General features: G+C 35.2%; 3 protein-coding genes across 4 annotated transcripts in view; 1 reads left to right on the top strand and 2 right to left on the bottom strand.

The window, feature by feature from the left end:
- Positions 1 to 936: 936 nt before the first annotated feature.
- Positions 937 to 82214, bottom strand: LOC145240002 (uncharacterized). Its single transcript, XM_080103589.1, has 11 exons — positions 81807 to 82214; positions 48342 to 48476; positions 43828 to 43970; positions 39297 to 39785; positions 34723 to 35789; positions 24270 to 24456; positions 17318 to 18127; positions 14730 to 14870; positions 10475 to 10561; positions 5893 to 5948; positions 937 to 1630 (listed from the first exon to the last, which is right to left on the bottom strand). Exons 1-11 carry the CDS (start codon positions 81992 to 81994, stop codon positions 1532 to 1534), a joined length of 3402 nt encoding a protein of 1133 aa, XP_079959715.1. The 5' UTR covers positions 81995 to 82214; the 3' UTR covers positions 937 to 1531.
- Positions 82215 to 119556: 37342 nt separating this feature from the next.
- LOC145240005 (phosphatidylinositol-3,5-bisphosphate 3-phosphatase MTMR14-like) overlaps positions 119557 to 144179 on the bottom strand; it is a gene marked incomplete in the record, with an annotated part of 148228 nt that continues 123605 nt past the window's right edge. Inside the window, 1 exon segment of the mRNA XM_080103598.1 lies at positions 119557 to 119798. Coding sequence (XP_079959724.1) covers positions 119738 to 119798 — 61 coding nt within the window.
- Positions 126014 to 144179, top strand: part of LOC145240006 (mitochondrial tRNA-specific 2-thiouridylase 1-like) — a 194623-nt gene continuing 176457 nt past the window's right edge. The window contains exon 1 of one of the 2 annotated variants that reach the window (XM_080103601.1): positions 126014 to 126148. Coding sequence is in view for 1 of the 2 variants with exons in the window: in XM_080103600.1 (XP_079959726.1) it covers positions 126127 to 126148 (22 nt within the window). In the remaining variant the exon portion in view is untranslated. The remainder of the gene's footprint in view (positions 126149 to 144179) is intronic. The other variant, XM_080103600.1, reaches the window with a different exon arrangement.

The raw sequence follows: 144179 nt of genomic DNA on the forward strand, positions 1-144179 counted from the left end.
TGTATACAGTTCCCACACTGACATCAAACTGTGCACTTGTTGTCTCTATAAACACGCAACGGTCCTTATCCATGAAATTTTTTTATTTGACCAATCAACTTTGGTGTTTTGACTCCTTTACTCCTCCTACACCTCTCATTCCTTACAGTCTCCTTGTCTTCCTTGAATCTCTTATGCCACTCAAAAACTGATGCACGATTCATGCAAGATGGTCCAAAAGCAGTCTGAAGCATTCCATACATTTCTGTGGTATTTTTCCAAGTTTAAAATAAAAATTTATTGCATATTGTTCTTCTAAAGTGTCATCAAGTCTAGATTGCATTTTTAAAATTCACCAGCTGTGACAATCAGGCTTTAGTAGGATGTATTCAAATTACTGCTGTAGCTGTTCATTTGAGCCTGTAATCATAAAACTTGGTCAGTCATCTCATAAAATGTATAGCAATAACATACTGAATTTTCAAGAGTCTACGACAGTTTTAAATGTCTGTACAAAAAAAAGTCTGGAAACTTATTGAAGGTACTTCATATGTTTATATTTTTATCCATGAGATTCATTCAAAAACTAATTAACTGATCATTATGAATTTTGGAAAACAGTTGCTAGGCATAAGGGTTTCAAATGATGACTATATTTAGTTTAATTTAGTTGGCTTAATAATCACAGGGAGCAAGATATGGACTACAGGGAGGTTGAGGAACTGTTTTGATGCCATCTTGGTCAAATAATCTGTGAAAAACATGGAGCACCTTTCGGACAAACGTTGTGCAAATCTTCTGCATTTTTAGTTCCTCGCGAATAATTGCCCACTTAAAAAAAAAAAAAAAAAAAAAAACAGGACACAGGTCATTAATGGTGCGATTGCCATGAAAAAAAAAAATCGTCTCCATCATTTTCCTCATTTTTGATCAACATGTTTAAATAAAAAAAAAAAAAACGCTTCTCAAACTTTTATTTGATTTCTTTTTATAAAAAAGATGTAACGGTACTTACAACTATGCATTTTTTTATTTTTATTTGGATCATCCAGACTATCGTTTTCATCTTGAGTGTTATTTTCAAAACGTTTTAGTCGATGTAACCTATGACAGTCTTCAGGTGTATCTTGTTGAACTTGGGAATCTTTCTGTCCAACTCAGGGAGTCTGCACAGAATTTGAAATGGAACCTTTTATTTAATCCACGGGGCCTTGCATGGCGTAGTGGATAAAGTGCTTTGTAAAATTCAATTGTGAAAGTTACACTCTTCTGGAGGTTGAAGGTTCAATCTTCAATGCAGACGACACTCAAAATACAATTGCGGATTACTTTGGATTTCTACCCGGTCATGGAACAAGAACATGTTACCGCTGTGGATTAAAAGGATTCCATTCAAAATACCGTGCAGCTTTTCGAGTTTGACAGACATACCCGAAAAAGTTTGGAGGTTACATCAATTAAAATGTTGTGAAATTAAAATAGTCTGAAGAATTCAAATAATACCAATAATCAATCATCATCGCAAAAATTCAGGAATACAGAGTTTTATTCTTCAAATGATCCCATTAAACTGAGCTCTGGAGGCATTCTGGGTTTCTGAATTTGATTGAGCCTCCTGATGTCCCATCGACGAACCTTCCATTCTTTGCAGCTAACAAAGAAAAAAAGAAAGAAGAAACATTTGTTAAGGATATTATTTTCAGATTTTTTTTTTTAGTTTTTAGAGTTGAGAACTGAGTGAAAATCGATAACTCCCCCCCCCCCGCTTCCTGTAAAAAAAAAAAAAATCTTCATGATGTACGTAACAGAAATAAAATATCATATACCAAAAATTATGTAAAATAATCAAGTAGTTTTATCTATATATCTATAAAAGTGAATGTGTCTGTACATTTTCCTTCGCAATAACTCTGTTAATTTTCAGTGTACAGACTCGAAACTTGATATACAGGGTACTGAGATTTGGGAAAATCTATGTGATCGGTTTTCGGCCAGAAATTTAGCTGTTAAGGGGTCAAAGTTCAACGATTTTACCTTTGAGAACTCTACCAAACTCCTCCGACAATTTTGGGTCTAAACACTTGAAATTTTCGATATAGGTTCCTTGGACATGGATCTAACTTAATAACTCAATTTGAGCCCAAAACAATAAATATAAAGGGTCAAAGTTAAAAAAAAATTACCATTTTTTTTTTTTTTTTCTCAGCATACACCTCCAAACATGAGGGCAACGCCTGTCCGAAATGCTAGTTGAAAATAAAATGAAAAAGTCCAATTTTATGGTTAAATGATTGACAATTTCTCATGCCAGTTTGCAGAACAAGGGAGATAATTGAAAATAATTAAAACGTGAAATTTTCAAAAGCCATTCTTAACATGGGGAGGGGTGGATATTGGAAAATCTTAAATTCGCTTAAAAATAATTTTCTTTATTATAAAACTGCTTGATTAATTGATGTGATTTTTGGTATACAATATTTCTTTCAACCATTTTGCTTAATTTTTTCGGGGGGGGGGGGGCGAGGAATATAGATAAGCACAGTAAATTTGTCACCCAAAAGAAAACACAGCTTTATTTTAAAACTTTTATAGAAAAAATCAATTCAGGTAACTTGATTATGTAGTAGAGCTGACATCTATTCAATGTAGCCACCTTCAGCCTCAATCACCGCCTCAATACAAGTCCGGAACTGGGCACATGCATTTTCCACAAGCACTGGCTGGGGCTTGGCGAATACTTGGCAGATGGCGGCAAGCAGGCTGACTTTGGTGTTATGGGAGGTCATGTTGATGTTCTCGATGTATGACCAAATAAAGTAGTCCTGCAGGTTCAAGTCAGGGGAGGAAGGGGGACCAGTGAGAGAAGGGTACAAACTCGTAGCACTCCTTCTGAAGTCAAGCCTGGGTCTCTTTGGACTTGTGGGCCGGCGCCGAGCCCTTCTGCCACACCTAAGGTCACCTGATTGCACCAGGGGATCACCACACTCTTTAATGCATCCAGGTACACTTTGGTGTTGACTTTCAAGCCGACTCCGAAGATGTGAGGTGGCATGATGTGGCCCTCACTTGAAACGACACCAAAACCATAACCGTGGCCAGAAATGTCATTGAGTTGTGTCCTCAAGCGTTGAACTGTCCGGATTTGCATTTTGAGGGTGCTGGCAATGGTCCTGTTGTCATAACTTGGATCAGTAAAGAGTGTGCGTTGTACTGTTATGTTGTTAGTCTACCAGAAAAATACTGGAAACTAAATTAAAATGATCGATTATTATTATATTATATTTTTTAGTAGAAATAATTTAAGGATGTAAAAAGTTATGTCACGTTGAAATATTTACATTTAATAAATGTCAGGAATGTTAACTTGATGTTAGCTTAAATTCCATCTGTCAAGTTAACCATAATATAAGCAAAAATATGGGACAAAACCCAGCAAAGATCTTTAGGCTACCTGTAGTGACGACATAGTAAAAATATAGATTTTGAAATGTACACATGGGAGATCAGTTGCGATACACAACGCGTTAGAGACAGATGGGTTTTTTATGACTGGACGCCAAATGGAAGTCAGAATGGGGGTGGGTGACTTAGAAAAATGTAATCTTATACAAAGCGTGCCAACTTTGGAAAAAAAACCCAGCAAGGAATAAATGATTATATTTATTTACTTTTTTTTTTTACAAGGAAGTCACCACTTATCAAGGCCCAGAGGCCACTCGGGGATAAGGGTTATTGCATGTACAGTAATCAATGGGACAATATTGTAGTAATCGCCAGTAATGGAGATCTGATAAAGTGTCTTACTTAAGGGGCGGTTCAACAGGAACTTGTTTATATTGGACTTGAAGACATCCAAGTTGTAGTCAGGTGGGAAACAGGCAGACAGAACAGAGTTCCACAGGCGTGCACTTCTAAGAAAGAAGCTTTGTTCATGGAATCTACGTTTTGATTTAGGCACAGATAAAGAGTGGGGAAAATTATTGACAGTAGTTTCAGCTAGACGGGTGTTTCTCGTGAAAGATTGGCGAGGGGGGGACCAGAAATTGGAGCTCAGACGAGAACTTCCCATGGAAATAATGATAAAACAACGACAGGCTCACAACATCCCTTCTGTGAGAGAGAGGTTGCAGGGAAGAGAAAAAGCTACAAAGTCTATTTTGTAATCTGTCAAGGCAGAATAGGCTGTTTTTAGCAGCTCCTTCCCAAATATGGCAGCAGTACTCCATCTTTGGACATACTTGGCTTTTATATAGATAGAGAATTGCATCAGCAGTGAGATATCTACTGAATCGATAGAAGGATCCCACCATTTTTCCAGCGACCTTGGCAACAGATTTGATGTACATGTTCCATTTCAGATCAGGAGTAAAGTTCAAACCCAGAAGCTTGTCAAAATATGGAGACTCCCCAAGACGAGAGCAATCCATTTCAATTGATGAGGATCAGAGCGTTGATGATGTAAAGATAGAAGCTTGGTTTTGGATGCATTAAAAATAACCAGCCACCTCTTCCGCCATTGTACCGCGTGCTCAAGATCAGAGAAGAGAGAATCAGAGAGAACTTTGTCATTTACGATCTTTGATATGTTGCCATAGATGGTTGTGTCATCAGCATAGATGTCAGCGAATGATTAAGTATGTGTTTTGGGAGATCATTCAAGTAGATCAGGATAAGAGTTTGACCCATGATGAACCCTTGAGCATTAATACTGTGGGCTTCTGATTTCTGCCCATCAACCACTATTATGAGCCTATCAGAGAGAAATGATTTAATAATTGAGAAAACATTTCCAGTTATACCGTAACTGGAAATCTAGTGAAGTAGGCTTTTATTCCATACCTTATGAAAGGCCTCTGATATGTCAAGAGCAATTGCCCTAGAAAGGAAGCCTTTGTCGAGAGATTCACTAATCCTATGAGATATAACCGTGAGCACGTCTGCTGTAGATCTAGCAGAACGGAAACCATACTGCATGTCACTAAGAAGGTTATTTCTGCTGAGGTGGTTGACTACTTCTCTATTTAATATGGATTCCAGCAATTTACTCATGACACACAGGAGACTTATTGGTCTGTACTGAGAGGCAGATGACCTGTCACCTGAATTCTTAAATATGAGGTTTTTTAAATATGAGGTTTTCCAGGGTGTTTGGGAAGCAATTCTCCTTAAGACAACGCTTAAATAGTTTTGTAAGTATGGGACAAGTTCTGGTTGAATGAATATATATATATATATATATATATATACACATACACACACACAAATATGCTCGCTATACAGCTACAATGTTACAACCCCATAGAACTGTTGTTTGCCCCTTTTGTTAAAATGTATCAGTTGTCCAAATTTTTATACCACTAGACTTTAAACAAGTTAGACACACGTCCAAAATATATATACAACTGTCCATGTCATACAGAACCCCCAACAATACAACATATTCCTTCTTGTGCCATATACACACAGTCATATAGAAATACCCCACCCCCGCAATTTTACAGTACAACGACGCATCTCCGATCTCACTTGTTGAACATTGACAGACATAATTGAAGGCTCCTATCGCTCTTGGGATTTGTACACAGCTGGCCAACTAGTAGATGGTCTGCAACAAAAAAAAGATAACTGATTTTCATCAAATGAAACATTTCTAGGGTGACAATTTTATCATTCCACCCTGTATCCGCAACAAGAGAGATGAAAGTTTCAGGGCACAAATTCATTTCAGTCGTAATAAAAATGCAATTTGCAATCCCCTCTGATCCATTCGGGCGGAATAAAAAAATATTGGAGGCATTACTTTTGGAAAACTCCTCGTATAAAGCAAATACTAACCAAATGGGGCATTGGTGGTCTCGTTTATTGTAATTATTTACTTTTTTTGGAATAACACTGAATTAGAATTTGTTTTACCTGATCTTTTAAAGAATGCGTTAGGGTATCATTTGGTGCAGTCGGGTTGGTGCAACCTGTTTGAAAAATAAAACAAGAAGATTTAGAAAAATGTGCAAATTACCTTCTCTCTCCAAATTCTATTTCTCTTCACTACAAGAATCATATGTTGGGATCGGAAAGTACAGTGGAGCATGTGTCGTTCTTAAGATACATCTATATATATAAAAGGCAAAATGTGTGTGTGCATTTTTTCTGTATGTCCAGCAAAGGCTTTTCTCGCCGGGGTTCTCCGGGGTTTTACTATGTCTTAGAACTGTTTATATACCCCCTTGATCGTAATATGTACGATTTATTTTGATCGACTTTTATAAAAATCGCTATTTCACTGTGTCGCGTATTTGTTTGACTTTTTAGTATAAATAAATTGAAACTAAATTGAAACGATGTATGTTTTTGGCTTTCGCATCGGGGACATCCAGAAAGCAAATCAGCTTTGATCAATGTGGTGAAAACCGTCATATCAGACAATTGCTTTTCAAATGGACACCCCCATTTTTTATGTGGAGCTGGTTTTTCCCCCAACCCAACATTTTTTTAGGTAAGTCATCACGTTTTTTGGGGGTTTTTTTTTTTTCGCTTTTGCCTCAAGGATTCAGGTTTGAACCTACCTCCCACCCCCAAACTTTTTTTTCAAACCCTTGGCCAATGTCCGACCATTCATATTGCATCACGTTCATTATTTTTAATTGTTTTTTTTTCCATAACATTCGCTGTTTTTTTATTTATTTATTTTTTTGTTTTCCCGATTTATTTTAGAAGTTTTAAGATTGTTTTTTTTTATAATATTTAAACAGGGTTATTACTTCGCTTTGTTTTGATTTTACTCCCCCCTACCCACACACACACACACACCTCTAAAAACCCAGGCAATGCCGGGTACCACTACTAGTCTATAATATAAAGGGCAAAAATTTGTTTAAATATATGTATGTATTATGTTTGTAAGTCTTGCAAAAACATTCGACAGAGGCGACGGATTTTCACGAGATCAGTATCATTTTGAAGCTCGACCCTTTGGACGACAAATATCGAAAAATTGGTTTAAAATATTAATTCCTTCACCTGCAACTCCTTACTTTTCTGCAGGGAGGGGTAGCAAAAAATCGTCCCTTCATGACAATTTAGCCATCCACGCATGTGCAAAAAACGTTCTTTCTTGAATTAGTTTAAATATAAAAAAACAACCCAATTTTGCTGACGTGGTCATAGCTCAGTCAGTATGGTAGCAGCTTCGTTATCTTAAGATTGCACGTTCAAGCCAAGATGTCAGATAAATTCTTTTTTCGATTTTTAATGTTTTAATATTGAAACAGTGTTGTTTATGCCATTTTTTCGTTCATTTTTTATTTTTCCATCACGTTTGTTGTTTTTTTTTATTTTTGTTTTCCTGATTTTTTAAAAGTTTTAACATCGTTCGCTTATTCTTTATTTTGCTTCACATTCGTTTTTTTTTTTTTTTTGTTAAATATTTAAACAGGGTTATTACCCTTGCTTATTCTTTATTTTCCATTTTATTTGGACCCCCCCCTCCCAACACCTCACCACACTCGGGTACCCTTGCTAGTATATATATATATATAAAATAAAAATCTTGATATTGAAAATTTATTCAAATTTAAAAAAAACAAAAATGCTTATAAAACTATAAGGAAAGTATACAAAATTTTAATTATTCGACTAGGAGTACAAATAAAACAAGAAAACCCTTATTCCATGGAGTTTTGAAGAATGCAATTCTTCTCATCAGAGGGAAGAGGTTTGCAAAATATACAATAAATTTTGCAGGTGAATATATTACAGGAAACAAATAATATGAAGTTTATTATATTTGCATAAAAAAAAGTCATTTAACAATTTGAGACAGTTTGAAGGGATTCAGAAAGCAAGAAACGGACAAATAGGAGAAAAAGGATATGATAAAAATCCAATGGGAAAGATGATAAAATCCAGAACAGGATGGGTATGCTGAAAATGCATTGGTAATCCATGAGAAAACAGAAATATAAATATAAATGTCCAGGGTAAAATAGAGCTTCAAAAAAATCGTTAGGTTGGGGAGAAGTCAAGGCATGCAACTTTTTTTTTTAAATGGATCAAGGAAAAAGAGGGTGTTAAAATGAAGATACCAAATGAAATCAGGAAAAGGGGTGGTGAGAGAAAAATGGAAAAGAGAAATAAGAGTAAAAGAGAGGAAGAAAGGATATTAAAAAAACCAAGAGGAGAGGTGATAAAAGAGATATACATAGTTGAGGAGGAAGGAGAGAGAGAAAGAAGGGAATGGTGCAGGTAGAGAGTCATCTTTCTAAATCTATTTTTAGAACAGATAGATATAGGTCAGAATGGGTCAATTTGACCCAGACAGTCATATAATTGAGGTTGGTTAAATTTAATACAGAATTTAAAATTATAATAAATGTACGCATACACATACATATGTAAATGTATAAATGCATATACACACATATAGAAAAAAATATATATAGAATAGAAAAAAAATAAAAATTAATAAATAAATAAAATAATATGAAAAAAATATAGGAAAGAGTGTGACTAAAAAAGAGGGGAATAGAAGTAATCTTTTATATTGATTAAATTTATAGCCATAGGTTTAAGTAATATTGAATTGGTTATATTTAAATTTTTTCTTGTGTTTACATTGGAAAATAAGTTCGCTGTTGGAGTTAATTAGTTGATACTTTGGAGGGAAGTAAGTATATTTTAAGCTTCAGATATGCAAAGATCACAACACTTAGAACCTGGAGACTTGGACTTTTTAAGAATAGCCCAATTCATAGAGAAAGGGATGTTTTCAGATTTATCTTTTTAATTAAAGGGGTTAGGGAATATTCTCTTAGTCTAGCTGTTGTTGCCAGTAGGGTGTCATCTCTCTAAAGCCCCCTTGAATGTCTTTACAATGATGTTCAAATTCTTTTAAAAGTTAAAGGCCAACTAAGTCCATCATCTCTGCAGAATCTGAATCACCTATTAGGATATCAAAGTTATTGGGGGATGTCTTTTCTAGTCTAAAATTCATTGTTGAGATGTATAAGAGACTTTCTAGCTAAGAGGATTATGTTAATTTCCAAATCTGTAAAATCAGAGTTTTTCTTAGCGAAAATAAAGGCCTTGTTTGAGAGGATAGGAAAATTGATTAGTAATAATTGTTGATGCCAACAGTTATAAAATTGAGAATATATTTATGCTTTAGGGTAAGAAACCAGTTAATTACAGAGTTTGAGTTTTGTCAGAGAGGGAGGCTAACTTTTTCTTTAATAGAGGGAATAATTCTAAGATTTTCTACTTACTGAACCTAAATCTAAACTAGATGGGCAAATCCATCTAATAGAAGTTAGGTTATGGTACTTAAGGGTAAATCTAGGTGTGCCTGGTGATATATATATATATATATATATATATATATATATATGCATGTAAAAATATTTAAATAGAGAGTGAAAAGAAAGAAATATCATAGAATCGCTTATTAAAAATAAATAAATCAGCAATCTTTAAAAAAAAAAAAAATACGGCCTTCTTTTGCTGAAAGTTGATTTTCGGTTTTCATTTTGAATTCCGCTTTCATAAAGAAACGTTTGTTGCCTGAAAAGGTCTCTAGTGACTAAACACTAGAAGACCGAAACATGCTCATGACTGTGTAACAACAAATTACTGCTTATGTAAAGGCATAATATATATATATATATATATATATATATATATATATATATATATAAGAGTAGGTAGTAGTTTGCTTGAAGCATTGTTCGTAAAGGAATATATGGAAGTTTTAAAAGCCAAAAACAATGTGAAGAAAGACCGGAATCATTGTTTGTTTTTCTTTACTTTCATGATTCCGGTCTTTCTTCGCATTGTTTTTGGCTTTTAAAACTTCCATATATATATATATATATATATATATATATATATATATATCTTTGTTTGTCTGTCTGTTCCACTTTTTTCAAAAACTACTGGGCTGATTTGACTGAAATTTTGTATGAACATTTGTTATGATGAGGTGTAGCAAGTATTATATTATGGCATCCTTCAAGATTAATAGAGATCAGTCACAACATTTACTCTAAAGCATTCATTCTAAACCAACAGGCTATAACTTTTGTTTGTTTTTAATCGGCTAAAAAAGCCTATAATAATATAATATATATCATTCGTTAGTTTTACTATTAAAATGTATGCATTCTTAGTGTCCATAAAAAATCTGACATATAAAATAATATTCTAAGCCACATACGTTATTACCTTTCACACATGTAAAATGAAATCGTTTAATATAGAGATTAATCTGATGTCGCTAAAGTAAAAGTTAAGATTTTTCTCATTTTTTAATAAAATGAATTGTTCCCAAATCAAATTGTGTTGTCCTATCAACACTTCAGTCTTGAACCACATTTTTTGTTGGTCTATTGTAGACTTTGGTTTGAAATTGCCTTTTCATTGGTCTCTCGCGACCCATTTAATATTTTAATAACTCGATGTAAAGATTGAATGAATCCTAACCCGTCCATAGATCCATACTTACTCTTCAATTTGTTATTGATCCGTTCCAAAGATTCCATTAAGCGTCTTTCTTCCAAAGACAAAAACGAACAAGATGGAGGAGCTCCTCCTACAAAAAACAAAATGGAATGAAGTTTAAAGAATAGATTCACTAAAGGACAACACTTCTTTTTCTGTTTTTGATTCAAATTTTTACCGTTAAAGTTTTGCCCATTTTTCAAATCCGAAATACATAATGCATGCTTACAAGATCGTCACGACAAAGAAGATGGACAAAAAACATGACTTGCTTACATCAAGTGGCGTCACCTCTTGTCTTTAGTGATTTTAATTATTTATTTAACCTCAACTAAATTTAAATAATATGGTTCCTCTTCCTCCACTTCGCACCACAACATTACTCGATAGCAAATGTAAGAAAAGAAACCAAAACCGCCCAACTGCTAAGATCACTCAATATATATACAACTGACTCAGCTGATAAATTTGCATATAGAACTCGTGACAAAGACTATAAATTGTACTGTCTGAGCATGTTTGCGCTTCTAACTTTGACTTCCGGCCAGTTCCGAATTCTCAGGTAAGCCATTCTATATCTCTTTTGTTCATATTTTTTTTTTTTTTAAATTTATGTTTTTGTTAAATTCCGCTACAATTATGATGTCATCTTCAGACATAAAAACGTTTTTTTTTTTTACTTCCTTGTGGCATATTGTTTGTTTTTTTCTACTTGACAGCATATCAACACCTTTTTTTACATAGGAGTCACCACTTATCAAGGCCCAGAGGCCACCCGAGGATACAGGTTAGAAAAATGTACAGTAGTCAATGGGTCAATGGGACAATATCGTAGTAATCGTTAGTAGTGAAAATTTACTTAAGGGGACGTCTCATCAATAACTTGTTTACATTGGATTTGAAGACGACCCTATTGTAGTCAGCTGGAAAGCAGAAAAACAGAAGAATGTTCCACAGGTGTGCAGTTCTAAGAAACAAGCTTTTTTTTTTTTTTTCTTAATTTTGTTGTTCAATTTCGCTAGACTTATGAATCGATCGGTGACAATTTTGTTGCATTTTAATCTTGTGTCATACATGTGTTATGTTGCGGGGTTCTGTATATATATATATATATATGTAGGGAGTGTATATAAAACAGGTACATAAACGAGGGGACCAACCCATGTACATGTTATATAGTCATCAATGTAATGTTCGTTGTGTGTGTGTGTGTACATTTTGACGCATATAATGAACAGATATTTCTATCTTCCACAATAGTTCAACAAACGGGACATATAACAATTTATCCACAAACATCTGGGAAATTATATCTTTCCAAACAGGAAAACATTACCTTCATTCTTCTGGGGATTTTGGTTGACAAACCGGCTAAAGCTGAAATGGATATCCATCTAAAGAAACAACCAGGTTTTGGTTGTATTTTCAGGTAGCTTTTATTCCAAATGTTTTCCTGTTGGAAGATTGCACGCATCTTTATTGTACATTCTTACTATTTTCTTTGTGCCTCATAGCTTTCACGGCTGAACGATTCCCCAGCTGAGAACTGGCCTGTCTCATCTCTCTAGCTCTGTCTCTGTTTGTATATATTCCAACTAATTCTTGCTATGATGTAATTCAACTGATATCTTTTAACATGTTACTTTTGAATCACGTTTTTCTATCTGTTAGAAACCTATTTTGTTCATCGACCACATTATTTTTTGATTATTCTAAGTTAACCTAAATATTTTACTAAACATTTCTTCTTTCAAAACATTCTTTTTGCATACCTTTTTCTACATGACAGTTAACAAAACAATAATAATCTTCATTATCTAACATTTTGCTTTTTAATAATTATTATTGATTTAGGAAAATCAGCAGGGCAACCCATTGTCGCCCTGTATAATCTAACACATGCAAAAAAAAAAAAATGTTGCAAATTATTACCCATATTTTGAACAAGCTTCTTTATGATCCTTCCAGACTTGTTGTCCTGAAATCAAAGCCTATTTTGAAAAGGATTAAGTCAAGTCAAAACTAATGGAAGATAAAGGAGGTTTATTCGGCATGATCTTCAATCCAAATCACTGACAAGTGGAGTAAAGGGATCGACATAGAGAGAACGAGATTGATAATTACTGTTTAATCAGATGTTGTCAGCACATCTACATTTCTCTTGATCTAACCAACTTATACTCACCCAATATTTTGACTTGAGCGATAACTAGTGATGGGACGATTTTAACATTTTTTCTGATTCTGATACAATTACCGATTCTGATTCTTTTAAAACCTTTAAATATTTAGCTATAGAGCTATTTTTTTTATTTTTTTTCTTGTTTTTTTTTGTTTTTTAATTTTTAATCAATTCCCTATTAGTTTTTTCGTTTTTTATGGGATGATCATCTTTAGTTGACTTTTACGTGTAATTATATTCATGCAGATATTCTACATGATTTATACTTGCGTAATATTTGCGTAAAAAGATTATAGTAAACACAAAACTCTTTCCATATTTATTTATGTATGCATATGAATTTTTGTTTAAAAAATTTTGCCTACCAACCTCCTCCTACAGTTTTTGGTCTACAGACATGAAACTTCATATATAAAGTATTTGAACCCATGCAAAACTTTATATTTGGGTTTTATACCGAGAAAATCGGTACAAAAGTGTGAAAATTTAAAAAAATGAAATTTGCCAGGTGAAGGTCGAACAATGGCATTACGGATACACTTGCATAACGTAGTAGATATTGGTTCATGTTTTAATCACAGCAAATATGTCTTCATAACTCAGTCATTAATGGCAGAGGAAAAATAAATCGTGAGCTAAACGTTTTGGTTTTGATTTTTGGTGGTGGCGCAAAAGTAATTTTTTTTTTAACTTTTAAAATAATTAATATATGTTGGGTTGAATATAATATAATAATATATACAGAATCTGCATTAATCAAAATATTATATTTAAGCATATTTTATGATCAGGCAATGCCGGGCACCCTACTAATATATATATATATATATATATATATGTGTGTGTGTGTGTATGGGCATGGTTCAGAAGCTAAGGAATAAGGATGAAGAATTGTATGTTTTGATTTCGATTCTAGCTGATGGCACCAGGTTTAGTTTTGATCTCATTACCATATCTTAGGCGTAATATAATAATCGATAAAAAATTGTCTCTATAATATAAAATACATAATTTGCATGAAGTAAAATATCATATTTAAGTGTATCTTACGACCGAGCAACGCCGGGTGGGCTGCTAGTAAATATATATATAAATGTAATATGTACATATATTTCCGAAAATGTAAAAATACACAAGCGGGGGGTGGGGGGGGGTAAGTCTATAAATTTTAGTCTTTTGTAGTAATTTGAAATCAATAAATATTTATTTGAAATCAATAAATATTTATCAACGGAAAATTCTGTATTAAACAAAAAAAAAAAGAAGACAATTAAAAGAATTGGTTTTGGCATCGGAAAATATGCAAAACTTTTTCGATTCCCATACTGATTCTGATACTACACAAAGTTTTAATTTTATTTTTATTCAAATTAATCGTTGGGTTGCTCTGGATAGTTTGGGTTGGGAGTTTGAATAGTTGATAGGGTTGGGAATTAAGGTAGAAAAAAAGATCTAGGAAAAGTTAATTTTAGCATGTGGAGTGGAGCAGACGCAAACACTTTGCCCGTGGGTATCCGAGGCAGTTTTGTGTTGTACAAATTCTATTCCACTCATAGATAGGATCATCGCAGATACTACCACTCTTCCAGATCAGAATGGACCTTGGAGTATTGGTAACTAAGGGGTAACTCCACATTCCTAAAAGTTCCAAGATTGAAGCCTTTTCACCAATTTAATCCAGTTAATATCACATTTTTGGATATCCACAATTGCAATTTCCATTTCAGAATTTTGCCTATGCAAATATTGTGGTCACACTCTTATAGGATGTGTATTGTTTTGCCGATATCCTCGCTTTATATCACCAGATATTTATACTTCCGTCCAGGTGGGTGTCTGTGTCAATCAGCTTGGTTATTATTTCTTCTGACCAGATACTCAGACCTGATATTTGGCATATCTACCTGACTTAGTTCACAATCCACATGGCAGTATTTGCTTCCATTGAAGAATGTTTAAAATGGGAAAGTTAAATCACGAAAGATAGCCAAATAAAATCAGGCTTGACAAACTATATCAATAACGTGTTCCCCACTTCCAAAAACAAACCAAAAAAAGAAAAAAATCAGAATCTTACCTCTGTGCTTGGAAGGGACACCATCCTGCTTGGGTGGCTCCATTTCAACTTCTTTTATAGCCACAACAGTTTGACTTTCACCAACTTTGGCTGTTTCAGATAATTCTTCAGCGTTTAAAAAGTCGGCTAAACTATTCGTCACTGTCAAAAGGAATTAAAAAAAACAAAAAATTTTTTAACAATGAACTCATTAGAAAATCTAATATATATATATATATATATATATATATATATATTGTCATTTCACCCTAAACAAGATACAGAGCCACTTAGTCGTGAGGGGTTATTATTTGGGATCAGATTGGCAGGAATGCTATTAGGGAGTTGGGCAGCGAGATGTCTGTTTACAGTACACTTGAATTTTTGCGTGTCAGTACACCCAGGGAAGCAGGGACCCAGGAGAGAATTCCAAAGTGTTGCAGTCTGAGGACAAAAAAATATTTGAGTAGAAGGCTTTATGGCATCTAGGGATCTCTACAGTGTAGGGGTGGGATTTTGCTGCTTGTCTGGTTTGTCAAGGGTATTGTTGGGAGTACTAGTGCTTTGAGTTCATCAGAGCACTTGCCATTCAAATATTTGTAAAACAGGCACAAGGATGCCACATTTCAGCGATGGAACAGAGAGTGGCATTTAGTTGATAGTTCAGGACCTATTAGGTTGCCAACTCTTTTTTTTTTTTTTTTAACTCTGTCTAGGAGCGAGAGACTAGTGGCAGATGCATCAGCCCAGATGTGGCAACAATACTCCATGCGTGGATGAATCGTGGCTTTGTAAAAATGCAGGATACTTTCAGGTATTTCAATGTTTTGATAGAAACCATGTATTTGGTTTCTATCAAAACAGGCGGTCACCATTTTGTATATTATGTTATCATGGATAACACATGATGGTTCGATGAAAGATAAAAATTAAGAAACAGTTGGCTTTACATATACATACATTTATTCTCTCAGAGACATTTTGTCAAGGAGATATGAAACATGATACATGAAGGTGGTGAAAATCAGAGAGGTAGTTAGAAACTGAAAGACTACATTAATTGTCCCAATACAATAAAGAACAGTCAGGGTAAACAAAGAGAGATAAACCATGAATAATGCACAAGTAAACGTAATATACTTTATTGTTGAAGTTCTTGATGCTGCAGCCCAAAGAAGGATATGAAGGTAACTGTGTAAGAGTTGTGAAGGCTGTGCACATGAGCATGCATGCTAGGTAGACCATGACCACCAGGCTTGAAAACCAGTCAACAAGTGGGTAAAATTTGGATATGGTTTCCGGGAGCAGATGATTGCATTCTCTATCAATGAAGATAACTTGAATATGTTCAAGACAGATTATTTTGGATAATTTTTTTATAAAATTTGGTCAAATGTTAAAAAAAATTTCATAATTTACTGTTTAAACATTAAATTCTCTATAGTGATGAAGTACATCAAAGAAAAGTTAAAGTTCCTGCATCTGTAATTGAAGTAATCGAACATAGGTTTTGAGTTTGCCTGTTGGATAACAGGGTATCAAATTATCGATGAATAAATGTTGGTGTACATAAACTAATGATGATTGCATATATATGATACACACACACACACACACATACACACACACTGGGGCTCAGTGAGTAAGGCCAAGGGGCTTCAGAAGCCCTTTCTTAAAGCAGATCAAATGCTTTTATGGAAAAATTAAATGGCTACAGACATTTAATTTTTGATCTTTTTACTGGAAAGAAATATGATACATAATTACAGTTGTAAAGAGCTTCAGGATGGTTCATAAAAAAGTAAATAAAAATTTAAAAATGCAATAATTTTTGATTAATCAAAAACAAAAAAAAAAAGTTATAAACACGAAAATATAGTAAAATCACGAACAGGAACTAATGAACAAATATAAGTTAAAATTTGAAATTAATGTTTTTGTATTTATTTTAGAAATTATCTTGTTAGTGCTCTATGAAAAAACCTTTGCCTTGCTCAGGGGATCCATGATGTCCTGAAGTTTGGGAAACCGCGTCTCGTGCTCGTCTGAACTCCAATCTCTGGTCCCCCCTCGCCAATCTTTTACAAAAAACACCCGTCTAGCTGAATTCACTGTCAAAAGCTTTCCCCACTCTTTATCTATGCCTAAATCAAAACGTAGATTCCATGAACAAGCTTCTTTCTCAGAACTGCATGCCTGTGGAACTCTGCTCCGTCTGCCTGCTTCCCTCCTGACTACAACTTGGATGTCTTCAAGTCTAATGTAAACAAATTCCTGATGAACCACCCCCTTAAGTAGACACTTTAAATATCCACACTAACTTACTGTACTTACAATAACCCTTATCCCTGAGTGGCTTCCGGGCCTTGATAAGTGGTGACCACCTTTTAAAAAAAGAAAAAAAAAAAAAAAACCCTGATCTAGATTATTTCTAAGCTCATGGCCATTTGTAAATGTGAAACTTGTTTTGTTTGGGTTGATGTCTGGTGGCAGTGACATTAACAAGAACAAGACTATGTTTAATGCACAATATATACCCATCAGAATAGCTATATATAACAATACGTTGCATGTTAAAAAAAGTAAAACACAAACTTTTACCAACTTACCTGCTTTTGAAGATATATCAAGACATCTATCCCTAACTGTACTGGAAGGGAGAGTTTCTGGCTCAAACTTAGATGAAGAAACGTTCTCTGGGTTTTCTGTCATCGGCCCTTGAGTAAACGAACCTGCTCTTTGTTGGAGAAAGGTCAGCCTCTTGGCATAATTAGACGTGGCCTTCCCATCCAACATCAACATTCCGTTGGATGTGAGAGGGTACCAAAGGGACGGAGATGCCATCTTGTTGACACACAGTGTGTTGGTTTTATCAAGAATGCGGCCATCGAGGTACATGTGTGATAACACGGACTTTGTTTCGCTAACAGTCTGTGCGATCGACTTGATAATTGTCGGCTTCTGTTGCAGACAACTTTGGACTTTCTCCCAGAGCCAATTAATTTCTTCATCAGTCGGCGTTTGATCGACAGCAAAACCGAAACTTGACTGCTCTTTTGACATTGTTGACGCGGTTCTTGATTCCTTCCTGGCATTTGACACGCCTTGCTTATTGGATGCGACTAACTTTTTAAGTGTTCTCATCGTAATGTACTGAATATTGCTGTTCTTGCACAAGGATTTCTCATTGACGTTTTTCTTATCTGACCAAGCGCTGTTTGGGATTGTAGGGTCTGGAATTTGGTATTTGTCACATTCCTCCAATTCTTGTCCAGTGTGTTTTATGATGTGGGCTTTGACTTGTGGTTGTTTCCCGTTTGGCCAGAGCCAATTAATTTGAGATTTGGGATGTAATTCTTTCTTTCCAAAAACTTCCTTCTTATTTGAATCTTTATTGTTTATTTCCTGATCACAGTTTCCTGCAGAAAAAAAAAAATCTTTTTCAATAAATTAGTTTCTTTATAATGTGATACTATTGACGCCCCCGCCCCCAAGTGTTAGTATGTAAAAAAAAAAAAGAGGAAATAAGTTTGTCAGCTGAAAAAATGATATAGAAAGGTGTTTACAAAGGAACACAAAAAATGCAAAAATAGTGACGAAATGTGACGATAACAGGAACAAGAGATTGGTAAAATATATTTTAGAGTTAGTTTTGCCATAGTGTATAACAGTTGGAGACAATTTATGGACAGTCTTAGGTTTGTGACAGTTGAGGACAGTTTTAAAGCTGAGGAGAGTTTTATGAGATTGAGATGAGCTGGCATCAACTGATAAACACTGCCCGGATAGAATGTAGATGTTGACCTTAACGTATCAATCAAGGACAACTTAACTACGATGTCAGTTCATTCAACCCGCCAACGGTACTTGAATTTGTTTGATAAAATGTATGGACCACAAAACTTTTTTTTTTTACACTTATCAAGGCCCGGAGGCCACTCGGGGATAAGGGTTATTGCGTGTACAGTAAGCAATGGGATAATATTGTAGTAATCGCTAGTAATGGAGATCTGATAAAGTGTCTTACTTAAGGGGGTGGTTCAACAGGAATGTGTTTATGTTGGACTTGAAGACATCTAAGTTGTAGTCAGATGGGAAACAGGCAAATGGAAGAAAGTTCCATAGGCGTGCACCTTTAAAAAAGAAAATTTCTTCATAGAATCTACATTTTGATTTAGACACAGACAAAGAGTGGGGGAAATTACTGACAGTAGTTTCAGCTAGATAGATGTTTTTCATGAAAGATTGATGAGAGGAGACCAGAGATTGGAGTTCAGACGAGCACTTGCCATGGAAATAACGATAAAACAAAGACAGGCTCGCAACGTCCCTTCTGTGGGAGAGAGGTTGCAGGGAAGAGAAAAGGGCACCCCCCACTAGACTATGAAGTTTATTTTGTAATCTGTCAAGGTAGGATAGGTGTTTTTAGCAGCTCCTGCCCAGATATGGCAGCAGTACTTCATCTTTGGACGTACTTGGCTTTTATATAGATAAAGAATTACATCAGCAGTGAGATATCTATTGGAGCGGTAGAAGCATCCCATCATTTTTCCAGCGACCTTGGCAACAGATTTGATGTACGTGTTCCATTTCAAATCAGGAGTAAAGGTCAATCACAGAAGCTTGTCAAAACATGGAGCCTCCCCAAGACGAGAGCAATCCATTTCAATTGATGCCAGATGGGGATCAGAGCGTTGATGATGTAAAGATAGAAGCTTGGTTTTGGATGCATTAAAAGTAACCAGCCACCTTTTCCCCCGTTGTTCCACGCGCTCAAGATCAGAGGAGAGAGAATCAGAGTAAACTTTGTCATTTACGGCCTTTGATATGTTGCCATAGATGGTAGTGTCATCAGCATAGATGTTAACGAATGATTTAAGTATGTGTTTAGGGAGATTATTGATGTAGATTAGGAAGAGAGTTGGGCCCAGGATGGACCCTTAAGGGACACCAGCATTAATACTGTGGGCTTCTGATTTCTGTCCATCAACCACTACTCTTATGAGCCTATCAGAAAGAAACGATTTAATAATTGAGAAAACATTTCCAGTTATACCGTAGCTGGAAATCTTGTGAAGTAGGCCTTTATTCCATACTTTATGAAAGGCCTTTGATATGTCAAGAGCAATTGCCCTGGAAAGGAAGCCTTTGTCGAGATTCACTAATCCTATAACTGCTAGCACATCTGCCGTAGATCTAGCAGAACGGAAACCATATTGCATGTCACTAAGAAGGTTGTTTCTGCTGAGGTGGTTGACTACTTCTCTATTTAATATGGATTCCAGCAACTTACCCATGATGCACAGGAGACTTATTGGTCTATACTGAGAGGGAGATGAACTGTCACCTGAATTCTTAAATACAGGGCGTACGGATGAGGTTTTCCAGGGTGTTTGGGAAGCAATTCTCCTTAAGACAACGCTTAAAATGTTTTGTAAGTATGGGGGCAAGTTCTGGTTGAAGCTTTTTCAACACTATAATTGGAATGCCGTCAGGGCCAGTTGCTTTGTGATAAAATTTCAATTTGAATATTATGTGTAGAATACCAGGAGATTTTCATGCTTGCAGAGATCTCCTGATTGCTTTGTTCTTTTAATTAGGCATTTCATTTTTCCAGCTCTCCACTACCTTTGATGAGCTGTATCTTTATCAGTGACCCCTAAATCCTCCGCCTTTCTTGTATTTTAACAGGATTTTGATTACGTTTCTAATTCAATTCCTTTTTCATTTTAAGATTCCGTTTTCTTCACCCTTTGTTGTGTAATGTTATGACCCTTTTAGGCTGTGATCATAGTGTAGTATCTGTGTTAACTGTGGCGAGCAGGGCCAAGGGTCAAAACATTATTATTATTGTAATTGTTATTATTAGTATTATTATTAATTAATTTTAGTGACGGATGGTCGCTGGATCAGTTATTATGATTAGAAGAATAAACTACTAAATTGGAAAGAGATGATTGACGTGGAATCACAAAAGGAATGCGAAAATAGAAAATAGATGTAAACATTATTTTGGGTTTGGATAATTAGACATTAGGTTGGTCTGAGACACGTAATGAGGTGACGTAAGAGAACACGTAATGTAGTTAGTTTTGGAGAGATTCAGAGAGTTGAGTTTTGACCACCAAAGCAGACGGACAATATAGACAGGGGTGAACAGACAGCTAGGAGTGAGCTGTAAGAATAGAAAATGTAGACGAACTGCAGATCCTGTGAAAACCATTTGAGACAACTGTAATAAATTTATATTATAAAAATATAAAGAGTTGTTTTATGGCTTCACAAGAAAGAACAGATGTCTCAATTTGATGGTGCTGGTCATTTCATGGTTCGTCATGGAGCAGCAGGAAGATAGAAGAACTCTTCAAGAGAAAAGGTATGAAGCATATATTATTCTTCTTATATATGAACTGTAAAATATTCCCGTGCATTAAGTCTGATACAACATGACTCGGTTTACACCTCAATATCATATCCTCCTGGCTAAACAACATACATATGATTTATACGTTTATTATCTGTCCGTTAAAAGAACAATATCTCACATCCACTAGATAACATATGACTTGTTTTAATATATCTCTCTGTTAATAAAATCCCTGCAATATACAACAGTAGGTGCTACTAAAAAAAGTCTCAGAAATCTCACTAACCTTTTTTGCTGCTTAGTTTGTAAGATTCGGATATGTCCACATGTTTGATGCGACTATCTTTTTTTTTGTCGATTTCTTTGATAATTTTTTAGTAAATAAATATGTTGGTTGCTTTTGTTTTTGTTCATTGCCCGTGCACCAGTCAAGAAATGCTAAACTTAGTTTTCCGTCTTCTTTTTTTTCCATGTTTCCATTCTGGCTTGCAAGTATTGAATAGAATGATTATACGCCCCGTGTTCGTTATTCTTACAGTTATCCGGCTCGCAGTAAAAAAAGTTTGGTGACCACTGGGTGTAGAGGGTTGATGATGTCATGTATGAGGTGTCTTCAATAAGTTTCCAGACTTTTTTTTACAGGCATTTAAAATTGTTGTAGACTTTTGAAAATTCAGTATGTTATTGCTATACATCTTATGGGATGACTGACCAATTTTTATGGTTTCAAGTTCAAATTAACAGCTACAGCAGAAATTAGACTACACCCTACTAAAGTCTGATTATTACAGCTGGTGAATATCACAAAAGCAATTTGGACATGATGACACTTTAGAAGAACAGTATGCAATAAAATCCTGTTTTAAATTTGGAAAAATTGCCACAGAAACGTATGGAGTACTTCAGACTGCTTTTGTACCATCTTGCATGAATCGAACATCAGTTTTTAAGTGGCATAAGAGATTCAAGGAAGGCAGGGAGTCTGTGAGGGATATTGAGATGTGTTGGAGGAGTAAGGAAGTCAGAACACCAAAGTTGATTGGCCAAATAAAGAATTTCATAGATAAGGACCATCGTGCTTCTATAGAGACAATAAGTGCACAGTTTGATGTCAGTGTGGGAACTGTACACAATATAATTCATGGGGAACTGAAGATACGGAAGATTTGCGCAAATGCACCAGTCCACAATTCCATCCTTGTTACAGACTATTTGATCAAGATGGGCATCAAGGCAGTTCTTCACCCTCCCTATAGTCCAAATCTTGCCAACTTTTGGTTATTCCCTAAGCTTAAGGAACGCCCTAGAGGCTGTCGTTATAAGACAATTCAGGAGATGAAAGGGTCTGTGATGAGGGTTATTGACATGCACACACAAGAGGATTTTCATGAGGCCTTCCAGAAGTTGTTGGAATTATACAACAAGTGCATCGCAGCCGGAGGAGATACTTCGAAGGGGACTAAAGTTTTGTGGGTGTACTATCAATAAAAGCGTCCCTAGAAAAAATGTCTGAAAACTTATTGAAGGCACCTTGTACACAAACACTCAGAATGAGTCAGAGTTTGTTTTATTTTATTTATACATGTGAAGACATGTGTGCCCCAACCCTGGCAGCAGCCAATATGGGAGATCACTACATGGCCAGAAGAGAAGACCACAGAAACAGTATTGGTGTCAGCATTGTCGAGTAGGGTCACACTTGAGTATTACAAAAATTATCAAATGGAATTTGTGCATACTTTGTGACCCATGGCTAAAGATGTTTTCCAAATGCTTTTTCCCAGAAGGCTGATGTATGCAAGACGAAAGAAAAGAAAATTAATTTAACGCATTCTCTATTCACTAAAATAATGGAACTGCATCTGACATTTTTCAAAAAAGAGAAGACATTGCCAAGGCTGCTGCAAAGAAGGTGTGTCTTCTCTCTACTGTGCTATAAAATGACTCACATCAGAGAACATCCTATATCGTTTACAAAAAAAAAAGCCACCATTCGCCCATGTATCACTGCCACATCTGGGCTGGTACATCTACCACTAGTCTCTCACTCTTAGATAGGGTTCAAGAAAGAGTTTCCAACCTAATAAGTTCTGCACTATCAGCTAAGCTCCAACCTCTGTCCCATCACCACAATGTTGCATCTCTGTGTCTGTTTTGCAAGCATTTTTACCGAATGTACTCTGACAAACTCATAGCACCTGCACTCCCTAAACGTAAATATCCCCAATTAATCTGACAAGCAGCAAAATTCTACCCCTTCACTGCAGAGATCCATAGATGCTGGAAAGCCTTCTATTCTAATAATTTCTTCCCTGGAACTGCTAAATTTTGGAATTCCTTCATGGTCTCCTGCTTCCTTGATTGTACTGTCATGCAGAAGTTCAATTGTATTGTGAAAAGAGATTTTGCTGCCCAACTCCCTACATATTGTCTTAAATAGTCGCCCTTTACATCCATGTGACACTGTGTGAGGGTGAATAAGAGTAAAAAAAAAATACCATTGCATGCATACAGGCGCAAAGGTTTGTACTAATTGACCTCATTTCAAATGGTTTCTATTTTTGTTTGATCTACTTGGACCTCTTACCAATTCCGTGCAGACTCCCGAGTTCAACAAGAAACAATTGAAGAAGGTCGGAGGTTGTGCCAACCGAAACGTTGTGTGAATAACACTTAAGATGTCCGAATAATACCAATGATCAATCCTCATCTCCAAAATTCAGAAAAATATTTTGTAAGAATTTTATGGATTAAGTTGCTCCTTGCCACTATGGCCAACGTGTTATGAACACCTGATGTGGAAAAAAAACATGCTGAAGAATAAGACAAAAAAGAAGACGAAAAAGAAAAAGATGAAGACGAAGAAGATGAAGACAAAAACAAAAAAGACAAAGATGAAGGCTGTTTAGCGATAAAAGGGGAATAACTCTAAATAAAGTAAGAATTAGATTCTTAAAAATCTTGAGAGTTCTACTTGGGAAATCCAAGCAAGATGGCGGCATCACTGGACTTTGAATATCGTCCTATAAATAATATAATGTTTTTGAAGCAAATAAATTGCTTATCCAATGATCCTGACATCACAATTTCTCCGAACATAACAAAGATGAAGATGATGACGAAAAATGACATAAAGAAGACGAAAAAGGCAAAAAAGAAGAAATTCCTCCTTGACAAAGAATCTTCATACTCACCATCATTATGCCATTGTTGTATGTGATTGGAATTGTGATTATTTCGATTGCCAACCAAGGAAAGATTCTCAACTGTTTCTTCTCTTTTATTCAACACAACTTCATCTGATGCTGCAACTGTTAGTTCCTCGTCATCCATTTCAGAGAACTCATCCTCAGGTGCGAAACGGACATGTTTTTTTCTTGGCTGACAGCAAAAAACAAAGCATTTTAATTTCTAAAATGATATTTTCTTTTCATCGTCATAACAAGTTTTTTTTTTTTCATTTCTGAGTTTTTGAGATGAGGGCTGATTCTTTGTATTACTTTTTTTTATTGGAATCTTGAATGTTATTTGTGCAACGTTTCGGTCGATATAGCTTTCGACCTTCATCAGGCATCTTGAAAAAGAAAGGAGAAAAGTTAATTGCTCCATAGATGGTTCCATATTCTTGGAGTTGTTTTTGTTTCGTTTTTTTTTTTTTTTTTTTTTCGCCATGGTTTTTTTTGTGTGAAAAATACTTTTTTTCAATAAAAAATTTTTTATAAAAAATTTTTTATTGAAAAAAAAAATTTTTCACACATATGAAACTACAGCCAAAAAACAAAACAAAAAACAACTCCAAGAACACGGAACCCTTTACAGTAACGTTTCTCCTTGCTTTTCCAAAATGGCCGATGAAGGTCGAAGGCTATATCGACCGAAACGTTGCACAAATAACACTCAAGATGAGAACAATAGTCCAATCAAAACAAATAATATATGTCTCTTTTTATAGTTTTATAAATAAATTACCAAAAATTTTCGCTGATTGGACAGCAGAGAAAAGTGTCGAATCTCTATAAAACTGTTTGACAACTTCTAACCTTTATGTGCGTGTGTGTGTGTGTGTGTGCGTGCAGGTGCGTGTGTGTGTTTATCACTTCTATGAGACTTTAGCATAATTTTTATTATCATTAATTTATTTATTGAAATCAAAAATGTAATAACAAATGTTGTGGCGGAATTCCCTATGAATGAACTGATCCACAGATAATACCGGTAGATAAGGTGTTGTGTTGTTAAATGTATACATGATTTTCTAGCTTGCACTTTTCAAATACTTGCTAAAATCATGTATATAATTTATATAATATATACACCTGACAATTCTTTTGTCATTATTCTCCAAATCAATACAGACAAATTTATCAACATATAAATTTTATTTACAATTAAGCTTTTTGCCTATCGGCAAAAAGAGAAACATTAGTTGTATGGGGTTGGTTGGTGTGTGGCATACCGATGGAGAGGTGTCAAACATGTCAAACACGCTCGCTGCTCTGTCCGCTTTATTTTCTCTCTCCAGTTGTTCATGTTATTTTTTATATAGACATCAATCGACATTGCTGGAAATGTAAATATTAGGATATTATATTCTTCCTTTCTATTTTGCACTGTACAATTTATAACTCCTGACCTGCTTTTTGTTTTTGATGATAATTACAATTCCGGTCATTTTTATGGGACACAGGAATGTAGACAAAATTCATCTGGAATGTGCGTGTGTGTGTGTGCACACCTCTGCTTGTTTGTTGGCTAAACGAACACCTCACACTTTTGTATGTTCTTGTTAATACATGTTTCTATTCTATCCACATATTCTATTTTCCTCGTAACCCTTTAATCAGGATTATAACAATTATGGGACACAGGAATGTAGACAAAATCCATCTGGAATGTGCGTGTGTGTGTACACCTTTGCTTTCAAATATGCATCACCACGTTTCCATATCTAATAAAGGTATTAATGCCGGGTCTACATCTGGAGAACCAACAGAGCTTGTTCATTGGCTAAACGAACACCTCACACTTTTGTATGTTCTTGTTAATACATGTTTCTATTCTATCCACATATTCTATTTTCCTCGTAACCCTTTAATCAGGATTATAACAATAAATTACCAAAAAATATTTTTTAATCCCATGTAAGAAATAATTTAATTAAGAAATTATATTCAGTATAATGCATTTCGATTTTTTCATAAACAAAGCAGGCATTTTAATCTTTTGTTAATAATTGATAATAGATCTCAACTGAATTACAATTCTTCTGTTGTGACAGAAACACAAGAGAGATAGAAAGAAATAGAAAGAGAGAGAAATATGCAAACATATTAAAAACAAAGACTGCAATTGTAACGATATTGCATGCCCAGGTAACACCAATTCAACTTGCTTACAGGCTAAGAGTTAGGTGCAGTGTTTGACATGGGATTTAAGAAATTTATCTTTTTTCCAAAGTCTGGAATATGTCTTTATTGCCAATATGGTGGACAGAAAAGAAAAGTGAAATTGACATGGCGACGAGAGGTCTGCTCTTTTATCTAGGTAATATCGTCATTGGCCCACCTGTTATATTTAAGTGCCAGACCACCAAGTAAGTGATGGGAACGAACTGGAAGACAGGAGAGCATAAACTGATAAAACAGTTTCTTTAAGAGAAAAATAATTTAAGTTGGAGAGAAAGAAAGAACAAGAAAAAAGAGAAAAAGAGATATGGTTAAGATAGAGAAAGAAAAGATTCACAAGAAAGAGAAAAGAAAAAGAATATAAAATAATGGGATAGAAAAAGGAAAGGGTAATCTTTAGAGAGGAAAACAGAATGATCTCAAGAGATGGGGGATTGGATTTAACATTTGATAAAAATCATTGTGTTCTGAGAAACAAGAAATTTGGTTGGCTGGCATTAAAGTGAACGCATTGCCCCTGAACTCTTGCCCAAGGGCAGAAACCCCACAGAGCCAAGTTGAAAGGCTTTTGTTCCTGGCTGGAATTGTTTAACTGAACATAAGTGGAAGCGTTCTGCATCAGAAAGCCATTAACAACCCAAAGAACTTAGCTTTCCTTGTACAAAGTTTACCGTGAAGATCTTTTAAATATTTTTTTTTTGTTCATAAGAAACGAGTTATTTTTAAATTGTTGACTTGAAACAGGGTTTATTACAGCACCGACGCCAAGTTGTAGCTGAAAAGGGCAGCATACAAGCCATTCATCAAAGCACCTATGAAGGATGAACTCAAGTGCAGCATCTGACAATGAACGGCCAGCTAAAGATGTGTGCCTGTATGTGTACATTTCCCTACCAAACTACTCTGTCAATTTTCAGTCTACAGACTTGAGATTTAACATAAGGAGTATTGAGATTTGGGAAAGCCTGTTTAATCAGTTTTCGGCTAGAAATTTGGCTCTCAAGAAGTCAAAGGTCAACGATTTCACCTTTGAAAACTCTATCAAACTCCTCCGACAATTTTAGGTCTAAACACTTGAAATTTTAGATGTAGATTACTTGGACATGGATCAAAGTTTTTAATTTGATTTGAGCCCATGTTAGGGAGTCAAAATTAGGGTAAAATTAAAAAAATATTTGACCCTCTGCAGTCTCTACGAAATTTCTTAGCCAATTTTTGGTCTAAACATTTGAAATTTTACAAAAAGTGTATTCAGACATAGGGCAAGCTTTTTAATTAGTTTTTGGCCAGAAAATTTAGCTGCCAAGGGGTCAAAGTTCAAAAGATTTGGCCTAGTAAACTATTTAGCCAATTTTGGGTTTAAGCATTTGAAATTTTACATAAAGGGTATTCAGACATGCATCAAGCTTTTTAATCAGTTTTGGGGCAAAAAATTGGCTGCCAAGAGGTCAAAGTTGAAAGTATTGATTTTTGCAAACTTTACCGAACTCCTTCACCAATTTTGGGTCTAAACACTTGAAATTTAAGATGTAGGTTATCTGGACATGAGTCAAACTTTTTAATATATATATACATATGCACATAAAGTTATGAACAATACATAGGGCTCAAGTAAAGCCGGGCTGAACTGCTAATTTCAAATAAAGATATCTTACCATAATAAAATTTCAAATAAAGATATTTTACCATAATAAAATTTCAAATAAAGATATTTTACCATAATAAAATTTCAAATAAAGATATCTTACCATAATTAAATTTCAAATAAAGATATCTTACCATAATAAAATTTTTTAATAAAAAATCTTACTATAATTAAATTTTTAATAAAGATATCTTACCATAATTAAATTTCAAATAAAGATATCTTACCATATTTAAATTTCAAATAAAGATATTTTATCATAATTAAATTTTTTAATAAAGATATTTTACCATAATAAAATTTTTAATCAGGATATTTTACCATAATAAAATTTTTAATAAAAATATTTTACCATAATAAAATTTCAAATAAAGATATCTTACCATAATTAAATTTTTTAATAAAGATATCTTACTATAATTAAATTTTTAATAAAGATATCTTACCATAATTAAATTTCAAATAAAGATATCTTACTATAATTAAATTTCAAATAAAGATATCTTACCATAATAAAAATTTTAATAAAGATATTTTACCATAATAAAATTTTTAATAAAAATATTTTACCATATTTAAATTTTTAATAAAGACATCTTACCATAATTAAATTTTAAATAAAGACATCTTACCATAATTAAATTTTAAATAAAAATATTTTACCATAATTAAATTTTTAATAAAGATATTTTACCATAATTAAATTTTTAATAAAGATATTTTACCATAATTAAATTTTTAATAAAGACATCTTACCATAATTAAATTTTAAATAAAGACATCTTACCATAATTAAATTTTAAATAAAGACATCTTACCATAATTAAATTTTAAATAAAGATATCTTACTATAATTTAATTTTAAATAAAGATATCTTACCATAATTAAATTTTAAATGAAGGCATCTTACTATAATTAAATTTTAAATAAAGATATCTTACCATAATTTAATTTTAAATAAAGACATCTTACTATAATTAAATTTTAAATAAAGACATCTTACTATAATTTAATTTTGAATAAAGATATCTCACCATAATTAAATTTTAAATAAAGACATCTTACCATAATTAAATTTTAAATAAAGACATCTTACTATAATTAAATTTTAAATATAGATATTTTACCATAAATAAATTTTAAATAAAGATATCTTACCATAATTAAATTTTAAATTAAGATATCTTACTATAATTAAATTTTAAACAAAGATATCTTACAATAATTTAATTTTAAATAAAGACATCTTACCATAATTAAATTTTAAATAAAGACATCTTACCATAATTAAATTTTAAATAAAGATATCTTACTATAATTTAATTTTAAATAAAGACATCTTACTATAATTAAATTTTAAATAAAGATATTTTACCATAATTAAATTTTAAATAAATACATCTTACTATAATGAAATTTTAAATGAATACATCTTACTATAATTAAATTTCAAATAAAGATACCTTACTACAATTAAATTTTAAATAAATACATCTTACCATAATTAAATTTCAAATAAAGATATCTTACTATAATTAAATTTTAAATAAATACATCTTACCATAATTAAATTTCAAATAAAGATATCTTACTATAATTAAATTTTAAATAAATACATCTTACCATAATTAAATTTCAAATAAAGATATCTTACTATAATTAAAATTCAAATAAAGATATCTTACTATAATTAAATTTCAAATAAAGATATCTTACTATAATTAAATTTCAAATAAAGATATCTTACTATAATTAAATTTCAAATAAAGATATCTTACTATAATTAAATTTCAAATAAAGATATCTTACTATAATTAAATTTTAAATAAATACATCTTACTATAATTAAATTTTAAATAAATACATCTTACTATAATTAAATTTTAAATAAAGATATCTTACTATAATTAAATTTCAAATAAAGATATCTTACTATAATTAAATATTAAATAAAACATCTTACCATAATTAAATTTTAAATGAATTTTAAATTTTCTTTTCTCTCGATATTTCTTTTGAGTCATTTTTCTATTACAAAAAAAAATGGTTCTCCACTCAAAAGGTAATCCATGTTTCTGAATTTTTTAGATGAGGATTGTTCTCATCTTGAGTGTTATTTGCATAATGTTTTGCTTAGTGTAACCTCTTACCTTCTTCTGGTGTATCTTGTCAAACTCGAGAACAGTAATAAGTAACAAGATTGTACATTAAAAATAAAATTAGGTTTAAGGGTCTCAAAATTCATTCTAGAATTGCCTGCAAGGACCCATAGATGAAGTACTTTTTTTTTTCTTTTTTTTATTACATTTTCACCCCAAACAAGGCAAATTGCCACTTTGGTGTAGGCTACTATCAGGGGCAACAACTACTGGGGTACTATGTAGGGATTTGGGCAGCAAGATGTTGGTTCACGTTACACTTGAACTTCTGCACATCAGTACTGTTGAGGAAGCAGGGACCTGGAATGGAATTCCAAAGTCTAGCGGTTCTGGGGAAGAAACTATTGGAGTAGAAAGATCTTTTACATACTTGGTAAAATTCTTCTCTATATCTATATATTCTCTATATCTCACTCCCTATCTCAGATGCTTACGTTTCCGATACGTTTCCAAGATCAGCAAGATCAACATGCCTCACCTCTAGATCTATTTCTGACAACAGTTCCCGATGATTGTGTAACGAATGCCCACAGCCCACTCGGGAATGCCGATCATGCAGTGATAATGATTGAAATCGCCCTAAACTCTAGAGGCAAAACCGAAGAGCCACTGCTCAAAACAACGAGATATTATAAAAAAGCTGACTGGGAAGCAACCAGGGATCTCCTCAGAGACGCCCCATGGCGAAATATCTTTTCACTTCCTGCTGAACAGTGCGCCAAGGAGACCACTGAATGGTTCAAAATGGCAATTGAAGCACATGTTCCCGTGCAGAAATTTTATAGCAAGCCTCACTCTCCCCAATGGTTTACTTCTACTTGTGCAGCTGCCATTGCGCAAAGGCAGCATGCATACCACAGATTAAACTGACATAAGTCCAGTTCAAACAGACAGAAGTATACAGAAGCCAGAAGTAACTGTAAGAAAGAAATAGCGACAGCTAAGAGAAAATTTACTGAAACCACCAAAAAACGCATCGAAGCACAGAAACAGGACTTCTGGAAAATCTACAACAGTGTAGTAAATAATGGGCAATCAACTATTCCCCCACTATCCAACAATCATGAGCTTGTTTGCTCAGCAACTGAGAAGGCTAACATGCTTGCCAGTTGGTTTGCCTCAAACTCCACACTGGACCCTGCTACCCATCCCCTCCCTGACTTTCCTTTGCGGACAGACACCACACTAGACGATTTGAAAATCACCCCTTCTCAGGTGCACGCTATCATAAAAAATCTTGACACTGCAAAAGCTTGTGGACCTGATCTCATTCCGGCTGTTCTATTAAAACAATGCTCCGCCGAAGTAGCTCCAGTTCTCTCCAAATTCTGGTGAAAGAACCAACCCAGAAAATTACCGCCCCATTAGCCTCCTTCCACTTTTTGACAAAATATTTGAGTCCATAATTTACCAATCCAGGTTGTCCTCGACGGTCGTACGTCTAAACAATATAATATAAATGCCGGAGTGCCCCAGGGATCTATCCTTGGTCCTCTGCTGTTCCTGATATTCATAAATGACCTCCCCGACAAAATTGCCTCTGAGATGGGTATATATGCTGATGACACCACACTCTATAGCAGGCACGACAGGAAAACAAATGAACATATATCTAAAGTAATGGCAGAAACACTAGAGGATGACCTCAAATCAGTAGTGGAATGGGGACAAAAATGGATGGTAACGTTCAATGCCACCAAGACAAAACTGGTTTCATTCAATAATTACAAGAAACCTTCTCTACCACCTATAGCAATGGCCAACAACTCTTTAGCTGAGAGTACGTCTTTCAAGCTCCTTGGCCTAACGTTCACAGGAAACATGAGCTGGAACAATTACATCGAGGGCATTGCTAGGGCCGCTGCGAGGAAGGTGGGCTCTCTCTACCGTGCTAGAAAACTTCTAACACCCGAAAGTATCCTGTACCTCTATAAGGCCACTATTCGCCCATGTATGGAGTATTGCTGTCACATTTGGGCCGGTGCATCGGCTACTAGTCTCTCGCTCCTTGACAGGGTTCAAAAGAGAGTCGCAAATCTGATAGGCCCTAAACTGGCATCAAAACTTCAGCCTCTGTCCCATCGACGAAACGTTGCATCCCTCTGCCTGTTCTACAAGTATTATAATGGTGAATGCTCTGAAGAACTGCAAGCACTTGTGCCCCCACGACGTGAACACCCTCGACAGACCCGACAAGCTACAAAATCCCACCCCCACACTGTAGAGATCCCTAGATGTAAAAGATCTTTCTACTCCAGTAGTTTCTTCCCCAGAACTGCTAGACTTTGGAATTCCATTCCAGTTCACTGCTTCCCCAACTGTACTGACATGCATAAGTTCAAGTGCAATGTGAACCAACATCTCGCTGCCCTAATCCCTACATAGTACCCCAGTAGATGCTTCCCCTGATAGTAGCCCCCTATATTAAAGTGGCAATGTGCCTTGTTTGGGGTGAAAATGTAATTAAAAAAAAAAAAAAAAAAAAAACCAAGCTCTAGTCCATCACCTTACAGATACTAAACTTCTGACCGACCAACAATATGGATTAAGGCAGGCCCGTTCCACTGCAGACATCCTAACTGTAATCTCTGAATGTATATACCATTCACTGGATAAAACAGGAGAGGGTAAAGCGATAGCTCTAGATATATCTAAGGCTTTTGACAGGGTATGGCACGAAGGTCTTCTCAGGAAAATCAGATCATATGGTATCACTAGAAAAATACTTGACATAATTAAATCCTTCTTAGATAAGAGAAAAATCCAGGTTGTCCTTGATGGTCGTACATCTAAACAATGATATAAATGCGGGAGTGCCTCAGGGATCTATCCTTGGACCTCTATTATTCCTATTATTCATGAATGACCTCCCTGACAAAATTGTTTGTGAGATGGGTATATATGCTGATGACAGCACACTCTATAACAGACACAACAGGAAAAAAATGAACAAATATCTAAAGAAATGGCAGAAACACTAGAGGATGACCTCCGATCTGTAGTGGAATGGGGACAAAAATGGATGGTCACATTCAATGCTGCCAAGACTAGACTTGTTTCCTTCCATAATTACAAAAGACCTTCTCTACTAACAATAGTAATGGCCAAAGACTCTTTATCTGAAAGTACATCTTTTAAACTCCTCGGCCTAACGTTCACAGGAAACATGAGTTGGAACAATTACATTGAGAGTATTGCCAGGACCGCTGCGAGGAAGGTGGGTTCTCTCTACCGTGCTAGAAGCTACTAATGCCCGAAAGTATAATGTACCTCTATAAGGCTACCATTTGCCCATGTATGGAGTATTGTTGTCACATTTGGGCTGATGCATCTGCTACTAGTCTCTCGCTCCTGGACAAGGTCCAAAAGAGAATCGCCAACCTGATAGGTCCTCCTGAACTGTCATCTAAGCTTCAGCCTCTGTCCCATCGACAAAATGTTGCATCCCTCTGCTTGCTCTAACGGTGAATGCTCCGTAGTTTAACAGTGAATGCTCCGATGAACCGCACTTGTACCCCCTCAAAGTAAATACCCCGACAGAGCCAACAAGCAGCTAAATCCCACCCTTTCACAGTAGAGATCACTATCCACTATAAGAGAGCCTTCTACTCCAGTAGTTTCTTCCCCAGAACCGCAAGATTTGGAACTCCCTTCCGGGACCCTGCTTCCCCAACTGTACTGACATGCAGAAGTGTAACATGAACTGACATCTTGCTGCTCAACTCCCAACACAGTACCCCTGTAGCTTATGTCCATGATAGTAGCCCCCTACTTCAAAGTGGCAATGTGCTTTGTTTGGGGTGAAAATGTAATAAAAAAAAAAAAATTCAGTTGTAAGTTGAAGATTCAATCCTCAGTGGGAGTGACACCCAAAATATAATTGCAAATTATCTGGATTAGGTTGAGGTTTTGTTTCATTTAGGGGGGGTTCAATCGGTGAAGATTTTAGAAATAGTTGGGATCGTGATTTCCTTTCGGTGACTATCATACTTGCTTGACAAGTGCACCCAGTTCTGACTAATAGAACATGACGATGCTACTTTTGTGGATTAAATAAAAAGTTCTGTTCAAAATTCTGTGCAGATTCCTGAGTTCGACAAGCTACATCTGATGAAGGTTAGAGGTTACATCGACTGAAACGTTGTATGAATAACACTCAATATGAGAACAGTAGTCTGAATAATCCAAATAACATGAAACCAATAAGGATTTCAATTTTTTCCTGGCAAATGGCATGGAAGAAGAATATTCGAAAAGGACTGACTAGTCAGAATCATCAATATTGCAGTTGCATTACCCGATTGACTTAATTTTATGTTTTTTGACCTGTAATTTAAAGTTTCTATTGAAAGTATGAAAAGAAAAAAAACTAAAACAACAGTCAGTTTAATAATATTGAAACAACTATGAAAAAGACGAATGATATGAGTTATCTACCTTTGATTGCATTTTTTCCTGAGTTGTTTCCCTTGAGTTCAGATGATGTGCTTCCCTTAAGTTGTGATTAAATAGTTGGCGTGTGATCTCCAAACTATCGCGAATGTCAGGTCGTTGCTTTCCGTTGTCTGTTGAGGTGACTTTCAGAATACCGCGGATCGCTTTCTGCTGACCAGCGAAAAGCTTTCTTGGAACAGTCTTTCGGTCAGATTTTACTAAAAACTGGAAATTCCGCGGTTGTATTTGCTTGGTCTTTGGCACTTCATTGTCCACAATCTGTATCGGGGTTTTCACATTATTGTTATTTGTGGATTTGTCATCCAATTTTACGAAATCGTCCGACGGTTGCAATTTATTTTCTTCTCCTTTTGTAAATTCTTGCCCATACTTTTCAGTGACGGGTAGGTTATTGTTGTTGTTGTTTTTTAAATGAGAGGCTGCTACAGTGTCATCGGCATTATTTGGATTAAGTTGAGGTTTTATTTCATTTAGGGGTGGTTCAATTGGTGAAGAGTTCAGAAATAGTTGAGATCGTGGTTCTCTTTCGGTTATCCAAATGGGACGTTGCTGCAAATGCCCACTTGTGACAGGATAAAAAGGCGTGCAAAGGTGACGATCATAGACATTGTGTTTGGGTTGGAATATTGTTGTTTGCTTGACAGGGGCACCACAAATTGGTGGCTTGCCTCTCAGCAATGTCCTGTCAGGCGACGGCTGCTGCTGCTGGTTAGAGCTTTGGTCCTTATTGACATCTATTAGTTGCGATGAATTTAGGTAAGAAACATCAGAATGCGGTTCCACTTTACTCTGACTGACCTGAAATGGTATCTGTGTCTGAAACGGGTCGCATCCGTTATTTGGAGTCATGGAGGGTTGAATCCAGGCTGTTTTTCGAAATGATGCCTGCAAAGGCTTCAATGAATTTTTCCCATCTTCCATTGTGGTAGGACTTTTTTGTGCTGCACAAGGAACCTGCTGATCATAGACACCACTTGCTAGATGAGGCTGCTCTGCTGTGCCTTCCTTTTCAGAAAAATTTGACCGGCAATCAATCCGTTTCGGCTCAACTAAAAAAAATAATAAACAAAAAAATTTCAAAGATGAAACTTATTTGACTCAATAATTATAGTTTTACTAGAATTCTTAGCCAGGCAAAAGTTATAACATGTTGACTTAATTCCTATAAATCCCCAACTGTACATCGAATAGATATCATAAGATTCCCTCTGTTCTGAAAGAGTTGTTCCCCAGCCAGGAATCTTATGTGGCAGCTACTCATTCTTAGTCAAATATATTTCACATTACATTTATTTATATGACAATTCACTAATATTGTAACAAAACCATTTACACATACGCAAATAACCAAGCAGTAGTGCAAGCATGACGTCATGTACTCCTATACATATATAGAGAGATAAATAGAGCAAAGTGACAGAAGAAAAAACAAGAGAGAACACATGTCAGCACAAAAGCGACTCTTAACAAGATGCAAGACTCGTTAATTCTCCGAACCTTTGCAAGATTGTCCAACGACAGTGAACCGTTGAACAGATACCACACATATAGCTGCGGACTAAAAACTTTTTAATTGATCCAGACAGAGAGAAGCAGGAATGTAATGATACTCTGTTGGCTTTGACAATACATGTCAGTAGTTCAGTGTTGAAATGACCGGTAATAAATAGCTTTTTGTTCAACAAGAAAAAAACTTGTGCCGAATTTCTTTCTCTTTTTATACACAACGTTGGGTTTGTGTTGAAATATAACAACCACGTTGCAATATTACTCATTTACAATGTAATGTGAAGAGGCATGTGAAGCTTTCTCATGGTGCACTGCAATAGATCCTCAACTTGAGCAAACAATCAATGGATTCGAGTATGGAAATAATTTTTTTTTTTTTTCTCGTTCTGTTTTGGTGTTTTTTTTTATCTACTGAAACAATCATTTTGGAACGACATGAAAATTGCTTTGGTAAAACTATTTCAGAATGGAGGGAGTACTTAGAGGTACTCTGAATAGGACACAAATTTATATTGCCATCCTCTATCCATATAAGAGCCAGGTACGTCCAAGGATGGAGTACTGTTGCCACATCTAGGCAGGAGCTGCTAGAAAGGACTTGTCCTGCCTTGGTCGAGTTCAAAATAGACTTTGTAGTCTTGTAGGAGATGTCCTTTTCTCTTCCCTGCAACCTCTATCTCACAGAAGAGATGTTGCGAGTTTGTCTCTGATGTATCGTTATTTTCATGGCAAGTGCTCGACTGGGCTTCAATCTTTGGTCCCTCCTCACCAAACTTTCACAAGAAACACTCGTCTAGCTGAAAACACTATCAATAATTCCCCCAACTCTTTAACTGTGCCTAAATCTAAACGTAGATTCCATGAACAAAGCTTCTTTCTTAGAAGTGCACGCCTATGGAACTGTCTTCCGTTTTCCTGCTTTCCAGCAGACTACAATCTGATTGTCTTCAAGTCCAACGTTAATAATTCTTGATGAACCGTTCCACTTAAGTTAACAAATTTATCGAATTTCCATTACTAACGATTACTATATTGTCCAATTTGACTACTGTACACTCTTAATCCGTATCCTCGAGGGTTCTATGGGCCTTAATAAGTGTTGATTCCTATGTAAAAAAAAAAAGTCAAGAAAGGTTTCTTCTCCGATTAAGGACAAAACAGATACTACACTGTGAAGTATTTATTTCCAGACTAGCAGAGAAGGGAAGAAGCGCATAATCTTGCCAGTCATAAAATATACTTAAATATATTTTAATTCATTCAGATTTCATATTTATTACAGAGCCAATTCTCTATTGAATACTATATATATATATATATATTAGCATTTCAGCCCGGCGTTGCCCGGGTGTTTCGAGCTGTATGTTGAGCAAAAAAAAAAGCGGTCAATTTTTTAAACTTTGACTCCTATTATGACCCCTTAACATTTATTGTTTGGGGCTGTTATTAAGTTAGATCCATGTCCAAGGAACCTATATCTTATATTTCAAGTGTTTAGATCCAAAATTATCGGAGGAGTTTGGTAGAGTTCTCAAAGGTCAAATAGTTGAACTTTGACCCCTTAACAGCCAAATTTCTGGCCAAAAAGGGATTATAAAGATTTTCCCAAATCTCAATACACTGTATATCAAATTTCGAGTCTGTAGACTTAAAATTGACAGAGTTACTGCATAGGGAAATGTACACAGATACACAGACACATTCACTTTTATAGATATACTAGCATTTCAGCCTGGCATTGCCCGGGTGTTTGGATGTGTATGTTGAGGAAAAACAAAAAAAAAGTGGTAGTAGGAAGGTAGGCTCAAACCCGTACCGCGAAGGAGGAAAAGATCAGGGGAGAAAACCTGACGTCTTTGCGGTTACGACCACCGCCAAACCTGAAGTGACTTATGTTTAAATTAAGGCCACACAATCGAAAGGAGAGGATATCTTTCAAAAATATCGGTAAAAAAAGCGACCCCCCCCTGTAGAAAAGTGCCTAGTTGAAGGTGAAGTTATTAATGTTTTTAGCCAATTTTTCGATATTTGTCGTATGAAAAGTCGAAGTTTAAAATGATACTAATCTTGGTAAAATCCATCACCTCTGTCGAAAGTTTTAGGCAGACATGCAAACATACATACATACATTTATATATTGGTAACTAAAAATTTTCGATCCAAACCAATGAAAAAGCTTGCCCTATCTTTGAATATCCTTTATGCAAAATTTCAAGTGTTTAGACCCCAAATTGTCAGAGGAGTTTGGTAGAGTTTCAAAATTAAAATCGTTGAACTTTGATCCCTTAACAGCCAAATTTCTGGCCGAAAACCGATCACAAAGATTTTCCCAAATCTCAGTACCCTGTATACCACATTTCGAGTCTGTAGACTGAAAATTGACAGAGTTATTTCGTAGGGAAATGTACACAGACACACATGTTCTAGTTTTTAAGTGGCATAAGAGATTCAAGGAAAGCAGGGAGTCTGTGAGGGATGTTGAGATGTGTTGGAGGAGTACAGAAGTCAGAACACCCAAATTGATTGGCCAAATAAAGAATTTCATAGATAAGGACTGTCGTGTGTCTATAGAGACAATAAGTACACAGTTTGATGTCAGTGTGGGAACTGTGCACACAATTATCTGCAAGTAACTGAAGATGTGGAAGATTTGCACAAAGTTTGTCTCACGGATGCCCAGAGATGATCAGAAAGGAAGACGTTGTCATGACGACCAAGATGAACATCAAGACTATTCTCCACCATTTATGGCTCCTTCCAGAAGTTGTTGGAGCAGTACAACGAGTGCATTGCAGCCGGAGGAGATTACTTTGAAATGGAACTAGAGTTTCGTCTGTGTACTATCAATAAAAGTGCCCATATGAAAAAAAGTTGGAAAACTTATTTCGGGGCAACAGTAGATTTCGAAGTTGGGGGTGACCTCCATGTAAAAAAAATTTTTTTAAAAGTTGGGTTTTTTTAATCTGTTTAAGAGGTGGTTTCAGACATAAAGGCAGATATGATGGATTTTATTACGACGTAGATGAAGCAATCGTTTTGACACTTACCGTTTGATTCTGAATGCAACGTTTCTGTTTCTTTCTGTTGATTTTCTTCTGATGATTCACCGGAGGAATTGCATTCTCTTGGTCTTTGCCGCTTTTCTTCCAAAGAGTCAATGCTACAAAAATCATTGTTGTCCGAGTCCGTGTCGTCATTGTCATCCCTGGCGACTGGAGTGGCGACTTGTTCATTCGTTTTCTGCTGATTTTGTTTGTTCCTCAACTGCTGTTCAAACAGATTGCGACTGTTGATGAAGTTCCGCAGACTTTGGTCATAAAGGTAGCCGTTTGAAACAGGGCGGCCAGGTTGAGATGACGGACGTTTGGTCAGCAATTTATTTGTCACATGTAACATGTTGCTGTCTCTTTTGTCTCTTTCTTTTGGGAAGATCTTAGCTGAGCTGGCACGCTGTTGCCTCGTCACTGTGGCTGGGTTATTCACAGATGTTTCTCCCCCTCGAACAATACGGAGAAGATCTTCCAAAGTGGTCGTCCCTTTAAAAAAAAAAAAAAAGAAAAAAAAGAAGGTGTATATTTAGAATAACTCTCATTATAAATAAAAAAAAATACAGAAAAATCTTTCTGATGCACTTGTCATGGAACAAAGATATCATATACCAAAAATCATGTAAATTGATCAAGTAGTTTTTCTTTGTTGTTCTTTTTATTAAAGAAAATCAAATTTTATGGTGTGCCAAATGGGAGAGCAGTCATATCTGTTTAAGTTGCATTTAAATTCAAGGGCAGAGAACTCGATTCAACTAATGAGATTTATCTATTTCTCTATAAGTAAGAAATAATCAATGGCTGCCAAAAATACTTAATCGTTAAAAATCGAAAAATTTTATTTTCTTCAATAAAAAAAAAAATACTTAATCAATTTACATGATTTTTTGAATACGACATCTTCATTTCATGTATGTACACTGTAAAGTTTCCGAGTCGACTATCGTCGTAGTCGTCATTCTTCCCCCGGTGCGTGCGTGCGTGCTCTATATATACTACTAATCCGACGACGGTGTCACTCTTTTGTGTGTCCCGTCTTAATGGTCGTTCCTATTCTCTACATACACTATAAAGATTTTTATGTACTTTTGTTTATATTTACATAAGTGTAATCTATATATATATATATATATATATATATACTGAACAAATTTTTGATCAACAGATTTGAAATTTGGTATATAGGGTATTCAGACATGTGGAAAACTTTTTAATCAGTTTTCATGCAGAAGAAAAAAGATGCTAAGGTGTCAAAATTGAAAATTGGTACTTGGAAGATCATCGGATTTTTATCTGTTTGTCAAGTGTTTCACGAATGCGCATACACAAATCATTCACATTATGTTAATAATAAATAGGTTTGAAAACACTTTTTAAAAATCGTGTCAAGCTGGCTTAATGGTTATCATACTTAACTCATTGTCTTTAGGTTGTGTTTTCGATCTCAGCTCGGGTTTTTATTTTTATTTTACTTACTAGAAGTAAACTGTTTAGAAAAAACACAACACTTGCATGCACATGTCTCAGTTTCTCCTCATATTTTCTTTACTCCATTTTTAAAAAGGAATTTAACGTTACTTTTAATACTTGGCAATGCTGGGTACATCAGCTAGTCTACTGCTGGTTGTAATTAGTCGAGTGTTTTTTGTGAAAGTTTGGTAAGGGGGGATGATAGATTGGAGTTCAGTCAAGCACTTGCCATGAAATGAACTGAATGATAGATACTCAGCAACAGCAAGCAGGTGATGGTGGTTCAATGGTTAACGATGCAGGCTGGCAACCTGGGTGTGCTAAGTTCAAACCCAGGTTGTCCACAGAAACACTTTCACTTGGGGATGTTGGCAACCTTCACGTGATCCCTCCGAGAGTATCTGATATCCTTCGAGAAAGAATTCTGAATAGAAAGATATTGGGGGAACGCATGCCAACAAAAATCATCATCATGAATGATAACAAACAAACAAACAAACAAACAGCAGTTATAAATTAATAAAATAAAACTGAAGCATCTCTCTCCTCACACGCACACACATCTCTATATGTTGGCCAAGAAAATAAACTTTTTCTATATTTCAACAAAATGCCTGTCCCAGATAGAAAAAAAGAGTTCTTGGCCTTCGGGCCAGGATAATACTTTATTAGGGTTGAGAGGGACCATACTAACATACTCCAATAGGCATTTTTTTTTTTTTTTTTTAGCTTTTCCCCCACTCCACAACCTTTTTTACACCAACAAATTCAAAGACTTTTTTCATTTAATGAACTCGTCGGATGAACTTTTTTTTTGTTTTTATATATAAAGGAAAAAAAAAATTTATATATGCACACACATGCACATAATTTTTACAAAAATGCTGGGGAATTCATTTATTAAGTAGGTTTAACTCTATGGAGTGAATGCGGTATTGTGGTAAATGGTGCCAGTCAAGAGTATTTTCACAAGTTATATAGACAATAGAAAGACCCTGCACCCATCCTCCTCCTCCAATTCTTGTAGGGCTTCATGCCTAAGTGTCTTGTTTGTGATTTTTTTCTTTTTATTGTTTTTCAACATTAAATTGTAAATTTTTACCTGCAATAAACATATATACAGTGATGATCATATTTATTGGCACGGTAAAATAAAAGTTAAATTTTGTCTAATAAATTCTAAAAAAGGGATTAAATTAAAGAAAATAACAAAGTATATTATGTATTTTTAACTGGCCTTTCCGATGCAGCAATCGGATTTTAGAAAAAATAAATAACAAAGGAACAACAAACATAATTGCAAAAAACCCTTGTTCAAAATTATTGACACGGCTTTGTTTTTCTTTTAGTATCAGTATAATATCAATCAATTTCCGGTTTACGTGCTTTCTGAACTTTTTTATAGCCATATTATGCTTGTTTAACGCTAATTCAGTGAATAATTTTTTTCAGATAATTTTTAGATAGCGATTTATTTAAACTATTATAAGTGACTAAATTATAATGTTCAATCGCCATGGTTAAAACTAAGGAACACAGCGAAGACGTCAGGAAGCTTGTTGTAGCATGCCATACCAATGGGGAGGGCTATGATAAGATTTCAAAGAAGCTAAACCTTCCCAAATCCACTGTTAGAGCCATAATAAACAAGTTCAAATCGCAAGGCCACGTTATGAGTTTAGAGGGTAGAGGGAGAAAAAGGATTCTTTCCCCAAGAGATGAACGGAAAATTGTTTGACAAGTAAAACAAAACCCAAGGATCTCTGTTGGGGAGATTGTTGATGAACAGAGCACCTCTGGAGTGAATGTATCTCGACATACAGTTGGTAGAGTTTTGAAGAGAGCTGGTTTAAAAGCATGTCGTCCGAGAAAGACTCCCTTATTGAAGCCTATGCACCTGAAAGCAAGGCTAGCCTTTGCAAAACGTCATATTGATAAAGATGTTGCATTCTGGAAACGTGTTCTATGGACTGACGAAACGAAAATAGAGTTATTTGGCCATAATAAAGTGTCTTATATTTACAGAAAATCTGGCGAAGCTTTCCTGCCTAAGAACACCATACCCACAGTGAAGCACGGTGGAGGCAGTTTGATGTTTTGGGGATCCTTTGCTGCCTCTGGACCAGGGCGACTTGTTAAGGTCACAGGTAGCATAAAAAAGGAAGATTATGTTAAAATATTGGATGAAAACCTGAAAGATTCTGCTAAAGAGCTCTCACTTGGTCGTCGTTGGTGGTTCATGCAAGATAATGACCCAAAGCATTCGGCTAAACTGACTAAGAAATGGCTTGAGGACAATCATATTAATGTTTTGGAGTGGCCATCACAAAGCTCAGACCTTAATCCAATTGAAAATTTATGGAGAACATTAAAATTGAGGGTAATGCAAAGGAAGCCTAAGAATCTTATTCAATTGGAGGATTATTGTCAGGAAGAGTGGGCTAAAATTACTACTGAAGAGTGCAACAACTTGGTTGTAAACTATGAAAAGCGACTGAGGAAGGTAATCAAGGCCAAAGGCTATACAATTGATTATTAAATAAATCGTGCCAATAATTTTGAACAAGGTTTTTTTGCAATTATGTTTGTTGTTCCTTTGTTATTTATTTTTTCTAAAATCCGATTGCTGCATCGGAAAGGCCAGTTAAAAATACATAATATACTTTGTCATTTTCTTTAATTTAATCCCTTTTTTAGAATTTATTAGACAAAATTTAACTTTTATTTTACCGTGCCAATAAATATGATCATCACTGTATATATATATATATATATATATATATATATATATATATATATATAGGATCAAAGTGTAGTATCTGTTCTGATGCTGCACTTCACTTTTTTCATTCCATTTTTTTTGTCTCTTTGGAGGAGAAATCCTTTATGACTGATACATTTTTTACTTTCGTTACTAACCAGAGAGCCCCTTATGGGGAAGCTGGTGCTCCCTCCCACACATTAAAAACCGACCTTGTGTTTAACTCTGCCCTCATGGGGAGGCAAGTAAAAAAAAAAAATGCCTGTCCCAGAATCAAATTTGAATAAGAGCCCGTCTTACTTATTCTGTTTTTGTTGTTTTGCAGTGGGGCTCGTTGGAACCGTTCCGTCGCTTCTTGCTGTGTCTGTCGTCGCTGCTGTAAGATTTCCTGGCAACGTTTCTCTTCCTCCAACGCAACCATTTTTTGCCGCATTTCCTGCAGTCTAACAACAAAAAGAATAAATAAATAATAATTAAAACCTTAGAATCTTAAGTTTCCTTGCTTATTAGTTTCTCGAAAATATATCCAACTTCGGTTACTCTATCTATATATCTATAAAAGTGAAAGTGTCTGTCTGTCTGCATGTGTGTCTGTGTGTACATTTCCATACGCAATAACTCAGTCAATTTTAAGTCTACAGACTCGAAATTTTATATGCAGGGTACTGAGATTTGGGAAAATCGATATGACCGGATTTCGGCCAGAAAGTTGGCGATTAAGGGGTCAAAGTTCAACGATTTGACTTTTGAGAACTCTACCAAACTCCTCCGACAATTTTGGATCTAAACACTTGAAATTTTAGATATAGGTTCCTTGGACATGGATCTAACTTAATAACTTAATTTGAGCCCAAAACAATAAATTTTAAGGGGTCATAATAGGGGTCAAATTTAAAAAATTGACTGCTTTTTTTTTTTTTTTTTTGCTCAACATACACCTCCAAATACCCGGGCAACGCCGGGCTGAAATGCTAGTCTAATCTAAAGTTACAATACTAATATATCCGCGTCTGCTGTGATCAAAGCATGTTTTGCAAATGTTATAATTCTAATTTATAAAACTTACTATGTCTGTCTGTTTGTCTCCATTGTTTTTTTTTTTGTTTGTTTTTTGTTTTTTGAAGTGCATCTCCTGAGATGCAAGGTCGTAGAGCGGTGTGAAGCGTGTCAAAATGATTGCATTTTTTGTGAACAGGTAAAAATAGCAGATAAGGGGTGAAAAGTAGAAAAAGAAATTGGAACTTGGCAGATGCAAGTCGTCTTAAAGTGATCTTGTACACATGCGCAAATATACGTTTATATATTAAAATCAGTTCATTTTTAAGTTTTATGTATTTCCTACCTGTCTGACAATACCTAAAATGGTAATGACCAAGGCTGGAGTCATAAACGTTTTGGTTTCAATTCTAGCTGATGCACCCAAGTCAATTATTTCTTTTTAACTTTTCAAATCACTATTATATATTGGGTACAATATAATAATCAATAGAGAATTGGTTTTATAATGATAAATGCAAAATATGCATAACTTAAAATATAATATTTAAGTGTATTTTACGATCGGGCAACACTGGGCGTCTTGCTAGTGTTTTTTATAAAATAAAAACATTATACTTATTAAATAACTATCATTGAGCATAAATTTATATAAAATTTGTACTCTATGGATATAAACTTTATGTAGGTCACTATATATATATATATATATATATATATATATATATATCCATCCATATTAGTGGCATGGCAATGCCACAGAGGAGACAACCGAAGCAGCAAACTGAAGCTGGTTTGTAGGACACTATATATACAACTGTAGGCAAATTTGGGCATGTTTTATTGGTTTGAAAATATAGGTCCTTTTTTACTAATTGTCATAAAATATTGATCATAGAATAGTATTATAATCTTCAAAAAACCTAAAAATTTCCATGTAGTTTTGTCCCATAAAACCAAAGATATGAGCATTTCAATATTCAACTTGGCTATGAGTATTATATATATATATATATATATATATATATATATATATATATATATATATATATATATATATATAAATTTAAAGGGGGTTAGAACAGTAGTCTAAAGAGCAGAGTGTATTTTAATGTGATAGTAAAATTACTAATTTAATTAAAATACAAGAAAAGAACGGTGCTCGTTGTAATTCAGATATATAATAAGCTCGATAGGCAAATATCCTAGAGCTACTTTAATATTTAGTAATGTGATTGATAATTTAAAATTCAAATTAGAATTAAAAATTAAAAATCTGTTTCATAAGAAGGAACAACAAAAAAAGTCGATAATTTTTCGTACATTTATAAGCTACAATCAACATCCAAATGAATGCTTTGACGATAATTATGGTTTTCAAAAGGCGAACAATTAAAAGATACATCTGCCTTTCTTAAAAAATTGCTAGGTTTATTTATAGTATCTTTTACATATAAAAAAACCCACCCAATACTTTTGCTGATGAGGAGACTTTGTTTAAAAAAAACTATATGTCAAAATTATTGTCCGTGGCTTAATGTCTATCACAAGAAAAACATTGTTTCCGAATTGATCGTACAAATTATTGACTTTGTTGTTGTTCCTTCTTATGAAACAGATTTTTTATTTTAATTTGAATTTTAAATTATCAATCAAATTATTATAGTAAAAAAATTATTATATATATATACCATCTTTTTTAGCAATTTTATAAGTTTCAAATCTCAGCAACTGTTGATGAGAATTTAAAAATAAAGGCTCATTGGAAAGCTAATGACCAGAATTATGTAGTGGGCTATGTGATATTTGACCTGAAGGTTGCGCGTAAAGTCTTTAAAAAGTATATTCTAGTTAAATTTAAGCTTTACAGCATCTGTTATTAATTTGTTAGGTGAAAGTATACAATAGTTGTAAAACACTAACCCCTTCCTGACGTTCATAATGGGTTTCTAAATAATCACATTATTATTTCAGTGCGCTTCAGTGAATAGAAAAGTCCCAAAAGAATTATAATTAATGTCTAAAGAAGAAAAATTGAACGTGTAAATGTATGAATCTATAAATAAAAAGAAACAAGTGAACATTATTCATCAAACTGCAGCATATATATTTTGGGTAAACATCGTCCTCCACTTGTAGGTGTTCAGAATGAGAAAAGAAATGGTGACAACCACAAAGAAAGAAAGAAGGAAGAATGTAGAAGATACGTATTGTATCTAATAGTAAATATATGTTTGTATATGTTTTAGTCTTAGCAGAAAGGCTAAACAGTCATCAGGTACTAAAAAGGGGGTGGACGCTTTGTTCACTGTTGTTATATGTTGAAAATTAAGTATCTATTAACTGAAATTGACACTGTGCAGTGTTCATTTAGAATGATCTAAGTTCGGAATAAGAGAATTAGCAGACAACCAATCAGAGGCAGCAGACTTTTCCCAGATAGAAACTTTATTACATTTTTATTCTACTATGAGAAGGATAATGGTATATCTGTGTATGTATGGGCCGGTTATGGCCGATGTAAGCATAGAATCTGTGGAACATGTAGACTTCCTTTCGGTGTCGACTGGTTGTGGTGGTAGGTCTAAATATTTAGAGGGAAAAATAGGTACCCCTTCCTCTAACGATGTTGCAATTGTGATGGTGTTGCTTCTAGGATGTAATGTAGTATTTTATTATTACGATTGAATGTGTTTGCAAAGGTGTTCAAAAGCTACATAAGATAGTGGCTATTAGCCTAGCTGTATTGAATTTGTATGTGGCATACAGTATCTACAATACTTTTTTCCAGAGGAGAATTTCTGCGGCTACTTTTCAGAGGTGCTCAATTTTAATTTTCACCCCCGCCACTTCCTTTTTCTTGTCAGTAAAGGGGGCAACGCATTTATATGTAAAACAAACGGCAAATAACTCTTTCATCACCAAGGTAGTGAATTTAAATACAAAACAGGTTTCAAAGCTATAAATATCACTAAAAAATAACAACAGATCTTGATATTTATATTGTTTTTAAATCCCCAAAACAGTGTTTCATGGTAAACAACTGATGATCCCTTTAAAAGCATTGGTAGTAGGGTCACTAGAGATAATTACTGGTAAGGTCTATAAGATAGTTCAAAATATGATTTTCGTATATATATTCCAAGCAAAGTAGAAAGTGGACCTTAGGTTCACTTTCTACTTTTGTTTTCCTTATTTTGTCCTTTAGTCCTCACATTCCATGAGCAATATTTCTGACAAAGGGAAAAGAATTGCTGTTTTCTGGGTCAGAATATATCCATATAACAGTGGACCTTATGTTCACTTTCGACAGACTTGTAATCTTTGCATCTTTGCAGTCCATGAATGATGTTTCTGACAAAAGGAAAAGAATTACTAATTTTTGGTTGGTTGGTTGTTTTTGTTTTACGGCATATCAACCCTTTTTGGGTTATTTAATGCCGAATCTAAAGATTTTGAAGAAAATTTTTTAATAGAATACATTTGTTGTTTTCAAATCAGTTTCTATTTAACCCATAGTTGGGACCCTAACAGGTACTACCACTCCGGGTCAGAGTGGACCTGGGAGCAATGGTAATTAAAGGGTGGCTCCACACTCCCCAAAGCCCACAAGCTGGGGCCTCACTACTGGATATAGTTTAAGGTCATATCCAGGACCCTAATTTTTGGATCGGAATTTATCTATAAAACACTTACTGTAGGCTAGTTTTTGACCTTGAAATAGTATTTTTTTAGCTCCTTACATCAAGTGGTTACATGTCTTGTCTACAGCAATTTTCATGAAAAAAGATTTAAAAAATAAATTTGTCATCACTTACTTGCGTCTTTTATTTGTCTCCAATGAAAACTGGCGCGGTTTACCATTTTTGTCCCGTGCAGTATTTCCATTTACTGCTGCACTCAAGATCTTCAGATTGGAAATTTGTTGCTCTTGCAAGCGACGGAATCGATTTCTGGGGAATTCTTTAAGGAAAATTTGTATGCAAGACGTGTACGACAATGAAGACATATGAGAACTCAGTGAAGAAAATACATTACCACTGTCAACAAAGAGTCTATAAGGCATATGTATGAAAGTGAGACCTGGCCAGTAAGGGTTGAGGACGTGCGTTGCATGGAGAGGAATAATATGCGAATGATACGATCAATGTGTAATGCAAGTCTTACAGACAGGCTTAGGTCTGATGATATTTTGGTCTTTCCCATCCCACCAAAAGATTTGACAGAAAGTTAGATGGCACTGTATGCTATGTGTTAAATATATCTTGGCAAGATCATCCAGGAAATAGCAACTCTCAGTGATCCAGGAAAGGATCGACCAGATAGATAGATAGATCTGATGACCTCAAAGAAAGATTAAATCTGGAGAGAGAGAGTCACAATGATCCAGGTAAGGATCGACCAGATAGATAGATAGATAGATAGATTTGATGACCTCAAAGAAAGATTAAATCTGGAGAGAGAGAGTCACAATGATCCAGGTAAGGATCGACCAGATAGAAAGATAGATAGATAGATAGATCTGATTACCTCAAAGAAAGATTAAATCTGGAGAGAGAGAGTCACAATGATCCAGGCAAGGATCAACCAGATAGATAGATAGATAGATAGATAGATCTGATGACCTCAAAGAAAGATTAAATCTGGAGAGAGAGAGAGAGAGAGAGAGAGAGAGAGTCACAGTGATCCAGGCAAGAATCGACCAGATAGATAGATAGATAGATCTGATGACCTCAAAGACAGATTAAATCTGGAGAGTATAGAAAGAGATAAAAAGAGTGCATTGAAAGAACCATTTGTGTTTTAGTATTTGTTTGAATCACATCTGGATATCTAGTTTAACACAACTTTTTTTCTTTTTTTTTTTTTTTTTTTTACACAGTGATCACCACTTATCAAGGCCCGGAAGCCACTCAGGGATAAGGGTTATTGCAAGTACATTACGTTAGTGAGGAGATTTGATGAAGTGTTTAATTAGGGGGGCGGTTCATTAGGAATTTGTTAACATTAGACTTGAAGACATCCAAGTTGTAGTCCGGAGGGAAGCAGGCAGACTGAACAGAGTTCCACAGGCGTGCAGTTCTAAGAAAGAAGCTTTGTTCATGAAATCCGCGTTTTGATTTAGGCACAGATATAGAGTGGGGGAAATTTTTCACAGTGGATTCAGCTAGACGGGTGTTTTTCGTGAAAGATTGGCGAGGGGGGACCAGGGATTGGAGTTCAGACGAGCACCTGCCATGAAAATAACGATAAAACAAGGATAGGCTCGCAACGTCTCTTCTGTGGGAGAGGGGTTGCAGGGTAGAGAAAAGGGCATCCCCCACTAAACCACGAAGTCTATTTTGTACTCTGTCAAGGCATGATAGGCTGTTTTTGGCAGCTCCTGCCCAGATATGGCAACAGTATTCCATCCTTGGCCGTACTTGGCTTTTATATAGATAGAGAATTGCATCAGTAGTGAGATATCTTCTGGAGCGGTAGAAGGATCCCACCATCTTTCCAGCGACCTTGGCAACAGACTTGATGTACGTGTTCCATTTCAGAACAGGAGTAAAGGTCAAACCCAGAAGCTTGTCAAAACACGGGGCCTCACCCAGACGAGAGCCATCCATCACAATTGATGCCAGCTGGGGATCAGAGCGTTGATGATGTAAGGATAGGAGTTTGGTTTTGGATGCATTAAAGGTGACTAGCCACATCTTCCCCCACTGAACCACGCGCTCGAGATCAGAGGAGAGAGAATCCGAGAGAACTTCGTCATTTACAGCCTTTGAAGCTGGGAAAACTTTTGCAGCTTGTTTTAGCTCAATAGATATTTGGAACAAACAACAGTTTGATAAAGTTTCTTTCAGCATCTGAAGCTCCAATACATGCTAAAATTAGAAAAGGGGTGATTTACAAATTATTTGCTACAGTTGATGAAGCCAGGACATTGATGACTATTTTAACAATTACACCACTTTGATGCGAGGTACATTTAATAATTATCTTGGCTGGTTTCTCAGATCTGAGGATCAATGGGAAGGTTGTCCTTGTCAGCATGCTCTCTGATAACTGTGCAGACCAATTCTTGACATGCATACTCTGCAACACCCAAGGTATGGAACTCCCGGAGAAAACGGACCTTGGCCAGATGACGTTTTCCCTTTTTTAAGTTTGTTTTCTGTGGCCTTTCTTCTGTTGATCTCAAAATTGACAAAGCCCTCAAACTGTCCCTGTCTTTAGACCTGCCTTCCCAGTCTTTTTCTGGGATATCTATTGTGCGTAGCTGTCACCTCAATGCTGGTGATATGCACTCTCTTCAGGACTTCATTGTTGATGACGTACCTGCCATTAGATGCCTATAATGAAATGGAGGCATTATTGGTGGAAATGTTCCAGAAGTTGCAACCCTTTCTGGTACAGAACCCAGGCCTCCGATCTATAAAAATCCTACCACTTTGTAAAATAAACTCTTTGTTATGAGACACAATGAACGCTTCTTCCACACACATTTCTAAAGGTGACCAAAGCTGTTGCTGCTTTTTGCCAGACAAAATGAGCAGACATGTTAGTTCCTGGACAACGTTACAATTACACAACGGTACATCTAATAATTTTTTTGTTGTTTTACATGGGGTTCACCTCTTATCAAGGCCCGAAGGTCACTCAGGGATAAGGGTTATTGCATGTGCAGTAATCAATGAGATAGTATTGTAGTAATCATTAGTATTGGGGGTTTAGATAGAGTGTCTTACTTAAGAGGGCAGTTTGTCAGGAGTTTGTTTATGTTGGACTTGAAGACGTCCAAGTTGTAGTCAGGTGGGAAACAGGCAAGCGGCAGAGAGTTCCACTGGTGTGCAGTTCTAAGAAAGAAGCTTTGCTCATTGAATCTACATTTGGATTTAGGCACAGATAAAGAGTGGGGAAAATTATTGACAGTAGTTTCAGCCAGACAGGTGTTTCTCGTGAAAGATTGGCGAGGGGGAATGAGGGATTGGAGCTCAGACGAGCACCTGCCATGGAAATAATGATAAAACAAAGACAGGCTCACAACGTTTCTTCTGTGGGAGAGAGGTTGCAGGGAAGAGAAAAGGGCATCCCCCACTAAACCACGGAGTCTATTTTGTACTCTGTCAAAGCAGGATAGGCTGTTTTTAGCAGCTCCTGCCCAGATGTGGAAGCAGTACTCCATCCTTGGATGTACTTGGCTTTTATACAGATAGAGAATTACATCAGTAGTGAGATATCTTCTGGAGTGGTAGAAGGATCCTACCATTTTCCCAGCATCCCTGGCAACAGATTTGATGTACGTGTTCCATTTCAGATCAGGAGTAAAGGTCAAACCCAGAAGCTTGTCAAAACATGGAGCCTCCCCAAATTATAACAAAATGGTAAATACACAATATAGAGTTACAAGAAATTATTGTCACTTGTACATTGCTCTTATCCAAACAGAATCTCCAATAAATAATAAATGTTGTCATCTTTGATGAAAGTGGTTCAACTGTTTGTTTCTCTATTCTTGAACTGGAATGAATTTTCTGCAGTTGTAAACTATTCACTTTATTTTATAAAAAAAAAAAGAAAAACTCAAATAGCTGAATGCAAATGCAAAAGACTTGCAACATAGAAGGAAGAATTCTGAGTTTTACTTTCAATTCTGAACTAAAAATGGAAACTTACATAAAATCCATCCAAGCATTTCACTTTCTTTTGTCAAAAAAAAAAAAAAAAATCCAACATCTGAAGGCATGATTCTCTACTGTCAAAGAAGATCTCAAGAACTGGTGTAATGGCAACACAGGAAATATTACATGTAAAGTGAATTTTAACAAGGGTCACATTGAGTGCATGATAATAACCCAGATCTGTAAAACAGAATTATTTCCAGGATTGAATGAAAGATGGGTGACGTAAAGTTGAAGCAGATGGCAAATATAAGAGGCTGCAGACAAAATAGATAGATAGATGATTAAGAATGGTGTCAGGTTTTCAAGCAGAGAGAAAACCAAGGCTATCAAATCAGTCACTCAGTGGAAGCCATGCGAACGAGACACTGGCAATAATGTAGAAAGAATTTGGAATGTTACCTAAGTCCATCTACATCATTAATTTCAGTAAGTTAGAAAGTAAAATTATGAAGTAAACAATTAACTAGATATTACATTAGCCTCTCTCTCTCTCTCTCTCTCTCTCTCTCTCTCTCTCTCTCTCTCTCTCTTTCTCTCCTCAGTCCTTTCTTTCAAAATCAAAACCTTGCAGGAAACTCAGTGGACGTCTCCTTGTGTATCTTCCACAAAAAGAATTAATTCATCGCTTTTTTTTTTATCTCTAAGTGCAGCAATTCTGTTACATATACTGAGTCCTACATCGGTGGCGATTAAGTTAGCTAGTGTGGATTTTGGCAAGGGCTACTGAGACAATTTTTATTTTTGTACCTTTTCTCCACGTTAAAAAACGACCCTGGTGTCTAACTCTGTCCCATGGGGAGGCATAGTGAATAGGTACAGAGGGCAGAGGTCAAACTCTGTAGACAAAACAGAGATGGTGAAGAATAAAAATCACATTTTCCAGCAGAGAGAAAACTAAGGTTTTTTAGGTCAGTCTCTCGATGCAAATAAGACATCACAAATAATGTAGACAACTCAATGATCATACCAGGAATTTTGTGATTGGCTAATCAATATTTGATTATTATAATAGTTGAACTTGACTAAGTGATTTGTTTATGCAGACATAATTGTAAACTATTGCTTTGAGTATCTCCCATTTCCACCTATTGTTATTAAAAGAAGGTGAAGAACAGGGAACACAAAGAAAAGAAAAAAAATGAATCCAAAACAAGAAAGAAAAGAATGGCAGATGCTTGAGTCAGTAAATCATTTTTTATGCCAGATTTCTACAAATAAAATGATTACGAAAGAGTTACATTTGAGTTATGGTTAGGAAAAAATAATTTGATTTGTTTATTCACGTCATATCACCCCTTTGTGATTATTTAAAAAACTGAAGCCATAAATTGAGGAATTGAGTGGTTATACTTTTTCTGCACAGTATTATCTTACTGAGCTTATTTATTACTAGCACAGGACCTGATGTTGCCCGGGATTGAATAATGATTAACAAGTGTCATAGAAATCGGTGAAATTGCCTATTCATCAATCAAATTGATTGATTGCCTGCTCAAAGATCCATTGTGCTGCACCAGAAGAAAAATTCACATGCCTCACGCAACAACTTAGTCCACAGCACATTGTAGTCTACATTTCACTGTAGAGAACCTACTGTTGATTTGATAAAATTATTTTTTATATATAATGGTTTGAATTAAAGTTTAAAATACAAAAGTCAAGTATCATGCTTCAATTGTGCTCTAAACAGAAACATTCATTTTAGACGCGTCCCTATCAGATCAAAAAACCTATTGTTGATTTTATATGTAGGCATTTAAATTTGAACTTTGACCCCTTGGCAGAAAAATTTTCGGCCAAAAACCGATTAAAAAGCTTGCCCTATGTCTGAATACACTTTATGTAAAATTTCAAATGTTTAAACCAAAAATTGGCTGAGTAATTTTGTAGAGACCGCAGAGATCAAATTTTTTTTCAAACTTTGACACCGATTTTGACCCCTTAATATTTATTGTTTTGGGCTCAAATCAAGTTATTAAGTTAAATCCATGTCCAAGTAACCTATATCTAAAATTTCAAGTGTTTAGACTCAAAATTGGTGGAGGAGGGTCGTAGAGCTTTCAAAGGTCAAATTGTTGAACTTTGACCCCTTGACAGCCAAATTTCTGCAATCGCAATAAATACAGACAAAAGAAAAGCACCACCGAAAGACAAGACCGGGCACTGGACAAGGTGGCAAAGAAAAGTCGATTCCAATCAACAAGTCACATTCCATGAAGCGTGGAAACAGGCTTCTGGTGCCGACGTTTCGAGGAGCACTACGTACCGAAGCCTCCGGCATCTGGGATACCGAAATTGTATAGCTGCCACCAAACCGCTCCTTAACAAGAAGCAGATGTTGAAAAGGCTGCGATGGGGAACTGCTCATCAAACATGGACTGCAGACGAATGGTGGCGTGTGATCTTTTCAGAGGAGTCTCGATTTTGTATCTCCTTCGGCGACCAAGATCTACATGTTTTGCGAAGAATCACAGAACGGTATAACCAAGAATGCATTAAGAAGTCTGTGAAGTTCCCGCAGTCTTGCATGGTTAGGGGTTGTATGAGTTCTAAATGTGTTGGTAATTTATGCTTCATTAAAGGAACTGTAAACGCAAAAGTGTACCAAGATATCCTGGATGCTAATTTACTGCCAGTGTTGGATAACCAGTTTGACAGGGTGGCTACAGACATAATTTTTCAACATGACTTGGCACCGGCGCACTCTGCCAAAACCACATCTTCCTGGCTCCAAGGACAATCGATCCCTGTTCTTGAATGGCCGGCGAACTTGCCAGATTTGAACGTTATTGAAGCCCTGTGGGACCAGATGAAGAGGAAGCTCCACAAAGAAAACTTTACTACCCCTTGCAGCCATGAAGATTGCAATCCAGAACACATGGGTGTCAGTTTCTACACAGGATTGCGAGAAGCTTGTTGATTCCATGCCCCGGCGAATTAATGCTGTTATCAAGGCAAAAGGTGCTACTAAATATTAATTAATTTTATTTGTATTTGTGTTAATTAAAAAGCTATTTTTGTTTACTTACATGCCTTGTTCTATTATTTTGACACACGAAATATTCAAAAACTGACATTGCAATTCATATGAAGAAAAAAAAATTCTGTCGTAAAACAACTATTTCACTTAGTTTAGCATGATAGGGATGTTTTAGCACCAATTATATCTCACAGATAGTCCTCAATAAGAATTTAGCACCAAAAAAAACATGATGTTCTATTTTTTTGACCAGCACAGGTATATATATATATATATATATATATATATATATATATATATATATATATATATATGAGCAAACAGTTAATGAAATATGTTAAAAAACACTTTGAAATGAGTTAAAAACATATTTAATCTGAAAAGGAAACACTAGATAAGTGGATAGTATAGTCCTTAATCCGCGAAGTTTCGAAGAAATACTTTCCTTCTCATAAGAGGGTAGGAATTAGCAAAATGTGGGATCGGATTTTGCATGCAAAAGTATTTGATGAAACAACAAGTAAATCAAAGATCTTACTTGAAAAAAAAACAAAAAAGTGAAGCAGAGGGAATATGGTGAAGAAAAAGGTGATTACACATGAATGGATAGTCTGGTGGAAGATAAATAATCAAGTAACGGTAAAATCCAAGTATATAATTTCAAGAAAGTTAATTGCTTTTCATTCTACTATATATATATATATATATATTATATAATATATATATATATATATATATATTATATAATATATATATATGTATGTATTATATAATATATATATAGATATTATATAATATACATATTACATAATATATACATATTATATAATATATATTATATAATATATCAGATAATATATATTATATAATATATATATATATATATATACATATTATATAATATACATATCACATAATATATACATATAATATAATATATTATATAATACATTATATAATATATATTATATAATATATTATATAATATATATTATATACTATATATATTATATAATATATATATTATATAATATATATTATATAATATGTATACTATACATAATATATATAATATTATATAATATATATATATATTATATAATATTATATAATATTATATAATATAATATATATATAAATATATATATATATAAATATATATATATAAAAATATATATATATAAATATTTAGATTTTATATAAATATATATATATATATATATATATATATTTATATAAAATCTCTTACTCTCTTTTCTAATTAACTTAATTAGCTTCTTTTCATTTTCTCTAACAAAACTGCCCCATTTTCCAATCAATTCTCTCTCTCTCTCTCTCTCTCTCTCTCTCTCTCTCTCTCTCTCTCTCTCTCAAACTCTCAGGGCGAAGAAGAGATAAATTAATGAAAACCTAAGGTAAACATTGCAAGCTTAGCTAAACATAACCGCCACGTGTTTCCCCAACTGCTAAAGTTCGACCTTGTTAAATCAACATCAATTAATCTGTTGTTTGATGATCTTGGTTAAGAAAAAACACAGACGAGTTTTCAAACAAAAGACACATACCGTACACAAATATTGACATGGATGGTTTAACAAATTATAAACAACTTAAAACACATTCAGACAATAAAATAAAATCAATATGAATCGTTTAATCAGGAGATGAATATCCATGATTGGTTGCAGATCGATTTTTCTAAATTTGATTAACAGATAATACGAACACTTGTTGTATATTGATGGTTGGATGAAACAAAACCTTTATGAAAACTTTCAGCGAAGGTCTCCTTGTGTCTTTCCTGCATAAAAAGAAGCTATGTTTGCATAGCAACCACTAGACGAAAAAGTGATGGTGGAAAAGAAATCAAAGTCACATAAAAAGAAGCAAATATAAAAGTGAGAATAAAAAAAAACACGTATTAATGCACCCCCACCCCATCCCACCCCCACCCTCACCACAACCACGCGTACAAAGAACTTCTGAAAATGCTTACAAGGGTTACACATGCTGAAAGGACAAATAAAAATTTTTTAGATATTTTTAGTGGCAAAAGAATAGAAAAAAAAAACAAATAAAAAAAAAATAAACAAGAAAGTTAATTTGATTTATTTATTGCCTCTGGCTGGCTTTGGGTAGGATTGAAACCGCTATCTTCAGACAATTCTCAATTGAATCTCTACAGTTCCAGGTGAGAATTGTCTGTATATAGCAGTTTCAATCCTACCCAAAGCCGGCCAGAGGCTTACTTGACCAAAAAAGTGGTGAGACGACGAGAGCTATGGATGGTAGTAATTGCTGAGGATGCAGTTAGGAGATTCTGAGTTTCTATCCTGTTGCGGTTACCACCTGACGAAGGCCAGAGGAATAGTTGGCCGAAACGTCGTGAAACAACAACAAATAAAGATGAGGATAATAGTCTATAATAAATAAATTAATAAATAATACTCATCTCAATAATGAATTCCATATTAAATAATAATATATAAACAAGAAAGGTTCAGAACTTGACTACGGGGAAACATCAGATAGAAAAACTGTTCTCCTCATCTTCATAGTTATGACTTGAGTGTTACTCGCATTGAGGATTGAACCTTCAACTTCTAGAAGAGTGTACCTTACAAATTAACTTAATCAAATGTTACATTGGTTGAGTACGGCACAACCACGTTGACACACTGAAGTTAAGCAATGTTGAGCCTGGCCAGTACCGGATGGGTGACCATTATCATGAGGTAAAATACCAGGTTGAGAAACTGGTGCAGTCTATCCTTCTCTCGAAGATAGATGGGGCTCTCTTAAACTGTGGCAGGCATCCCGTCTAATGATGGCGTCACGATAAAAAATACCCTTGACAGCCTTGGTAAAGGATCAAGTATTCAGCTACCGACAAGATTCGAATTACACTACAAACTCATGTAGTGGGTTCAATCTTGGCTACAACACTACAAACTCGTGTAGTGGGTTCAATTTTGGCTACAACACTACAAACTCGTGGAGTGGGTTCAATCTTGGCTACAATACTACAAACTCGTGTAGTGGGTTCAATCTTGGCTACAACACTACAAACTCATGGAGTGGGTTCAATCTTGGCTACAATACTACAAACTCATGGAGTGGGTTCAATCTTGGCTACAATACTACAAACTCGTGTAGTGGGTTCAATTTTGGCTAACAACACTACAAACTCGTGTAGTGGGTTCAATCTTGGCTACAATACTACAAACTCATGGAGTGGGTTCAATCTTGGCTACAACACTACAAACTCGTGTAGTGGGTTCAATCTTGGCTACAACACTACAAACTCATGGAGTGGGTTCAATCTTGGCTACAACACTACAAACTCATGGAGTGAGTTCAATCTTGGCTACAACACTACAAACTCATGGAGTGGGTTCAATCTTGGCTACAACACTACAAACTCGTGGAGTGGGTTCAATCTTGGCTACAACACTACAAACTCATGGAGTGGGTTCAATCTTGGCTACAACACTACAAACTCATGGAGTGGGTTCAATCTTGGCTACAACACTACAAACTCGTGTAGTGGGTTCAATCTTGGCTACAACACTACAAACTCGTGTAGTGGGTTCAATCTTGGCTACAACACTACAAACTCATGGAGTGGGTTCAATCTTGGCTACAACACTACAAACTCGTGTAGTGGGTTCAATCTTGGCTACAACACTACAAACTCGTGTAGTGGGTTCAATCTTGGCTACAACACTACAAACTCGTGTAGTGGGTTCAATCTTGGCTACAACACTACAAACTCATGGAGTGGGTTCAATCTTGGCTACAACACTACAAACTCATGGAGTGGGTTCAATCTTGGCTACAACACTACAAACTCGTGTAGTGGGTTCAATCTTGGCTACAATACTACAAACTCATGGAGTGGGTTCAATCTTGGCTACAATACTACAAACTCATGGAGTGGGTTCAATCTTGGCTACAATACTACAAACCCGTGTAGTGGGTTCAATCTTGGCTACAACACTACAAACTCATGGAGTGGGTTCAATCTTGGCTACAACACTACAAACTCGTGTAGTGGGTTCAATCTTGGCTACAACACTACAAACTCATGGAGTGGGTTCAATCTTGGCTACAATACTACAAACTCATGGAGTGGGTTCAATCTTGGCTACAATACTACAAACCCGTGTAGTGGGTTCAATCTTGGCTACAACACTACAAACTCATGTAGTGGGTTCAATCTTGGCTACAACACTACAAACTCGTGTAGTGGGTTCAATCTTGGCTACAACACTACAAACTCATGGAGTGGGTTCAATCTTGGCTACAATACTACAAACTCGTGTAGTGGGTTCAATCTTGGCTACAACACTACAAACTCATGGAGTGGGTTATATCTTGGCTACAACACTACAAACTCATGGAGTGGGTTCAATCTTGGCTACAACACTACAAACTCGTGTAGTGGGTTCAATCTTGGCTACAACACTACAAACTCATGGAGTGGGTTCAATCTTGGCTACAACACTACAAACTCGTGTAGTGGGTTCAATCTTGGCTACAACACTACAAACTCATGGAGTGGGTTCAATCTTGGCTACAACACTACAAACTCGTGTAGTGGGTTCAATCTTGGCTACAACACTACAAACTCATGGAGTGGGTTCAATCTTGGCTACAATACTACAAACTCGTGTAGTGGGTTCAATCTTGGCTACAACACTACAAACTCATGGAGTGGGTTCAATCTTGGCTACAACACTACAAACTCATGGAGTGGGTTCAATCTTGGCTACAACACTACAAACTCGTGTAGTGGGTTCAATCTTGGCTACAACACTACAAACTCATGGAGTGGGTTCAATCTTGGCTACAACACTACAAACTCATGGAGTGGGTTCAATCTTGGCTACAACACTACAAACTCGTGTAGTGGGTTCAATCTTGGCTACAACACTACAAACTCATGGAGTGGGTTCAATCTTGGCTACAACACTACAAACTCATGTAGTGGGTGCAATCTTGGCTACAACACTACAAACTCATGGAGTGGGTTCAATCTTGGCTACAACACTACAAACTCATGTAGTGGGTTCAATCTTGGCTACAACACTACAAACTCATGGAGTGGGTTCAATCTTGGCTACAACACTACAAACTCATGGAGTGGGTTCAATCTTGGCTACAACACTACAAACTCGTGTAGTGGGTTCAATCTTGGCTACAACACTACAAACTCATGGAGTGGGTTCAATCTTGGCTACAACACTACAAACTCATGGAGTGGGTTCAATCTTGGCTACAACACTACAAACTCGTGTAGTGGGTTCAATCTTGGCTACAACACTACAAACTCATGGAGTGGGTTCAATCTTGGCTACAACACTACAAACTCGTGTAGTGGGTTCAATCTTGGCTACAACACTACAAACTCATGGAGTGGGTTCAATCTTGGCTACAACACTACAAACTCATGTAGTGGGTTCAATCTTGGCTACAACACTACAAACTCGTGTAGTGGGTTCAATCTTTGCTACAGCCACGCTGGATGGCTGGACATGGATTGAAACATTGTGAAAATAACACCCACGGTGAAAACAGTAGTCTGAACAATACAAATATTATCAATCCTCATCTCAAAAATTCAGAAACATGAAGTCGAATTTAGCCTAAAAAACTTTTATTAGTTAGGCCCAGGACTTAATGAGTGACGTGTTATAGTCTAAATATTTGATTCATTTTGAAACTTCCACCACCATTTTTCTTTAATGCTCACTGTTTCCTCCTTTCTCTCCCAATCAACAAGCTTCTCCTTTTCATTTTCTTTAACTGCTCTATTCTCCAATCAACTCTCTCTCTCTCTCTCTATATATATATATATATACATATATGTAGTCATCCATATACAGTACTGTTTCGCTGTATCACAGCTCATCAGTGCGACTAGACTAGCAACTACCTCAAGCCAGGATTGAAACTTCTCACCATTACACTATTTGACTGCTGCTAAGATGGGTATGTGAAATTACAGTGCTTGAACATGGTCCACACACACATCTCTCTCTCTCTCTCTATATATATATATATATATAGAACTACTTGTTCTTATTTTTATTAACTACTTGTTCTTAGAATATATATATATATATATATATTCTTTCTTAGAAGTGCACGCCTGTGGAACTCTGTTCCGTTTGCCTATTTCCAACCAAACTACAACTTGGATGTCTTCAAGTCCAACATAAACAAATTCCTGATAAACCGCCCCCTTAAGTAAGACACTTTATCAAATCTCCATTACTAACGATTACTACGATATTATCCCATTGATTACTGTACACGCAATAACCCTTATACCTGGGTGGCTTCCGGGTCTTGATAAGCGGTGACTACCATGTAAAAAAATATATATATATATATATATATATATATATATATATATATATATATATATACTGTGTAAGCAAAATCAAGACTTCAAAAAAGGTGTTGATGGCAACAAAAAGTGTTTTTCATTTTACGCTACAATTGTTTCCTTGCCCGGTCGATAATTTCAAACATTATATCGTTTGAAAATTTTCAAAAACCAGCATTTCTTCAGACTTTATGAATAAAAACACTCTTGACAATAGAACATTGTTTGAAAAGAAAGAAAAATTCCCTTAACAGAAAAAGCATGTGAGAAACATTTACCCTTGAGATAACCTCCACGGAAAGCCCATTTAAATATTAATATATCACCTAATTTTCGTATCCTTATTTAAGAACAAAGTCATAAGAAGTTTCCACAAAAAACCCTTAGCCATTTAAAAAAAATTTATATATCCCATTCGTTGACTTCCTAAATTAGATTTCACTATTTCTTTATTTCACATAATTAATTTTTTTAAAAAGAATTTTTAAATTTTTATTTTATATAATATGGCCATAACAACCTTGCCTTAACGTTAGGGTTAATTTTAGTTTCGTATTAGTGGCAAGTAAAGTTTACAAATTATCGTTATTTTAGTACTTAGATTTAAGACCATTTTAGGTTTAATGTTTAATTGAATATGAGAATAAAGAAAAAGACTGCATCATATATATAAATCCTTATACAACATTTCGAGTAAAGGATTCTAATCTATTTATCATTATTTAAGGTTTTAAAATTCATTATCATTCTAATTAAATATGTTTTCATATCGTTACTAAAAACAATTACGAAGGGAGCTAATCCAATTATGTTGTTAATTGCTAATAGTCAATTCTGTTGGAAAAGAGGTCAATTTTATTTCCCATGACAGCTAAAGGGAGATAATTCATGCCGTTTGATGTTTTCGGCCTAATGATTACTAGAAAGCGTCTATGATTTAATAATTAATTTAATCAAACAGATCCAGAACGTGCTATGATAGCTTATTTAACAAATTAAAGATATAAATTATGTTTTTAATCTTAAAAACTGGTTTTTTACCCATGGGTTTAACCCACATCTGTTATTAATCCAATAACAACTTAGGTTGCTCATGTCTTCAAAGCCAGAATTATAATTTGTGTGTTGTATTCTTGGGTATTTAAACAAAATGGTATATATCCTCTAATTATTATTCTGACAGCAAAACCACCCAATAGCTACAAATGTGTTTCATTCCGATGAGAAGATATCTATCCCTGCATTTATGGGTAAAAACATTTAGAACAAAGAGTGAAGTAAGTAAATAAATAAACCAGCATGGATTCTACAAACTTAAGATGTCAGATGACAATTAAATTAATTTCCAGTCACCAAATTGCTAATTTAATTTTTTAATAATAATTGCTAGTTTATTGTTAAGTTGTTTTATTGATTTGAAGAGGGTATCACTTATTTCACCATCAATACTGCTACAACTGAATGCAAAAATGCTCACTGAATTAAAATGGTCAGTAGTGGATAGCGGGAGGAAATATAACCCTGGGAAATCAAAAAGGTGCAATCTATGTTTATTGGAAGCCTTTTACATAGTGAATTCTAAAGAGGAAATTTTGAATAAAAGACTAGATACTATACAGGGATGTCTTCACAAGGAATAGGTTTCTGCTATCATGCCTTAAATGTAACTTTTTATAGCAATATGGATCCTCGGATGCTAGGATTAAATTTTAATGTAGAGTTAAATAGCTGGGAATGATATAATCTAAATGAAGGATCCAAATCTAACATGCAAATATAGTTTCTATTATTCTAAACTGGGTAAGAAATATAAATAAAGTATAAAGCTCATCTAAGAATGGAATTTTTTCCATAACGGTGAGCATTTTTGTATTCAGTTGTAGCAGTATTGATGGTGAAATAAGTGATACCCTCTTCAAATCAATAAAATAACTAAAATAACTAAAATAGGCAGATTATATCAATGAGGTTTTTTGAATTACGTTTTTTAAAAATTACGTTTGGTATTACATGTGTTAAAATTTATATATTTTGTCATGGTCACGTGTTGGAGTGGTTAATTAAATGGGTGGACAATTTTTAACAGAGGCGGGTTAATATTAATATTTACATTATGTTAAATTATATTTACAATATTTTTAATACATATTATTTAGAATTTACGAACCTAAGCATTTTAAAAATAAAATATTCCGACTGCATTCATAATTTATATTATTTATTTGGTTTTGTTTCGCTTTTATGTATAACGCTTCCGGTAATTTTTAGTCTCTTTACATTAGTATCGATGTGTAGGATTCAATACTGTCGATCATGATTCTTCAGAATTCGGAATGATAGCAGACATGGTTTTTAAGTGCTGTGATAGCGAGCTGGAGTCGGAGAGCTATTCTTTGTGACAATGTATTGGTAGTGTAGCCAATGTAGTAATCAGAGGTTTTTTTTTTGGTTTTTTTTACATAGGCGTCATCACTTATCAAGGCCGATAGGCCACTCAAGGATAAGGGTTAAAGAGTGTACAGTAGTCAAAAGGACAATATAGTAATCGATAGTAATGGAAGTTCGGTAAATTTGTTAACTTAAGTGCAACGGCTCATCAGAAACTTGTTCACGTTGGACTTGAAGACACCCATATTATAGACAGCTGGAAAGCAGGAAAACGGAAGACAATTCCACAGGCGTGCAGTTCTAAGAAAGAAGCTTTGATCATGGAATCTATGTTTAGGTTTAGGCACTGATAAAGAGTGGGGGGAATTATTGATAGTGTTTTCAGCTAGTCGAGTGTTTCTTGTGAAAGTTTGGCGAGGGGGGACCATAGATTGAAGCTCAGTCGAACACTTTCCATGAAAATAACGATAAAGCAGAGACAAACTCGCAACATCTCTTCTGTGAGATAGAGGTTGCAGGGAAGAGAGAAGGACATCTCCCACTAGGCCACGAAGTCTACTCCTAGCGGGTAATTAAATTAATAAATTACTTTTTTTTTTTCGAGCAAGTTATTTGTCTGCGAAGAGTTGTTGCTGATTACAAAGTTAGACATTTGTAGTTTTTTTATAATAGATGAAAAATTTGATGTTTTTTGTTATTGTTGGGAGATACGTATCTGCAAATTATATTTTTGAGAATCTTGTCATCAGTTTTTTAGTTTATGGAGCTGGTTGCGCTAAAATATGTTAACTGGTTGAGATTTGTTTTGCTGAATATAAGCAGCTCGATTTAATTTGCTAGTAGTTAGTTTAATTTGTTTATCGAAAAGAGAGTTTCAGATCTTGTTGTTGATTAGAGGGTTATTCTTCATGACAACATATTGGTAGTTGTAGCGATTGTGGTAAGCAGTGTTAAAGACGCATTCTCCTACCAAGCAATTTAATTGATAGACTCCACATGGAACGGACCTGTCCCTCAACTTCTCTCTTGGAACTCAGCAGAATTCACTCAGCCTTCGGGCTCGAGGTTCAACTAAGACAGGAATACAAACAAGCTAACATGGCTATCTCCACACCCAAACTCTCTTTCTCATCCTACAGTACTGTCTCTAATCTTTCATGACGCATGTTTCTACTATTAATTTGAAGAAGACCAATAATGCATCATTGATACAGACCATAACTTCAACACACACACATGAATTCTCTCTTTTTTTATTTAAAAAAAATTTTGTTTTATTGCATTTTCACACCAAACAAGGCACAGTGCTACTTTGATGTAGGGGACTACTATCTGGGACATAAATTGCAGGGATACTATGTAGGGAGTTGAGCAGCAACATGTCTGTTTAAATTACACTTAAACTTCTGCATGTCAGTACAGTCGGGGAAGCAGGAACCTAGAAGTGAATTCCAAAGTCTAGCAATTCTGGGGAAAATAAACTATTAGAGTAGAAGGATTTCTGGCATCTGAGAATTTCTATTGTGTAGGGGTGGGAGTTTGCTGCTTGCCGGGTTTCTCAGGGGTATTTACATCAAGGGGGCACAAGGGCTTGTAGTTTGGCACAGCATCTACCATTAAAATACTTGTAGAACAAGTAGAGAGATGCAACATTTCATCGATGGGACAGAGGTTGAAGCCTCACTGGCAGTTTGAGACCTATTAGGTTGGCAACTCTCTTTTGAACCCTGTCCAGGAGTGAAAGACTAGTAGCAGATGCACTAGCCCAAATGTGACAACAATACTCCATACATGGGTAAATGGTGGCCTTGTAGAGGTACAGGATATTTATTTCTCAACAAGCCTTTAACTAATCTTTAATCTACGTCGCCACAGGGTTTGACTAAGACGTGAGTATGGAAAATCCAACATGGCTACCTCTGCACATGGACTTCAACGTGGTACATGCGCGAACTCTCTTTCGTGATGCACGTTTCTATTAGTAATAACTTTAAGGAGACAATACACCATGACTACGGACCATAACATCAACACAAACACAAACTTTTCTCTCTTCAAGAAGCTTGTCTAATCTTTTAATCAACGTCTCCACACATACACACTTTCCACAATTAACCTTTTCTCTACACAAGCCTACTAACAAAGATAACCAATAAAGCTGTTTTTAAATGTCAGAATGAAATTTCTTGTCTTCTTATTCTACAACTATTTATGATGATGATTTTTTGTTGTCATTGGTTTCAACGATATCTTTCTACATAGAATTATTTCTAGAAAGATGTCAGGTACTTATGGGAGGAACCATGTGAAGGTTGCCAACATCACTAAGTGAAAGCATTTCTGTGGAACGAACTGGGTTTGAACTTGTGACACCCCGGTTGTTAGTCCATATCGTTAACCACTGAGCCATTATCGTTCTGCCACTGATGTTCAAGATATCGACAATGAACGCAACAAGTCAATGCATGTCATTTTAATGGAAGAACGGTATCAATGAAAAGCTTATCGGTCAGGTGATGAGTGGGAACATATGTTTCATACGACAAGATGACGAGGAAATGTGTGTCAAAGGTGATGAAAAAAAAAGTGAGTAAAAGAGTATACAAAGAAGATGATCAACAGGTTGAAACAACCACTGAAGCCAGTTTTTTTTTTTTCTGCAATGAGAAAAGCTTCTGACAAAGACAAAAAGATCAATTCAAAGAACAATTGGTGGCTGGCTTTTATTTTCAATCTCGGGTGTATTAACTTAATCTATTACAAGTTGTTTCAATAAACGGGATAAAGATTACCCGTTCATATCGGATGGAAAATAATAATAAAAAACATATTTAGCTCTACTAACGTATTGAGTACTTTTCCTTGTTTTTATCAAATATACCTCTTAATATATATATATATATATATATATATGTATAAAAAATAAAAATACCAGCGGTGTTTTACCTTATATTTTGAGAAAAAAAATAGAAAAACCGAATGAAATTATTAAAATAATCAACGTTTCGTCCTTATTTCAGAGGACATCTTCAGGATATTGAAGTAAAAATGCAAGAAAAGAAAAAGTCATAGACCATACGAAAAAGAGAACAGTTTTTTGAATCCTACCCATGTCGTGATATCGTGGAAACCAATGCCAACAACAACCCAACCTTCCCATACGCACACATATGTCTGTCCTCCCCGACATGGGTAGGATTCAAAAACTGTTCTCTTGTTCGTATGATCTATGACTTTTTCTTTTCTTGCATTTTTACTTCAATATCCTGAAGATGTCCTCTGAAATAAGGACGAAACGTTGATTATTTTAATAATTTCATTCGGTTTTTCTATTTTTTTTCTCAAAACACATATATATATATATATATATATATTTGTATATTTTGGCGGCAAGTCATTATTCAAGCATGTCTGACTGAACACGACAAAGTCATTCTTTTTTACGATTTTTCTGAATATCTTTTCCATTCACCGGGCGATCTTTTTTATTTCAGATAGAAAGCGCTTGAGAAGAATATGGCTGTACAACAACTTTTGGGCGCCATTTTTCCATCTGAAATTAAAAAGACATCTCGGCGAATGGAAAAGATATCCAGAAAAATCGGAAAAATGAATGACTGTCGTGTTGAGACATGCTCGAATATATATATATATATATATATATACACACATATATATATATATATATATATATATATATATGTGTGTAAGAACAAGTAGTTAATAGAACATGTTAAAAAACACTTTGAAAAGGTTAAAAACATATTTAATTTTAAAAAGGAAGCACAAAATAAGTGAATAGTCCTTAAGAAGTTTTGAAGAAATACTTTCCTTCTCAGGGTAGGATTTAGCAAAATACGGGATCAGATTTTGCTTGCAAAAGTATTTAATGAAGTCACAAGTAAGTCATAGATCTTTTTCTTGATTTTTTTACATAAAAGTGAACATGGTAGATACATCAGCCAATTTGCACTTGAAACGTCAGGGGATTACAAGTGGTATAAGTTCATCATATAAGAGAGTGCGGACGAACATATGGCAGAAGCAGCAGAAACATCCAACATATGCAAATGAATGCACCGTGTGTGTGGTGATGTCACAGCAAGGAAGAAGAAAAGAAAAGGATTATAAACAAAGAAAAACGTGGCCAAGAAAGGAAAAAATAAATATGTTAAACATGTGGCCCAAGAGCGACAGGGAAAGACGTGTCCTTTTTTTTTTTTTTTTTTTTTTTACAAAGGCATCACCACATTATCAAGGCCCAGAGGCCACTCAAGGATAAGGGTTAAAGAGTGTACAGTAGAAATTGGTCAATATAGTAATCATTAGTAATGAAAATTTGGTAAATTTAATAACTTATATGGAACGGCTCATCAAGAACTTATTTACTTTAGACTTGAACACAACCATATTGTAGTCAGCCGGAAAGCAGGAAAACGGAAGACAATTCCACAGGCGTGCAGTTCTAAGAAAGAAGCTTTGTTCATGGAATCTACGTTTAGGTTTAGGCACAGATAAAGAGTGGGGGAAATTATTGATAGTGTTTACAGCTAGACGAGTGTTTCTTGTGAAAGTTTGGCGAGGGGGGGGACCATAGATTGAAGCTCAGTTGAACACTTTCCATGAAAATAACGATACATCAGAGACAAACTCGCAACATCTCTTCTGTGAGATAGAGGTTGCAAGGAGGAGAAAAGGACATCTCCTACGAGGCTACGAAGTCTATTTTGAACTCTATCAAGGCAGGACAAGTCCTTTCTAGCAGCTCCTGCCCAGATGTGGCAACAGTATTCCATCCTTGGACGTACCTGGCTCTTATATAGATAGAGAATAGCATCAGCAGTGAGATATCTACTGGATCGATAGAAAGATCCCACCATTTTTCCAGCGGCCTTGGCAACAGATTTGATATATGTGTTCCATTCAAGATCAGGAGTAATGTCCTAAACATGGTCAGACAAAGACAAAGTACCACGTGTTCGACACAACAGAGTCTTGTTAAGCACATTGGAGTACGAGACGCCTTTTTCAACAAGAGACAAGGCGTTATTCTGGAGGTACCTGGAAATAAATGGCTGCTGTTTTAATTAGAAAAAAAAGTGAATTGAATTCTTTCTTTGACTTTGTTTCTTCGCGACTGTCCACATACAACATGTGGGTCCCGAGTGTTGACATGTAACGACTATGTCACAATGCGAGTACATCACATTAAAGTACTCGTAAAATGGGTACAGCGATGTAACATTAAACTTGGTTACGAGTGCGGGATTTATTAGATGTCGCAACAATACTCCATGCATGATGATTTTGTAGAGATGCACGATTTAAGAATATAATAGGAGCAAGGTGCAATGGGGAAAAAGGTGTCTGGTTAATTTTAATGCATCGAAAACCAAGAAACTCACTCAGTATATGTCAGCCTATGTCACGGTAACTTATATTGAGTGAGTTTCTAACAGTATTTTATATAACTTTTTAGTTTGAACTCATTTTCCCAAACTTAACGTATTCAATAGAGACCTCACCGCCATTTATCTTTTTTAAATATACCGATAAACACTGTATGTTTATCGAACCAAATAAACATTTTACATGAAATAAAAACACTAAAAACTTATTCCGTTAGGTAGAAAAGTAACTTATCTTGCCTTTGATAACATTTATTTGTTTATATATTTGTTTTGACAACTTTTTCGAATCTATGTGTATAGTACCTATTTACTATGCCTCCCCACGGGACAGAGTTAGACACCAGGGTCGTTTTTTAACGTGGAGAAAAGGTACAAAAATAAAAATTGTCTCAGTCGTGAAGGATTTCTCCTCCACCGAAAGAGAACAAGAAAATGAAGTGCAGCATCTGAAGAACAGATACTACACTTTGATCTTGTTTATTTATTTTATTGTTGTCAAAAATGAAATTACAATGTAAAATTATAAAGACAAAAATATCAAACAACAAAATTAAGCACAAGGCCCTATAAGAAATTGGGAGGGAGAGGGTACAGGGTCTTTGTGACTAAAATGACATGATGAATGATGAAGACTTAGTGGTCTTACTCTTGACTGGCAACATTTACCAAAATACCTCATTCACTCTGTGGAACTTAATCTAACTAAAACCCCAGCGTTCAGTGTAAAGAATAACATATTTACAATTTGTATAATTGTGTCTGTGTGTTGTGTGTGCATTTTTTTTTTTTTTTTTTTTTTTTTTTTGTGTATATGCATGTGTGATAGAATAAAGTTCGAATTTATTGGAAAATAAAAGTTTGTGAATTTATTACAATAAAGTGTTCGTGGAGTGGGAAAAAACTAATCAAAAGAGTTCATTTTAAAAATAAAAAATAAAAGCTACTGGGTTGTTAGTAAGACCCCCCTGTACTATTCTATGTTGATAGATCCCCCACTGTTTTCCGGGGAACCGAAAACAAGCAGGGCATCCCTAATGGGGTTTGGGGAAGAAGCCTTAATGGAGGTGGTCGAAAATAAAGCAACGGATGGAGGGGGTAGGAAGGTGACCTTTGAGTAGGGGGGCGACCGGGGGTATCAGAAAGCAAAGATGGGGTGCAGAGGGGTTGGGCAGACTCAGAGGTTCTCTAATACCAAAAAATAAAATCAGGAACAGGATCTCAGTCATACCCCCAGTCAAGAGTCTTCTTAAGATGATTTAGCTAAATTCTAAGCGGGATGGGTTCCGAAGGACCCAGCACCGCCCGTGCCATGCTTAAGGAGGGAACACGTATTGAAACTTGGCTCCTCGACGGATGCACAAACTAGTGCTGTGCACCCACCTCTTGTCAAATTCCACTCTAGGCAACCTCTTCCAATCGCATCTGATCTTTACTTTAAGCAAATGTTTAAAGTAAACGATCAGATCCCGATCCGGAACAGATGTCCCTTCGCGGACCAACTTGAGGCGCGTGATCCAAATGGTCATGCGCGCTACTGCTAGGATCGCCAGGAAAACCAAACTTTCCTCCCTGGGGAACGGCGGCTCCATGTTGTACACAAAAGTTCCTACGTCGAGATCGAGCAGACACTCGGCATCGATGCGAGCTGTTACCCCCTCGACGTACTTTAATAGGGCTGTATCCGGCTGCAACTAAAAAACGCGTGCTTGATTGTTTCGGGCTCGCGTTCGTCACAGCACGGACAGAAGCGCCTGGTATGTTCTTTATACCGGAAAAGTTCATCGAAGAGGGGCAGCGCATTTCGGACCAGTCACCAAGTCAGGGAGAATTCCGAGTTGTTCAGAATCTCCCGTCCCGTCGCCCAACACCATTGAGAACGGACAACCTCCATCGACCATCCCATCCGCCTACAAAGTGGATCCTTCGCGGTCCCCTCCACTAAATCCCGATACAGTTTCTTCCTTGGCTGATCGAGGACACTGGTCCCTGGCAAAGCTCTAAGAGCGGTCCAGCATTCGGAGAAGAACTTGGACTCCCCCTTCGGTCTACGACGACCTTCTACCGAAGGGTTGGGTTTGAGATTGGGAAACGAGTTCTCAACCACAGGGACCCAAGGAGCGTCTCCTTCAAGCGAACGACCCAGGAAAGCCAATCTCTCGGCGTTTCTATGACACAAGAGACTGGGCTGACCCAGGCCTCCCTCGCTCGGACGTTGAACACAGACCTCTCTGCAGACATAATGCTTACCCTCGTTCCACAAAAGTGAATCGAGGCGCCCTTGTAAGCGGGTTAGTCGTTCTGCAGGGAGAGGAAGTACAGACAAACGGTAAAGGATGAGTGGAAAGACGTATGTAGCACACGCCTCCGCCCGACCCTTCAAGGACAATTTCCTTCCAATCCAAGTCTTTACTGACGATTTGACCTTAGACTGTACTTCCGACCAATTCTTTTCCAGCTGAAGTCCCGGTCCAAACCAGACACCGAGAATACGGACCGGTCCATCGGTCCAGCTGAAAATACCTGGAAGCGAGTTTACCCCGGTCCAGGCCCCCAACCACAGGCCAGCAGACTTGCTACGGTTGAAGATGGCCCCTGTTACTTCTTCGTATCGAGCGAGCGCCTCGACCACCGCTTGAACGTCTGTGAGGCAAGACACGAACACGGTGACGTCATCGGCGAACGCGGAAACCCTGGCTCGTGTGCCTCCAGGGAGAGCTATTCCGCGCAGGACTGGTGTAGCCGCCTCGTCCCTTAAATTGCGAAGGAGGGGTTCCAACGCCAGGACATACAACAGAGGCGACAGCGGACAACCCTGTCGCACCGACTGAGAGACAGCGAATGACTCCGATAGCTTACCGTTGATCTGCACCGCCACCGTTGGCCTGTCATACAGAACAAAGATCCACTTGCGGAAGTCCGGATTAAATCCGGCGGCCTCTAACACAGATCCTAGGAACCGATGGTCGACCCTATCGAATGCCTTGGACTGATCTAAACTGATCAGCGCGGCTTCGGCATCGTCTTCTGTCCCCTCTATGATCGAGCGTATCAAATGCAAATTGTCTTGAATCGATCTCCCCTTCACAGCATAAGTCTGGTCTGGTTCGATCAAATCAGTGATGACAACCTGCAAGCGATTCGCAAGAATCTTTGCCAAAATCTTTAACTCTGTGTTTAGCAGAGTCAAGGGCCTAAAATCATCAAAGTTTTCCCCCCACCATGCCGTTGACCTTTCCTCAGCAATGTGATCACACCCTTGGTCACCTGTCCAGGGATGGAGCCCTGGGCAAACCAATGGTTGAACATATCCTTCAGAAGAGGGACTAACATGGGCGACAGCCTCAAGTAAAACTCGTAGGGTAAACCATCAAGCCCCGGAGATTTGTTATAGCCGACCTGCTTCAACGCAGTAATGACCTCATGTTCAGTAATAAGACCATCACAGCTAGCCGCTCGAGCCACCGTGAGGCGGGGCGAGTCAGCCAAATAGCTGCCAAACTCATCGACCCTGAGTCTGGGTAGTTGGGTGAAGCGCACCGATAGATGCTCCCGAAACCCCTCGCAGATCTCCCGAGTCGATACTAAAGCGTGTCCTTCCAGGTTATGTACTTTACGAATGTACCCATCTGAACCGCGCCTTAAAGCAGCCTTACACTCAATGGCGTCAACATTCACAGCCTCGTTAGAAACTTTCTTTAACCTAGCCCTAACTACTTGACCTTCATACCGCTCGCTAGCCAAGCGGTTGAGATCTTGTTTAGCTAGTGCTAACTCTAGGGAATCCCCCCTTCCACCGCCCGGGTCAGCTTATCCTCTAAGCGCTTCTTTGCCTCAGCCTTATCTAACGCAAGGCGTTGGCTATACTTGACAGAGAAGCGCCTAATTTTGGCCTTAAGACTAACCCACCACTTACTCCCTGTAACCGCCCCCACTAAAGCCCGCTGAATTAGCTCAGTGACCTTCAACCGGTAGTCCTCCAGCTCCAACAAGGTGCTGCTGAACTTCCAGTATCCGGCCAGTTTAGGCCTAGCACTTAAGTTCAAATGGGCCATAACAAGTTTATGGTCCGAGTGTCCTAACAAGTGGAACGTGGGGCAAGATAGGAAGTCTACATCGCCTGTTCTAATTAACATCCGATCCAAGTAAGTACTTGGATGGGAAGGCACTACAGAATGCCACGTCCATATCTCCCGCCCCGGATGATCCAGACAAAATCTGTTGACGAGATCGCACAAAGCCATCAGGTCAGACAGAGTGCTATCACACCGCACCGACCCACTAGCCCCCCCGACCTTATCTATCCTGGGATCAAGGATTGCATTCCAATCACCCATTAAAACTAGCCGTTCCGGATCCACTAAGAAGCCCTCCAACCGTCGAAAAAAGGTTGCCCTCTCTACAGCAGCATTGGGAGCATAAACAGCAACAATCCGAAAAACGCTACAATTAACAGCAACATCAACAACAAGCGCCCGCCCGTCCCCGTCTGCGTGAACAACATTCACCGACGCTGACAGGGTGCGATTCACTAGCAAGGAGATTCCACGACTATAAGTATTGCCATATGCTGAGTAAACATCGTAATCGTTTACCAGCACCTGACAATCCTCGTCACAAACAAAGTGGGTCTCCTGGATAGCGGCGATATCTACCTTAAGGGACACCAGGTCTCTCACAACGCGCGAGGCCTTGCTTCGACACCTGATGCCCCTCACATTAAAAGTGGCCAAGTTCAAAGACATGTTCACTTACCTTAAGCAGTGTCACAGACGGGTCTGAAATCCTCGGCCGTAAGGACGTAGAAGGCCTGGCCAAGGCTGCCGGTAAGTAGATCCGTAGAGGGCTGTCCATCCTTAGCCACACCTCCCACGTCCAGGGCAAAGGTTAGTTTTAACGCCCTGTATAATGACGGGTGACAGTAAATGGGAATTCTGCCTTCACATTGGAAATTTATCTTTTTAAGCGAGGGGTGCTCTATATCCACCAGCTGCTGGCCTTTTATAGCCTCCCTCGCTGCCTCCAGCATATTCCAGAGGGCTTGAGTCCTGGAGTCTTTGTTCTCCCGAACAAAGGTTGTCAGCATTGGTGCGTTTTTGAAGTTGCTTGGGTTGGTGATGCTATCCGCTCCAATGAACAAAAAGTTCCGCAGCTTTTCGTACTGCGCTTTCTGCCTCCCATTTAACTCTGGGGTTTGAAGCAGAGAAGCTGTTTCACATATCCTGTCCCCTGGCAGGAAAGGAAACTTTTTCGTCCGTTCTGTGCGGACTTTTGATTTTTTCCCCTGGTCTTCTTTAGGGGGAGGAGAGGGAGGACAGGGGGTGTGTGCGGTGGCCGAATTTGGAGGAGTGTCCGGAGTAGGGGGGTTTGGGGGATTTGCCGTGTCCTTAACAGTCTCTCCAGTGGGTTGCTGGGATGACCTCTTGATGGATTTTGGGGGGGAAGGATTTTTTGGCTCTGGCTGAATGGGGGTAGGGGGTGAGGGGGTTTCGTTGACTGCAATGTCCGGGTAAGCATCCTTCGATCTCCGGCTTTTCTTCCTCTTTGTCTTTCTCTCCTCCTTTGTCGGTCTTAGATCATTGTTGCTGGTCATTACTGGTTGGCCGGCCTCTTCTTCAGATACCTCCTCTTCCTCCTCGGACTCATGTAGTTTCCTCTTGCCAGAGGAAGAGGGTGCCTCCACTTCCATGGCCGCAACGCTAGCTGCTTTTTCCGGATGGTCTTGGATCGCCACTTGTTTGGGTAAATTTTTGGTGGGTCTACCCTTCCTGGTGACCGTCGACCATCCGGCCTCTGCTGCTGGGGGAGTTGGAGCCGTTGACGGCGCTCTGTTTGGGACTGCCTCAGTTGCTGCCTTGCTAAATGTTTTTTCCGGAGCTTTGGCCGGGGCTCGACTACACTTTGATCTTGACCAAAAGGTCAAGTATAGTAATACAAACCTATTTTTGTTCCAATTCAGAGTGTCCCTTTTTGAGGAAGCTGGATTCTCCCTACACTAATAATAATCAACCTTATGTTTAACTATACTCTCGTGGGGAGGCAAGTAAATATGAACCACTGCATGATCTTCACACCTACGTACGTCAACGGACTCCAACTGTGCAGTCATTCACTCATTCAGACATAATACTTGCATTAACCGAATTAAATGAAATCAATAAAATCGATACAAAACCAACCCATACAGGTCATTTACCTATTGTCATGATGACGAGAACGAATAAACTATATTCAACTTACTTCTTTTTAAAAATCATTATTACAATAGTGGCGCCGTCGAAATATAATGTTGAATTAAATATTTGGTTAATTCCTACTTTAGTCACGTCAAGTGCTTCGAAGGAAATTGTTTTTTGTTTGTTTGTTTTTTTTTTACACAGGCATCACCACATTATCAAGGCCAAGAGGCCACTCAAGGATAAGGGTTAAAGAGTGTACAGTAGAAATTGGATAATATACTAATCATTAATAATGAAAATTCGGTAAATTTGATAACTTATATGGAACGGTTCATCAAAAACTTATTTACGTTAGACTTGAAGACAACCATATTGTAGTCAGTTCCAGACAATTCCACAGGCATGCAGTTTTGCAGTTCTAAGAAAGAAGCTTTTTTCATGGAATCTACGTTTAGGTTTAGGTACAAATAAAGAGTGGGGGAAATTATTGATAGTGTTTTCAGCTAGACGAGTGTTTCTTGGTTGGGCAATGTTCTTAAACAACTTAGTCCTATGCAAAAAAAAAAAAAATAAAAAAAAAATTAACAGTAATTTCTGGCTGCTTTTTTTTTTTATTTGTAGAAAAATGTCGTTCATGTTAAAATTGCATATACGAAAACATTCAATTATTTCTCTTGGTGTTTGTTAAGATACAGGGTACCTCTACACTTTATCGCCGAAACTGGAAACGGAACGCCATTTTATTTCGCACACCTGTCATTGAAATCCAAGGGAGAAATCAGTATTTTAAACTATGACCGAAGCATAAGCATGAAATAAATAACAAAATTAAACTAGATAATGATTTTTCGGTTTCATTTAAATTAATTTGTTGTTGACCCTTCAAAGTTGCTTTAATTCAAAAAAAATATTTCATTAAAATTATTTGTTCGAAAAAAAAAAAAAAAAAAAAATATATATATATATATATATATATATATATATATATATATATATATATATATATATTTTATAAAAATCCTATACTGCTTTCATTACAAAATTATTTTATTAAAATTATATTTTCTTGCGCAAACTTTTCAATAAATGTTTTTACAATTATATTTTGATACATTTTTATGCAGTAAATGTTTTGATTTTCAAATGGCGCTCGTGCTCGCCCAGTTTAGACAATTATGAATATGTCAATTTATTTTCTGTTTTTAATATATATATATATATATATATATATATATATATATATATATGTCGCGCGCGACACCGCCCGTCCCCCCTGCCCCTCCGAAATAGAATTTTTGTGAAAAATTAAACAGTCCTTCTGCTCGGTGTATGTCGGCGTGTTATTTACGGTAAATTGGGGGGGGGCGTTACTTTCGGAAAAACGGTAAATTAAACTGCAGAAGTATCTTTTGTACAAGTTCTATAATTGAATAACCCCCCTCCAAAAAAAGAAGAAAACGAAAAATAAAAATGCTTTTGTAAACCGCTCGTGAAAACTTAGATTTTTAGATCAATTAAAAAGCATTAAAAACTACGTAACACAGAAAAATGAACATTTTTTTTTTTTGTTTGTTTCTGAAAACTTGTTATTTCAAATGTCTGCTAAAAAATTATTCCGCGACGTGACAAGTCACCTTAGTACTCGCGTCCATGCGCGAACGCATCATGTAAAAATAGCATAAATGATGGCGGTGAGTTGGCACAAAATAGTGCGAGGGTTCAGGGGTTAATACCATGGAAACGGTAAATTTGCGACGGGTTTGAATATCAGATTCGTTGTCCCCGAAAACCTATAAAGAACCAACTTTTACTGGTCGGTGTTCTGTTGTAGTTAAAGTAAAGATTTACCCTTTCCGGGAGTAATTAATATCTAGTTTAATTCTTTTGTTATTTATTTCTAACTTCGGTCATAGTTTAAAATACTGATTTCTGGTTCGAATTTGAACGACAGATGCGAAATAAAATGGCGTCTCCAGTTTCGGCGATAAACTGTAGAAGCACCCAATATTTACGTACTTGTCATGTCGGTGTTTAAGATACAGTCGACAGATCTAGTTTTTTTTTTTTTTAATATGTTGTTTTAACAAAAATTATTACGTACTTACTTGTCATTCCGAAAATAGTAATATATCCAAAAATTACGAAAAATCATCGAGTAGAAATATATTTCTAGTTAAAAGTAATTTTCACCGAAAATTTGGTAAAATCGCATTGTTCTTAGACGTTAGAGCAGGGGGAACTGTCCATTTGTACATTTCCAGCAAACATTTGTGTTTACGATTGTTATTGCACATCATTTTTTTTGGGGGGGGGGGACAGCAATTTCTTCTCCTGACAATATGAGATTTTCTGCCTCAGTGCATGGTGTTTTCATTTTTATTTTTATTTTTTTTTTTCTAACATGTATAGATTTATTTTCTTGCCTGTCATTTTTCTGTTTGGCGAATTTGAAAATATTTGTCAGCTTTTCTTTTTCTGGTACTAGTGCACTTATTGATCCGTGCTGAAATAATAAGGTTATCATTTAAAAAGCCATTCTTAACATGAGGAGGTGAGGGTGATTTGTACCTATTCTATACTTTAACCTTACAATTGAATAAAAAAACATATCATAAAACTTTAATTAAACTTGGAAATACGATTTTAAAAAAATAGTGCGGCGGATCAGTAAGTGCATTTAGCACCCTTTTTTTTCTTTTTTTTTTTTTTTTTTTCTTTTTTGGTTTAGTCGCTTTCTTCCAATTCGAATGTCGTCTGCTTCGATTTAGATAACGCTTTTTCATTGGCTGATCAAACTCCTAAAAATTACATTACAAATATATATATATATATATATATATATATATATATATATATATATATATATATATATATATATATAATTATTTTTAACTATAATAATTAAATATATATATATATATATATTTAAATAATAAATAAGTAACTAATCAGAAAATAAAGCCCCCCCCTTAATATCACCTTAAAAATTACTAAAAATATAACAAAAAAATTAAATAAATAAAATAAAAAGTAGAGTTAGTGTTTCAACATTTGAACAACGCTCGACTGACACCGATGATTGCCGGTCTCGCCCGATCCATGCTTGACGGGAATTCACGAGAATTCGGGTCAAATTATGCAAGAGTACCAAAATATTTGCAAAATGTAACTGATATTTGTTGTCAGCATACCCACCCGCAAATACTATTTAAAAAAAAGGGGGGAGGGGCTCAGTGTCCGTTGCAGAGAAGTAGATTTATTTATCGATAAAAGTCGTCATTTAAAAAGAAAATTGTGGAGGTGGAGGTGGTGTCGCCTTTAAAAACAATCTCTCCTTCAAGAGCGGTCATAAAATGTGTTTTCAATCGATATTTATTCAATAATGGACCAGTTTTCCTACCTAGCAAAAGGAACGAGTTTTCCGGGCACCAAGAAAATAAACTAAAATTATTTAAGTTAAGAAAAAGGATAATGTGAAAGGATGGGGTCCGAAGATCCAGCCTCGTTCTGAGTTCGGGATAAAAGTGTGTTATGTCATAGTCTGTGACCGGTGTTGAGGCAAAAAATTAACCCTTTGAATATATTATTTATTACTATAGACAACATTTAAGAATTAGAATTTAAAAAAAATAAAAATAAACAGTTCAAAAATTTAGATTTTGAAAAAAATCAAACAGCACAAAGAATTAAAATTTAGAATTTTAAAAAATTCAACAGTTGAAAGAATTTAGAATTTAAAAAAATTCAACAGTTCGAAGAATTAGAATTTTTGGAAGTCTTGCAGTCAGACAATGCAGTAGGTGTATCAGAATTCTGAGGGAATTTTTGACAGCCCTAACACAAAACTGCGAATAAAAAAAAAAAAATCGTAATTTCTCTTTTTAAAGTGGGTTTATTTTCCTTATGGAATATACTTCCAAGATAAACTATTAAAGTTGTTTAAAAAATAATAGAAATATTATTTTTTATTTAAAAAAAAAAAAAAAAAAAAAAAAAAAAAAAAAACAGTGTTTACAAAGTGCCGGCGCGCCTTCATGCAGCCATTTTTTTACGTACTGAAATCAATTGAATTTTACGAGTTAAATATTTTTCAATTTTTAAACTTTAAAAATCTATCAAAATTTTTCTATTGGTTCAATTTTTACGATATTTTAAGGGTCACTATGAAATTTTATGCTCTTTTCAATAAACCTAATATAATATTTTAGACAAACTTTTTTTTAAATCACCCCCACCCATTTTGAAATGTATATTAAAATTTAAATAGTTAATTTATGTACCAAAGTTTTATATATCACAAATTGAAGCTAAAAGATCAATAAATAAAATATTCTAATTTAAAACAAAAAAAAAGTGTTTTTTGGAAATTTACCTGTAAAGTCCAAAGTGTAAAACCTTTTTTTTTTTAAACCACGTTGATTTTTTTTTAATGAAAGCTTATGTTATTCTTAGAATGTCAAGTAAATATCGGACGTTTACGACAATTTTTTCTATTTCATTCAATTTTTTCTTTTTTTAGATATTAAAAAAATTCACTCGATAAATAAATATTAAAATATATCAATCAAACCCCCATGTATTTCATTAAGAGAATAAAAAAATAATTTTAAAAATCGGTCCACTGTTTTTTTTTTTTGTTTTTGTTTTTTATTTTTTTTTTTTTATGGCAAAAACTTGTGAATGTGTTCATTTTTTATCTACGGAGGCCCAAAAATACTAATTTGGGTTTACACCACGCAATAGAAAGAGACATTAATTATGTCCCTTAGCAGTCACCGGAATGTTAAGAATGGCTTTCTAAATGATGCTATTATTTCAGTACGGTACCAAAAATGCACAAGTACCAAAAATGATTTTTGTTTTAATTTAATTATTTTTATTGTGCAATAATTTATATCAGTGTGGGGGAAAAAAAAACAAAAACATTGGATGCGTCTACACTATCAGAACGAAATTTTGTAGTCGATCGAGTCGAGGTGTAGAGTTTTCGGATAAAAAATAGTTTCTACTGATTTATTGCCAATTCTAATAAATTACAACGTTATCTTCCAAATTATGCAGTAGAAATTACCTGAATATTACTGAATTATTAAACAAAACAACTTTAATCGTGTTAGCGGGTGAAAAATTGCAGCTATGTTGTTTAAATCGAAACGGAAATTACCTCCCTTTTGGACTCTCCTGCATAAGCAAATACAATCGTTTTCTTCAAATTCTATTTTTTATTTTCTTTAATAAACAATTTTCTACCTTATCGATTTTCGTAATTTTTGGATATTAAAAATAAGAAGAATATGTAGATACCATTGTTTTCATGCGAAATTCAGTTTTACGATTTCCGAAATCTTGTCTCGATAGTGTAGGAGCACCAAACCTGGTAAATTTTTAGATTAGGTACACCCACCTCCACAATTTTCTTTTAAATGACGACTTTTCTAGGTTTTCGGCTATGCTGAATACGGAAATCGCGTTGAAATTTGCAGGAATAAGTAGTTATCGAGATATAAAAAGTTGTATTATGCATTGTATTCTTTGGCGGCCATCTTTTTTGCGCGCGTGCGCCATAAACAAATCTACGCGCGTAACAAAGATGGCCGCCAAAGAATACAATGCATAAAACAACTTTTTATATCTCGATAACTACTTATTTCTGCAAAATTTCAAAGCGATTTCCGTATTCAGCATAATCGAAACCCTTTTAAAGTCGTCATTTAAAAGAAAATTGTGGAGGTGGAACCTAATCTAAAAAATACCCCAAACCTTATGACAGTTTTTGTGAAAAAAAAAAAAAAAGTAGGAGAAAGTCGTCGTTAAAACAAATCGGAACTGGATGCACTGATGCAGAACACGGACCGTGCTGAAATAAACTTTTTATTTGGAAATCCATTCTTTAAAACACTATTCTGTACTTTCACCTAACAATTTAACAAACAAAAGATACCGTACAAATGAATTAAACTTGAAAATAATATCCAAATAAATAAATAATGTCACGGTCCATATTCTGCATGAGTACTCATAAATATTTAACTAAAAGGAAAAACGAAAATAAACAAACTTAAAAACGGCAAAAAAAAAAAAAAAAAAAATACGTTATGACAACTGAACTGCGATAAAGAAAAAAAATATGTACCTGAATGTGTTGTCGACACCTGTTGTTGTGGTTGTTTTTGTTTTTTTTTTTGTTTTTTTCTTATATATAGAGAGAAGGGAAAATTATATTTTGAAAATATTTCTTTAAAAAGCAACAACAAAGGATACGAATAAGCTCCGGCTAACATCGTCCCAAAACCACTTGTCATGAAGAAGCCATGTTGTTTGGTTGTCATGGTAACAACAATCACAACTTCGCGAGGAGGAAATATTGTGAAGTGAGCGGGGGGGGGGTGATCCGTTAAACGGGGAGAGAAACTGATGGAAAGGCAAGGTGTTTTATGAACCCTTTTCATTGGAAGAGGACGAAAGGAAGCTCGAAGAGGGGGTTACGTTAACAGAATACGTAGCAGATGTAATATTAAAAAAAAAAATGTAATTTAAAAACAAAGTTGTTTTCCTAAAAAAAAAAAATAGAAAAACAAAAGATTAATGTAACATATCTCATTGTCTATCCGACTACGATTTTTGCCTATGCATAGAGTATTGTCGCCACATCTGGGCCGAGAGAGAGAGAGAGAGAGAGAGAGAGAGAGAGAGAGAATCTACCACTCCTCTCTCTCTCTCTCTCTCTCTCTCTCTCTCTCTCTCTCTCTCTCTCTCTTAGACAGGGCCCAAAAAGAGTCTCAAATCGAATAAGTCCCGCAGCCCGCACCCGCACTATCAGACAAGCGCTAACAGCTGTCCATTCGCCACAATATTGCATCCCTGCACCTTTTATGGAATGTGCTCTGATGAACTCATAGTACATGTGCCCTCGATATACATACTTTCGACAAACCCAACAAGCAGCAAAATCCCACCCCATCACTGTTGAGATCCCTAAATGTCAGAAAGCCTTCTATTTTAATAGTTTCTCGTCTTGGACTGCTAGACATTGGAATTCCCTCCCTGTTTCCTACTTCACTGACTGTACTGTCATGCAGAAGATCAAATGTAATATGGACAGACATTTAGGGAGTTGAGTTAATGCTTTTCGGGCACTCCCTAATAAAATAAATATTTCAACACAAGCTACTGAATAAACGAACAAACGACTTCGTAAAACTTACAAGGAAAAGGTTTATTGAAGCAAGGGCAAGATGCCAAAAAGATATAGCTAGGATAGAACTCGTCTGCCTTTGCCCGGTAGTTATTCCCAAGTGGGAACCGTCGATACTGGTGTAGGCAGAGAGAGAGAGTGAGGAAACAGGTCTGCTCTCTTTGACGTCTCGCTGGAAAAGGAAGAGTTTTTCTCGTCCGGGACGGAAGCAGTTATAGTTCCTTAAGGGGGTAAGGAAGATCCCTGTGCTATGCCTCTGATTGGTCAGTATGTGCCATATCGCACAGTCAGGGGAGGCACTGACGCACAAGAAAAGAGTCCTATTTGTTTCTGCTACATAACCCCCTGCTTAGGCTGAAAGCCGACAGAGAAAAAGGTAGCAGAACAAATAGCAAAAAAAAATTAAATAAAAATGTCAATTTATTCACGTTATTTTTTTGTTTTTACAAAGAAAAAAAAATTATTAGTTGTCTGTAAAAAGTTGGGGAATATTTGCGTTATTTTTTTTTTATATATAAAACGTTCTTTTTTGTAGAAAGGAGAGAAAGAAAAGTTTCTTTTTTAACAGAAATATACAGTTTTACATAGTTTCTTTGGCTAATGTACCCGTCGGCCACTACATGTAAGGGTCACATAACTGTTCTCACGTGAAGCATTTACCTCAGGTGTATGATGATGCTGTGTGTATGTTGGAGGAATGTGTGGCTCATGTATTAATGTGTCCAGAAAGGCTCTTTTTACCCTATCTATGGAAACTGTCTCTTTTTTACCACTAATGTCAAGGATAAAAGTTTTATCAGTGCGTGAAAGCACGCGATAAGGGCCAGTGTAGGGTGGAGTTAGGGGAGCTTTTACTGCGTCCTTTCTAAGGAACACGTGGGTCAATGTTGATATGTCCTTCAGGACCAAAGATTTTATGGTCTGTTCCCTAGGGTGCATCAGTGGTAGCTTACTGAGATAGGCTCGTAGTCTGCTGACATACAGAGCTGAGTCAGTTGTTGTATCCTCTATCGGGGTCAGCATCTGACCTGGCAATGATAGAAGTGCTCCATAGACTAGTTCGGCTGCAGAATATACCAAGTCCTCTTTGATTGAGGCACAACAGCCAAGAAGGACGACCGGTAAGTACTCGCTCCATCGCTGTTGGTCAGGGTAAGCGTGTAATGCTGCTTTCAATTGGCGATGGAAGCGTTCTATCATCCCGTTAGAAGCTGGGTGATAGCTCGTTGTCTGAATGCGTGTGATCCCTAGGATCCTGGACAGTTCCCAGAATAGGTGGGATTCGAATTGTACACCATGATCAATGGTGATGGTGGTGGGAACTCCGTAATGCGATATCCTGCCTGATATAAAGTCTTGCGCTACAGTCTCAGCCGAAATGTCTGTGAGGGGGAATGGCTTCAGGCCACCGTGTAAAACGGTCTATACAGGTCAGGAGATACGTAAATTCCTGACTGACCGGCCAAGGTCCAACCAAGTCTATGTGAACATGGCTAAACCGAGTGTCTGGGGTGCTGAATGTTCCAAGGGGTGCACGGATATGCTTGTGTACCTTTGACTTTTGGCAGGATACACAGGAACGTGTCCAGGCGGTGATATCGCGCTTCATATTTGGCCAGAAAAATCTAGCTGTAATCAGCTTCCCTGTGGCTTTGCATCCGGGGTGTGCCAGGTTGTGTAAAGTGTCGAAAACAACTCTACGATGAGTCTTTGGAACAAGTGGTCGAGGTGAATCCATTAAGGTGTCGCAGATGATCTGCATGTCTGAGGTAGGTACGGGCAGGTATGCAAATTTGCAAGTCGCAAATTCAGGTGACGATGGATCCAACGTGTCCAGACTAGGCTGGTCTATGGCCATCTGTTGTAAATCGATATCCGATCGTGAGGATAGAGAATTAATTGGAAGGCGAGACAAGGCGTCTGCCGCTGCGTTTTGCTCACCCAAGATATGTTGGATATCGCTGGTAAATTGCAAAACAAAATCTAAGTGGCGTGTTTCACAGGGAGAATATTTGTCTGGTTTAGAACAAAGTGCATATGTAAGTGGACGGTTATCAGTGTAGATCACAAATTGACGACCCTTGAGTGAATGTTGGAAGTGTTTCACTGCGAGGTACATTACCAGCAGTTCACGGCCAAATGTGCTGTAATGTTGTTCTGCCGGTTTCAGTTGTCGCGAAAAGTATGCAAGAGGTTTTAACTGTTGTTGGTGCTGCTGTTGCAACACTGCACCTACAGCTGTGCCTGATGCATCAACGACCAGTGAAAACTGGGCATCGGGTACAGGATGTGCAAGTAAAGATGTTGTTGCTAGTTTTGTTTTCACTTCATTGAAAGCCTTAAGCTGGACCTCATTAAGTGAGATTTGCTCATTTTTCTTCTTCCTGTTACGTAACAGGTCGGAAAGAGGAGCTAGAAGGTCCGCACAGTGTGGGATAAAGTGTCTGTAGTAGTTCAACAGACCGAGGAAGTGCCTTAGTTGGCGAAGTGAAGTGGGTGGTTGAAGGTCTTGCAGAGCCTTTACCCTTTCTGGTAACAGAAATATACCGTCTGGGCTGATAATGTGGCCCAGGAAAACTAGTGACGAAGCATCAAAAACGCATTTACCAGGGTTAGTCCTTACCTGGTATTGCTTAAACCATTCGAACAGTAGGCGGAGGTGAGTGACGTGTTCCTCAGGTGAGGCACTTGCCACAAGAATATTGTCTATATAGTTATAGACGAAGTCCAAATCACGCACTACTTCGTCCATGAAGCACTGAAAAGTACTAGTGGCTTTATGTAAACTGAAAAGCATAGTTAAATAACCAAACGCTCCGAATGGAGTTGTTACTGCCGTCTTGGGTATGTCGGCCGGATTTACTTGGATTTGTTGGTAAGCCTTGACCAAATCTAGTTTGGAAAAGGTCTTACAACCATGCAACGAGGAAGCAAAATCCTGTATATGTGGGATTGGGTAACGATCAGGTACCGTCATGGCATTGAGTCGTCGGTAGTCCCCAGTCGGACGCCAATCTCCATCATGTTTGGGACCATATGCAAAGGGGAAGCCCATGGACTGGATGAGGGGGCGTATTATTCCCAATTGAATTCAGCCTTCGCTGCTTTAAGTTTATCAGCAGGGAGGTGACAAGGGCGTGAGAACACAGGAGCACCTGTGGTCTCGATGTGATGTTTTGTGGTGTGCGTGGGTTTGCTCACCACGAAATTTAAGTTTATTAACTCTGGGTAGGAGTTTAGCAACTCGTGGTAAGGATCATTTGAAGCGGCAATGAAAAATACCGGCCTGCTAGATGGGACATTTCGCATTATGCCAGGGACGGAAAGTTCCGTACTAACGTCTATCAGCCGGCGTCTGCGCATGTCTACCATTAAATTAAAATGACGCAGGAAATCCGCACCTAGGATGGGGTAAGGTAAATCCACTACGGTAAAACGCATGTAAAGTCTCTCCGTAATTCCAAGTCCAGAGAACGTGAAATTTGACCGTACGTGGGGATGGGGGAGTGATTTACCACTTGCAGTGTGATGGGTGAAACTGGCGGCTTCTCTGTGAGGAGTTTCAGGGGCCAAATGCTGCAAGCTGCTCCTGTATCCACCAAGCAATGCGCTTGGGATAAAGAGTCAGTGATAAAATAGGCACGGTTGTGGGTGGTCTGTGGAGAATGCGTCGTGCTCAGTTCTCCAGACAATTGTTTCCCTGGTTCAAATACGAACAGGGTATTGTACAGCGCTGTGCGTCCTTGCCAAAACGACTATGATAAAAGCATAGTCCTCGCTTGCTAGAGTGACGGTGGTGATGTGGGGATGGCGAACGGCTCTTGTAGTGGCGTCAGGGCGAATGTGGCAGATAGCTGAAGATGACGCATCTTTTGCAATATGGATTTTTTTGCTTTAATAAAATTTACGTTGAAATTTAAGAGGTGAGCCTGTTGTAATTCTGTTTAGTTTTCTTCCATTCTGCCAAGGGCAAAACCTATGTGAGGCTTTTCTCACAGTAATTCTAAACAGTAATTCTAAACAGTACTTCTAAACAGTAATTCTAAACAGTAATTCTAAACAGTAGCTCCTGATGTCCAAATCGAAATATGCGTTGTTTGAAATGCAAAAAAAAAAAAAATGTTGGTTCTGTTCGATGCTTAGAAAGACATCATCATTACAACCATCCCAGGCATTATTCCTTCTTTTGATGACAACAAAAGATTACTCTCTGCTCGTTAAGAGAGGGGGGGTAGTTTATTACCAACTATCTCAAGCACCTGTAGAATGGAATAGACAAAGTCTCATTGTATAGGAGCCCCCCCCCCCGGGAGGAGGGGGTCAGCACAGATGCGTGTTTGCAAATGATGAGTTGTGTGGTGTGCGAAATGACATCACGGTACGGAAAAAACAAAAGACTAACTTGCTGCATGGTTTTTGACGGAAAAGCCTGTTGAGAGCTGATATAGCTTTCTTTGACATGGAAAAAGCTTTCAACCACAGACTATTCATTCATTAAATTTGTTTATTAAATTTAATTCAACCACAGACTATTCATTCATTAAATTTATTAAAAAGCCTGGTGCAAACCGCCACTGGTATGTCAAAGTACTTGCCCATCATGGTTGGAGTACACCAAGGGTTCACCAGTCGGTTTCATAGAAAGACCCCAGGCAAAGTGGAATGAAATCTTACGTAACACACATACATATTAGTTTAGCCATTGAGATGCAATTCGAATGAATACTAAAACGCAAATGGTTCTAATTATTTGCCCGCTTTCTTTCTCTGGTCCATTTCAATGCACTCTCTTTGTCACTTTGTAATGCTAATAAATTTTTGACATGAAGCCGTACACTCAGAGAATTTTCAACCATTGGAAACCTTTTGAAACCTTAAAAAGTAACACCTATGGAGTATTGCTGTCATATTTGGGCTGGTGCATTGGCTACTAGTCTCTCGCTCCTTGACAAGGTTCAAAAGAGAGTCTCAAATCTGATAGGCCCTAAACTGGCATCTAAGCTTCAGCCTCTGCCCCATCAACGAAATGTTGCATCCCTCTGCCTGTTCTACAAGTATTTTAATGGTGAATGCTCTGATGAACTGCAAGCACTTGTGCCCCCATGATGTAAACACCCTCGACAGACCCGACAAGCTGCAAAATCCCACCCCCACACTGTAGAGGTCCCTAGATGTAAAAGATCTTTCTACTCCAGTAGTTTCTTCCCCCAGAACCGCTAGACTTTGGAATTCCATTTCAGGTCACTGCTTCCCCAACTGTACTGACATGCAGAAGTTCAAGTGCAACGTGAACCAACATCTCGCTGCCCTAATCCCTACATAGTACCCCAGTAGTTGTTGCCCCTGATAGTAGCCCCCTACACCAAAGTGGCAATGTGCTTTGTTTGGGGTGAAAATGTAATAAAATAAAAATAAAAATAAAAAAAAGCCAGTATGAGTTTGAAAATTCCTATAAGATCTTGTCAAGAAAATCAGTTTCGGGAGAGACTTCACCAGTCGGCCAACAGAAGAAACTCAAGAACATATTCTCCACAAATCACCCAATATACTCGGGGAAGGGGCAGGGATGAAAGACAAAAGAAATTTTAGGAAAGGGGATTTATGTTTTTCTCTTAATAATAAATTTTTGAATACAAAAGAAAGAACAACATCAAACAACGAAAAAGGTTTGTTAAATATAGGAAGTAAACCGGCCGTGAAGAAGTCAGTCGTATCTTCAGTGAGGGCTAGTATGCCGAAGTGTCCGATGGTTTACTAGTAGGACTATGACAAGAATATTCTTATCATTGTTTGGACTCTCGAGTATATATCCGACACAGTTAAATACAGCTAATCAATCAAGAACCACATCATTCCATCTAAAAACATATATTAACTGATATATACTTGAGAGACAAAATAATGAAAAGAATTTTTTTTTTTTCATAGCTCTAGTCATCAGTTTTTATGGCGAGAGTCGATCAGTTGTTGTGTCCAGTGGACATTGACAGAAGATGGAGGTCTGTCTTGCTCGTCGGTTGAGTTCCCACTGCTGGCTGACTGTAGTTCCCAAAAAATGGCTAAAGAAGTTCTTTAGGGGACAGATGAATCAATGTGCCCCATTAGCTCATTGATCAGTGTGTGACCAAATCACTTAGGCATTAATTCAAAAGAGAAAATAGGTCATTATTTTGTTTGTTGTTGCAAACTTAATGACTCGCGTATCCATTTATAGTGACTTGTACTCAGCTTTGCACACACTACAAGAACAAAGGTAAGCACACACACATACACAATGTAATGCTGCTCAGTGTTGCATAGGTGGGGTCTTTTTAGAGCTGGGACGGGGTACATCTTCTTTTATTTCAATGTTTCATTTTATTTTTATTTTATTTTATTTTATTTTTATTTCATTTATTTCATTTCATTTTATTTTTATTTCATTTATTTTATTTCATTTTATTTTTATTTCATATATTTTATTTTATTTCATTTATTTTATTTTTATTTTATTTTATTTTTATTTTATTTTTATTTTATTTTATTTTTATATTTTTATTTTAGTTTTATTTCATTTTATTTTATTTTATTTCATTTATTTTATTTTTTATTTTATTTTATTTTATTTTTATTTTTATTTCATTTTTATTTCATTTTTATTTTTATTTCATTTTATTTTTATTTATTTTTATTTTTATTTCATTTATTTTATTTCATTTTATTTTTATTTCATTTTATTTTATTTTATTTCATTTATTTTACTTTTATTTTATTTTATTTTTATTATATTTTTATTTTATTTTTATTTTATTTTATTTTTATTTTATTTATTTTTATAGTATTTTATTTTTATTTTATTTTATTTTTATTTTATTTTTTTATTTAATTTTTATTTTTATTTCATTTTTTATTTCATTTTATTTTTATTTTATTTATTTTTATTTTATTTCATTTTTATTTTATTTTATTTATTTTTATTTTATTTTATTTCATTGTATTTTTATTTTCTTTCATTGTATTCTTATTTTTATTTTATTTTATTTTATTTATTTCATTTTTATTTCATTTTTATATTTATTTTATTTATTTAATTTTAATTTTATTTTATTTTATTTCATTTTATTTTTACTTTTATTTTATTTTTACTTTTATTTTATTTCATTTTTATTTTTATTTTATTTTATTTATTTTATTTTCATTTTATTTTTATTTCATTTTAGTTTTACTTTTATTTTATTTCATTGTTTATTTTTGTTTTATTTTATTTCATTTTTATTTTATTTCATTTTATTTCATTTTTATTTTATTTTTATTTTATTTCATTTTTTATTTTATTTTATTTTATTTTATTTCATTTTTATTTTATTTTTATTTCATCTTTTATTTTTATTTTATTTTATTTTATTTTTATTTTATTTTTATTTCATCTTTTATTTTTTTTTATTTTTTCATTTTTCATTTTTATTTTATTTTTATTTCATTTTTTATTTTTATTTTTATTTTATTTTATTTTATTTCATTTTTATTTTATTTTTATTTCATCTTTTATTTTTATTTTATTTTATTTACTTTTTATTTTATATTCATTTTATTTTTACTTTTATTTTTTATTTCATTTTTATTTTATTTTATTATATTTTTATTTTATTTTTATTTCATTTTAGTTTTACTTTTATTTTATTTCATTGTTTATTTTTATTTTATTTTATTTTATTTCATTTTTATTTTATTTTTATTTTATTTCATTTTATTTCATTTTTATTTTATTTTTATTTTATTTCATTTTTTATTTTTATTTTATTTTATTTCATTTTTATTTTATTTTTATTTCATCTTTTATTTTTATTTTATTTTATTTTATTTTTATTTTATTTTTATTTCATCTTTTATTTTTATTTTATTTCATTTTTCATTTTTATTTTATTTTTATTTCATCTTTTATTTTTATTTTATTTTATTTTATTTACTTTTTATTTTATATTCATTTTATTTTTACTTTTATTTTTATTTCATTTTTATTTTATTTTATTATGTATACATGTTTCATTTATATATCCCTTCATCTTTTTCCTCCGGCAAAACATGAGTTTTATACTCCAGTTTAATGTCAGTGTGGTTCATGGCTATACACAAAGATGCTCCAAAAATGGTATATACCAAAGCCAGAGACCACACAACATTCTTGCACACTAAATATACACGCACTAGCAAGAACAAGGTAAACCAACAGACATATATAAACAATGCCACGCTATATATTATTTACACTATGAACATTTTGACTTGTGACTACTGAACTTTCTTTTTCAAATACAAATTTGCATAAATGAACACTTACTGAAAAATGACTTTTATATTCTTATAGAATTGTAGACATAAAAATGTTTTCTTATAAACTTTCGTTTTTTCTCAAATTTTCGTTTATGTTTTAGTTAGCACTTACTAATTGGTGACCTTTCTATTATCTCATGCTTTATTTATTTCAACAGTATAAATAAGTATCAACTCTTGTGCTGGTTGTGAACTTTGTAGTACGGCATTTTGATATTAAGTACTACGACTACTGTCCTCTGTATATTCTGTTTCGTTTTTTTTATTACATTTTCACCCCAAACAAGGCACATTGCCACTTTGATGTAGGGGGCTACTATGAGGGACATAAACTACAGGGGTACTATGTGGGGAGTTGGGCAGCAAGATGTCGGTTCACATTACACTTGAACTTCTGCATTTCAGTACAGTTGGAGAAGCAGGGACCCGGAAGGAAATTCCAAAGTCCAGCGGTTCTGCGGAAGAAACTACTGGAGTAGAAGGCTTTCTTACATCTAGGGATCTCTACTGTGAAGAGGTGGGATTGAGCTGCTTGTCGGGTTTGTTGGGGATATTTGCATCAAGGGTGTATGAGTGCTTGCATTTCGTCGGAGCATTCACCGTTAAAGTATTTGATGGACAGGCAGAGGGATTCTACATTTCGTCGATGGGACAGAGGCTGAAGCTTAGATGACAGTTCAGGACCTATCAGGTTGGCGACTCTCTTTTGAAACTTGTCAAGGAGCGAGAGACTAGTAGCAGATGCACCAGCCCAAATATGACAAAAATACTCCATACATGAGCGAATGGTGGCCTTATAGAGGTACAGGATACTTTCGGGCATTAGTAGCTTTCTAACACGGTAGAGAGAACCTAACTTCTTCCCAGCGGTCCTGGCAATGCTCTCAATGTAATTTTTTCAACTCATGTTTCCTATAAACGTTAGGCCGAAGAGTTTAGAAGATGTAATTTCAGATAAAGAGTTTTTGGTCATTGCTATTGGTGGTAGAGAAGGTTTCTTGTAATTATTGAAGGAAACAAGTTGGCAGCATTGAATGTGACTATCTATTTTTGTCCTCATTCCACTACAGATTGGAGGTGATCCTCTAGTTTTTCTGCCATTTCTTTAGATATGGGTTCATTTGTTTTTGGTTTGTTCTCAATATAAATCCCTTATTTCAACCTATATCCATGCATCTTCCTTAGTGACCCTTCTGGGCCACAACAACTTGGTGACGAGGAAATTTAATTTACAAAGGAGATACTCAAAACAACTTAGTGTCGAGGAAATTAAATTTACAAAGGAGATACTCAAAACAACTTGGTGTCGAAGAAATAAAATTTACAAAGGAGATACTCGCAACAACTTGGTGACGAGGAAATTAAATTTACAAAGGAGATACTCACAACAACTTAGTGTCGAGGAAATAAAATTTACAAAGGAGATACTCAAAACAACTTGGTAACGAAGATCTCAAATTCAACAGGGACCACCAATAACAAAATCCGTTTCGAAAAAAAGGAAAAATGTAAAAATTATACCAATAATTACACACTGAAGCTATTCGACAATGAAGTGGTATTCTCAATGAACAAGATATTCTTTCAACTGAGACTATGAAAATAACTCAGAAGTAAGCACGATTTTCTCTAATCAAATTGTTTGGGTTTTTTTTCCTCTCAGAAAAAAAGTAAACTGTGTTCAATATGCAGCATTTAAACTGTAATTAGTAATATTACAGTGTTTCTGTTTTGTTTTTCCTGAGTAATTTTCGCTCTTGCAGAAAAATGTCTACAAGATGGACGACTGCAAAGGAATCATCGTTCAGATGTTCCAACAGTAACAGGAATTACTAAAACAACAGAAGAACAACAGAAAATTGAAGAAAGGTTGATTCAACAACAAGAAAAATTACTTCTGAAAACCTTGACCAATAAACCAACCATAGACAGTAACACAATATGGAATGCCATGAATACCTTTACCTACATTCCTGTTTGATGCTTTCTTTAGAAGATATGAAGACTTTTTCAACATTGATTGTGAAAATTGACCTAATATGGAAAAAGTCTGTCTGCTTTTACAAAAGCTAGGAAGTGCTAAACATACGGATCTAAAATTTGCAGAAACTGTGAAGTTACTATGAGAACTTTTTAGTCTCAATACATTAGTGTTCCATAAAAGGTGGAAATGTTTCGATTTAGCATTAGACGAAAAAAGATTATTTAGCATTTATGTCGGTCATAAACAAGCACTGTAATGACTAGACTGGCAGAATTATCATTGGATGATTTTAAACGCCCCATTTTTTGCTTTACAGAGGATTGCCAAAAGTTATAAACGGGAGAAGTGATTCTAAAAACAGAGGAATCGGGCATAGCATATGCCAGGAAAGTAAAGTATACATCCAAAAATTACTCTCTTAAAAATTAAAGAATATAAGCTCAACCACATTCTCAGTATAAAGAAAAGAATTACTTTTCTTTTCCAAAGGCATCATCACTAATCAAGGCCAAGAGGCCACTCGAGGATAAGGGCTAAAGAGTGTACAGTAGAAATTGGACAATATAATAATCGTTAGTAATGGAAATTCGGTAAATTTATTAACAAGTGGAACGGCTCATACAGAACTTGTTTACATTAGACTCGAAGACAACCATATTGTAGTCAACTGGAAAGCAGGAAAATGGAAGACAATTCCACAGTCGTGCAGTTCTAAGAAAGAAGCTTTGCTCATGGAATCTACGTTTAGGTTTAGGCACAGATAAAGAGTGGGGGAAATTATTGATAGTGTTTTCAGCTAGACGAGTGTTTCTTGTGAAAGTTTGACGAGAAGGGGGGAGGCCATAGACTGAATCTCAGTCGAACACTTTCCGTGAAAATAACGATATAGCAGAGACAAACTCGCAACATCTCTTTTGTGAGACAGAGGTTGCAGGGAAGAGAAAAGGACATCTACGAGGCTACGAAGTCTATTTTGAACACTATCAAGGCAGGACAAGTCCTTTAAAGCAGCTCCTGCCCAGATGTGGCAACAGTATTCCATCCTTTGACGTACCTGGCTCTTATATAGATAGAGAACTGCATCAGCAGTGAGATATCTATTGGATCGATAGAAGGATCCCACCATTTTTCCACCGGCCTTGGCAACAGATTTGATGTACCTGTTCCATTTAAGATCAGGAGTAAAGGTCAAGCCCAGAAGCTTGTCAAAACTTGAGGCCTCCTCAAGACGAGAGCCATTCATTTCAATTGATACCAGATGAGGATCAGAACGTTGATGAGGTAAAGAGAGAAGCTTGGTTTTAGGTGCATTAAAAGTAACCAGCCACTCCTTTCCCCATTGTACCACGTGCTCAAGTTCAGAGGAGAGAGAATCGGAGAGAACATAGTCATTTACTGTCTTAGATGTGCTACCATAAATGGTAGTGTCATCAGCATAAATTATTATTATTAGGATTATCAATTATCAATTTGATTGAAAATACAATGAGAACATGAAGATCTGAATTGGCAGCTGACGGACAATACATAACCGAGAGAAACTTACAAAGAGGTATATTTCAAGGGATTACCTCTCAGCACTAGAAAAGAGGCAAAAATGGCTATCTACGTTTTCAAAACGAGCAGTCCATACAGAAACAAAAGAAATTACCCTCAGGACCATGTAACTGATGTGGAGAATTATATTGGAAAAATTCTGCGTATTTTGGAATAAAACTTGTCAAAATTGTGGCAAGCTTGGTTATAAAATGTTGCATTGTAGCAGTAAACACAAAACAAAAAATAGAATTGGACAAACAAGCAAAAAAATCCAACGAAAAGTCAAGATATCCAATAAAACCGCGAAATTACAGCTAGACACTGAGTCAAACCTTTCAATTATAAATTTGTATACGTGGAAGAAACTCAATAAACCGACTTTGCAGAAAACACTTAAGTCAGCTCGCACAGTGACTGGCAATAAAATTAATTTTATTGAAGAATTATATTTACCAGTAAATTTGAATGGGACTATTAATGCCATTTTTAAGACGTTCAACCTTGACTCACCCTAACCAACTCCAGTACAGCATCGATCAGGCAGAAAGAGAAAACTCACCAACCCACTGACTATCAACCCAAAGGGGAAAAAATATTAAACTTTTTGCGGTGAAGATTATCCACAATAATTCACAGAAATTATGGTTTTATATAAATTTTGTGATTAAGTTTGTGTTATTTTTAACCTAAATGTTAAAGATGAAACATTGTTCCCTTTTGCCATTTTTATTTCACCCATATAGCGGTCATATATGCTTATAATATTGCTAGTTTGTTGTTATTATCATCCATATTGATTAATATAATTTTAGGGAACCTTTTCCGATGTACTCTCACAGAAAACTTATTCACAGATAGGATTCCAGATGCATGAAAAATAGAATGCCTGATAATGTACAAAACACCAGACAGGATTATCAATTATCAATTTGATTGAAAATGCAATGAGAATATGGAGACTTGAATTGGCAGCTGACGGACAATACATAACCGAGAGAAACTTACAACGAGGTATATTTCAAGGGATTATCTCTCACCACTAGTGTCTATCATGGTCAAGATGCTCTTAACAATATACTAAGAAAATGCTGTCAGATGCAAGTTGATTAATATTGATGAATTAATGGACCACTTAAAGTACATGGACAACCTTAAACGTTTTGCAAGAACCAAAATTGAACTACAAACGCTAACAAACAGAATCTGTAGCCAGGATATATTAAGGAAAACCCTTGAATGCAGTAACTAACTCACATGAGCAACAGGCATTAGTCAGACATATAAAAACTGTTACAGACGTGAACCACCAAAGAAAAACCATGTGGAATCAAGAAAACGGAAACTATATAATTGTAAGTAAGGTAACCGAGTGGGTGTGTTGTGGGGTTTCACCCATGCACAAGATATGAACACTTTCAAACTGTTTGAATAAATCGAGAAGTACCGACTCTCATGTTACGACTTTGTAGCACGCCATCTTTGCATTACGTACTACACCTGTTGTCCTCTGTATATTCTGTTTTCTTCACAATATAAACACCTTGTTTCAACCTATATCTGTGTCTTCCTTAGTGACCTTTCTGGGCCACAACTATTATGCATATTATTATTAGTGATGTTGGACGATTAATTGGAATCGGAATCAGAAACATTGGAAATTTGGTAGGCATCAGAATCGGTATTGGAATCGGAAAAAAATTAATTTATTTTCCGAGGCCAAAAACAATTCCTTTAATTATCTTTTTTGATTTGATTTTGTTTAAAATAAAATCTTCCACTGCTGGTAGCAATAATAAAGTAATAAATATTTATTGATCTTAAATCATCAGTAATGCTAAAAGCTATGGATCACCCTCACAAATGTTTTTACATTTAAGAAAATATCTGCACATTTAACATGTTTTTATGGTAACTGGGAAAAAATAACAATTTTATAGTAAAATATTTAGAGATTTATAAAGAATTGGAATCGGGAAAAATATTGAAATTTTCCCATCACTAATGCATGTATATATATATATATATCTCGCAGATTATGGACTATCAACGTATCTAGTGTTTTCTTTTCAGATTAAATATGTTTTTAACTCATTTCAAAGTGTTTTTTAACATGTTTTATTAACTGTTTGCTTATATATATATATATATATATATATATATGTCATCCACATACAGTACTGTTTCGCTGTTTCACAGCTCATCAGTGCGGCTAGACAGGCACATACCTCAAGCCAGGATTGAAACCCGACCGTTTGTACGGCAGTCAAGGCTCCTAACCATTACGCTATTGGCGGCTGCTTGAACGAGTGTGAGTTTAACGATGTTTTGACATCGTCCGAAATACCTCCGCTCGATTTGTTTACACAAAGAGCGTCGCTTATATGCTAATGGTAATTCGCGTTTCACTTCTCAATATGCTCAACTCAAGGTGAGGAGCATTATAGTCATCCACATACAGTACTGTTTTGCTGTTTCACAGCTCATCAGTGCGGCTAGACAGGCAACTACCTCAAGCCAGGATTGAAACCCGACCGTTTGTATGGCAGTCAAGGCTCCTAACCATTACGCTATTGGCGGCTGCTTGAACGAGTGTGAGTTTAACGAATTTTTGACATCGTTTTGACATATATATATATATATATTGATGATTGCTGTATCTTTCCAGATGATCGTAATCATATTGAGTTCTTCCCATCTTGTCGTTCATGCCATCTCAGATGACTCTGCAGTCCCACCGCAGATTTGCACATCTTGAAGCAGATGTGACATACAAATTGAGCAATTTCCACCGAGTTAACTTCCTCTAGAGGTTGAAGGGTATTCTTATGAACAATCGTGTCTTCTTAAACCAGCAGTAGACTTGCAAACCCTGCTGCATATCCAACAGATCGTTTGGTTTGGACTAATAGGCACAAAGTTAACCTGAACAGGAGCTTTGTGTGACTTGAGATGGTTGACGTAGTCAGCTTTTTAAAGAAGCACCCGTTCACAAGTCCTGCATTTCCAACTCTCTGTGTCATGCTAAAGGTTATCAATTAAACCTTTGTGAAGCTCTTGCTTCAGATTGCTGTGGGGCTGCTTTCTTTTCTCTAGAGCATCACAACTTTCACATACAAGCACTTCGACCTTGGCAGAGTAAGTCCTTCCCACGTGTTGATGTTGATTCGCAGTACTTTCCAATTGTTCTTTGTACAATCCCTGAACCTCTTCCTAGGCTTATGTTGAGGACGCTTGCCATTTTCCAGCTCTCCATAAAAAATTTGTTTCGGCAGCCTACAATCTTTCATTCGAACCACCTGGCCCACTCAACGCATGTGAGATCTGACTACAAGGGTCTCAACACTAGAGCAACACACACTCACAAGGATCTCAGTGTAAGGTACTTGTGCTTGCCACTTGATGTTTAAGATACATCTCAAGCATTTTTGGTGAAATCGTTCAAGCCATTTAATGTGCCTTTGTCCAAGTCTCCAATGAATATAACAGTGTTGTTAGCACACGTCTTGTAAATGCAGATCCTTCTCCTGTCTGTGATGCAACGATCAGACCACACTCTATTATCTAACTTTCCATAAGCTACAGCAGCCTTCTGAATTCATCTGTGGATTTCAGAATCAAGAGAGCCATTCCTTGACAGAGAACTACCAAGGTAGACAAACGAATCGACTACCACTAGCCTAGTACCACACACCATGATGTTCATCTCCGCGTCTGACTGGCCCGGTGCAGGAGTGAACATCACCTTTGTTTTAGACAGACTGATCTTCAGACCAAAGGCAGTGTAGGAGTCAGCAAAGCGATCCATTATAAGCTGCATATCAGCCTCAGTGTGGGGGAAAAAAATAGTATTGCCTTTAACTAAGACATGATGCAGCTTGGTTCTGGCATTAAACCTTCTAAGATTAAAAATGCGACCTGTGATTCGAAACCATGCAGCACGTCGCCATCTTGGATAATGAATTTTTCTTGTTGCCGCTGATATTTTTTTTGTGTCAAACATGACACCCTTATCACAACCTCGAAGCGCATGACCAAGTAGAGCAGCAAAAATATAGAGAACAGAGTAGGGGCAGGAATATCACCTTGTTTGACACCATTGTCAACTGGGATTTCATCAGACAATTTTCTGTTAACTCAAGGAGACTCAAGCTTTCATGTCCTTGTGCAGTTCCTTGAATATTCTAACAAAGGTGGGAAGACACCCTACTTTCTCTATGATCAACCAGAGAGCGCCCCTGTTAATGGCCTCAAATGCTTTGATCAGATCCACAAACACTTGATACAGCGGCATCTTCTGCTCAATGCATTTCTCTTGGACTCGCTGAACTGAAAAAATCATATCCATAGTCCCTCTGCCAGACCTAAAGCCACTTCGTAATTCTGGAATAGCATTAGGACAAACATCTTCCAGTAGACTATTTATTAGAAGTCATGCAAGAACTTTCCCAGCAGCCTCCAACAGCGTGATCCCACGGTAGAGGTTACAAACATTCTTCTATCCCTTTCCTTTAAACAGGGTCACCAAGACACCATCAATCCAATCCTGTGGAACAGGAGCACCTGCCCAGATCTTCTCAACAAAACCAAGGATAGCCTCAGCAATATTCACGCTTCCATATATATATATATGTCTTTCATTTTCTTTTGTCACAATAACATAACTTTCATACCAATTTGATATTAAATGTTAGTGTCATTCTTGATAATATCCAAAGATACTATTGTCACCCAATATGGCTCAACTAAAGCCAAGAACCATGCTACAAGTCTAGACAAGAAAAAGGTTTGTGAGTTCGTAATTGGAGAATGTTCTTAAAAGTTTGTATATGGCTATTAATAAAGAGGTAGTCCATAAAGCCGACAAAGTTAATATAGTTATTGTTTAAAATGGCATTGGGAGAAGGCTCACATGCAGCACATCGCCATTTTGGATAATGAATTTTTCTTGTTGCCGCTGATATTTTTTTTGTGTCAATTGAGATAAAGTCCACAAGTGGCAGGTTGTCATCTTAGATTAGGGGTCTCCAAACTATGGTCCATGAGTTAGATCTGGCCTGTCAATCAGGCTCGCGAATCTCTTATGTAAAACGTAAAAATATTCACGGAAAATTAAAACATGAAAATCTGTGAAAATAGTGCAGTGTTTTTTTTTGTTTTATTTTTCAGGAAATGATTAAAATGAGGTTTTGAAGAACCAGTTTCATTAAAAAACAAAGTTAATGAGCAAAACCATATAAAACACGTTTAGGTCATTTTTTATTTTTTTATTTTGGCCAGTATAGCTCTAAAAAGTCAGCAATATGTACCCCCACCCCATTTGAAAACTTTGGCGATCACTGTCTTAGATGGTGAAATCTTCTTCTTGTTGCTGATAGCCTATGGCTGGTATCGGCGTTTGGTTTGCATACCGAGAGAAGATTTTGTGGTTGTTTTGGTGCCGACACAATCCTCTATCTGTATAAGAACCAGGTATGCCTTAAAATGGAATATTGCCACATTTGAGTAGAAGCTGCTCGACACACCCTATCCAGCCTTGACAGAGTTGAAAACCAGCTTCGAAACCTAGTAGGTGATATCTTTTTCTCTTCTCTGCAACATTTTTTCTCACAGAAGAGATGTTGCGAGCCTGTCTCTGTTCTATTATTACTTTCATGGCAAGTGTTTTCATGGCAAGTGTTTGATTGAACTCCAATCTATGGTTCCACTATGCTAAACTTTCACAAAAAAAACACTCGACTAGCTACAACCTACATTATATACGATTTCCCCCACTCTCTAACTGTGCCTAAATCTAAACGCACATTCCACAAACAAGGCTTCTTTTCCAGAACTGTCCGCTTGTGGAACACTTCTGCTTCCCTATTGAATACAACATGATAGCCTTCAAATCCAATGTAAACTACTTCTTGTTGATCTGTCTGCACAAAAATAATAAAATTCTACCTAATTTATACCATTAATGATTGCTGCATTATCACCTTACATTCATTAGCCCTTATTCTCGAGTGGCCTTCAGGCCTTGATAAATGGTGACTCCCAAATTAAAAAAAATAATAAAAACCGAGCGATATGGGTGACTTAGGCAATTGTGTTTTCTCGAAGCAAAATCAGGCAAACTATACTGATGCACTCCTTAAACAACGTTCGGGAATTAGTGCTCTGCTTACATAAGAGACTGTTTCTGATTGGCTAAATCTCAATTATAATTATGCATTTGCTTCAATCAGCACCAAGTTTATAAATTGATGTTTTTTTGTTTTGTTTTTTTGCAAAGGAGTCACCACTTATCAAGGCCCGAGGGCCAATCGAGGATAAAGGTTAATGAGTGTACAATGGTCAAGGGAAACGTGTCAGTCATCATTAGTAATGGAAATTTGGTAAATGGGATTACTTAAGGCGACGGCTCACCAAGAATTTGTTCACGTTGGACTTAAAGACAACCATATTGTAGTCAGTTGGAAAGCAGGAAAACGGAATAGAGTTCCACAGACTTGCAGTTCTAAGAAAGAAGCTTTGTTCATCAAATCTACGTTTAGGTTTAGACACAGATAAAGAGTGGGGAAAATTATTCATAGCGGTTTCAGCTAGGCAAGTGTTTTTTGTGAAAGTCAGGCCAGGGGGGAATCATAGATTGGAGCTCAGATGAGCACTTGCCATGGAAGTAATGATAAAACAACGACAGGCTCGCAACATCTCTTCTGTGGGAAAGAGGTTCCAGGGAAGAGAAAAGGGCATCCCCCCACTAGGCTACGAAGTCTATGCTGAACTCTGTCAAGGCAGGATAAGCTGTTTCTAGCAGCTCCTCTCCAGATGTGGCAACAGTATTCCATCCTTGGATGTACTTGGCTCTTATATAGATAGAGAATTGCATCAGCAGTGAGATATCTACTGGAACAGTAGAACGATCGCACCATTTTCCCAGCAACCCTGGCAACAGATTTGATGTACGTGTTCCATCTCAGATTAGGAGTAAAGGTCAAGCCCAGCAGTTTGTCAAAACATGGAGCCTCCTCAAAATGAGAGCAATTCATTTCAACTGATGCCAGGTGGGGATCACAGCGTTGACAATTGAAAGATAGAAGTTTGGTCTGAGATGCATAATGGCTGCTACTGTTAGTGTTATTGCTACTTTTAAACTATTGGATAGATGGTTTATGACACTGTGACAACAGAAACGAAAACTTACCTGCTAAAAAGCGAATGAGATGTTTTGTATGCCATATGTGTCAAGGAAAGAAACGCTTCTATTAGTGATAAGACGATTCCAAAATTTTTCACGATTCCGACACAATTACCAATTCCGATTCTTTATAAATCTCAAAATATTTAACTATAGAGTCGCTATTTTTTTCCAATTACCGTCAAAACACATGTTAAATGTGCAGATATTTTCTTCAGCGTAAAAATATACTTGTGGGAGATGTTCTATGTATCTTAGTTTTACTGGTAGTTTAAAATAATAAATATTTATTTTTTTATCGTTACTACTAGCAGTGGTAGATTTTGTTTTAAACAAAATAAAATTTAAAAAAAAAAAAAGACAATTAAAAGAATCGTTTTTGGTATTGGGAAATAGGCACAATTTTTTATGATACCGATTCTGATAACCCCAGAAATTCCAATTTTTCCAATTCCGGATCCCAATTCCGATTAATCGTCCTAACAATAGCTTCTATTCACAAATAGTATATATTTACATATATCGTATCGTTGGGGCAGATTTTTACGCGTGACTAATTTGCATGTCTGAAGACTGACTGACAAATAAAATTGTTGTGACTTATATCTTTTTGTGTAATAAAATCTTACACTAATCCCAGATTAATGGCATTAGCTGCAACATAAACATTTTCATTAAGATTATACTGTGTGAGAGATAAATCTAATATATAAAACGCTTTATGTCTGTCTGTCTCCATATTTTCAAACTCTATCTCCTCTGAAACTAAAAGTCGCATAGTAGCGCTAGGGGTCTCAAATGAGTGGATTTTTTACGGACCGTTCTGTTATGGGTCTTTAGCCGGTTAAAATATTTTTTAAGGGTTAAAATAGTTTTTAAGGGGTTAAAATAGTTTTAAGGGGGTCAAAATTGTTTTTAAGGGGTTAGAATAGTTTTTAAGGGGTCAAAATTGTTTTTAAGGAGTTAGAATAGTTTTTAAGGGGTCAAAATTGTTTTTAAGGGGTTAGAATAGTTTTTAAGGGGTCAAAAAGGGGTCAAAATTGAAAAAATCGTTAAACATTTTGTACATTCATCTTAGTTTATTTTTAATTTTTAATCAGTTTACGTTGGTACAGTGGTAATGTCACCAGTTTCGATTCTAGCTGATAGCATTCAAGTACTTTTTTTTTTTAACTTTTGAAATCACGACTCTATAATAATATATATAAAATCTGGACAAATTAAAATGTCCTATTTAAGCGTATTCTACGCCCAGGCAAAGTCGACTCCCCCAACTAGTCAGACATTAAGAGTCTTTGTAACTTCTTCAAAAGCCATTTTTTTAAATGTGTCTTTTTTTAAAACATTTAAAAAACTTTTTTAGTATGGAAATCGCGCCAGACAATGCATGAAGCCACTTGATGTAAGGTGCTAACAAGAACGAAATATGATTATCACAAAGACAGAAGATGCTTATTGGTATTAGTCTTGCAAAGACAAAGCTATAGGCAGGAGGAAAACAATCAGCATGAAGAGAGTACCGCAATCTGGCAGTTCTTAGAAAGAAGCTACTGGAATAGAAAGCTGTATTACAATGTTGTATCAAAATAGAAATCATTAGATCGAGTCAAACGAACTGGAACAAAGGAAGCAAAGAATGACATAATCTAACATATAAAAGGAAAAATGCGTGTGTGTGTGTGTGTGTGTGTGTGTGTGTGTGTGTGTGTTTGTATGTCTCACAAAAACGTCCGGCACACGTGTTGGAATGTGATAAATCGGTATCATTTCAAAGATCGATGTCTCGGATGATAAATATCGAAAAATTGGCCAAAAAGATTAATTCTTTGACCATCAACTTGGCCGTTTTTTACAAGAAAGGGTTACTTTTTCCGTCAACATTTTTGCAAATCATTCAAACTTCGCATGAACGACGTCGCATAAAACAGGTTATTTCGAACGCCCGTGACGTCACAATCATGGTGGGCGTATCCATAAGACTGTTTGCTTTTTTTCACCTCCTTTTCCTCTTGCGTATTATAGGTTTGAGTCTGCCTACTACTCCTAATGAATGAATGAATGAAACCACTACAGGGGGTATCCCTTGTCTTTCGAGACTGAATGGAGGCATCGATGATTACTGTACAGACGTGCAAATTCTTTTCTTCGCCATTAAATAAATTCTGCGGATTGTAAATATGTAAGCTTGGTCTTTATTGTCGATTGCTTTTTTTTTTTTGGAAGATGCAAAATGCATACTGCAACAAATTCACCAGCCCAAATATGACAACACTATTCTATACATGGTCTAATAATCTTGAAAAGACAAAGGAGGAAGGCAGTCAGCATGAAGAGAGTATCACAATCTGGCAATCTACTTAGAAAGAAGCTACTGGAATAGTGAGTTGTAATTACAATGTATTAAAACAGCGAATTGATGGAGACCGATGGACCGAGTCAAACAAGCTGGTACAAAGGAAGCAGGGAATCTATCTATCTTGTATCTTGGCATGTTCATGTCATAGATGAAATCATGGTTAGCATTCTCCACAGGCTTCGATTTCTCTCTCTCTCTCTCTCTCTCTCTCTCTCTCTTTCTCTCTCTCTCTCTCTTTTCCACCCCAAACACGGCACAGTGCCACTTTGAAGTAAGGAGCTACTATCAAGGACATGTTGCAGGGGTATTATGAAGGGAGGTGAGTAGCAAGATGTCTGTTCACATTACACTTGAACTTCTGTGTGTCAGTACAGTTGGGAAAGCAGAATCCCGGAAGGGAGTTCCAAAGTCTAGCAGTTCTGGGGAAGAAACTATTGGAGTAGAAGGCTCTCTTACATCTAGGAATCTCTACTGTGAAGGGGTGGAATCGTACTGCTTGTCGGTTTGTTTGGGGTATTTACGTAGAGGGGGTACAAGTGCTTGCAGCACGTCAGAACATACACCGTTAAAATACTTGTAGAACAGGCAGATGGATGCTAAATTGCATCAATGGGACAGAGGCTGAAGCTTGGATGATAGTTCAGGACCTATCAGGTTGGTGAGTCTCTTTTGAACCCTATCAAGGAGTGAGAGACAAGTAGCAGATGCACCAGCCCAAATGTGACAACAGTACTCCATACATGGGCGAATGAAGGTACAGGATACTTTCAGGCGTAAGTAGCTTTCTAGCATGGCAGACAGAGCCCACCTTCTTCGCAACAGTCCTGGCAATGCTCTCAATGTGTGACACTTACGTCACCCGCGTGTCGTCTAGTGGTGGAATGTTCCCCGATTATTGGTCTCCGTGTCTCCTTGATGAGAATGTCAGCGGCCAGTAACCTGAAATAGACTCGTCGAGCGCTTCTGCAATCATGCAAAACAAATTAAAACGACAAGTCGATATTTGTTTTTTCTTGTGCAGAATTCCTTGTTATTCATAAAGGTTACAATCGTACATTTCCTAATTCGCTATTAAGTTAGGGACTGGCCATTTGTTAACTGCTATGTTCTTTTTTTTTTTTCGATAAAACTAAATAACTACGTGACAGGGTCAATCGATGAAACAGTCGGGTTTTTTTCGCTCGTTCGGACCCAGGGGAGAAAATCTCTCTCTCTCTCTTCTTGCGCTCAAAACTCGCTGCTTATATTGTGGGGGTGTGAACTATGCCTTCTCCTGATCGTCTTCTTTTTTTTCTCTGATTCGGCCCTTTAGCCAATCAGGATGCTGGAACCGCTGTTACTCAAATCTTCACCAGGCGGCCTATACCCAAAAAACGGGGCTGTTTTCTTCTTCTGTTGGCAATCGAGTAGAATAAGCGGACCCCCAATCTCGGCCGGTGTGTGCCTAATGGAATTTGATGGGCCATTAAAACCAGAATAGTCTCGTTGAATTAACTTTGAGGGATCATAAAACTGAACCAAATCCAATTCCACAAAGGCCACGTGTCTTTTCAATAGAGGCCACTTACCCACCAGGGAGCAGCCAACAATGATCGCTTTGTAAATTGGAATTTCATTGGTACCCTTCCACCACCCACGTCTTTGGCGATCGGCGCCGGGCTGTCATGGTCAATTAGTGCCTACCGCTCTCTTGGCCAAAGAGGTGTCCTTTACAAATACCATTAAGGCCTTATCTCCCTTTTTTTTTTTTCGCTCGTTTACAACTGGGTTTTTTGTTCTACGCATGCTGTTCGCCCCACCGCCACCTCTTTCTTGGTCGCATGTTCCCTCTGTCTGTCTATTTTGTTGGGTGCATTTAGCTTGCAGTTTACTGCACCTTCGAGCTTGTCTCAAATGTATCTGTTCCTACTCATGCTCCCCGTGAACATTAGGCCGAGGAGTTAAAAGAAGTACTTTCAGGTAATGTGTTTTTGGCCATTGCTATTAATGGTAGAGAAGGTTTCTTGTAATTATTGAAGGAAACAAGCTGAAGACAGGATTTGAACTTGGCAGAATACATGGAGTCGGTTGCCATTACTTTCCCCGGCACAGTGGCATCTGACTTACCTATTTGCACCTATCCGTTGTCCTTAGATCATCCGCATAACTGCAGCCAAATAACATAACTCTTAATACCATAGAACTGTTGATCTGCTAGAGATTCATCTTCCTCCATGGCCATCCAACGTCCTGCTGCTGACGTCATCAGAGTTACCTTCTCCTAGATGCATGTTTTAACTAAGACTAAGGGTGCATTTCTTCCAGTGAATTAATGCGCTTCATGATACCAACCTGGAAATTACTTATGACTCGGCGCGGTACATACAGCACCTAGTCTTCCCAACTTTGGTGATCAGGCAGGAACCGGTGTATCAACATGATTGTGCAGGGAATAGATCAGATAATTCTGAAAAAGACTTGTCATAATAGTATTTATAGAAAAGATTGAGACGAGTAACATCTATTACATCCTTGGTCTGGGTTTAAAGGCACAGAAGTAATTTTGACTCCAGGACACGGATTTAGGATCATGTGTGCACCTGGCTTAGAGAAGGGTAAGGGACTTAACCCCCAAAGATGGCTACTTGGCTGGTTCCCATCAAGTTTATCGCCTGAATCCAGTCGAGTGTAAGCAAATTTAATTGTCTATCAAATTTTCCTGAATCTCCAATTAGAAGCGAAGAAAAATATGAGGCAAACATTAAATGTGTAAGAATGAGGAGGCCGAAAGCAGAAATATAGTTTTTATATGGGGGGGGGGTATTTTTTTTTATAAACAAAGAAACAAACAAAAAAAAAAAAATAGTCGAGAAATGAAAGCAACAAAAAAAAAATGGTTGATGATGGAGGAAAAAGATGGTCGCTGTTAGTCCCAAAGAAAGGGGGGGGATTAGTTTCAAGATGGGATCAACAGTTCATTTAATGATACATTCACGCTGATAAAATCCAGCCGATTAACCTGCCGGGTTGCAAACATCATAAAGTCCTTTAGATGGGGGATAGATGAAGAGAAATTTACAAACCTCTTTCTCATGCGAGTCCAATTTGAGGATCCTTGTTATTTCCATTTTGAAGTAAGATGCGACCGCATAACATTTTTTTAAAGTTTCATTATCTACCCCATTTTTGTTTTCTTTTCAGAGCCCAGCAAACAAATAAAAAAAATCCGTTGCTTTTCATTGCTAACTCAGACGACCACAAAACATTTTTTTTAAGGCTTCATTTGCTTCATCGCCTCTGATTCTACGAGCCAAGACGAGCCAACTTGAAGTCAAGAAAAAAACACAGCCATCACTTGCCAAATAGTGAACTCAGACTCCCCTTTCTTTCTTCTTTCTCTCTCTCTCCTTTTCGGTTGCTCCTAGTGTCCCTTATGCGACATCGGCATGGCCTTACATTGATTCTAAAAATAGCTTGACCCTAGCCGCGTCGCAGTCATTTGGTTTCTTTGTCCACTGCTTGACTTACGTCCACTCTTGGGTCTCATTTTTCTTCCCCCGTTTAAGTTTATTTAATTTCAAAAATAACAATTTTTGTAATTTCTTTGACTTCGACACTCATTGGTGAAAATAGAAAACACACACAGCTGGTTATAAAAGTATGTCGTTGTTTGTTTCTGTAAATACACCCCGTGTCAGAATTATATGCAAATCGATATTTTTATTCTAATTCCCATAGTTTTCAATGAAAATTTGTGAAACTTTATATGGCAACACTAACGCATGCGCGGATATAAAATTTTAAGCTGATCTGCACAATAGCTAGCAAACGGCAGCCATTTTGGTGACTTGCAGTTTTTTTTCAGCGTGCCAACTTTATATGCAAGATGGGACGCAAAGGTGCTTTAAGTCAAGCTGAGAAGTCTAAAATTGCTCCATAATAAGATTTTCACTTTAGAAATTGCCAAAGAATTACACCGTGATCATCATAGAATCAAAAAATATTGTACTGATCCTCAACTTTGCAACAGACGTTCTGATAAAGGGAAAATTTGTAACAAATCATATCTGTCATGTCGAACAATGAGCAAGATCAAGAGAGAAGTTCGCCGTAACCGACTCGAAACGAGCAAACAAGTTTTTGAAACAGCTGGCGTTCCAGATGTTCTTAAAGCAATTAGTTGCCGGATCCTGAAGATGATTGCAAAATTTGGAAAGCCAGAGGCCCACCCTCAATTGAAGGATATCCACAAGAAAAAGAGGATGGAGTGCGCAAGATATTACATGAAGGTGAATTTTCAAACTGTTTTGTTCACCGATGAGTGTAAAGCGACTCTTGATGGACCCGATGGGTGGAGAGGAGGATGGTATCATAATGAGGGGCTACGTCCCAAAGGATCAGACGTCAACAAGATGGTGGTGTGATGTTCTGGGCTGCAATCATTGGCAATGAGCTGGTAGGACCATTCAGAGTCGCAGATGGAGTGAAAATTACCGCCAAACTCTACATTGACTTCATTAAGGAACACTTGGAACCCTGGCACAAGAAGAAGAATTTGGCATTCCAGAAAAAGATGGTATTCATGCATGATAAAGCAGCGTCTCATTCTGCAAGGATGGCCACTGAATATTTGGAGAGAGCTTACGCCAGACATAGGAAAATAATGCGATGGCCAGCCTGTTCTTCTGATTTAAATCCCATCGAAAACCTGTGAAGCATCTTGAAACAAAATATTTACTCTGGAGGAAGGCAGTACAACTCTAACGATGACCTCTGGAATGCTATTCTGACTGTTGCCAAAGACATTTCATCAGGTGAAATCGAAAGTTTGACATCTTCAATGGACCAAAGGCTTTTTGCTCCATACAGCAAGTGACTTCATGTCTTGTCTGGAGTGATTTCCATAAAAAAACAATAATAAGTAAAAAAAAAAAAAAAAAAAAAAAAGACAACAAACAAGCAAAACATTTTAAAAAAAGAAATAAAAAGACTTTGATAAGTCGACGATTCGTTTATTGTTAATTTTTTATTGTGATGTATGAAAGTCGACTAAACAATGAGCCAATCGCATGGAAGTGTTTCAAAATCACATAATGTGTTTCATTATGGAACATCGCCTGATCGAAAAAAGAACAAACAAAATATCTACCCTTTGTCAAAGTACTTTCCTACCACCTCTATTAAATAAAATCAAAATAAAATCTATCCTGATGACACTACTATCTACGGTAGCACATCTAAGACCGTAAACGACCAAGTTCTCTCTCCTCTGATCTTGAGCATGTGGTACAATGGGGAAAGAGGTGGCTTGTTACTTTTAATGCATCTAAAACCAAGCTTTTATCTTTACATCATCAACGCTCTGATCCCCATCTGGCATCAATTAGAATGAATGGCTCTCGTCTTGGGGAGGCCTCATGTTTTGACAAGCTTCTGGGCTTGACCTTTACTCCTGATCTTAAATGGAACACATACATTAAATCCGTTGCCAAGGCCGCTGGAAAAATGGTGGAATCCTTCTATCAATCTAGTAGATATCTCATTGCTGATGCAATTCTCTATCTATATAAGAGCCAGGTACGTCCAAAGATGGAGTACTGTTGCCACATCTGGGCAGAAGCTGCTAGAAAGGACTTATGCTGCCTTGATAGAGTTCAAAATAGACTTCATAGCCTTGTGGGGGGGTGTCCTTTTCTCTTCCCTGCAACCTCTTTCTTACAGAAGAGATGTTGCGAGTTTGTCTCTGCTTTATCGTTATTTTTATGGCAAGTGCTCGGCTGAGCTTCAGTCTATGGTCCCCCCCCTTCTCGTCAAACTTTCACAAGAAACACTCGTCTAGCTGAAAACACTATCAATAGTTTCCCCCCACTCTTTATCTGTGCCTAAACCTAAACGTAGATTCCATGAGCAAAAAGCTTCTTTCTTAGAACTGCACGCCTATGGAATTGTCTTCCGTTTTTCTGCTTTCCAGCTGACTACAATATGGTTGTCTTCAAGTCTAACGTAAACAAGTTTTTGATGAGCCGTTCCATATAAGTTAACAAATTTACCAAATCTCCATTACTAACGGTTACTATATTGTCCAATCTCTACGGTACACTCTTTAGCCCTTATCCTCGAGTGGCCTTTTGGCCTTGATAAGTGGTGATGCCTATGTAAAAAAAAAAAAAAAAAGAAAGTAAAACCCTTAAACTTTTTGATCATGTCAAACAATCAACCACTGGCCTGTCAAAGTTATGCCTTAAGGGTATATTAGAAGGTAAAACAGGCAGAGGAAAGAAAAGTTCAAAATATTGAACTGATCAATGTGCACTGTCGTCTGTTTAACGTATACAAAGTCAATGCACACCCTAAAAATTTCAGCAATCTTCCTGTCGATCTTTATTTTATTCTATTTTTTTTTTTCGTGTTTTACTCATGTTCACTCCTTACAAAGCCATTTAGTTGTAAGGGGCTACTATTTAGGACCATACCTAGGAAAAATTAACAAGATATTTGTTTATGTTACATTTAAACTTCTGCATATCAGTACAGCCAGGGAAATAGGCAGCAGGAAGGGAATTCCAAAGTCTAGCTATTCAAGGGAAGAAATTATTAGAATAAAAAGCTTTCTGGCATTTAGAGACATGAACAGTTCAACTGTTGCCAATTAAAAAAAGATACAATGGAGAGAGAGAGAGAGAGAGAGTCAACGCAATGACATGAGAGGAGTGCTAGCAACACAGTCTTCTGGACACAACCACCGCCAACCCTATCACGCCACCATTAGATTTGTCAATCTGCCATTATAAACTTTCTTTTCCAAATATAAATTTTTTTTATAAAAACTGCAAAACACAGCTTTATTAGAGTATGTTTATTTATCCATACAAACTATTTCCTACATGTTCCCATTGTGAATTCTTTAGAAATGCCACGTCATCAGGCCTGATCACGATGATCATAATGTTTGCATAAATAAACACAAACACACACATATATATATTATATATAAAATAAAATAAAAAAAATATATATCTATCTATTATATATATAAAAGTGAACGTGTCTGTGTGTGTGTGTCTGTGTACATTTTCCAATGCAATAACTCTGTCAATTTTCAGTCTACAGACTCGAAATTTGATATACAGGGTACTGACATTTGGGAAAATTTTTGTAATCCGTTTTCGGCCAGAAATTTGGCTGTCAAGGGGGTCAAAGTTCAACGATTTGACCTTTGAGAACTCTACCAAACTCCTCCGCCAATTTTGGGTCTAAACACTTGAAATTTTAGATATAGGTTCCTTGGACATAGATCTAACTTAATAACTCAATTTGAGCCCAAAACAATAAATATTAAGGGGTCAAAGTTAAAAAAAATTACCGTTTTTTTTTGTTTGTTTTTTTGCTCAACATACACCTCTAAACACCCGGGCAACGCCGGACTAAAATGCTAATATAAAATAAATATTGAGTAAAACAATTGGTAATTGAGAATTAAAAGTCAGTTTTAAAAGGAAAAACAAACAAAATCAACTAGATTGTACGATCGACTAGAAACGATTTTCATTATTTTCAGGAATATCTGCCTTACTTGACGACTAAAATGCTAGTTTTATTTTGGTATCTTTAAATGCCCCCCCCCCTCTATTTTTGCTGATGGGGAGACTTTGTTTGTAAAGAACAAAACTTTTGTCAAATTATTGTCGCTATGTAATGTCAATTTAAATAAAATGAACATCGTTTCCGAAACGATCGTACACTCAAATTGATTTTGCTTGTTTTTCCTTTTGAAACTGATTTTTATCACAATTATGAATCGTTTTACTCAGTATTAATATAGCTCTAGGACATCTATACCTATTGAGCTTATTATATATCTACAGTACAATGAGCAATGTTTTCTTTTATAAGTATTAATACATTTACTAATACAGTAAAATAAACCTTGCTCTTTAGACTCCAGGTCTAATTTCCTCAAAAAAATAAATATATATACATGAACACACATACATATATACACACACAGTTTGACTCAAATTAATATTAATCTTTGTGTATCTTGTTTGTCTCCATGCACATAAAATATGATGTCACAAAAGGATGTTGTCACTAAAGGATGGCATCATCCATTAAAACAGAAAAGGGGGGGATAACCGTGCAGAGTTGATGACGTCACAAAATGGTAAACAATCCATCAAACCTGAAAGCAATGGAATAAGACAATTTATGAGATTTTATCGAGACAATGGGGATTTTGTATGCGACTAAAACTAAATCTTGCAGGCGTTTTTTTTTTTTTTGTTCAATGGATTACACCGTAAATGATGATGTCATCCATAAAAAACAGATGTAGATTATCCATGCACAGTAGTTGACGTCACAAAATGACTGTCATCCATCAAAGATTAGAAATAGGCGAGGAGTCTTTCTTTACAAGATCTTATCTACACAACCTTTCCCATTTACTAGACTAACCGTCTAAAATTCAAATGATCCAACAGGAGCATGTCTAAAGTACTACTAAATTTTATCTTGTTTTTATATATATATATACTAGCGAGGGGTACCCGGCGTTGCCCGGGTGTGTGTAGGTGTGTGTGAAAAAACCCCGAAATGTGAAAAAAAACAAAAACAGGTGCCCGTGAAAAAAAAATGAAGCCTTGACGACGCGCAGTTGGAAAATAGTAAAGTGTGAAAAAAAAACAGGTGCGTATTTTTGATTGACGTGATGGCGATAGCTATTCAGCAGTTAGCATTTTGTGTGGGACAGTTTTTAATGAGGTCAATAAATCGGTTTGTTTGTTTTTAAAAACCCGCTCCCTCGTCTCGAAATGAAAGCTACCGTCTGATATGACGAAGTCGACATTGACCAAACGTTACTTAGCTCTCTGGAGACCACTGGCTCTGGGCCTGTGATTAGAGTCGAGTTTCGCTTTTTGTTTATACCGAAAACTGAATGTAACGCGTGCCGATGCGGGAAATCTGGAATAATTAACGTTTGAAAGTCAATAAAATTAAATAGACAGGCGAGCTCCGTGGTTAACTGCGAGATATTACAATTTATAGATGATATAAAAAGTTTTAAGAAGTTGTGAAGTGAGCGAGCACTTCTCTGAAAGAAGCCTTTTGTGGACATCGAGGAAAAGCATACATACATACATACATACATACAAACACATACATACATTTTCGCTTTTATATTTATAGATATATATACTAGCGGAGTGCTTGGAGGTGTAAAAGGAAAAAAAAAGTTTTAGTAGGAAGGTAGACTTGACACGAAGGTGAAAATGAAATGAAAAAAAAAAACCCTAACGGCTACGAGGGGAAAGGAAGTGATAAGTGTCTTAAGTTAACGTTTATAAAGTGAAATTAACAGGTGCAAGAAAGTTAAGTCGTGTGATGTTTGACCTTGAAACATGACGTGGCTGCAAGCCAGTCTTCACTTTTTTTATACTGAAAAGTGTAACGAAAACGCGGTGATCGAAAAAAAAAATCTGGAAAATAGCGCGTAAAAGTTGGGCAAATTAAAAATAGACGTAGATGTTATGATTTAGACATTATATAAAAAGTTTTAAGGAGTGAGCCGACCGAGAAGCCAGGCGAAAAAAGCCTTTGGCGGACATACACAAAAATACACGCACACACACTAAAACACATTTTCGCTTTTATATATATGGATATGTAATCAAGCTTCAGAAACTTCAAGATAGAAAAAATTTATCAATTTAATATAAACTAGTGGTGGTACCCAGCATTGCCTGAGTGTGGAGAGGTAGTGTAGCAGGGAGGGAATCAAATAGAAAGAAGTGTTAAAAAAAAAAAAAAAAAAAAAAGTGGTAGTAGGCAGACAGGCCTGAACCCGTAATGCAAAGGAAGAAAAGAAGGTGAAAAAATAAAAACTAACATCATAGCTAATGCGTCCATCGCGAAACTGGAAGTAGCGAGCGTTCGAATTAAGGGTAGTCAATCGAAGGGAGATGATGACTTTGCAAAAATTTTGACCAAAAATCGACCCCTCCTTGTAAAAAAACAGCAGAGTTGAGGGTGAAGGAATTAACGTCTGGGGCCAATTTTTCAATATTTGTCGTCAAGGAGACCGTGCTTCGTAACGATACCAATTTTGTGAGGATCCGTCGTGTGTGTCGAAAGTTTTTGCGAGACATGCACACATTCTGCTATTTATTATATATTAAATTAATAACGGAAGAAACTTATCAGCTACAATTGCACAAAATACTGCTTTTCAGTTAATTAACTCCAACGTTTTACCTGCACGGATATTGGACCCTTTGAAGGACTTTTCAAGGGATTCTACAAATTTGAAAGTGATAGATTACCAAATATGGATGTCTTCAAGTCCAACATAAACAAATTCCTGATGACCCGCCCCCTTAAGTAAGACACTTTATCAAATCTCCAATACTAACGATTATTACAAGACTATTCCATTGATTACTGTACACGCAATAACCCTTATCCCCGAGTGGCTTCTGGGCCTTTATAAATGGTGACTACCTTGTAAAAAAAAAAAAAAAAAAATTTTTAAATACATGACCTGGAATATGCTAATGGAAAAACAATTGATTTTGGAATATACGACTATTCATTAGATTTTTTAACCATATGTTCATTACTTCCGGTAACAAATATTATTCTTCTACTTGAAAGTGGATGATGTCATAAAGGACACAGAATAGTTGCCAAACGCAGTTTAACTTCAAAAAAGATGAATGGTAGTTGTGAAAGGCTGCGAACATGTACATTTGCTTGAAAACAACAGCAGCAGTCATAAATAATTTACCTCCCTCCCACAAGGGTTCAGAAAGTGTAATTGAAGAGCCAGTGTCCTCGAGAAGAAGCATTCTGGCCTGCAAACAAATGCCTGTTGGTATTCCCTGATATGGGCACCTCTGTTGATTTTGGGACCAAGGGAAAACATTCCCCGGCTGAGCAGCATAACATTATGAAATTATATATTTAATAATATATACATTACAACTAGTCACATAACACGTCATGAGTGATTTTATGTTATATATATATATATATACTAGCAAAAGTACCCGTCGTTGACTGGGTTAAAAAAACAGCCTACAGAAAATTCACTCTGATTTATGAAAGTATGATAGGTTATGAAAAGGAAGGGTTGTAAAGAGATAGCTTCGAATTTGGAGGTATCAAAACCAAAGCAAAATATGATGAAAGTAAAAATAATATAGATAAACCCCATAATTTATTATACCATACCTGTTCACACTGAAACACTTATCACAATATTCTGTGGATCTATATTAAAAAACCTTGTTAAACTTTGTGACATATTTCCATTCTCTGGAGGTCAGGCGCAAACGAACACCCCATAATTTTATTATACCATATTTCTTCAAACTGAAACATAATTATCAAAGTATACTTACGCAGATAGATATGAAAAGTCTTTATTAAAGTTTGTTCCTATTTCCATTCTATGGAGGCCAGGCGTGAACGCAGACCCCACAATTTTATTATACCATCCCTATTTAAGTTAAAACATACTTATCAAAGTATTATTATGTACATCTGTATCAAAAACACTTGTAAATGTTTTTTTAAGTTCTTAATTTTTTATTTCCATACTTTGTGGACCAGGCACGAACGCAGACCCCACAATTTTAATGAACCACTGTTCTGCCAGATCAAACATACCCATTCATGTGTCTCAATACATCTATCACTATATGTAATCAGTTTTTTAAAATAGTCAACCATATAGGAGCCTATTCGTGACCAGACACACACACAGAGACATTCAGCTTTATATTATATATATTATTACATTTTCACCCAAACAAGGCACACTGCCACTTTGATGTAGGGGGCTACTATTAGGGATATAAGCTACAGAGGTACTATGTGGGGAGTTGGGCAGCAAGATGTCAGTTCACGTTACACTTGAACTTCTGCATGTCAGTACAATTGGGGAAGCAGGAACCCGGCAGGGAATTCCAAAGTCTAGCGGTTCTGGGTAAGAAACTACTGGAGTAGAAGGCTCTCTTACATCTAGGGATCTCTACTGTGAAGGGGTGGGATTTAGCTGCTTGTCGGGTTTGTCGAGGGTATTTAGATTGAGGGGGTACAAGTGCTTGCAGTTCGTCAGAGCATTCACCATTAAAGTACTTGTAGAACAGACAGAGGGATGCTACATTTCGTCGATAGGACAGAGGCTGAAGCTTAGATGACAGTTCAGGACCTATCGGGTTGGCGGCTCTCTTTTGAACCCTGTCTAGGAGCGAGAGACTAGTAGCAGATTCACCAGTCCAAATATGACAACAATACTGCATACATGGGCGAATGGTGGCCTTATAGAGGTACAAGATACTTTCAGGTGTTGGTAGCTTTCTAGCACGGTAGAGAGAACCTACCTTTTTCGCAGTGGTCCTATATATACTAGCCCGGGTTCCCGGCATTGCCTGGATGTTTGGAGGTGTGTGTTGAGAAAAAAAAACTGGTAGTAAAAGGAAAAGAACATGAAAAAAAAACAACAAAAAAATGTGACGGCTTTGCTGTTGCGCCCACCGGAAGTGATGTAGGTTTAAATTAAGGTTAGTCAATCGAAAAGAGGGGATAACTTTCGAAAATATCAGTGAAAAAAGCGACTCCTCCCTGTAGAAAAGTGCCCAGTTGAGGGTGAAAAGGTTTTTAGCCAATTTTTCGATATTTGTCGTCCGAAGGGTAAGGCTTCAAAACGATACTGATCTCGTGAAAATCCATCGCCTCTGTCAATAGTTTTAGGCAGACATACATACATACATACATACATTTAAACAGACAGGTGAGATTTATATTATTGTTATATATACTTAGTTATATTTTTTGGAGAAAAGGATTACAACAGAGTGCTCTATTATAAGGAAAAAATTCCAAATAAGAGCGCACTTTTATATTTTTGATTTACAGAAAGTTTATGAGTATTGGCTGAAGAGAGATTGATATGGGTATATAAAAAGGTCCCCTATTATCAGGTGTGAAATGAATAGTACCAATCACTTATCTCATATAAACTTTCTGTAATTAAAAAATATATATATATATATATATATATATATATATAAATTTGTGTTTTTTGTGTATTGATATTCATATTAAAACCCTTTTTTCTATTTATTAAAAAAAAAAATAGAATTTTGTTATATATGGGTTGTGGAGTTGCATTCATCTGCAAAAGATGTAGCTAATTTGCATATTGTTGTAAACATTCATTTTAATTAATTCCCTATTAGTTTTTGGGTAAGTGAAAACTCTTTATACCATAATATTTCGAAGCCCAATGCTTCTCGTCAGAAAAGTAGAGAAGATGCTAGGTAACATAATAGGTATGCGACAATTAGCAATAGTTACATTAGGAGCAAAATAAAATATTGAGGCCAAATGGGGAACTAAATTGATCTCTGTGATATATACAGCCTCAATATTTTATTTCGATCCTAATGTAACTATCGCTAGTCGTCGCACACCTACTATGTTACCTAGGATCTTCTGTCTTCTTTTGACGAGAAGCGTTGGGCTTCGAAATACCATGGTATATAGAGTTCTCACTTACCTAACACTCCTAATTAATGTATACCCTTTCTGAATAAATGAATAAATCTATATATTAGTATATAATTTTGTATTTTTATTTTCTTCCTTTATTGATTTATATATGACAGCTCCTTTAAGAAATTCGTTTCTTATCGTTGAGTACTTTCAGTTGAATTAAAGTCGGTCAATTTAGCTCTTATGCATAGATCATCGTATAACGATTAGATCACTGTCCGGCTGACATAAATGAACATTTAAAATTAAAATGTTTAAATTCAACGTTATTTCACGCGGTTAATGGTAGCCGAATAGATTAGGTCTTTGCTAATCGAGCCAGAGATGTCTCGTGTTGCGGGGTTCAAATCGTTCGACTGGTATTAATCGTGACACCCTGCACTGAAGATTCCCGAAAGGATGAAACACTAGTGTCTGTAGGTATTTAATTATTATAGTAAAAAATAATTATACATATATATATATATATATATATATATACATATATATATATAGGCTGAAATAATAAAAACATATTTAGCTCTACTAAAGTATTGAGCACTTTCTTTCCCTGTTTTTTACCAAATATACCTCCTAATATATATGTACAGCACAATCATGTTAACATACCGGTTCTTGCTAGATCACCGAAGTTAAGCAATGATGAGTCTGGCCAGTACCAGGTGCGTGACCATTTGGAAAGTCTATGCACTGTATGTAAGGCACCAAATCGTATAAATTTGCAGTATTGTATCTGGAGACATGTTTAATTCAATGGCGGGTAGGTGACAAGGCGGTTAGGGTTAGGGTTAGGTAGGTGACAAGGCGGTACTCTATGTAATTGTGTACCAGCAATCTGCTGCAAGATGCCTTCCTGAACCTGTATGTCAAGCACATGTTTGCTGCAGAAAAAGTGTGATATCTGAAGTGTATACGACACATAGTTGTGCCTCGAGGATCATCTAAAAAACACTTTGTAGCTGGGGCAGGCTCAATTCTAATGAATAAAATGTATACTCGTATCAGAGTTCTGCCAATGACTATATATATATATATATATATATATATATATATATATATATATATTAAAAAAATATATTTTCCTATCGATCTAATACTTTGTTCCACTTTAACCTTAAGAGTCATTTCTTTGTTGCATCCATTTTTTTTTTTTTTTTTTTTTTGACAATAATTACAAAATCTGATCTGTCCTTTGTTTCTAAAGTTCTGTGCATTTTATTTTCATTTTTTTTTCTCTCATATTTTTTTATTCACACTTGTGCCGGGTGATAATTTTTAGCCACTCTTATCCAATAACTTGTCGGTAACAATCTAATGAATAAAATGTATACTCGTATCAGAGTTCTGCCAATGACTATATATATATATATATATGCCTTACTTTTAATGCTAGGTTTATTTCTGGTGTCTTTTAAATTCAATAAAAACCCTTAAAAATTTGCTGATGAGGAGACCTTGCTTATCAAAAATCTATATATAATTATTGTACATAACTTGATGTATACCACAATAAAAAGCATTGTTTTCCGAAACGATCGTACAGATAATTGATTTTGTTGTTGTTCCTTCTTATGAAACGGATTTTTAATTTAATTATAATTTGATTTTTAAATTTTAAATTATCAATCACATTACTTAATATTGTATTAGCTCTAGGACATTTAACTATCGAGCTTATTATATATCTAAATTACAACGAGCACTTTCTATTTCCCGTATTTTAATTAAACTAGTAATTTCACTGCTACATTAAAATACACTCAGCTCTTTAGACTATTGTTCTAATCTCCTTTAAATTATATATATATATATGTATATATGTAGTGACGTGCCCCTTCTGAGATTAACTTTGTTATAAAATATATTTTTTTAATAAATGATATATATATATATATATATCATTTATTAAAAAATATATTTTCCTCTCGATCTAATACTTTGTTCCACTTTAACCTTAAGAGTCATTTCTTTGTTGCATCCATTTTTTTTTTTTTTTTTTTTTGACAATAATTACAAAATCTGATCTGTCCTTTGTTTCTAAAGTTCTGTGCATTTTATTTTCATTTTTTTTTCTCTCGCATTTTTTTATTCACACTTGTGCCGGGTGATAATTTTTAGCCACTCTTATCCAATAACTTGTCGGTAACAATCTGAAAAGAAAAATAAAAACAAAAAAATTTAAAAGAGATGTTTCAATTTGCTATGAAGTAATTTCGAGGTTCCCTTTTTAGGGGTGCTAATTTGGGAGGAAAATTTTAGGGTCAGAGCCGATTTTAGGAAGACATTATCATTGAAAACTGATTTTAGGTTTATTCTCGAATATAAACTGCTAGTAAGAATATTTTTTTATTCAAAATTTCATTTCATTCAAAAATTGTCTTTTTAATTTTTCAACACAAAAAAAAAATGAATAAATAAATAAATAAAAGGTACTAATTGTTTTGAGAAGTCACAAATTTCAGGACTCAAATTTTTTTTTTTTTTTTTTACTTTGGAATCTCCACTTATAAAGGCCTGAAGGCCACTCGAGGATAAGGGTCAATGAATGTATGGTGGTAGTGTACTAATCGTTAATTGTGTAAATTGTGTAAAATTTGATTATTTATGGGACAGGACAACAAGAATTTGTTTACATTGGTTGGTTGTTTTACGGCATATCAACCCTTTTCAGGTTATTTAACGCCGAATCCAGTGATTTTGAAGAAAAAGTTATTTAATAGAATATATTTGTTTTTTTTCAAGTCGGTCTATATTTAACCCATAGTTGGGACCCTAACAGGTACAACCACTCTAGGTCAGAGTGGACCTGGGAGCATTGGCAATTAAAGGGTGGCTCCACACTCCCCAAAGCCCGCAAGCATGGGCCTCACCATCGGATATAGTTTAAGGTCATATCCAGGACCTGTTTACATTGGATTTGAAGGCTACCATGATGTATTCAACTGGAAAGAAGCAAGCGGAACAGTGTTCCAAAAGCAGGAAGTTCTAGGAAAGAAGCTTTGCTTATGGAATTTGCGTTAGGTTTATGCACAGATAGAAAGTGTGGGAAATCATATATAGTGGTTATAGCTAGTCGAGTGTTTTTTTGTTAATGTTTGAATAAGGGAGATCACAGATTGGAGTTCAGTTGAGCACTTGCCATGAAAATAGCGATAGGTCACACAATATTTTTGTAGACAGTATAATCAGATATGCAAAGATGAAATGCAGTTTGGTTTTTGTGTCTGTAAAAGTACAACTCGCATACTAAATGCAGTCGACATACAAAATCAAAACACATAAGCACATTTGTACACATATCGTCTATGCATACACTATCCTAAATAAAAACAAATAATTAAATTTTGTACCAATCAGAAAACTTTGTGAATTTATTTGAAATGGTCTTTCTGGGAGCTACCTAAGCCCTTCAAAAGAGACAAATTTTCTTTCAATAAACCAGTGGAACCTAGTTGACCCGAGTCTATGGATCAGTGTCGCTGGCGCCCCACTATGGGCGCTTATTTCTGCAACATCTCTCTCCACTCACATACACACAAACGTTTCTGAACACACAGATACACACACAACTCATTGATATTATTGTCTGTCAATCTGTTAAATCTTATTCACTGAACTATTTTCTAATATAATAAACAAATGAACATTGACGGAGAAGTTTGGAATGCGATTTTCCTGACCCCTGAAACTCACGGCTCTTAATACATCAATCCAGACTTCTTCTAATGTCTGAGCTAATGAACCCCTTGTTTTTATAAGAACTCTAAGAATATTCGAGAACATTCTATGTTTTCCTATTGCTGTAAACCTTTTATTTTAAACATATATAAAATATCTCTTTTGTGAATATATTCTTTTCTTAACTCACTAGCGGGGGTACCCGGCGATGCCCGGGTGTTTTGAGGTGTGGTTTTGGGTAAATTGGGTAAATCAAAACAAAAGAATAAGCGAAGACTTCTTGCCCGGGTGTTTGTATCAGGGGCGGGGGGTTTAAAAAAAAAATGTTTTGGTAGGTAAGTAGGAAGGATTGAACCCGAAGCCTTGAGGCGAGTTGGAAAATAAAGTGTGAAAAGAAACGTGCGACGCTAACCACTGGGCCAGCAAGAAGTAGTAGAGAAAACATGTTTGAATTTATTTAAGTATTAAGAATTGGCAGGTGCCCGTACTTGACGACTTAATGAGGTCAACTTTGACTGCGGAGCAGCATTTTATTTACTGTGGGGCAGTTTTTTTTTTTTGTTTTATTATACGAAAAAGCTGAATTCAGACGCGGTGATCAAAAAATGTTGAATATGTAGCCCTTCAAAGTCGGGCAAATTAAATACACATGCGATCCCCCTTGTTATCTCGTAGATATTATCATTTAGATGTGATATAAAAAGTGTTAAGAAGGAGCAACCACCGCAAGAAGGCAGAGGAAAAAACCCTTTTGCGAACATACATGAAAACGCACACACACAAACAAACATTTTCGCTTTTATATATATAGATTATTTTGTTTAGTTTACCATATGACAATGTCTCTCATTTTTCTCACATTTGATTATAAAACCTGCAAATCTTTTCACTGAAAATATTTCTCTGAATCTGGCTCATCCCAAAAATATTTCTCCCTTTACAAATCAACCTAAAGTAAAAACCCAAAAACTGGCAAGAACACATCCCTAAAAACTAATGACTGTCTCCTTAGAAGCTGGTGCAGTGGAAGTACTGGTAGGTCAAGAGAGGATAATTAGTTTATGTGTAAGAAGATCATTTGTAGACATTTATGCAGACCACACTACAATCTATGGCAACACTTAAAAGGCCAGCAATGACCAAGTTCTTTCTGATTCTCTCTCTTCTGATTTTGAGCACGTGGTGCAATGGGGAAAAGGGTGACTGGTTAATTTCAATGCATCAAAACCAAGTTTCTCTCCTTTCATCATAATCGCTCTGATCCTCATCACTCGTCAATTGAAATGAATGGCTCTCATCTTGGGGAAGATCAATATTTTTACAAGCTTCTGGGTTTAACCTTCACTTTTGATCTGAAATGGAACACATACATCTGTTGCGAAGATTGCTAAAAAAAATGATCGAATCACTCTACCGCCCCAGTAAGTATCTCATTGCTAATTCAATTCTCTATCTGTATGAGAGCCAAGTACACTCTAAAATGGGGTATTGTTGTCACATCTGAACAGGAGCTTGGAGCACCTATCGTATCTTGACAGCGTTCAAAACCGACTTCGAAACCTGGTAGATGATACCCTTTTCTCTTCCTTGCAACCTCTTTCCCACAGAAGAGATGATGTGAGCCTGTCTCTGTTCTATCATTATTTTCATGGCAAGTGCTCGACTGAATTCCAACCTATGGTTCCCCCATACCAAACTTTCACAAAAACACTCGACTAGTTACAACCACTTTATACAATTTTCCCCACTCTCTATCTGTACCTAAATCTAAACACAGATTCTATGAGCAAAGTTTCTTTCCCAGAACTGCCTGCTGATGGAACACTGTTCTGCTGGCCTGCTTCCTGTTTGAATACAACACGGTAGCCTTCAAATCCAATGTAAACAAGTTCTTGTTGAGCTGTTCCTAAAAATAATAAAATTCTATCCGATTTACACTTTCAACGATTACTACACTAACACCGTACATTCATTAACCCTTATCCTCGAGTGGCCTTTGGACCTTGATAAGTGGCGACTCCCATGTAAAAAGAATTTTTTTTAATGGAGATAGATGAGAACTCAGATGTGAAGAAAGTATATCTGAATGCTATCGAGAAGTTTTGTTATCTAGGTGATCGATGATGTCTCCATTCAGTCTCGAAAGACAAAGGATACTCCCTGTAGGAGCAGCTGCGGATGTAATTGTGGAGCAAGGGTTGCGCAATCCCAACCACACCTCTCCTGAATCGGCACTGCTTGAGTCCAGTGGCAAGGAGAAGCCCAGGACGACGGGAAACAATGCCAAGATAAGCAGAGAGCACATACAGCACCTGGAAGTCCCAAACGGTTACCCATTTAGTATTGACCAGGTTCAACATTGCTTAACTTTGGTGATCCAATAGGAATCGATGTGTCAGCGTGATTATGCTGTACTACCTATGTGATACCATTCGTACACAAGGAAGAGCAGGTGCTAACGCAATTGCACTAAGTAGGAGGTGGTAATGGCTATGCTATTACAAACCAGCCACAGGAAGCATCTATTAAGCATATGTACGTAGCATTACGATGTGTTACTACAGTGAAACCTAGTCAAGTGAGGGTTAAAGATAAACATCATGCAGAGAGAAATAACATGAGAATGTTACGATGGATGTGTAATGTGAGTTTTAAAGATATGCTCCATTCCGACGAATTCATGAAGATTAAATCTGGTCAGTATACAGAGATGTGTGCAAGACAGTCTTCAATGGTTTGATCACATTGAAAGAATGGATGAGAGTTTTGGGGTAAGTATATGTAGAACAGTTGCGGTAGCAGGGTCAGTTCACCGGGGAAGGATAAGGAAAACATGACGCAGTGATAAGGATAAATTTAAGAGGGACAAATTAAGTCATGGCCAGAGATAGATTAGTTTGGAAGTCAATTTCTGAAAGATGTATTTTACTATCTAGAAAATAAATGAATAAATATGGAGAACATTTGTGTGTAGGGAAGTAACTCTTGCCCTTGTTTTGCTTGTCTTTTTGAGAAAAGTTATGTCCCTTGTATTCGTTTCGAGAAAAAACACTTACGGATGTGAGCCGAGTCGAGTCGAGGCGCACCGCACCGTGTTTTTCGGTTAATGATAAAAAGTAAATTCTTCTTTGGTTGTAAAAATATGAAAAAATTATTATTCCTATTTACTTGCTTCCCCACGAGGGTAGAGTTAAACACAAGGTCGGTTTTTAATGTAGAGAAAATCCAGCTCCTCAAAAAAGGGGCACTTTGGATAGGAACAAAAATAAAAGGGTTTGTATTACTGTACACATAGATTCGAAAAAGTTGTCAAAAAAACAAATATATAACAAATAAATATTATCAAAGGCAAGATAAGTTACTTTTCTACCTAACTGGATATGTTTTAAGTGTTTTTATTTAATGTAACATGTTTATTTAGCTCGAAAAACATACTGTGTTTACCGACGCATTGGAAAATTCAAAATGGCACCCGACTCTCTCTTTAACACGGTAAGTTTGGGAAAAGGTGCTATAAACATAAAACTAGACAAAATATTGTTAGAGACTTGCTCAATATATGTTACCGTGACATAGGTTGACATATATTCGGTGGGTTTTTAATAGTATTTTGTCTAGATTATTATTTATAACACCTTTTCCCAAACTTACTGTGTTAAAGAGAAAGTCGGGCGCCATTTTGAATTTTCCAATACATCGGTAAACACTGTATGTTTTTCGAGCTGAATGTTACATTGAATAAAAACACGAAAAATATATCCAGTTTGGAAGAAAAGTAACTTATCTTACCTTTGATAACATTTATTTGTTATATATTTGTTTTTTGTCAACTTTTTTGAATCTATGTGTACAGTAATACAAACCCAAATAAAAATTGCCTCAGTCTAGAAGGACTTCTCCTTCACTGGCGGAGGACAGAAAAGATGAAGTGTAGTATCAGAACATATACTACACTTTGCTCCCAGCCAAAAGGCCAAACATAATTATTGTCAAATAATATAACGAAGATTGTTCATTAGAATTAATCTTCCTGTATTCGTTCAATATCTCCCAACATCACTTCAAAATACCAACACGGTCATACCATTTATCAACGTTAGTGGAATAAAAAAACATTTTTAGTTCTCTCTCCCTCCAAGAACTTAGGCATCAGGGTTAGATAATGAGATTGAGAAGTTACCGCCTCCCGAGGAGGGCCACTCTGACCTGCAAAAATTTGTCTGAGCAGCCCCGTCGGCATGCCCTGGTAAGGGCGCTCCAGCGCCCAATTAGCAATAAATTAACCCCTTTCTTAAAGAGAGAAAGCAAAGTTTGGGAAAATGGACCTCCTAGAACTGCACAGAAGTAAACTCCCACAAAAATCAAAAGAGACCAGGTCATTACAGGAATGGTCTAGTCTCTGTTAATTTTGGGGACCAAAGATAAAACATCCCTAATGAAATAAAATAAAATTGTTTTTTTTTTTTGTGTGTGATATTCAGTCATAATGTATTGTTCAATATTGATTTAATAATGTTTAATATTCAACAAAAAAAAAAAAAAAAAAATCTCTTACCTGCCAGGCAACTTGTTTTCCTTGACCATAACCAAAGCACGTAGAGAAAGAAAGGAAGAAAGAAAAAAAGAAAAGCACACATGACAGGAATGCATTAGTAGGAGTTTTATGCTTTTTTTTTTTTTTTTGTGTAAGACTAATATGCATGTTAGTATTAACACGTATGTATTAACGCAACGGTTGTGGAAGCTGGAAGTAAAAGGAGATAAAATAAAACACAAAATAAAAGGCAAATATTTGTATCGATGTTGGGAGTGATTCAATGCAGTAAGTAAAGGTTTTTCTTATTGTCCTAATGATTGGTCAGAGTTTATTTCTATTTAAAAAAAAGTCATAATCTTATATTAAGCCAAGTTCTAATATAAAGATAATATTTATCTTCGTAATTTTATTTATAATAATAAATTTTTCTTATGGATTTATATTTGTCTCTGAGGAGTTGTTTGATCAATCTATACCACTGAACGAAACACGTGTAAGACTTATCAAACAACCAATAAAATAATATGTTATTAATTTATTTTATTGTGGACTATTATCCTCATCTTTCTTAGTTTCTTTACAGCTAAGTTGTCTTACAACTAATAAAGATGAGAATAATAGTCCGCAATAAATAAATGTAAATAATCCTCATCTCAAAAATGAATTCCAATTAAATAATATATATACCATTCGGTACGGGCCCGACCATGGAAGATCAGATAATAAATAAATGTGGATTTATAAGACCAAAAAATACAACCTTGATCGCCCTTCAGGGGCCGAGGCGCAGTGGATAGAGACGTTGAATCTCTATGGTTCCAGGAGCGCATTGTCTGAAGATAGCGGTTTCAATCCTACCCAAAGGCGGCCAGAGGCTTACTTGGCCAAAACGTGGTGAGACGACGACAACAACAACAACTATGGATGCAGTTAGGAGATTCGGAGTTTCTATCCTGTCGCGGTTACCACCTGACGAAGGCCAGAGGAATAGTTGGCCGAAACGTCGTGAAACAATAACTAAGAAAGATAAGGATAATAGTCCGCAATAAAATTGATAAATAATACTCACCTCAATAATGAATTACAATTAAATAATAAATATGAATGTTATATAATTATTGGAATTGTTTACTAACGGTATATAATATATATATATATATTATATATATATTACATACACATATACACACGATGTGCATGAAAAGACAGAAAGAAAAAACACAGGAGGAAATAAAATTCAAATGAAAGATTGAACAGTTTCGTCCAGATCAATGAACAGCTAAAAAAGGGAAGGGGGGGGTTGTCTGAAGAAATTCACTGATCTGGAGTCAACCAGTCAATCTCTTATTTGTTTTTTATTTCCTCCTGTAGTTAATTGGGTTTTTTTTTCTATCTTTTTCATACATTCTGTTGCTACATTTTATTTAAAAATTGCATATTTTATCCTCATATGTACGTCTGTGTGTATATATATGACATACAGCATAATCACGTTGACACAATGGTATTCGTTAGATCACTGAAGTCAAGCAACGTTGAGCCTGGCTAGTACCAGATGGGTGACCATTTGGGAATCATAGGCCGCTGTATGTGCTCTCCACTTATCTCGGCATTGTCTCCAATTGTGCGGAACTTCCGCTTGCCTCTGGTATTTAACATCGATTCAGGAGAGATGTGGTTGGAGATTGTGCAACTCTTGCTACAAAAATTCCATTTCAATTCAATTCCAGGCATTCTTACAGCAAGTATCCATAGTCTATCAAGACTGAAGAAAGTTACCACACACACACATATATATATATATATAATACTTGTTTATTGTTATATAAACATGCTCACGTCCCGCTGCTACAAATAGCCACTTGTTTCAATCAAACAACAGATATCATCAGGCAGCGACTTGACTATTCAAAAGTTCAATGAATAATGGATTTTTATTTTAGGTAGGAACAAGTATTATCAGCTCTTTTTATTGAGCACTATCTAACAACCTCGTTGAATTCATTAGTCCATTACTTTTGAATATAAAAAACCCCGAGTATATATATATATATATATAAAATATATTTTAGTCATCGACATACAGACCTGTTTCATTGTTTCACAACTCATCAGTGCCGCTAGACTAACACCTATCCCAAGCCGAGGATCGAACCTAGAACCGTCGTGATGACAGTCGGCAGCTCTACCCCCTGACTACGGAATCGGTGGCCGAAATTAATCTGTCCGAATGTCTATTTAAATAAACATCCGTCCGCCACTCGTAGAGGGCTCAAACGTTTGTTTGTAAACAAACCGCGAGCTTCGCATTTTTTCAGCTAAATTAAGTAGCGAGTAAGATAATTTACGATAGTGCTCTACCCAAGAGGGGGGCTTTATAAAGTCCAACTAAATATTCGTATCAATATTTATAAGACGATCCCTAGCAGATAAAGAAATAAATTTTAAAGTTTTTTTTCCTGTTCTTCCTTGTCTGTCAGTGGTATAACCTAGGTAACAAAACTTTGATATATTCCTTTGTCAAGCAATAAATTTTGTTGTAATTCTACAAAATTTAACCCGGAATTTCGATTTATATATATATATATATATATAAATCGAAATTAAGTGGGAAAAAGTTCCCTTTTGTTTTGTGCTCTCCACCTCTTGTCTGGCTCTGAGTTCTTATATTTGTAGCCCCACCCCATATATACATCTATATGTATACATATATATATATATACATCTATATGTATACATATATATATATATATACACATCTATATGTATACATATATATATATATATACATCTATATGTATACATATATATATATATATATACATCTATATGTATACATATATATATATATATATACATCTATATGTATACATATATATATATATATATACATCTATATGTATACATATATATATATATATATACATCTATATGTATACATATATATATATATATATACATCTATATGTATACATATATATATATATATATACATCTATATGTATACATATATATATATATATATACATCTATATGTATACATATATATATATATGTATACATCTATATATATATATATACATCTATATGTATACATATATATATATATATATACATCTATATGTATACATATATATATATATATATACATCTATATGTATACATATATATATATATATATACATCTATATGTATACATATATATATATATATATATACATCTATATGTATACATATATATATATATATATATACATCTATATGTATACATATATATATATATATATATACATCTATATGTATACATATATATATATATATATACATCTATATGTATACATATATATATATATATATACATCTATATGTATACATATATATATATATATATACATCTATATGTATACATATATATATATATATATACATCTATATGTATACATATATATATATATATATACATCTATATGTATACATATATATATATATATATACATCTATATGTATACATATATATATATATATATACATCTATATGTATACATATATATATATATACATCTATATGTATACATATATATATATATACATCTATATGTATACATATATATATATATACATCTATATGTATACATATATATATATATACATCTATATGTATACATATATATATATATACATCTATATGTATACATATATATATATATATACATCTATATGTATACATATATATATATATACATCTATATGTATACATCTATATGTATACATCTATATGTATACATCTATATGTATACATATATATATATACATCTATATGTATACATATATATATATACATCTATATGTATACATATATATATATATACATCTATATGTATACATATATATATATATACATCTATATGTATACATATATATATATATACATCTATATGTATACATATATACACATCTATATGTATACATATATACACATCTATATGTATACATATATACACATCTATATGTATACATATATACACATCTATATGTATACATATATACACATCTATATGTATACATATATACACATCTATATGTATACATATATACACATCTATATGTATACATATATACACATCTATATGTATACATACATACACATCTATATGTATACATACATACACATCTATATGTATACATACATACACATCTATATGTATACATACATACACATCTATATGTATACATACATACACATCTATATGTATACATACATACACATCTATATGTATACATACATACACATCTATATGTATACATACATACACATCTATATGTATACATACATACACATCTATATGTATACATACATACACATCTATATGTATACATACATACACATCTATATGTATACATACATACACATCTATATGTATACATACATATACATCTATATGTATACATACATATACATCTATATGTATACATACATATACATCTATATGTATACATACATATACATCTATATGTATACATACATATACATCTATATGTATACATACATATACATCTATATGTATACATACATATACATCTATATGTATACATACATATACATCTATATGTATACATACATATACATCTATATGTATACATACATATACATCTATATGTATACATACATATACATCTATATGTATACATACATATACATCTATATGTCTACATATATATACATCTATATGTCTACATATATATACATCTATATGTATACATATATATACATCTATATGTATACATATATATATACATATGTATACATCTATATGTATACATATATACATATATATACATCTATATGTATACATATATATACTTATATGCATATATATATCTATATACATATATATATATATGTATACATATACATACATGTGTGTGTATATATATGTATATATATACACACATACATAGTTAGTAAATACTAGTAGACCGAAACATGCTCATGACTGTGTAGCAACAAACTACTGCTTATGTAAAGACAAATGTAACCTGCTCTACGTCTGTATTCAACACTCTTGTATGAACCTCATATTTCACTGGTTACCCTACCTTTGGAAAATAGCAACCTACAAATAAAATATATATATATATATATATATATATATATATATATGCTGTCTCATCTGATTTTAAAACAATGGGTAAAATGTTTGCAAAGTACTCGATATTTACCAATTAGAATTTTAAATTTCATCTTTGGCGATCAGACAATCTCATTTTTTCAAAATGTGAGTGGAAGGTAATTACAAACGTGTAGTAATAATGAAAACTTGACATGAAATAATAAATCCAGAATTTTTATTCATATTCAGAGGCTTAGAACACAATATACAGGAATTAAATGACATTTAATGAATACAACTAGAGGGAGGATAACAGATTCATTTTTTTTTTTTTAAAGCGTCCGGCCCTTTTAGCATTAGATGCTAATTTAAATCTGTGGATCTGAGGCACATGGAGTGTCGGGCGTCGTAATAGGTGAGAGTTTGGTTACTCTTTCAACAGATTCTGTGTCAACCTCTTCGTCTTGATTGTTTCGGTCAGTCTCTCTATCTCTTTTCTAGATTTTATTTGTTAGAAAAACACAGGCAAAGAGAAAGAGAGATAAATAAAGCAGGGGTGGGGATACAAATATAAGAACTCAGAGCCAGACAAGAGGTGGAGAGCACAAAACAAAAGGGAACTTTTTCCCACTTAACATTTCTTTTCAGTAAGAGTCACATTTTTTTTAAATATTATTTTCCAAGGTTAAAATTTGAACATTTTAGGAACACGAGTAATGCTGCATGATGATTTTTATGAAATGAAAAAAACTTTTGTGACTTTCGGTTGCATCTACTTCAATCATAGACTTATTTATTTCCTTCTCATTTCAACAAAATAGAGTGAAAAAAAATTTTTAAAGGGGGGAAAAATAAAGACTGTTTTTTTTCACCTATGATTGAGGGGGAGGGGGGGTCTACCGAAAGTCTCAGAAAACAAAATAAAATAAAAAAATAAATAAAATAATGTTTCATTAAATAAAATTTATATATATATATATATATATATACATCTTAGTCATATCTTTTGTAAGCATTATTTTGTAAAGGTTAAACTTGAACATTTTGGAAAACCCAAGTAATACTGAATGATTTTTTTTTTTAAGAAATAAAAAAAAATAATTTTTTCTGAGACTAATCACACGAACAAAGTGAGAAAAAATTTTTTTAAACAATTAAAAAATGTTCTTCCATAATCAGAGTCGATGCCACCAAAAGTTTTGAAAAAAAAATTTTCATTTAAGTAAAACTTATACAGCAAATAATACAAATTATATAGTATTTTTTTTTTATTTTCAAATTTAACCATCTACTTAAGTTTTTATTAGATGACAATCATATTTTATGCCCTATTCTCAAGTCATGAAATATTATTTATTACCAAGTGTAAACGTTCATCAAACTTTTACATTGAACAGTTTGGGTAAATTTTCTTAAAATATACAAACATACATTTTATATATACAAGGTGTCCACAAAGTCTGACTACATTATGTAGCCAGACTTTGTGGGCACCGTGTGGATTATGTAGCCAGACTTGTTCCTTGCTAATAGAGTCAGACGGTTTTGTGGCCAGGTTCGAATCTCCCAACCAGCTGTAATCATATTCCCTGCATTGATAGATTCCTGAAAGGATGAAACATTAATGTCCATACGTATTAAAAAAATTATCATAGTAATAATTTTATATATATATATATATATATATATATATATATATATATATATATATATATATATATACACAGGGTGCCCATAAAATCTGGCTACATAATCTACATGGTGCCCACAAAGTCTGGCTACATAATGTAGTCAGACTTTGTGGACACCCTATATATATATTGATATATATATATATATATATACACACACTTTTGGGTAATCAACCAAAACGAAACGGTAAATCCAAATTTATGTATATCATTTCGTCCACACACTTTTCTTAAATATTTCATCAGATAGACCCCAAAAGAATTCATTCTACCATTATTTCTAAATTCAACCAATTTATTCTTAAAATATTCTAAGATACTAAATTTTTTTAGGGAAATTGTTGCAAAAATATCTTAATCTATTAGAACAATTGTATTAAGATTTATCAAAATGTTAAACAAAGGAAATTTTTTTCTGTATTTATTTTTCTGCTCATCTGGCTCCAAGTTAAACATTATTAAAACTTCTTACTAAAAAAAATGATGGCAGTGAGAGTCAATAATAACAATAGCAAAATCATTATTGGAATCTAGAGAGATGAAGATATCTAATTAGTTTAGAAGAATCAACTTATTGAAGAAACATGCTAAAAACACGCAATTTTTTAAAATATTTGTCAAGTCATAAACAAGTAAAATCTCAAAAGAAATAAGAATCAACAGTATCTACACTATATTGCCTGGAAGTCTTTTTACTTTATATATATATATATATATATATATATATATATATACTAGCGGGGGTACCTGGTGTTGCCTGGTTGTTTCGAGGTGTATGTTGAGCAAAGAAAAAAAAAAAAAGTGGTAGTAGGAAGGCAGGCTCGGACCCATACCGTAAAGGAGGAAAAGAATGGGGAAAAAAAATGTGATGGCTTTGCTGTTACGACCACCGGCAAACTGGAAGTGATGTAGGTTTAAATTAAGGCTAGACAATCGAAAAGAGGGGATCACTTTCGACAATATCGGCGAAAAAAGCGACACTCCCTGTAGAAAAGTGCCCAGTTGAAGGTGAAGAAAATATTTTTAGCCAATTTTTCAATATTTGTCATCAAAAAGGTCGAGCTTAAAAACGATACTGATCTTGTGAAAATCCATCACCTCTGTCGAAAGTTTTAGGCAGACATGCATACATACATAAATTTATATATTGGTAGCTCAAATTTTCGATCCAAACCGATTAAAAAGCTTGCCCTATCTCTGAATACCCTTTATGTAAAATTTCAAATGTTTAAACCAGAAATCGTCTGAGTAATTTGATAGAGACTGCAGCAGTCAATTTTTTTTTTTTAACTTTGACCCCTATTATGACCCCTTAACATTTATTGTTTTGGGCTCAAATCAAGTTATTAAGTTAGATCCATGTCAACGGAACCTATATCTAAAATTTCAAGTGTTTAGACTCAAAATTGGCGGAGGAGTTTGGTAGAGTTCTCAAAGGTCAAATCATTGAATTTTGACCTCTTAACAGCCACATTTCTGGCTGAAAACCGATGACAAAGATTTTCCCAAATCTCAGTACCCTGTATATCAAATTTTGAGTCTGTAGACTTAAAATTGACAGAGATATTGTGTAGAGAAATGTACACAGACAGACATACAAACAGACACTTTCACTTTTATAGATATATAGATTAATATAAACAAATTTACAAGAACTGGTTTCTTCTGTGGAAAAAGTTGCGTGATGAGGACTTGTGGTTTTAACCAACCATCTGTCCGAAACACTATCATGTCTTGAAAATTTGTTTATATTAATAAAAATATATCTTGCTCTTCTTTTATTGAGCACTCTTAATAACCTATCACTCTTGAACACCTATAACAGTATATATATATATATATATATATATATAAAATGAAAATTACAATTGAATTTACCAAAATGATCCAAGATGGTAAAATTAAAGTATATTATAAATATTAAAGAATTAATATTTATAAAATTATCTCAGCCAGATATAAAAGCTCGATAATACCAAATAGGAAATAGAGCTTATAATATGAGCAAACAGTTAATGAAATATGTTAAAAAACACTTTGAAATGAGTTAAAAACATATTTAATCTGAAAAAGAAACACTAGATAAATGGATAGTCCTTAATCCGGAGTTTCGAAGAAATACTCTCCTTCTCATCAAAGGGTAGGAATTAGCAAAATGCAGGATCGGATTTTGCATGCAGAAGTATTTGATGAAACAACAAATAAGTCAAAGATCTTACTTGAAAACAAAATAAGTTAAGCAGAGGGAATATGGTGAAGAAAAAGGTGATTACACATTAATGGATAGTCTGGTGGAAGATAAAAAATCCAGTGACGGTAAAATCCAAATGCAAAACTTCAAGAAAGTTAAAAGAATTTCCATTTGTACAAGTAAAATCCGAAGAAATCCCGTAATTGGAAGAAGATGGTCCATAATAATCCAAATGTAGAAATCCTCTGATGAGAAGGAGAGTATTTCTTCGAAACTCCGTAGATTAAGGACTATCCATTTATCTAGTGTTTCCTTTTCAGATTAAATATGTTTTTAATTCATTTCTAAGTGTTTTTTAACATATTTCATTAACTGTTTGCTCATATATATATATATATATATATATATATATATATATATATATATATATATATATATATATATATATATAATATATATATATATATATATATATATATATATTATTCAGAATAATGAACTACAATAAATCTACTGATGTGCAAATCCAGTGATTATCGGTCTTACAAAATATTATTGGATGCAATATTTTATATAAGACTACCCCAGCTAAATAAAATTGCTCAATATACTAGATAGAGCAAATAAATCATAATTTAGCAATTTAAAATTTGTGATTTGAAAAAGTTAAATTTCAAATATAGAAATCTTATTGTATGCAAGACAAAGAATACAGTAGAGTAAAATAAAATTACTATACTGTATTCTTTGTCTTGCATACAATAAGATTTCTATATTTGAAATTTAACTTTTTCAAATCACAAATTTTAAATTCCTAAATTATGATATATATATATATATATATATTTCTATGGAAATATGTTTTTTCAATTATATTTTACCTTTTATTTATATGAATCTTTAAGTTATGAAGCTTAATGTAATTACAGAGCATATAACAAATAAATGACAAAGGTCTATATTCCAAATTTCAAGATGTTGACCATCTTACATTTTATTCAAGTATGGTAACATTTACAATTCTTGACGTAATAAAATAAAAAATAAAAGGTAATTGCAACTTCTCTCCAAATTTTCGCATTTTATCATCATGCCCATATGCATTTTATTTTTTTTAATGGATTGTTAGGTGCTTTTTCTTCTGAGGAGTTAAGGGCAGAATAGATTCTTTGATCGATATAATTATTAAATGAATGATTTTGTGCTATGAAACAGTCACTGTCAAGAACTGTAAATGGCAACATAATTAAACAAATAAATTGTAAGATGGTCAATATCGTGAAATTTGGATATAGACTTTGGTCATTTATTTGTTATGCACACACACACACACATATATATATATGTGTGTGTGTGTGTGTGTGCATATAACAGATTATTAATTTTTTTCAAAATATGATTTTTAAAGTTAAATTTAATTATTAGGTTGGTGCAAAAATAATGTCGTTTTTTTAATGTATGTATGTATATATATACATATATATATATATATATATATATATGATAAAAATGAGCATTTTGCACCAACCTAATATTACGGTATCATTTCATCATCATTAATTTTTATACATCTGAAAACAATATAAATTGATAGCACCCCTTTGCAATGACATCATAACTTACACCTTTTAACTTCACTATGTTCTCTCAGCTTCCAATAATACGTCATACCACAACACAGCAAGTGTGCACAGGTTGCCTTCTTAAAAAAAAAAAAAAAAAAAGTTTCTTATTTTTTAAAATGGCTTGTCTATATACACGCGTTTGTGTGAAGATAAAACCACCTGGGTGTCGCCATTTTTTTTTTTTTTTTTTTTTTTTTTTTTTTTTATTATTCAACAACTGAACCTGACAAGATGCGCAGAGGCTTTTTTGAGGCAAGTAATTTTTGCACTTTTACAATTTCATTTACTTTGATGAACAAGCAAGAGAAAAACAAAAGATAATAAGGAGTAATTGGAATTTTTAGTGAAATCATGGAGAGTATTGGATGAAAATGATGAATACATATTTCCAATTTGGAAATATTTTAAGTCGGTTTCTTAAAATTACCTATAAAGAAAGGAGCCAAAATGGTTATGTTAATAACGCTAAAAAACTTGTCCGATTATTTGTGAATTTTGTAATCAATTTCAAATTAATTTTTATGAGTTACAAACTTCCTATTAATTTTTGCACTTTTACAATTTTCTTTACACTATCAACTAATCTTATAATCACAAATGGGACAGGAGTGGGAGTGTCTGCTTTTCGTTGGGTATTTCTACCCTCATGTGCATTCTCATCAATGGTTTGAGTTCCAATAAATACTGCGTTAGTTGGGAGGCTACTGATTTTTCTTTTTACAATAATGAAACTTTAATCTTTATAAAATTCTTGATTAGCAAAACTTTTAATCGTTTAATAAAATGGTCATTTACTAAGTTTAAAGCCAGAAATGATTTTCTATTTGACAATTTTAAACATTTCCAAATTTAATCAATTGGAATTCATTATTGAGAGGAGTATTATTTATTCATTTATTTATTGCAGACTATTATCCTCATCTTTTAGTTGGTGTTGTTGTTGTTTTAGACGTTTCAGTCAACTATTCCTCTGGCCTTCGTCAGGGGGGGGGAATCAACGCAACGACGACAACTATGGAAGGCAGTAATTGCTGAGAATGCAGTTAGGAGATTTGGAGTTCCTATCCCGTCGCGGTAACCACCTGATGAAGGCCAAAGGAATAGTTGAAACAACAACTAAGATGAGGATAATAGTCCAAAATAAATGAATGAATTTCTAAATTTCTTTCAAATTTCAAAGAGCCACAAAAGAATTCATTCTTTTTGTTTTTTCTACGATTAAAAGATTAAAATGGCGAACTTATTTACAAAGAAACAGACATGCATTATGATGGATTTCATTTTGTAATTAAATAATTTCTTTTAAGTAGGATTTTTTTTACAAGTGTAGTTTAGTATTTCACACAATTTCATGATAATGTCTGATAGATTTAGTTGCAAGTCACGTAGATGTGAGAAACATAGACACACGATTAAGACTACTCACACCTGAGAGGATCCTGTACCTCTACAAAACCACTATTCGCCCATGCATGGAGTATTGTTGCCACATCTGGGCTGGTGTATCTACCACTAACCTCTCCCTCTTGGATAAGGTCCAGAAAAGAGTTTTCAATCTAATAGGTCCCACTTTGTCATCTAAGCTCCAACCTCTGTCCCATCACCACAATGTTGCATCTCTAGTTCTGTTTTACAAGTATTTACATGGAATGTGCTCTGATGAACTCATTGCACTTGTGTCCCCTCGACTTACATATTCCCAACAAACCCGCTTAGCAATAAAATCCCACCCCTTCATTGTTGAGATCCCTAAATGCGAGAAAGCTTTCTACTCTAATAGTTTCTTTCCTCAAATAGCTAGACTTTGGAATTCCATACCTGCTACCTGCTTCCCTAACTGTACTGATATGCAGAAGTTTAAATGTAATGTAAACCAACATCTTGTTAATCTTTCCTAAGCATGGTCCCAAATAGTAGCCCCTTACGCCCGAGTACAATATGCTTTGTTAGGGGTGAACATGAGCAGAAAAAAAAAAAAGGATCACACAATTATATTAACCCTTTATGACTTGGTTCAACTAATTTGTTCAGTCATAAATGAATGAATATAACGGCATAAATAAAGTGAAAATTGAGTCAAACACGTCTTGTACGTATTAGTTCAGTATCTGGGTAGATGCCAGATACTAACTGTCCACTTATATTCAGTATGCCGCCATCTAAAATTAACAATAAATATTTTTTTATCATCTACATCATAATTCAGGTCATAAAGGGTTAATATTGAGATTTAAAAGTTTTTTTTTTGTATGTAACATAACATTGGCCATTTATGTCCATAGCTCATAATGAAGGATTATTTGTTTCATTGTGATTTTAAAAAAATATGATAAACGTTCACTCCCAACACTAAACTTATTAGTGTCCATGTTCCTTTTTCATAAGATGAGAACAATCACTCATATTTCAACAACATCTGTAATTTTTTCGAAATATCAATAATTAATCATAAAGATTGAAGCTTCTTTCAAATAATACACGGTCTGATGTGTATTGATACGATTGATGACCCAGGTTTCAGTATACTGTGAAAATTTAGAGTAGAAGAATGCAATATAAGGAAGCCATTTTAACCCCTTAGCGCCCATAGTTCGTTTTTGAGGACAAGAAAAAGAATTAATTATATTTCAGCAACCATGGAATGCAATACCACAGGGCTGCTTCCCAGTTAATTACAACATGATATTGACAGATTGTTGTTGATCTGTCCTCTAAGATTAAAAAAAAAATATATTAAATTTTTCTCAACCATTTTACCTGATCTTAAAGGTGTTGTCTCGCTGCCCACCTGACAAATTTATTAACCTTTATCCTTGAGTTGCCTTTGGGCCTTTATATACATCAAAAAGAAATCTATTTTTAGAGACATATAGAATAGTTGTAAAAATCGTATTGTCTTTCAAATATTACACCTATTGTCTGAAGTACATTAACAACATTGATGTTTGAGTTTTCAGTATACTATAAAAATCTAGAGTAAAAAGATACGATCAGTTTCATCAATTACTCATCAAATATTTTATGATGTTGACAGATTTTTGTTGTTGATCTGTTCTCTAAAAAAAAAAAAAAAAAAAAAAAAAAAAAGAATAAAATTTTTCTCAACCATTGTCACCAATCTAAAATGTGTTGTCTCGTTGCCCACCTGACAAATTCATTAACCTTGAGTTACCTTTGAGCCTTTATAAGCAGCGATTCATTAGTACACAGAAAAAATCTATTTTTCAGAGACGAGTATAGATAGTTGTAAAAATCGCATTGTCTTGTCTTTCGAATATTACACCTACTGTCTTTCAAATATTACACTTATTGTCTTTCAAATATTACACCCATTGTCTTTCAAATATTACACCCATTGTCTTTCAAATATTAAACCCATTGTCTTTCAAATATTACACCTGCTGCAGTAGCAAGGCACACTTGTGATGTCACGGGTCTTCGAAATAACATGTTCTAAATGTACGTCGAGATCATGATTTGTGAATGATTTGCAAAAGTGTGTCGATGTAAAAACTAACCCCTCTTTGCAAAAAATGGCCCAGCTGACGGTCAAAGAATTAATCTTTTTGGCTAATTTTTTTATATTTGTCATCTGAGAGATTGATCTTTCTAACGATACCGATTTTGTCACAGTTTGATACTTCTGTGAAAAGTTTTCGGGAGACACACAGGCACACAAATTTTGCCTTTTCTATATCAGATGATCGTATCAACCTATTAAAAATAACTTAAAGTTAAGTTTATTTGCAACACTGATGTTATATATGGAAGAGGACAGACCCCAGTAATTAAAGAAAGATGTAAATAGGATTAAAAATAATATTTATTAAAAGGAAAAGGCTAGAATCGAACCCAGTATTCAAAAGTTAAAAGTTAATATATATTGCAATCTCGGGAATTTAGTGAATTGACTATTGTGTTTAGAAATGACTTAATGATACAACGAGTAGGTCAGATATCGGACATTGTAAATTAAGGAATGTCTTTGTTTTGCCAGAAACGTGTTGGACATATTTTTTTTTTTCTTCCTTTGAAGATTGTAATGCTGGGTATGGGGCAGCCAAACCAGCTGCCAACATTGCTCCGCTTTTTTTATTGAAACCAACCAAGAGCTCTTTTTAGTATCCTCACTGTTCCCTTAAGTGCAATTGTCTGAATCTCTTTTGCACTTGGTTCACCAGGAATATTAGTCAGGTAGGACTTCAGGTTCTTCTTCATAAGTCCTGTGGCACCTATGATAACTGGTATGATCGATATCCCCTTTAGGTTCCAGTTTCTTTTCATATCAGACATGAGACCTTGGTATTTGGTCTGTTTCTCTCTTTCAGCTCTGTTAAGACCGCCATCATTAGGAACACTCACTTCAATCAAGGTTGCAACTCTCTCTGACTTATTCCATATAACTATATCAGGTTTCACAGCAGCATTTCCAAGGTAGGTGGCTGTAGGGATTACATGGTCATAATGTATGGTATATAAATCATTTCCAACTGTTCTTTCAGGTTGATGTTCCCAGGATTTGCTACTACACTGGATGTTTAATTTTTTACAAATCGTCCAGTGGAGGTACTTGCATACTCCATCATGTCTCGCTGTATAGTAGCCATCCCCTAAAAGAACTTTGAAACTTGATATCAGATGACCAACACTTTCCAATTCTGTATGGCAGAACCTGCATTTATTGTCATTACTGATCCCTGCCATCTTCTTGAATGCATTGGTCATCAATCCCTGATCTTGGGCAGCCATTATGACCCTTTCCTGATCGTGGTGGAGGGATCCTCTTTTGAGCCAGTCCAAAGAACCTTCTTTATCTATGTATTCCTGAGAGAGTTCCCCCAGAAAATACTTTGCACACTGATGTTGTTCCCATTCTTTAAGGTTCATCTGTTGAAAGGTCTCGGTATATTTCTGCCGGCTCTTTCTTGCTATTTCTGTGGCACACTTGTTTGGTGTTTCGTCCTCATCTGAGAGACAACTCTGACCAAAATGCTTGGCCAGCTGGGTGACTGATGTTGTTCTGCTAGCTCTTGTCTCTTGATGTTCATATACTATTGAGAGGGTGTCATTCTGGGAGCTTCTCAGATACTGACCGGTGCTCACAATAGTTGCCCTATGTTGATGATTAATCTCTGAGAGTCCCAGGCCTCCTTCTCCCCTGGGCAAATACAGCCTTGGTAGACACTGATTTCTGTATATTATTTTATGAAGCGTTAGTAGCTTCCGTGTCTTTACATCTAGCCGGTTGATGTATTTTTGTGGCCAGTCAATGATACCAAAGCTGTATGTTATTTTATGTGTATTTTTATGTGTATGTAACTCCACGTGAGGAATCAGATGGTTGGGTACGTTTCTAACATCACAAAGAAAGATAGGTTCAATATATTCAGTTAAGAGGGTTCGAAATAAGTCAGTTCAGTCAGTCAAACCAGAGAGAGCAGATGAGTTGAAGGTGGAGAGAAACAGCTGGAATTCACAGCAGTTGAGTTTGCTGAAACCCTTTTGGAAGCAACCAGAAAGGTAAACAAGAAAATGTAACTCCGAAAGGCCATTGAATTCCTAATCATCAATCATCCAGCTGGGAGAATAAACATCATCATATATATCTGTAAACTTTTGCCTTCACTGTCATCTTTCAACCTGAAAGGTGATGTGATTTTGTCTATCATGTTTGTAAAAGAGATTTGTATGAAACACTCTCCTTCCAAAGTGTAACAGAATCCCCCTCCTTCAAATGAATTCTCATCTCCCTCTGCGTTGAGAGAATTGTCATCACAGTCATTGTCGTTGTGCACAGTTATATAGATGTCATTATCAGTTCTTGTTCTGTCGGCCTCCTTCTGTGTCGTCCTGTTATGCACACCCTGCTATTCAACAATGTCTCTGGTTTGAGTATACGTCGAAAGTCTAGAGCAGAAGGATACAAACACTTTCATCTACTATTCAATCCCAAATGTAATCCTTTGCAAAAGATAGGCTCAGCTGTTTCGGAACCTATGAGTAAGGAACTCATACAGACACACACACAAAGTGACTTATATATATATATATATATATAGAAATAAAAATTACAATAAGTTTACCAAGGTAATCAAAATGGTAAACTTAAAATTAAGATTTACTTGATTCCTCCGGCCTTGGCAGACGTGTTTTAAATGTTCTCTCCAGTGCTTTTTCTGTGCACATTTGAACTTTTCTTTTAATGATTTGAAACTCATTCCATTTGTGATTTTTTCCAAGGAATTCTGCCTTTTGGATCATTTTGGACCATTTGGAACTTACCTGTTGGATTGGAAATTTTTAATTTGACTGTGTTTGGATTTTACCATTCTTGGATTTTTTTACCCTTCACCGGACTATCCATTCATGTGAAATCTTTTTATCATTTTTCTTTTACCTCCTATTCCCCTTACCTCACCCTTTTTTTTACCAAGTAAGATCTGTGACTTACTTGTAGTTTCATTAAATACTTTTATATGCAAAATCCGATCCTGCATTTTGCTAATTCCTGCCCTCTGATGAGAAGGAGAGTATTTCTTCAAAACTCCGCGGATTAAGGACTATCCACTTATCTTGTGCTTCCTTTTTAAAATTAAATATGTTTTTAACTCTTTTTCAAGATGTCTTTTAACATGTTTTATTAATCATTTGTTCATATATATATATATATATATATATATATATATATATATATATTTTTATTATTTTATTACTGCTTTATCTATTTAGTTATACATGTTTCCGCTACCGAATCGTATCAACGATCCAGTAACTTTGTCAGACTTGTCCAAGTCTGACAAAGTTACTGGATCGTTGATACGATTCGGTAGCGGAAACATGTATAACTAAATAGATAAAACAGTAATAAAATAAAAAAATATATATTTGCTCTGCAATAGTATTGAGTACTCCCTTCAAGTTTTCACTACTTACCAGTTTTGCTATATGTATATATATATATATGATATTTTTATATATAGCAATAGTATGATGACTCAACGTTGCTCAAGATTGAATGAGGATAAATACTATATACAACCAATTTGATGTATTCAATCAAAAAACTTTTAATAGTCCTTATAACATTATAACCAAATGATATTTTTATATGTAGAATAACTAGATACTCTAATTATTATTTGAAAGTAATTTTGCTTAAATATAATTTTGTATATAAAACAGATTTTGTTGATAAATTCACCCCGAAAAATTGGCACTAATCGGTTGAATTTCTTTTTAGATGTGGAACTTTTGTGTATGGTTTTTTTTTTTTTTTGCTCATAAAAGTTTTCATCAGACAAAATTTCATTAAAAAAGTTCTTGTTAAACAAAGTTACTTTGAAGGTTGAGCAAATATCGGGTTCCTGCCTTTTTTTTTCTGTGTTTTTTGTCAATAAATTTTTAAATATTACTAATCCTTTGAAAATTAAATAGTTATTAGCCCTCAACTTAATAATAATGATATTGATATTTTAAAATCATTATTTCTTATGAATAAAATTTGTCAACTAAGTTTTCTTAAAAACAAAAACTTGAAGAATTGCATATTTTTTTGTGTACAAAATAAAAATAAATGTCTAGCTTTCTTAGTCACCTGCATATTCAAATTTTGATTTAAAAAAAAAATATTGTACTGGAGCAAGATTTTACTTTTTTATGACTAGAAAAAAAAAACTACCTAAATGCATGGTTTAGCTA

This window comes from Euprymna scolopes, chromosome 19 (assembly GCF_053919585.1).
Source record: "Euprymna scolopes isolate OS-2025 chromosome 19, ASM5391958v1, whole genome shotgun sequence".
NCBI lineage: Eukaryota > Metazoa > Mollusca > Cephalopoda > Sepiida > Sepiolidae > Euprymna > Euprymna scolopes.

What these genes read in the sequence shown, in the direction of transcription:
- LOC145240002 (XM_080103589.1), bottom strand. Translation starts at nt 81,994, where the DNA reads ATGAAAAGGGTTCATAAAACACCTTGCCTTTCCATCAGTTTCTCTCCC. An exon ending in ATGTTAGCCGGAGCTTATTC is followed by an intron (nt 48,477 to 81,806) that starts GTATCCTTTGTT and finishes AGAATTCCCCAG; the next exon opens with AAATCGATTCCGTCGCTTGC. An exon ending in ACAACAATGGCATAATGATG is followed by an intron (nt 18,128 to 24,269) that starts GTGAGTATGAAG and finishes TTTTTTCTGCAG; the next exon opens with GAAACTGTGATCAGGAAATA.